The 138468-nt window shown below is 43.4% G+C and overlaps 2 protein-coding genes across 6 annotated transcripts; one reads left to right on the plus strand and one right to left on the minus strand.

Annotated features, from left to right (window-relative positions):
- The first annotated feature begins 200 nt into the window (after positions 1 to 200).
- XRN2 (5'-3' exoribonuclease 2) lies at positions 201 to 82196 on the plus strand. 5 transcript variants are annotated; one of them, XM_002710942.6, is made up of 30 exons: positions 201 to 363; positions 17279 to 17406; positions 17490 to 17601; positions 19933 to 20044; positions 22449 to 22507; positions 22584 to 22673; positions 23420 to 23492; positions 23623 to 23673; positions 24140 to 24297; positions 25295 to 25369; positions 25455 to 25588; positions 25672 to 25729; positions 25813 to 25920; positions 30035 to 30079; positions 31978 to 32109; positions 35676 to 35794; positions 40397 to 40532; positions 42068 to 42175; positions 42269 to 42358; positions 42990 to 43062; positions 46866 to 46949; positions 48342 to 48439; positions 48990 to 49069; positions 52175 to 52231; positions 60791 to 60859; positions 60941 to 61072; positions 63396 to 63523; positions 73170 to 73233; positions 78690 to 78828; positions 81644 to 82196. In XM_002710942.6, the coding sequence occupies exons 1-30, from the start codon at positions 289 to 291 to the stop codon at positions 81707 to 81709; spliced, it is 2853 nt and encodes a 950-aa protein (XP_002710988.1). In that variant the 5' UTR covers positions 201 to 288; the 3' UTR covers positions 81710 to 82196. The 5 variants fall into 5 exon arrangements, with proteins under 5 accessions (XP_002710988.1, XP_008254552.1, XP_008254553.1 ...); XM_008256330.5 differs by lacking the exon at positions 25813 to 25920; XM_008256331.5 differs by lacking the exon at positions 17279 to 17406.
- Positions 82197 to 86900: 4704 nt separating this feature from the next.
- Positions 86901 to 89311, minus strand: NKX2-4 (NK2 homeobox 4). Its single transcript, XM_051845320.3, has 2 exons — positions 88846 to 89311; positions 86901 to 88530 (listed from the first exon to the last, which is right to left on the minus strand). The coding sequence occupies exons 1-2, from the start codon at positions 89309 to 89311 to the stop codon at positions 87896 to 87898; spliced, it is 1101 nt and encodes a 366-aa protein (XP_051701280.2). The 3' UTR covers positions 86901 to 87895.
- Positions 89312 to 138468: the final 49157 nt, after the last annotated feature.

Consider the following 138468-nt stretch of genomic DNA (forward strand, 5'->3'; position numbering starts at 1 on the left):
GCCGACGTCCCCGCAACTCGGACTCACTCCGGGCCTGAGACCACCTGGCGCAAGCGCGCCGCCCACCCCTCCACCCACAAGCAGCCCAGCCCGGGACCACCCGGACCCCGCGGGCCGCTCCGTCAACCTAGCGGCGAAGTCCCCTTCCCGGCTTCCTCGGCGGTGACGCCGTGACATCACTTCCGGTCGCTGGCGCGCACGTGGGAGGAAGTGCCGGTGTCGGCGGCGGCCGCTCTGCCTGTCTCTCCGGTTACGCTGGTCCGCTGGCCCGGCCGCTGCGCTGCCGCTATGGGAGTCCCGGCGTTCTTCCGCTGGCTCAGCCGCAAGTATCCGTCCATCATTGTCAACTGCGTGGAAGAGAAGGTGAGGAAGCGCCCGGCGGCCGTCACGCTAGCGCCCGGGAGGCCCCGGAGAGCCTAGGCCGCGGCTCTCGGGCCCGCCGCCTGTCTTCAGATCCCGGGGAGCCCGCACTCCTCTGTCGCAGCCCCGCGGGCGGCCGTGGTGGGACGCGGGGTTGACCGCGGGCGCTCGGAGTCTGGGGGTCCCGAGGAGCGCCCGGGGCGGGGCTAGGGCCGTTCGGGGTCGGAACTGGCGGGAGAGCCGCTCCTCCCCTGCCCGCTTTTTTTTTTTTTCCCCTTTCCGATACCGGAAGGCCCCGCCCACGGCTTTGTTTCCTCCGGGGATCGCGCAGTTTGGGTCTGGCCGGAGGCTGGGGACGGGCCGTGCGGAGTTCGCCTGTTAGGGAGGCGCGGGTGCTAACCCTGCCTGTAACAAACTGCCTGGTGCAGTGACCCAGGGGGCGGGCATTTTTTGTTTGTTTCGTTTGTTTCCTGGCCCCTCTCTCGAGGGTCTTCCCCGGCGTGTGTGTGGCCGGTTAGTTGCTCTTGGTGGGATCTCAGGTTAAAAGCACGTTGGAAAGTCGAGGGCTAGGTGGGAGTGTGGATGAGTGCCCCCCTCTTCTCGGCGTGCGCTGGCTGACTCGTGTGCGAGCCGAGTCGGGGTGCTTTCAGTTTGCAGGATTTTTCCTGCACGCTCTCTGAACGGAGGCGTGGGTAGAGCTTGCGAACTGGGCAAGGCCTGGGGGCGCTCCCAGTCCCCTTTCGCTGGCACCCATCGGGAAGATAACTCTGATTTTTACTTTTTTTAGCTGCAATCCGGGGAGAATCCGAAAGCCTGGTTTTGGTGGCATTCGCGGTCTTCCTGGTGCTCTGCTTAAAGCGAATGTTTCTTAAAGACTTCTACCACTTCTACCAACCTTTCATTACACTTTTCCTTGCGCTGGGGTTGAACGAATACAGACAATACTAGTTCCTTGTTCCACACCTTCCCCTCCCGTTTCTCCGCTCAGAACTGTTTCGTTTCTGTGTAAATACTTGATGTATCAGTTTTGCGCCCAGCTGTTGAGTATCAGCGGTGATGGAGGCCTTAGTTACTTTATAACTTTAAGTAATGTGCCTTTGTTTTTTAAGGCCATCCCTAGTACCAGGTATCACTTGGTGCTTTTCAGAGCTTCATCTCCGTTTTTCTCTCTCCGCTTCCGTTTCAGTGGGAGTCTGGTTTGTCAGATGTCGTTTTATATTGTTGGCATCCAAAGTTGAAAATTGTTGGTGTTTTGACTCCACAGATTTGTTGTAAAGTCTGCAAGCTCAGATGTTATTGTGGTTATCGTTACTGCAAATTCAGATTTTGTACTTTGATTCTGTGTCTTTTGCTTTTTTTCTGCTTTGGTGTTGCTTTTTTTTTTTTTTTTAAGATTTTATTTATTTATTTGAAAGTCAGAGTTACACAGAGAGAGCAGAGGCAGAGAGAGAGAGAGAGGTCTTCCATCCGATGGTTCACTCACCAGTTGGCTGCAACGGCCAGAGCTGCGCCTATCCGAAGCTAGGAGCCAGGAGCTTCCTCCGGGTCTCTCACGTGGGTGCAGGGGCCCAAGGAATTGGGCCATCTTCCACTGCTTTCCCAGGCCATAGCAGAGAGCTGGATCGGAAGTGGAGCAGCTGGGTCTTGAACTGGCACCCATTTGGGATGCTGGCACTTCAGGCCAGAGTGTTAACCCACTGTGCTACAGCATCAGCCCCAGGTGTTGCCTTTTTTTTCCCCACTTTACAGCTTTCCGCATCCTAACTTGACGTTTTCTATTCTCTTGGAGATTCCTCTGGGGTCTATGTTGGAAGGTTTCCTTTTTTATTTTTAAAATGCCTTTCTTCAGAGAACTTCTTTTATTTTTTTTTTTTAAGATTTGTTTTTATTTATTTGAAAGAGTTACAGAGAGGAGAGAGAGGAGAGTGAGAGTGAGAGTGAGAGAGAGATCTTGTATCCACCAGTTTACTCCCCAGATGGCCATGAGGGCCCCAGGCTAGGCCAGTAGCCTGAGCTTCTTCCCTGTCTCCGATATGGATGGAGGGGCCCGGGTACTTGGACCCTCCTCTGCTTTCCCAGGCACATTAACAGGGAGCTGGATTGGAAGTGGAGCAGCTGGGACACAAACTGGTGCCTATATGGGATGCCTGCGATTCAGACAGTGGCTTTTACCCACTACGTTGGCCCCAAAGTTACTGTTACAGAGCATTATCGTTCATGGCTTAAATGCTTCCTTTGTTTTTGATTCTCAGTTGACTTTTTTAAAAAATAGTGTTTGACAGGGCTGGAGCTGTGCTGGAGCTGATAAAGCTGCTGCCTGCAGTGCCAGTGGGATGCCGGTTCAAGTCCTGGCTGCTCCACTTCCTGTCCAGTTTTTTTTTTTTTTTTTTGACAGGCAGAGTGGACAGTGAGAGAGAGAGAAAGGTCTTCCTTTTCCGTTGGTTCACCCCCAAATGGCCGCTGCAGCTGGCGCACCGCGCTGATCCGAAGCCAGGAGCCAGGTGCCTCTCCTGGTCTCCCATGTGGGTGCGGGGCCCAAGGACTAGGGCCATTCTCCACTGCACTCCTGGGCCATAGCAAGAGCTGGCCTGGAAGAGGAGCAACTGGGACTGAATCCGGCGCTGCAGGCAGAGGATTAGCCTATTGAGCCGCGGCTCCAGCCATCCCATCTAGCTTTCTGCTATGGCCTGGGAAAGCGTTAGAAGGTGGCCCAAGTGCTTGGGCCCCTGCACCCATGTGGGAGACCTAGAAGCAGTTCCTGGCTCTGGATCAGTCCAGCTCCAGCTGTTGTGGCCATTTGGGGAGTGAACCAGCAGATGGTAGATGGATTGATCTCTCTCTCTCTCTCTTTCTTTCTCTCTCTCTTCCTCTGCCTCTCTGTGACTTCGCCTTTCAGACAAATAAATAAATCTTTAAAAAAAAAATATTGTTTGAGAGGTGAGTTTTCTGACTCATTGTGGGGCTTAACATCTCCATTCAACCCTGATACACATGAATCAGCATTCATAGCTAGGAATAGAATTCAGGTAATGAAAATTATCTTTTTTTTTTTTTAAAGATTGATTTCTTTGAAAGGGTTACAGAGAGGGACAGACAGGGAGAGAACTTCCATCTACTGGTTCACTCCCCAAATGGCCACAGTGACCAGGGTTAGGCCATGCCAAAGCCAAGAGCCTGGAACTGCATCTGTGTCTCCCTTGTGGGTGCAAGGCCCAAGGAGTTAGGGCATTTTCTGCTACTTTCCTAGGTGTATTAGCAAGGAGCTGGATCAGAAATGGAGCAGCCAAGACTAGAACTGGCACTCTTATGGGATCCTGGTATCACAGCAGGTAGTTTAGCCTGTTGTACCACAACACAGGCGCCTAGCTTTTTTTTTTTTAAATAAACTAGTTAATGTTCATAACAATTTCAGTGTGCGAGTGATTTATTCATTTAACTTACAGATGGCTAACACTTACATTTACCATGCTAGGCAACTTTTGACTGTATTGATTTTCTTTTTTCCCCAAAGAAATTTTTATTTAAGGAACACAAACTTCATGCATTTCTTTTTTTTAAGATTTTTTTTTATTTATTTGAGAGGTAGAGTTATAGGCAGTGAGAGGGAAAGACGGAGAGAGAGATCTTCCTTCTGTTGGTTCACTCCCCAGATGGCCACAACGGCCGGAGCTGGGCTGATCCGAAGCCAGGAGCCAGGTGCTTCTTCCAGGTCTCCCACATGGGTGCAGGGGCCCAAGCACTTGGGCCATCTTCTACTGCTTTCCCAGGCCATAGCAGAGAGCTGGATTGGAAGAGGAGCAGCCAGGACTAGAACCACGCCCATATGGGATGCCAGTGCCGCAGGCAGAGGATTAACCTGTTGCACCATGGCACCGGCCCTCATGCATTTCATAAGTACAACTTTAGGAATATAGTGGTTAAAGTTTAATTTTATTTACTTGATTTTATTTTATTTATTCAAGAGAGAGGTCTCCCATCCTTTGGTTCACTCTCCAGACAGCCACAATGGCTGGGCCTGGGCCAGGTCAAAGCCAGGAGCCAAGAGTTTCATCCAGGTCTCCCACATAGGAAGAAGAGGCCCAAGTACTTGGATCATCTTCCACTGCTTTCTATTGATTTTCTAAAGGCACTGTTCTAATCACTTTTGACTGCTGGTTTACTTACTACTGTTATTACTGATGAGAAAGCTGAAACACAGAAGGATTGAGTAACAAGTCTAAAGGCCCTGAGCTAAGAAACATCAGAACCAGGGCAGAAACAAGGAAGGACGTGCTCTTTGTGAAGATCTACTTTCATTATTCGGTGTGGATCAGCTTTTCGTTCTGAATTTTATGTTTTCCTTGACAGTATAAACGGCCCTGATTCTGTACGTAGGCATAACTTTTATCTTAGGTCTAGAATATTGTGTTCTTTAGTTTTAAGTATTTCTTGACCTTTTTCCCCTTCTCTCTCTAAACTCAATATGGGTCCTCCAAGAATGATTTGTTTATTTTCATTGATAAATTTATTGTTTGCTTATTTCAAAGCAGAAAAAGAGACCGATCTTCTGCTGTTTCCCTTCTCAAATGCCCACAACAGCTGAAATGGGCCTGGCCAAAGCAGGGGCATAAAACTAACCCAGGCCTCTCATATGGGTGGCAGGAACACTCGCACTTGACGTTATCTATCCGCAGTAACAGAAGCCAGAATCTGAAACAGAGCTGGGGCTCAGGCACTCCAGTATGGGATGAGGGCATCCCAAGGAGGAGTCTTAACTGATGTGCCAAATGCCATCCTGTGACTGATTTTTAATTTTTTGTCCTCTGGCTCCCCCCCCCCCCCGCCCCCATTTCTTCCCTGTTTGTAGCTTTATTGAAGTACAAATGACAAAAAATAAACTACTTCTGTGAAGGGTGGAATTCCATGCAGCCATCACTACAGTCAAGACAATGAACTTGACCTCTAAAACATTCCTTCCCCCACTTTGTAATTTCTCTCTACTTCCCCTCCCTGCTGCTCTGTCAGTCAGCCACTGATTGGCTTTCATTCTCCTTGATTTTGTGTGAATAGAATTATACCTTATATGTTCTCGCTCTTTTTTTTTTTGGACAGGCAGAGTGAGTGGATAGTGAGAGAGAGAGAGACAGAGAGAAAGGTCTTCCTTTTGCCGTCGGTTCACCCTCCAATGGCCGCCACCACGGCTGGCGTGCTGCGGCCGGCGTACCTCGCCTATCCGAAGGCAGGAGCCAGGTGCTTCTCCTGGTCTCCCATGCGGGTACAGGGCCCAAGGACTTGGGCCACCACTGCACTCCCAGGCCACAGCAGAGAGCTGGCCTGGAAGAGGGGCAACCAGGACAGAATCCGGCACCCCGACCGGGACTAGAACCCGGTGTGCCGCTAGGTGGAGGATTAGCCTATTGAGTCGCAGCGCCGGCCCTTCCTCTCTTTTTAAACCTGGCCCAGTTAATTTTCATTCAGTATTGTTATTTTGAGATTTATCCCTGTTCTCACAGTTATGAGTTGTTCATTTCTATTTATTTTTAGCTAGTATTCTCTGTTGTGGATGTACCACATTTTGTGTTTTCTTTCACTTTATTGCTGAACATGTGGGTTGTTTCCAGAGCTTGACTATTTCTAAAAACAAAATCTGAAATTCTTCTTTTTTTAACATCAGCTATCTTTTTTAAAAAAATAATTTATTTATTTGAGAGAGAGAGAGAGAGTTACAGAGGGAGAGACAGAGAGAAAGGTCTTCCACCTGCTGGTCACTCCCCAAATGGCTGCAACATCAGAGCTGGGCTGATCCAGAGCCAAGAGCTTCTTCTGGGTCTCCCATGCAGGTGCAGAGGCCCAAGCACTTGTGCCATCTTCTACTGCTTTCCCAGGCGCATTAACAGGGAGCTGGATTGAAAGTGTAATAGCCAGGACTTGAACCAGCACGCACATGGGTTGCTGGCACCGCAGGCTGAGGCTTAACCACTATGCCACAGTGTAGACCTCACAAAATCTAAAATTAAAAAAAAAAATTCTTAAAAACATGATGTATTTTTATATACTGTTGGGTTCAGTTTCTTGAAGTTTTCTTGAGCGTGTTTGATTATGAAAGGTCTTTGCAGCATTCCTGTAATTAATTCACTGGCGTGAAAGGACATCCTGCTCCTGCAGATCGAGGCCCCCTGGATGTCTCAGGTGGTCCCTCCCTGAATCTGGCAGGGACTGGAGCAGGGCTCAGGCAGCTCTTCGCTTTTCCAGGATATTGTATGACTGGCGCCTTCTACAGTTACTCTGGAGAACTACAAGCAAGAGAGTGAGCGAGAGATCTGAGTTGGTCCAAGGCTACTCAGCAAACTTGCCAACACTGGTTATTGGATTTTTAGAAATAACCATCCTAGTTGGTTGTGAAATGTTATCTAATTGTGGTTTTGATTTACATTTCCCTATTGACTAATGGTGTTGATCATTTTATATGCTTATTGGCCGTATATCTTTTTGGTGAAATGTATATTTTGACTTTTTACTGCTTTTTAAACTGGGTTGCACTTTGGTTTTTGAATTCTAAGAGTTTCTATAAGTCCCTTGTTAGAGACATATTTCGCAGATGTTTTCTCCCGTCCTGTGGGTTGTCTTCAGTTTGTTGAAGGTTTCCTTTGAAGGATAAAGGTTTTAAGGTTTGACGAGAAGTCTTTAGTGTTTGTATAGATTTGTCTGATATCAGTATACCAGCTGTAACTTTCTTGGGTTTGCTGTCTGCATGATCAGCCTCCCTTGTCCATTTGCTTTTATATTGGATCGTGTTTTTTAAATCTGACAATCTAATCTGCCTTTTTATTAGATTGCATGAACCGCTAATGGTTAATGTATTTGTTTAGTTGGTTTCACATCTGCCATTGTATTTCTTGTTTTCTAGATAGCCTCTCATTTTTCTCCTCTATTCCTCCTTTACTGCTTTGTCACTACTTTTATGGTGTATTTTTCAGTGTCATTGCTTTAGGGTTTACCATATACATCTAATTAAAATCAATTTAAGGTTTGTGCTGTTTTTTTTTTTTTTTTTTTTTTTTAAGATTTATTCAATTACTTGAAAGACAGAGTTCCAGAGAGGCAGGGATAGATCTTCCGTCCACAGGTTCACTCCCCAGATGGTCGAAATGGCAGGAGCTATGCCGATCCGAAGCCAGGAGCCAGGAGCTTCCTCTGGGTCTTCCATGTGGGTACAGGGGCTCAAAGACTTGAGCCATCTTCTACTGCTTTCCCAGGCCATAGCAGAGAGCTGGATCCGAAGTGGAGCAGCCAGGACTTGAACCAGTGCCCATATGGGATTCCAGCTTTACCTGCTATGCCACAGCTCCAGCTCCTATAGTGGTACTGTTACATACCTCAAATTCCCATCCCTTCCTTTTATGGTATTATTATAATACACATCTGTAACGTTATAGCCCAATGGTCAATTCTTTCCTTATCATCTGTAGTCATATCCTTAGCACATTGCAACTTTGCTTCCATCTACCTCTTTCTGTGCTATTGTTGACACATAATGCTACACAAATGTTCTATAAGTTCAACAATATATTGTATGTTTCACACAGTTGCTCTTTAAGTTAAGAAAGGAGGAGCATACACTCTGTTTTTGTTCATCTAGGAAAGTCTTGATTTCACTTTCATTTTTTTTTTTTTTTTTTTTTGACAGGCAGAGTGGACAGTGAGAGAGAGAGACAGAGAGAAAGGTCTTCCTTTTGCCGTTGGTTCACCCTCCAATGGCCGCTGCGGCCGGCGCACCGCACTGATCCGATGGCAGGAGCCAGGATCCAGGTGCTTTTCCTGGTCTCCCTTGGGGTGCAGGGCCCAAGCACCTGGGCCATCCTCCACTGCACCCCCTGGCCACAGCAGAGAGCTGGCCTGGAAGAGGGGCAACCGGGATAGAATCCGGTGCCCTGACCGGGACTAGAACCCGGTGTGCCGGCGCCGCTAGGCGGAGGATTAGCCTAGTGAGCCGCGGCGCCGGCCGTCATTTTTTTTTTTTTTTTTTGACAGATAGAGATAGACAGTGAGAGAGAGAGACAGAGAAAGATCTTTCTTCCGTTGATTCACCCCCCAAGCCGCTATGGCCAGCGTTGCACCGATCCGAAGCCAGGAGCCAGGTGCTTCCTCCTGGTCTCCCATGCGGGTGCAGGGACCCAAGCACTTGGGCCATCCTCCACTGCCTTCCCGGGCCACAGCAGAGAGCTGGACTGGAAGAGGAGCAACTGGGACTAGAACCCGGCGCCCATACGGGATGCCAGTGCCACAGGCGGAGGATTAGCCAAGTGAGCCACAGCGCCAGTCCCTTCACTTTCATTTTTAAAAATATTTATTTATTGGGGCTGGCACTGTGGCCTAATAGGTTAAGCCTTCACCTGTGGTGCCAGCATCCAGTATGGGCGCTGGTTCAAGTCCTGGCTGCTTCACTTCCAACCCAGCTCCCTGCTGATGTGTCTGGGAAAGCAGCAGCAGATGACCCAAGTAAGCTGTTGGACCCCTGCAACCATGTGGGAGACCCGGGAAAGCTTCTGGCTCCTGGTTTTGGTCTGGCCCAGACCTGGTCGTTGTGGCCATCTGGAGCTAACTGGGGATTGAACCATCAAATGGAAGACCTCCCTTTCTGTCTCTCCCTCTCTTTCTGTAACTCTGCCTTTCAAATAAATAATAATAGTAAATCTTTAAAAATGTTTGTTTATTTGAAAGGAGGAGAGACCAAGAGAGATGTTTTGTCTACATCACAAATGCCCTCAACATCCAGGGCTATGCCAGGCTGAAATTAAGATCCAAGAACTCCATCCAGATCTCCTGAATTGGTGGCTGGAACCCAAGTACTTGGACCATCATCAGTTGTCTCTTAGCAGGAAGCAGAATTAAAAGCATGGAGTAGCTGGGACTCAAACTGGCACTTAATATATAGGATGTGGATATTCCAAGTGACGACCTAATCTGTGCCACAATGCCTCCTGCACCTTCTGTTTTTGTTTGTTTGTTTTGTTTTGTTTTTTTGTTTTAAAGATTTTATTTATTTGAGAGGCAGAGTTACAGTGAGAGTTAGAGGCAGAGAGGTCTTCCATCTGCTGGTTCACTCCCCAGATGGCGTCAGTGTCTGAAGCTAAGCAGATCCAAAGCTGGATGTAGGGGCCCATGGACTTGGACCATCTTCATCTGCTTTCCCGAGCTCAGCAGAGAGCTGGATCTGAAGAAGAGCAGCCGGACTAGAACCAGCGCCCATATGGGATGCTGGCACCACAGATGGAGCATTAATCTGTGCCACAGCGTTGGCCTCTCCACCTTCAGTTTTAAATGGTGACTTTCCTGGTTATAGAGTTCTTGGTTGATAGTTCTTTTCTTTTCTCTCAGTGCTTTTTAAGTCATACCACTGACTGTCCTCCTGTCTTCCTTCTTTTTCTTTTTCTTTTCTTTTTTTCTCTTCTCTTTTTTCCCTTTTCTCAATATTTGTTTATTTATTTGAAAGTCAGAGTTACACAGAAATCTTCCAACTGCTGGTTGACCCCCTATGTCTGCAACATCGGGGGCTGGGCCAGGCTGAAGCCAGGAGCTTCTTCCAGGTCCCCCACATGAGTGGCAGGGCCCAAAGCACTTAGGCAATCTTCCCCTGCTTTTCCCAGGCCATTAGCAGGGAGCTAGATGGGTTCCCACATGGGGTGCCGGCATCACAGGCAGTGGCTTTACCTGTATGCCACAATGCTGGCTCCTCTGCTCATTTTCTTTACCTTATATAAGCTGTATGAATCTATCTTCAAGTCTGCTAATTTGCCAGTTCACATCTGTTGAGCCCTTCTAGTGAATTTTTTATTTCTCTTTTTCTCTGTTGATAGTCTCTTTGATATGACTTTTCATCATATCTTCTGCTTCTTTAATCATACTTTAGTTTTGTTTGCATGTTTGTAATAACTAAAATCACGTAACTTTGTTGAACCCAACATCTGGTCAGTCTCAGTTAATTTTTGTTGTTGTTTTTAAATTTATTTATTGGGGCCAGCATTGTGGTACAGTGTTTGCAATGCTGGCATCCCCATATTGGAGTGCTGGCTCGAGTTCCTGTTTAATGCCTCTGGGAAGGTGGTAGAAGATGGTCCAAGTACATGGGCATCTGACCTACTCATCTTGGAGACTGGGGTGGAGTTCTGGCTTCAGCCTGGCCTAGACCCAGCTGTTGTGGCCATTTGGGGAGTGAACCAGTTGATCACTGTCTTTCTGTGTCTCTCCCTGTCTCTTTTGCTCTTTCAAATAAATAAATATATTCACTCAGAATGACCATAGATAGCAGCCTGGGTTTGGCCAGGCTGAAACCAGGAGCCAGAAACTCCATCTGAGTCTGCCTCAGGTGCTTGGCCATTAGCTGCTGCCTTCCCAGGTGCATTAACAGGAAGCTGGATCAGAAGCTGAGGAGCCAGGATTTGATCTAGGCACTCTGACATCGAATGTGGACACCCCAAGCGATGACTTAATGTGCTGTACCACAGCTCCTCCTTGACTCACAGTTTCTGTTGCCTGCCCTTTTCCTGGGGTGTATGTCATAGGGTAGAGCTTGTTGTTGTTTGGTGGGTTTTGTGTGTGTGTGTGTGTATGTGTGTTGTGTGTGTGTGTGTGTGCTTGACTTGATAATTTTGTTGCAAACAGAACATTTTAGATTATTATAGTAGCAACTTGGGGTATTGATCCAGCCTCCTCCCCACCCAGACTCCTTCCAGATGTTATTTGCTTATTTATTCACTGCATTAACTGTGTTTCTCCATTGCTGTATTATGCCTCTGATGCTGCCCAGAGAGGTGCAGTTTTGGGCATTCCTGCAGTTATCCTGGGACAACAGTGGTACAGACAGGACTCTCTCCTGAGCAGTTGTGTCCTTTGTTCTGTTATTTCAAGAATGCCCAGAGTGTAAGTTTCTCTTCAGGCTCTTCCATTTGAATTGTAGCTCCTTCCAGGGATTGCTTTATTCTTTTCTTTTCTTTTTTTTTTTTTTTTTTTTTTTTTTTAAGATTTATTTATTTACTTGAAAGTTGGAGTTACACAGAGAGAAGGAGAGGCAGAGGCAGAGAAAGAGAGTGTCTTCCTTCCTTTAGGTTGCTTCCCATCCCAGTTGGCTGCAGTGGTGGGAGCTGTGCTGATCCAAAGCCAGGAGCCTCCTCTGGGTCTCCCACGTGGATGCAGGGGCCCAAAGGCTTGGGCCATCTTCCACTGCTTTCCCAGGCCACAGCAGAGAGCTGGATCAGAAGTAGAGCAGCCGGGACTTGACGTGGCACCGCATTGCAGGCGGCAGCTGTACTCTATGCCACAGTGCCGGCTCCCCAGGGATTGGTTTCTGAAGTTAGTGTTTGGTGTTTGTGCCCACCTGGGAGAGCTTCTCCTAGCTGTCTGAATTCCTCAGGTCTCTTCTACAAACTAGCTAGCCTGCAGAGAGATCTTTACTGCATATCTCCTCCTAATTGCTTTTTCATTATAGCCTTCACTGTTATGAAGAGTGTCTTTAGGTGTCAACCTTGCTCTGCTGTTTTGCAGTTGGAACCAGTTCCAGTGTTTTTCTATTTTCTTGATTAAGTTGCTGTTTGTTCTGAGAACCATATCAAAAGCTAAATGTTTTTGTTTTTAAAGTAAATTTCAGCAGTTTTGCTGAGTAGCCATTCAGAAGAGTCCTTCATCCATTGTATTGGAAATTGGTCTCTCTGATAAGATTTTATGTCTGAAACATGGGAACCAGTTTCATGTCTTGTATATTTTGTATACTCCATAGAACTTATTGTTCTTGGTTCTTGGTACACACCCCATTGAATCCAGTGGAATTACAATTAATCAGACTAATGTACTGGTTAAGACATGGACTTTTTTTCTCACTTTTTAAAAAAAAATTATTTGACAGGTAAAGTTATAGACAGTGAGTGAGAGAGACAGAGAGAAAGGTCTTCCTTCCATTGGTTCACCCCCCCCCCCCCAAATGGCCGCCACAGCCGGAGCTGTGCCAATCCGAAGCCAGGAGCTTCTTCCCGGTCTCCCATGCGAGTGCAGGGGCCCAGGCATCTGGGCCATCCTTCACTGCCCTCCCTGGCCACAACAGAGAGCTGGAGTGGAAGAGGAGCAACCGGGACTAGAACTGGCGCCCACATGGGGTGCCGGTGCCACAGGTAGAAATTTAGCCAAGTGAGCCACAGCGCTGGCCCCAAGACATGGACTTTAAATTTAAACTACTGGGTTCAAATTTTGGTCTCTGGTGGTGTTGTGGTTTTGGAAAGAGCCTTTTAATCTCTAAGCATGTATATTCTTGTTTGTAGGGAAGGGTACTACATACCTTACAGAGTGGTTTTAGTGTAGAATAGAATAATCCATGAGTAAAGACCTTTAGAACAGTGCTTGTTACATTTTAAGTGCTCCATAAGTGTTAGTGATAATTATCAGTCCTGTTTGCCAAACATGTAAAATGAAGATCTAACACACGTACAACCTGAAAAAGCACTGATCACCCACTAGCATCCAAATGCTCTATTTGGCAAATACATCAGAATTGTAGCCCAAAAATTTAAGCCAAAATATAGTAATTGAAATTTTCATCAACCTTTTGGCTATTTCTCCCTGAAATGTCACCCATACTTTTTTTTATTACTTTTGTGTAGTTCCAAGCTGCTTTAAGGGCAATAAAAAGGTAAAAGTTCCCAACTTGATAGGAAAGAAAGAAACATATGCTGTGGTTGCTGAGATCTGCAGTTAGAAAGAAACTTAGTATAGTGGGTACTGTCTGTGTTTTGGCATTCATTCATTGGGGGTTTTGGAATGAGTTTCCTACAGATAAGGGAAACCACTGTATAAACATCATTTTTGGAGGCTGGTGCAGTGCCGCACTAGGTTAATCCTTCACCTGTGGCGCCGGCATCCCATATGGGAGCCAGTTCTAGTCCCGGCTGCTCCTCTTCCAGTCCAGCTCTCTGTTGTGGCCTGGGATAACCGTAGAGTATGGCTCAAGCGCTTGGGTTCCTGCACCCGCATGGGAGACCGGGAAGAATCACCTGGCTCCTGGCTTCAGATCGGCACAGTGCCAGCTGTTGCAGCCATTTGGGTCGTGAGCCAATGGAAGGAAGACCTTTCTCTCTGTCTCTCTCTCTCACTGTCTGTAACTCTACCTGTCAAATAAAATCTTTTTTTTTTTTTTGACAGGCAGAGTGGACAGTGAGAGAGACAGAGAAAGGTCTTCCTTTGCCGTTGGTTCACCCTCCAATGGCCGCCGCGGCCGGCGCACCGCGCTGATCCGATGGCAGGAGCCAGGAGCCAGGTGCTTTTCCTGGTCTCCCATGGGGTGCAGGGCCCAAACACCTGGGCCATCCTCCACCGCACTCCCTGGCCACAGCAGAGAGCTGACCTGGAAGAGGGGCAACCGAGACAGAATCCGGCGCCCCAACCGGGACAGAATCCGGCGCCCCGACCGGGACTAGAACCCGGTGTGCCGGCGCCGCTAGGCGGAGGATTAGCCTAGTGAGCCGCGGCGCCGGCCAAATAAAATCTTTAAAAAAAAAAATCATTTGTGTATTTGTAGTATCTTTGCTTCTTCAAATACCTCATTTATCCTTTTTTTTTTTTTTTTTTTTTTGACAGAGTGGACAGTGAGAGAGAGAGACAGAGAGAAAGGTCTTCCTTTTTGCCGTTGGTTCACCCTCCAATGGCCGCCGTGGCCGGCGCGCTGCGGCCGGCGCACCGTGCTGATCCGATGGCAGGAGCCAGGAGCCAGGTGCTTTTCCTGGTCTCCCATGGGGTGCAGGGCCCAAGCACCTGGGCCATCCTCCACTGCACTCCCTGGCCACAGCAGAGAGCTGGCGTGGAAGAGGGGCAACCGGGACAGAATCCGGTGCCCCGACTGGGACTAGAACCCCGTGTGCTGGCGCCGCAAGGCAGAGGATTAGCCTAGTGAGCCGCGGCGCTGGCCAAGTACCTCATTTATCTTGATTTGTTGGCATCTTTCTGTACAAAAATACTGCCTGAACTTAGTATTTGGGATGCATGTATCCCTTTTTTTTTACATTGAGTGGTGAGTATGCTTCCTGTTAGGCACAGCTACCTTGCTTGCCATGCTTCTGGCCAAAGGTGCTCTCTGTTCCTTCCAGGGATTGTTTGTTAGTCTACCTTTAATCCAGCTTCCCTTTGACCGAGTTCCTACATTGTTTGGGAGTGCTGTCTCAAGTTGCCTGAGACGTGGGAGGAACAGAGGGCAGGCATTGACCTACCAGGCTGTGTCCCTGCAGCTGGTTCTGTTGGATCATGCAGAAGCTGTTCCTCGAACCCCCCCTCTCCCCAAGCCAGGGGTACTCTTGTGTTTGTGCCCCTCATATCTGCACCCCCAGCTGTGGTTGCTGTGCTCCGTCGTCAGTCAGAGCTTTGGATTCCCTCTTGATTTCTTAACCACTGAAGGTTCTGCTCTGGTTTTCCACCATAGTTATGCAATTATTTTTGTTTGTTTATTAAGTCTTTCATATGGTTTTGGGGTAGAAAGGGAAAACTGAAGTATGTGCTCAGTGTGTCATCTGGGGAACCCAAAAGATAATGAAAAGTTATTATTATTTGACATAAATTGGTTTTAGGGCCCAGAGTAGCTCTCATTCCAACTGCTTTTTGATTGATTAAGGATTCCTCTTTAACCCAATGGGAGGCACATTGGTATAGTATTTCACGAGGCTTTTGAGGAGTGAATTGCTTTGTTGAGTGAGAAAATCTCCTCTTAAAGGAAGTCTGAATTTGCATAATAAAGTGTATACTGTGTCTACAGTACTCTTGAAGGGAAAATATGTTGAGTTTTCTTAATTGGAATGCCTGGAGCTCCTTTCTCAAAATTAGTACCTGCCTGTACTATCCTCCCCACACCATGCTTTTTTCTAGGTAGTAGAAGTAGAAATGCCCATGTAGCTACATTTGGTATTTTTTAAAGAACTGTAATATTCCTAGTGCTGTGCTAGAAACTAGGGCAGGGGTTAGTTTGCTAGCTATCTCTTGTTTTTGTGAATAAAGAGTTAGTGAAAAGTGGCCATACACATTCATGTAGATACTGTTTATACTGCTTTCATTCTACAAACCCATATAGGAGTTATTGAAACTGAGATCATTGGCCAACAAACCTGAACTGTTTGCTCTCTAGTCCCATGGGAGGCATACAAAAATGAGTCTTCACTCCTCAGAGGGTCACAATGGCTGGGGCTGGACCAGGTGGAAGCCAGAAGTCATGAGCTTTTTCTGGGTCTCCCACATAGGTGGCAGGGGCCCAAGAACCTGGGACATCTTCCTCTGCTTTTCCTAGGCCATTCACAGGGAACTGGATTGGAAATGGGAGCAACTGGGACTTGAACCATTGCCCATATGGAATGCCGATGTCGGCTTTACCTGTTACGCCACAATCCTGCCCCCACTAATATTCTTCAGTGCCTTGCTCTAATTCTTCAAATTTCAACTGTGTCTGACATTCGTTTTGAACTTACCATGGCTTATTGATCATTTTCTTCTTGATGGGCTTACATTGACCTTTATTTTTATTTAAGATTTTTACTTATTTATAACTTTATTGAGATACAATTTATATAACATACATTGAACAGTGGGTTTTGGTGTATTTACAGTTGTACAGGCATCGACCATTATCTAATTTTAGAACGTTTTATCATATCCCAAAGGCAGTGTTGTACCTATTAGGAGTCATGTCCCATCTCTCTACCTTCTTAAAATTACTACTAATCTACTTTCTGTGTCTAGACTTGCATATTCTAGATGTTTCATATAAATGGGATTATGCAGTGTGTGATCTTTTGTGATTGGCATTTTTCTGTTAGTGTAATGTTTTGCAGTTCATTCAAGATGTAGCAGGTACATGATGAGCTTTGAAATTGCCTTTTTTTTTTTTTTACCGTTGCCTTGTGTTATTTGGGAAACTGTTATTTTTAAATTACTTTCACTATTAATAACTAAAAACTGGATTTCATTTTCTTAATCTTTTGCTGAAGCTCTGGAAGAAAAAGACAAAGGTAATATCATTTGTAAAAATAAAATTGAATCCCTATGGGAATGAATAAACCCTTACTTTTGAAAAACTTACTTGTAGTTGAGCTAGAACGACTAGGTTTAAAGCTATGGAAATGCTACAAGTGAATAAGCAAAATTCTAAGGAAATGCTGGAGGAGGAGATCATGTACAAAGTGCTAAGCAGTGAGTGGCATTTCATTGGAATCTAATCTGTATGAAACCAGTACAGTTTTAGGACGTGGGTGTTGTCAGAGAGGAAGGCATTCTGAAAGGAGAAGCATTATGCAAAGGCATTGAGAGATGAAAGAGCGTTTCTAGGAACATCTGTGATGTTGTGGCAGGATAGGAGACTAAGAATCCAAGTTCACCAGGCAGCACTTGTTGTGCAAGTCATTGGAAACATTAGGAAAGAGAGAGGTGCATGAAATTTAAGTTCTAGAGGGGGAGCTCTGACAGTGTAAAGTGTGGGCTAGGGCAGCCACACAAAGGTGGTCATAATTTTTTTGGGTGAGAGATGATAACTTAAGGTTGTTCCTAGTAGAGGGAGTGAAAGGAGATGAAATGGAGGCAGCATTTTTTAGGTCAGATTTATAGGATTTACTGATGTGGGTGGTGAGGGAAATTAATTCCAAGATTCCAGTAGTCTCTCATTTGGACAGTTGAATGACTGGGGAAATTGGTAAACATCCCCCACACCATCAAAACTAACTTCTTGGAAGGCATTAACTTTGTGTAGTGACATATCTGCTTCCGTTTGTTTAAAGTGTAAAATAGCTTCATATCTTAAAATGTAAAGATTACTTGAGTATTTTATTTCCAGTTCAGAAATGAAACATAGGTTCGTACTGAACCTAAGATCTGTCATTTTTAGACTTGAACAATCAAACTACTATTAATTATCACTTCCTCATAGCCAAAAGAATGCAATGGTGTAAAGATTCCAGTTGATGCCAGTAAACCTAATCCAAATGATGTGGAGTTTGATAATCTGTATTTGGATATGAATGGAATCATCCATCCCTGTACTCATCCTGAGGACAAGTACGTAACCTGTTTTTGTCACTGATATCACAAGTCACAGAGGAAATACTGTATTGTATTACATGGTTTGCTTGTCATTATAGACCAGCACCAAAAAACGAAGATGAAATGATGGTTGCAATTTTTGAGTACATTGACAGGCTTTTCAATATTGTAAGACCAAGAAGACTTCTCTACATGGCAATAGATGGAGTGGTAAGTGCTAACAATTAACTGAGAAATCTCCATTTTTGTATCTGCTGTGCTCTCAGTGTCTAGAGTGAGAGTAAGTTAAATAATGAAAAATATTGCTAGTGGTGAGTTTGAGAAAGGGAGCCTCATCCTTCAGTCATTCACCTAAGCATTTCATGGGTGTTGGATGAGACTGGTGTGGTGGGGAAAGGCTTTCCGGATTTCTCCAGGGTGCCAGGTAAGTACCCCTTGCCTTTGGCCACACTGACATGCTTGGGTAACTGCAGGTAGTTTGGATTGAAAAGAGAAGTAGAAAGACAGCTTGAGACAGCTTGAGAATGCCTTAGATGCCTCACTCAGGAGTTTGAACTGTGTCCTGTGGTCATCAGGATGATTAAGAGGGAAATATCTGACTGACCTACGACCTATGATAATAATGTTAATAACTTAGGCTAAAAGTGACCAGCAAACCTCATACAGGAGTGTAAGGAAAATCATAGCTGTGCTTTTTATTTATCATTAAATATTTATTTATTTGAGCGTCCGAGAGAGAGGACACATACACACAGAAGACTCTTCCATTCCCACAGCCCTCAGCAGCCAGGGCTGCCAGATTCTCTTTCTTTTGGATTTAGTACATCCTAGTGGCTAATGGGATGATTTTGAAAGTCCAAAGAACCTTGAATCTAAGAAAACTAACTTTTCTGTGAGATTCTTTTTACTCAGTGAAGAATCTTAGCTACTAGGTGACTTAGTTGAAGTTATAGTAGGGTAAAGAATAAAGAGAAAAATATGTCCTTTTTAGAGTATATTCCACTCTACATTCAGCTAAATGTCTTGAAGAATAGCTTCAATTTTACCACAGTATGCCCTTCCAGGTATAAAATATGTGCACATTTCTGTATGTATAAGGGTATACATGTGTATACATCTTTTATTAAAGTGTAAATGTAGGTCACAGTACTTGGTAATTGAGATGGCTACAAGAGATGACTCCTTTATAGGAAAAAGAACTGTTTAAAGACACCACACATTACCTAGATGTAGATAGAGTATTCCAGAATTCCTTCTGACCCTAAAACTCAATTCAGTAACTTTCAGAATTTTTCTTTTTCTTTAAAGATTTGTTTGCTTATTTGAAAGGCAGAATTAGACAGTCTTTCTTCTGCCAGATCATTCATCACGTGACTGTCGTAGGAAGTCTGTCCAGGTCTCCCCTATAGGCGGCAGGGGCCCAAGCACTTGGGCTATCTTCCACTACTGTCTCAGGCTGTCAGCAGGGAGCTGGGTGAGGCATGGAGCTGGGACACAAACCAGTGTGCATATGGATGCTGGTGTCACAGGTGGAGGCTTAACCCACTGTGCCACAATGCCTGCCCCCTAGAATCTTACAGTTCATTCAGAGTGATTTAAATTACATTTGGTTAGAGTGATTTAAAAGTACTTTTAAAGGCTAGAACATTGTGCCCTTTAGAATTGTTGTGCTTTATTCAAAAGACAGTAGTAATTATGAACTTTATTGTGGGCATACAAAGTAGAAGTGCATCAGAGTCCTGCAGGTGAAAAATAAGCTAGTTTTCTGTTGCTCTTAGGGGACATTGTACATCCCATTTGGAGATCATCCTTTCCTGGGGTCTTGGCCGTAGGGAAGGTCTTCCCCTGATCAGCCAGTCATCTCATGCTTTCCTTCGTGGGGACCTGGAAGCAGTCTAACCCAGGGCAGCTGGCATTAAGCTGTGGGCCATGCAGCAGGAAGTGCTGTGGCTTCATAGGATGTTTGTTCATTTCACATGTCATTTGCCTGATTCAGCTCAACATTTAGGGTCTTTCTTTTTTTTTAATATTTTTTATTTTTTTAAAAGTGTATTTATTTGAAAGAGTTATAGAGAGGGAGAGACAGATCTTTGATGTGCTGGTTCACTTCCAAATGGTTGGCAATGGTCAGGGCTGGGCCAGGCCAAAGCCCGGAGCCTGGAACTCCATCTGGATCTCCAGTATGGGTGGCAGGGGCCCAAGAGCTTGGGCCATCTTCTGCTGCCTTCCCAGATGCATGAGCAGGAACTGGATTGCAAATTTAGCAGCCGGTACTCTAACCGTTGCCCACATGGCATGGTGGCGCTACAGTTGGTGGTTTAACCTGCTGTGCCACAGCGCTGGCCCCAGCCTTTTTTTTCTTGGTCCAAATTTAAGTTCTGAAGATCTACTGTCTGTCGTGAAAGAATTGTTAGACATATTATTTAATCTTCCTTCCTTTTTAGTGTACTGCTTTTACAAGCATGAGTTTAAATAATTGTTCTGATTTATCTGTGAATATTTTGAATAGTGTTACATGACTATGAAAATACATGTTTTCAGGCACCACGTGCTAAAATGAACCAGCAACGTTCAAGGAGATTCAGAGCATCAAAAGAAGGGATGGAGGCAGCTGTAGAGAAGCAGCGAGTCAGGGAAGAGATATTGGCGAAAGGTAAAGACTATACATTTTGAAGTTGGCTTTTGTACAAGATAAATGCAGACAGGGGAGGGTGATAGCTTTACTTAAAAAAAGTTTTAATTGAGGATCTCAGAAAAATACATGTTTATTATTAGTAAAATAGTTCACAAAATCTTTCATTTTTCATTTAAAAAAATTATTTATTTTGGTAATCAGAGTTACAAAGAGAAAGAGGGGGAGAGGCAGAAAGAGAGCTTTCATTAACTGGTTCACTCCCCAGATGGCCACAGGAACCAGGAGCCTCATTCAGGTCTCCCATGAGGGTGGCAGGAGCCCAGGCTCTTGTGCTGTCTTCTGTTCCTCCCAGGCACATTAGCAGGAAGCTGGATTGGAAGTGGATCAGCCAGGACATGAACCACTGCCCATATAGGATGCCTGCATCACAGGTGGCAGTTTTACCTACTACACCGTGATGCTGGCCCCAGAATCTTTACTCATTAAGAAACTTGTTCACAGGCTGGCACTGTGGCATAGTGGGTAAAGCTGCCACCTGCAGTGCCAGCATCCTGTATGGGCACCAGTTCAGGTCCTGGCTGCTCCACTTCCAATCCAGCTGCCTGCTATTGTACATGGGAAAGCAGTGGAAGATGCCCCTGCACCCAGATGGAAGACCCAGAAGAAGCTCCTGGCTTCTTTGGATAGGCACAGCTCCGGACATTGTGGCCATTTGGAGAGTGGACCAGCGGATGGGAGATTCTCTCTGCTTCTGCCTCTGCCTCTCTCTAACTCTTTCAAATAAATAAATAAGTCTAAAAAAAAAAAAAAAAAGAAAAAAAAGCTTGTTCATTTCTAAACTCTACAGTAAAAGAGAAAATTGGGAATAAAAGGAGGAAACTCTTGTAGGGAGAGGAGATTGCCTACCCCTTTCAGGTGAGTGTAGCTTTTCAACTAACTTTTTCGTAAAGTGGAAATACATTGAGTGTTGCCTCTTGTTTTCTGTGGCTGTCAGAAAGCAACAGTTGTGCAAACCTGTTTGCAAGAGGTTATGGATGGTTGCAGCAGACTGATTTCTATGTTGTTCTGCTACATAGGAATATAATAGACCAGGAAAACCACATTTTATTGGCTCAAGATAATTGTGCATTACACTATAGCATCTTTTTTTTTTAATATTTATTTATTTGAAAGAGTTACACAGAGGCAGAGAGAGAGACAGAGAGGTCTTCCATCTGTAGATTCACTCCCCAAATGGCCGCAACGGCTCGAGCTGGGCTGATCCGAAGCCAGGAGCTTCTTCTGGGTCTCCCACATGGGTTCAGGGGCCCAAGGACTTGGGCCATCTTCCACTGCTTTCCCAGGCCATAGCAGAGAGCTGGATCGGAAGTGGAGCAGGTGACTCAAACTGGCACCCATATTGAATGTCAGCGGCTTTACCTGCTATGCTACAATGCCGGCCCCTATGGCAGCTTTTTAACTGTAATCAGCTTGACCTGCATCATGATAAATTTTGTTATTTTAATTTGCTGGAAGTATGCAAGTATAGTTACTTTAGCTACAGCTTATAATTAAGACTCTGAGGCCCGGCGCCGCGGCTCAATAGGCTGATCCTCCGCCTAGTGGCACCGGCAGACCGGGTTCTAGTCCCGGTCGGGGCGCCGGATTCTGTCCCGGTTGCCCCTCTTCCAGGCCAGCTCTCTGCTGTGGCCCGGGAAGGCAGTGGAGGATGGCCCAAGTGTTTGGGCCCTGCACCCCATGGGAGACCAGGAGAAGCACCTGGCTCCTGCCTTTGGATAGGCGTGGTGGGCCGGCTGCAGCGCACCAGCCATGGCGGCCATTGGAGGGTGAACCAACAGCAAAAGGAAGACCTTTCTCTCTGTCTCTCTCTCTCACTATCCACTCTGCCTGTCAAAAAAAAAAAAATAATAATAATAATAATAAAAGACTCTGAAAACTGTATTTATGACAGTGTTTTTGATTTTAAGGATGTCTTCAAAGAAGATGTAAAATATATTTGTTCTTGAGAGATAGCTAATTAGTGATATAAAGGGAAAAATAATTTTTATATCCTAAAGGCTAGTACTTTTTTATCTTATCAAATAAAGCTCAACATCTTAATTTCATGTTTTCTGAGGTAATTTTATCTTAAGAACTGTTTTCAGAATTAAAGCTCTTAACTGTGTGTGTGTGTGTGTGTGTATGTATGTGTGCGCACACACATACAAGAGAGAGAGAGGGAGACTGTCTTTATGTTGTTAAAGCTTAATCCAAATTTGAGGGAAGGAGTCTTGTTGTCTTCCCTAAAGGGAGCACAGTGTTCCTTAGTTGACAGCACTTACTTTCCTTTTGTGTTTGAACTTTTCATTGTTGTTCTAGCTTCATGTTGTGTAATCTACCTCACTTTTTATGGGGAGAAGAAAACATTGCCTTTTTTCTGTAGGTGGCTTTCTTCCTCCAGAAGAAATCAAAGAAAGATTTGACAGCAACTGTATTACACCAGTAAGTAGTCTCATACTTGGCTAGCTATTGCTAACTCTTAAATGATAGGTTAATTTATTTCCTTCTGTCATTTTAGGGAACTGAGTTCATGGACAATCTTGCTAAATGCCTTCGCTATTACATAGCTGATCGTTTAAATAATGACCCTGGGTGGAAAAATTTGACAGTAAGTTTCACATTTTTGTACTTCACCAAGATTAGGATGATCGTTTGAGGCTGTAGTTTGATATGACTGATATTATTTATCCTTTTTCCCCCCATAAAATGCTAGTTGAATGTCAGAGAAAAGAGAAGATTCTAGGATTATTGGAAATGGGATGCCTTGCATGACCAGGTTTTATATAGCTGTGTCTTCTTGCAATGCTGATTTTGTTCTGTTAGTATCACTATGAAGTCACTGAATAGGAGTCATAATTTTTAACATATATATGTGTATATGTGAATAATTTTTAAATAGAAGTTTCTGTCATTAAATATCAAATTTAGCAATATTAAAGTTCTGGGGCTGCCTTTGAGAAGCCTGTATCTTAATAAATACTAACATAAAACTTAATTGTATTTAATTTTGGATCCATAAGCTTGTTTTCGTATTAATTAGCTAGAGTAAATTGCATTTAATGAGTACTTTTTATTGACTCTCGTGGGGCTTATTTGAGCAGAGTGAGAGAAGTTGTGAACTGACCAGTTTTTCTGGTGTCTAGTTTGCCATAGCTGTTTCCTTCCTTTCTGTTTCATATTGTACCTTAGTCAGTGAAGTGGTTTTGGTGTCATACATACATTATTCAGAAATTTTTCCAGTTAATAACTATCCTAATATAATTACTTCAGTTTTTCTTAAGATAGTTATTTTGATTTTTGTGTTGATAGAAAATTGGAGATGAGCTGAAAGTGTTCACACTTGTTTTTAAATAGGTAATTTTGTCTGATGCCAGTGCTCCTGGTGAAGGAGAACATAAAATCATGGATTACATTAGAAGACAAAGAGGTAAAACTCATTCATAAGTATTTGGTTATGTATGTCTTATTACAGAAAGTTAAGACATTAAATAGGAATATTTTGGCTAGATGTGATATTTTTGTAGTGTCCAATATATTTATGTTTCTCCCCTTTTTAGCCCAGCCTAACCATGACCCAAATACTCATCATTGTTTGTGTGGAGCTGATGGTAAGTTTGTTCTTTGAGTTGTGCTTTTTTTGCACTAAGCTACAGCAGGTTAATGGGCTGATGTGCAGCCATGGGTTATCCATAAGCTGTGTGGAAATTCCAAAATGCCTTTTTTATTTAATATGTTTGAGAGGGAACTTGTATTGAGTTGCTGCTAAATCTGTGATCAGTGATCGCCTGTCTTTATTTCATTTTTTACATTTTTTAGCTGTTTAATATAGGTGCATGTGCCTTTAAAATGGGAAAGGTTCCAAGTGTTTAATCCTGAGTGGTAGTCTATGTTCTAGAGTCCCACATCTGGAGGACTTCTTGTTGACCGAGAACTGCTAGGAAATCTTAGGCTTTTTGGCTTTGCTGCCTCTGCTGTGTGCTCATCTGGGCTTTTCTTTGTTGGTGTTCTTTGATTATGGTAAGGATCCTCTCAAAGTGCTCACCGTTCAGTGTTTTTCTCATTATTGATTGATAGCTGATCTCATTATGCTTGGCCTTGCTACACATGAACCCAACTTTACCATTATTAGAGAAGAATTCAAACCAAACAAACCCAAACCATGTGGTCTTTGTAATCAGTTTGGACATGAGGTCAAGGATTGTGAAGGTTTGCCAAGAGAAAAGAAGGGAAAGGTAAGAACTTTGAGATGGTGGCTGCCTCGTTTAGAAAAAAAAAAAGAAACAACTGTTACCATGTAAAATGTAAATAACACAAAATATTTCATGTTAACTTTTTAAGTGTACAGTTTATTTAATGCTCTTAATGCTATTTGCATTAATTACTCAAATTAGCTCATTTTTAAAATGGATAAAGAGAAAGTTATACTTGATTATTTTTTCCTTGCTTGCTCGGATGTATCTTTTTAAAGTGCTTTAAGCCCATATTCAAAAAGATGCACACACTCATTCTTTATACTTTTTCTAACATAGCCTATCTCTGCAAGTGGCTTAGTTCTTGTATGGATTGTGCCCATTTGCGTGTGATTTGCTTGTAGAAGTTATTTGTTTCAAATGGTTACTCTTATTAAAAAAAACTAAAATCAAATATGTTAAACTTCTGGATACCTTGAAGTTACTCCCAGTTACCATGTATTTTGGGTTTACTTGGTTATATTCAGTCTCCTTTAATGGAATTTCTGTTTTGAAAATACGGTGTGGGGAAAAAATGAGCAAAGGAGATACACTGTATGGTTTCTGATTGGCAATGCAGTAAGGCCCTATGTGTGTATCTACGAGTATATGTTCACAGAGAACAGAGTGGAGACATAGGCATCACAGTATTAATATTGGTTGAATGTAGGTTAGGGATTGGCAAACTATAGTCCTCCAGATTTGACCCATGAGCTGAGAATGGTTTTTACATTTCTGAAGAGTTGTACAAACAAATGAAAGGAAATGTAGCACAGACTGCATGTGTCCCACTAGGACTAAAATATTTGCCAACTGGGCCTTGATCTGGGTGCAATTGAATTTCTGTGTCATTTTTAATTTAGAAGGGTCTGATAAGGTTTTTTTGGTTCGGTGCTTGTGTTATTAAAATGGATCCTGCTTTAGGAAAAAACTTTAAAATACCCTTGGTTGGACAGAATTACAGAGTAGACCTGTTTACTCCTCCCTCCCGTTCTTACAGCACGATGAACTTGCTGATAGTCTTCCTTGTGCAGAAGGGGAGTTTATCTTCCTTCGGCTTAATGTTCTCCGTGAGGTATGTGGCAATAATCCTCGGAATTGGCACTCTAAAGCAGTGTGCCTTTGACTGCTGTAATGGCAGCCTTCCTTTTTGGTTGTAGTATTTGGAACGAGAACTCACCATGGCCAGCTTACCGTTCACGTTTGATGTTGAGAGGAGTATTGATGACTGGGTCTTCATGTGCTTCTTTGTGGGAAATGACTTCCTTCCTCACTTGCCGTCGTTAGAGATTAGGTATGTGTGCATGAGTGGTGTTTCAGCCTTCTTGACCTCACAGAGCACACTGGTCCTCATGCATGTTTCTCTCTTGGTGGCAGGGAAGGTGCAATTGACCGCTTAGTTAATATATACAAGAACGTGGTACATAAAACTGGGGTAAGTTCACTCTTGAATAATTTCAAAACATAAGTGTTTGCTTTTGTAAGAAGATCATTTTACATGTATTTTATCGCTTACAGGGTTACCTTACAGAAAGTGGTTATGTCAATCTGCAAAGAGTACAGATGATCATGTTAGCAGTTGGTGAAGTTGAGGATAGCATTTTTAAAAAGAGAAAAGATGATGAGGTAAAGTGTTTCTATTGCAGTAGCTAAACTTGCTCCTGTCTCTAAAAGGCTGTGCTGATCCTGTGATTGTACTTTTAACTTTTTTGAGTACATTGTTGTATCATTGCAGTGTATCAACACTAATTTATCTTGACAGTCAGTGCCTTATTATAAATATAGACCGTGATGTTGGTTATGTGGAATTATGTATTGCAATTTTTTCTCTTCATAATATTAATTAGGGTATTAATCTAAACACTTGTCTAATGAGCACGATATGAAACAAGGGCTCCAAGGCTAGAGGAATGCTGGGTTTGAGCCACTACCTGCCATGGTTTATAGGAAATGCTTAAGACAGGTTAAGACCTAGGAACTCATACTCCCAAAGTAGAGCATCAGGAGTCTAGGCTGGATTGTCTCAGCCAGGGCAGAGGGTTGGAAGGATATTGGATCTGGGGAGAGTGGCAGCTCTGTAGTAAGAAATCAAAACGTAATGGAAGGAGATCAGATAACAAAGCACTTCGAGGGTGATTACATTTGGCAGTTGAGTGCTTAGGTGAGGCGTCCAGGTTTCTGGCTTGGGCATTTTGGAGTTTGCTGGTACCACTCAGATAGCAAGCACTGAGGGTGAGTAACTTGGGTGGGGGGAAGGTGGAAATTGAGTTTCAGTTTGGAGTTACTGAGTTTGAGGGGCTATAAGGACAGCTGAGAGCAGTCCATCAGTCATTAAATGGTTAGATGGATGTATGTGAAGATCAGAGAAGTCTTTTGACAAAAGATTTGAGAATCATTAGCTGCTAGGAGGTGCTTGAAGCCCTGAGTGTGAACTTGAATTCCTTGGGAATTTGTGTGGAGTGAATGTTCCTCCAGCAGAAGCCTTGGGAAGCATGGGCTTTGGGAAGAGGGGAGCCAGTTCTAGGGAGAAGGAGAGAAATCCCTACAGAGGGAGGAAGCCTCTGTTGCTGCCTGGGGGATCAGAGAGAGATAGCCCCAGGCCAGGTGTCAGGGAATTCTGGGAGCTGGTGGCAGTAGAGGGGCAGCAATCTGAAGGCAAATGGGTGGAAGGGTGATTTATGGCGGATGATAAGGGAGGCCAGCAGGGAGCAGGACAGGAAGGTAATAAATAGCTTCTTTGAAACAGTGAAGGAAATCCTTTCAGAATTCAGAAAGAAGTCATGTGGCTATTTGGAGCAAATAGCAATACAGTAATCGTACTACATTGTCTCATCATTTCCTGACAGATTAAAACTTGTCATTGAATCTGGCAAGATTTTTCTATTCTATTGAACTTTGAATCCTACAGCTAGTGATCTCTTATTTTTAGAACTTTAGACATCATTTTATGTAATTATGAGTTGACTAGGCATTCTTCCAAAAGCCTTCAGTACTTGGCATTTTTTTGTTATAATGGCAAGAGTTTTACTTATAAAATTAAAATTTCAGAACTGCCTTTGTCTGAGTATATCAAGTGTCAGCTGGAACAGCCATTTGTAACTTGTACAAGAAGTACAGCACCTTCACTTGACTTAACACTATTAAATACTGTGTACTACCTGGTATAAAAACCACATGTTAACAACAGTGCTAGTATGTGGCTTTAGCCCATTCTATACCATTGAATACTGGTGATAAGTTGGCATTAGAAGAAGGAATGAGGGATTTAATAGATACTGTAGTGTTTAATGGGGTTTCCAGCCGACCGAGAGGGATTTTCAGGTGGTGACTCTTCTGCTATATTCCTGGAGTTGTATGATATCCTTTAGCCTGATTGGGCATTAGGGGAAACCCTTTTAACATTCTACTGAACATTTCTGGGTGTATGTATTTTTTTGTGAAGTATGTCTGGCATTGGACAGGTTTCCGAAGCAGTTCATAGCACAAACATGATTCAAGATCAGTCAGTTCATACAGAGGGTCTTTGGTACTGCTACCACCCTTATAAAAATATGTTTAACAGACAAGAGTACAGGTGGTCGGCAACGAATACATCTTTATTTGTTATTAAAATTGAGTGGTTCAGCCAGAAGTGTGATGCTTTTTTATTTTATGGACTTTGACATTTGCCTATTGCAAATGTTCTTTCATTCAGCAAGTATTTGTTAAGTTTTTACCATGTGCCAGATAGTGTGCTGAGTGCTAGTGATGCAGTCAAAAATAGAAATTCCTGGCCTTGCCCTGGAGCTCCCATCCTCCCTGGGGGGATGACAGTAAATGTTAACATCTTACAGAGAAGCTGGTGAGGAAACACCTGGGAAGGTGGAGTGGGGATCAGATAAGGCCTCCCCGACAGATGGCTTCACATGAACGATGTTAGGGAGTAGCCTTGTAGGAAGAACATTTCACATGGAGGCAATGGTCAGTGCTAGGACTCTGGGGACAGGGTGTTCACAGGACAGTGTGCAGCTGGGAAAGTGGTGGGAGATGAGCTCAGAGAGGCTCCAACAGGGGCCCCCATCTGGTGGGATCTGTAGGTCGGGATCTGGACTTCCGCTTTCCTTCTGCAGCAGTGGGGGGTCCGTGAGTAGAAGAGCGATGAGATCTGACACGGAAGGCTCACTGCGCTGCCATGCTGAGAAGCAAAGGTAGAAGCAGTGAGCCTAGGGAGGGGGCTTTCTTGCCATAAGCCAAAGCAGCTCAGCTGATGGCCTTGGAGATGACAAGAGAGAAAGTTGGATTCTGAACATGTGATGAAGGTAGAAACAACGAAATTGGCTAATAAATTAAATGCAGAGTGTGAGAGAAGGAAAGGTGTCAAGAATGACTGCAGGAGATGTGGAGGTGTGGGTGGGGATTCCATTTTGGACCAGTTTGAGGAGAGATCCTGGTTAGAGAGTAATCGGCATATAGATGGGTAGTGTTTAAAAACCCTGTGACCGGTGATTTCTGCCCTGGGAGGAGAGAAGTGGAGAAGTGCAAGGATGGGCCCATGGGAACACTGACATTAAGAAGTTTGGAAACTGCATGAAGGCAGGAAGCAAGAGAGGGAAGGAGGAAACCCAGGTGAGTGTAGTGTCCTGGAAGCCAGATGAAGCAAGAGTATGATTCAGGGAGGAGAGCACCATGGTCGGACAAGGGCTGAACACCGACTAATGGATTTTATAACCTGCAGGTTGTTGGTGAGCCAGAAGATTGTTTGAAGATGGCGGCAAAAGCTTGATTAAATCAGTGGTTTCCGCATTATAGGGAGTTTAAAGTTTTGAAACAGTCACCAGAGCTTTGTTTTGGAACAGACTGAATGTATCCAGGGTTCAGCCCCTCTCCTTGCAGAAAGTACCAATTTCAGATCTTATTAAGGTACTGAATTGCAGTTGACAGGACTGCCTTGGAAGAAACAGGAGGACAACCACTAGGGTAGCTGCAGTACCTACTGGTCCCTATGTTAGGCCTTAGCAGCATCCATGGTCACCCTAGCTGCCTTTGAGTGGTCCAAGGCTAGTGGGGAGCAAGACCAGCCCTAAATCTTACCTAGTCGAAACCATGGCCACACTTTGAGGATCAGTGGAGACTACGAATCAGTGTAGACTGGATCCTTTCCTGTGAATTGAATTGGCAGAGGAAGCAGTGCATACATCTGAATTCCTTTCCTGTCTTTCATTGGGTTGACTTTGGAAGCTAAGGGGGTGTTGTTTGCAAAGAATCCTGTTTTTCTTTTTTCCCTATTGTGCCATGCCTGTTGCGGAGTTAGGAATTGTCATGTTCTTTTAAGGTTAAAGAGTGTCATTGTTAAATTGTCTTGTTGATTTTTTAAAAAATGTTATTTTAGTTATTGATGATATTCAGCTAAACTTTAAGAGTTAGTTTTTTTCCTTATTTATTTGTACCTTCTCTGTATTGACAGCCTATTTGCTGTAGGGTAAAACCAAGGGTCTTTCTAATGGCTCTTGCATTTTCCTGAAATAATGTCAGAAACTATCTGCAAAAAATTAAGAACAATTACACTGTAAACTCAATCTGCCAGTAAAGTCCTGATAAACAGTACTTTGAGCTTGTAGCTATTGCCCGGTTAAATCACACATCTAGATTTCTGGGGTTATCCTTTAAAGCGTAAATTGTCTCCCAAATCATTCCCGGTTATGTTTAACTCTGACATTTTTGTGTAATTATTTGACAGAATGTATGGATTTTATACTTTTAGGACAGTTTTAGAAGACGACAGAAAGAAAAAAGAAAGAGGATGAAGGTGAGTTTTTGCTGACTTTGTGAGATTGGCAGTAGCATAAGTTTGCAATTTGTGAGGACGATGTTCCATCCAGTGACTTTCTTCCTCATCTAGTAGGAGTTGCTAAGGGTCGTGAATGTGCATCCAGCTACCTTCTTACCTGGAGAAATATCACTGGTTTCAATTTGAAAGAAGCCCTTTCTGAGCGCGCGCGCTCTCTCTCTCTCTCTCTTTTTTTTTTTTAAGATTTATTTATTTAAAAGGCAGAGATACAGAAATCTTCATCCTCTGGTTCACTCCCCCAATGTCTACAAAGGCTGGGGCTGGGCCAGGCCAAGCCAGGAGTCAGGAGCTTCTTCCAGGTCTCCCATGTGGATTCGGGGGCCCAAGCACTTGGGCCATCTTCCACTGGTCTCCCAGGCCATAGCAGGGAGCTGGATCTGAAGTGGAGCAGCCAGGACACAAACTGGCACCCATATGGGATGCAGACACTGCAGGCGGAGGCTTAACCTTTTATGCCACAGTGCTGTCTGGTTCCCCTTTCTGAGGTCTTGAGTGTGAAAGGACAGGAGGTGGGTGGCTCTTAGCTATTCAAATTGTTTACAACAATCAGGTATTGTTTTTGTAATGAAATGGTGAACTCTGTGTGTATCCTCTTGGAGTTATTATACTCGGCCTTATTCCTACATTTTCATCAGCTTACTTTTCCTGGATGATGACACTCAGCTTCGTTGTTTTCTCTGTTAGGAAATCACCAGATTCCTTAATCCTCAGAATCCAGTTCTGCCTTAGTTTAGTGTTTAGAACACGCTGTGATCTGGTTGAATTCCAGCCATTCAGCTTGTCCTTCCCATCTTCTAAACACACCCTGTCCCTGCTGACTCTCTTGCCCTCGTTGGGTTCCTCCAGTTGGCTTTCTGACTTCACAGTTCACATCCTGCCTTCTCCATGAGGCATACAGGACCAAAAGAGACGAGGCTTTTAACTGTGAAGTTTCCCCCTATGAGGTTGGCTTTCTTACTTAGTTACATAATGGTTTTTTGGTCTTTTCTATTGGATTTTCAAACTCATGGATTTTAGAGGCTGCCTTTTATTATGTTTTATTAAAATTGGGCAGTTTCAGGAAATGGGAAGGAAGAAAAGTAATTTATTATTGCATGTAGGTTCAAAACCATTTATATAAAGAAGAACGTTCTTCATTTTTATCATATTATTTTCTTTCAGTCAATATCTGTTGTATCACTCAGCCGTTAACTATCACCTATTATAGCTATAATCATAAATCTAATTGCGAATAAAGAGTTAAATTCTAGGAAGGTAAAGAGAAAATAAAAGCTGTATTTCCTGGGTCCTGCACTGTGGCGTAGCAGGTGAAGCCAGAAGAGACCCAGAAGAAGCTCCTGGCTCCTGGCTTTAGATTGGTCTAGCTCTGGCCGTTGCGGCCATTTGGGGAGTGAAAACCTCTTTCTCATTCTCTGCCTCTGCCTCACTGTAATTCTGCCTTTTAAATAAATAAATAAATCTTTAAAAAGCTGTATTTCCTAAGATTAAGTCAAACTCAATTTTTTTAACCTTAATTATTTTTATTTGCCTGAAATGGTGTCTTGAATGTTTTCTGAAATTGTAACCAAACTGGATTATTAACATGAAGAGACTGGAATCAGTTGTCTGTGTTCTTTTAGAGCAGTGGACTGTGTAGGACAGAATTACTAAGTATTGAGAGTGTTGCTTACAGGGGATGAGTTGTCAACTCCAAATGTAGACAGCTTTGTAATGTTACTAGAAATCCGTTTGGTGTTTTAGTGAGTTTAATAAGTTAAGTGCTTAGACCTGAGAACTCTTTCAGTGCCCTCTTTACTTACCCTATCATCTAACGTTGTTGTAATTTTAATTTTCACATTTATTTCCATTTATGTTAGAGAGATCAACCAGCTTTTACTCCTAGTGGAATATTAACCCCTCATGCGTTGGGTTCAAGAAATTCACCAGGTTCTCAAGTAGCCAGTAATCCGAGACAAGCAGCCTATGAAATGAGGATGCAGAATAACTCCGTGAGTGGCCTACTTTTTTGTGGCATTGAAGAGTGATGAATATCAGATGTTTCTTGCAGATTGTGTGTGTGTGTGTGTCTGTGTGTGAGTAGTTCATTACTTAGCCTGGAGTTGCTTTGTTTCTTTTCCTTTGCCTTGAGATATTTTTTACTCTGTTAAGTCCACCTTTATCAATATGAAAATATCTAAATGATGAGAAAAAAGTATATGGGAAAGCTGATGCATGTGAATATAAAGGGAGGGCAAAGTGGCTGCAGTGTTTTTGAACTACAGATGGGCCACACTGCTTCTTCCTCTCCCAAAGATGTCCCAGTGTCTGTGCAGCGGGGGCATGAGAGGAGGGCAGGTGTGTTCCTGTATTGCCCGTTTCCTTGCAGAAGGTGGGTATTTTTGCACAACAGTGCTCCTCAGGCTATCAGATAGAAGTACCCCTCACTGCCTAAACTGTTAATCTTCAATTCAGACGTGGATTAGATCTGAATAGGTATTTTAATTAAATATTTTAATAGCCAAATTCTGATTGCTCCTATTTATAATTCAGGAACTGAAAGGATGTTTCTTGTGATAACTCCTCTTGTTTGAACTTTGCAGTCCAAACTGCAGAAGCAAGTCCCCCCACCCATGGAGGCTGTCCTCCATCCACTAGCTTCCTGTTGCAGTGACGGTGGTGGTCAGGGAACAGACTGTACTGACAGCAGAGCAGGAAAAGAAGTGGAAGGTTTATTATTGTGTGTGTGCTTTTGCCGTGCTCGATCCAAGGCTATTACATAAACTTGGATATTTACATTTTACTATTACTATTTTTTTCTTTTTAAAAATTTTATTATAATAGTTATCTTCTTGATATTTATGTCCCTAATTAGAGGAAAATTCTGTGGAACTTTTGCTGTAACTGATAACAGAGACTAATTCAACTTGTTTTCACAAAGTCACACCTAGAAGTTTTAGGACCTTTGATTTGAAATTTGAGCACTGAGATGTTGCATCTCCCGAGTAGTAGCCTGGGTTTCTGTTGTACTTTTTGGTGATTTGATTTTCGTCTTTCTTACTGACAGAGTGGGATGTTGAGGATCAGGGCATGAGACCCCTGAGTGGAATAGAAAAAGCTAGTGCCCGTCATTCCTGGATCCTGGTGACTGCCATCCGCATAGAGCGGGGCTGAGAGTGATGGCATTCTCACATTCACTGTTGGTGGTTGGATGCTTTTTGCTTAATCTCCAGGAGGCACATAGGTTTCAACTTTACCAGCCATGATTGAGGATTCTGATACTGTTTCAGACTCCACATAGAACTACATTCCCATCGAACTACACTGTTGATCAGTAATTTCTTTTTTTTTTGGACAGGCAGAGTTAGAGACAGACAGAGAGAGAAAGGTCTTCCTTCCATTGGTTCACCCTCCCAAATGGCTGTTAAGGCTTGCGCACTGCACCGATCCGAAGCCGGGAGCCAGGTGCCTCCTCCTGGTCTCCCATGCAGGTGCAGGGCCCAAGGACTTGGGCCATCCTCCACTGCCCTCCCGGGCCACAGCAGAGAGCTGGACTGGAAGAGGAACCAACTGGGACAGAATCCAGTGCCCCAACCGTGACTAGAACCTGGGGTGCCATCGCCGCAGGCGGAGGATTAGCCTAGTGAGCCGTGGTGGGAATGGGAATGGGAAGATTGGTAATTAGGTTGCTTGTTTGATTTTTAACCCTTTTTGACAGGATTATTTCTATTTACATGAGGTATGGAATTTGGAGTCTTTGCATGGTGAGATTTTCATCTAGAATGTTCTGAACTAAAAGAAATTAAGGAGCCAAATCATCAGTTAATCTAAAAGGATTTGTTAAAATGGATTTTTTTTTTTACTGTTTTTGTTTGTTTTGTGAACTGTTGAGCCATTGTTAATGCTTTTGTATGTAGCTAGTTTTGAAATTTATGGCTGTAAGTTTTGCATCCTGAAGTATGGTTTCATTGTATCTGAGGACATTCTCAGTTTAATGGAATTTGTCAGATTTTAAAACCAGCTTTTTTGAAAGATATTTGTTTGAAAAAATTTGTATGAGTTTGATACATTTAGAAAACAATACTTTTGTTGGTAGATGCATGATACTAAAGATTTAGCATTAAACGAAAAAATTTTCCCCTTGAAAATACATTATTTTTGTTGTGTAAAGAAGTTTATATTTTGTTAGTTAAGAATCCATTTGGGAAAGTTTGTTTTTTATACAACTTCTGTGTACTTACACAGTTGATAGGAATGTCATCCTCACAGTGTAATCCCAGTGGCTGAGTGTAGGATTTGAACAATAGTAGGGATGGTTTCATGAGTGGTTAAACCGCGTGCCTGGCAGGCAGTGTGCTAGTAATCTTTCACATATCCGTTTAGTCCATGCAGTAATTTGTGAAGACGCAGAATATTATCCCAATTTAAGGTCAGGCTGACAGAGGTTAAATAAGTTGTCCAAAGCCACATAGTAAAGGTTGATCTTGGTATTTCAGACTCAGATCTCTCATTTTCCAAGTGTAGCAGTGCTTTCCTGGATGGGTGGATGGGTGGAGGGTGGATGGGTGGGTGGGTGGGTGGATGGATGGATGGATGGATTTATGACAGTGTTAGCTATACTGATAATAGGTAAGTGATCCTGTCATACAGTTTTAAAAGGAAAGTGCTCTAAGCTCTGTAAAATACAACATTGCTTAGTTTTAACTTTCCTTGGCATATGGTATAAACAGTCTGTATAATAAGGTTTTAGTTGCAGTGTCATTAAAATAGACTTCTGAGCTCAATTTTAAATTCTGTTGACTTGACATACCTAATAGACTGAAGAACAGAAGGAAAACTTCACTGTGAAAATGTTTCCTGCCACTTATCTTTTTGGTGATTTGGTCATTTAAATAGCTGAAGCTGTGGAAGATTGTCTTTTAATTTTGTGATTAAATGTTAAAATATTTTAGGGCCATATTATGTTAATCAAGTTTGGTATAAAGGAACTATAATGTTGAATTTAAAGGGGGCATAAGTCTTTGCAATACAAATGAAGTTGCATTTTTCTAAGATGACTGATAGATTTTGACTTACACATTTGGAACTTTAAAACAGTACATGCAAAGTAATTTAGCAGCTATCTGTCAGAGTCTGATTGAACTTACTTTTCAGAGTAGTTGTAGGTTGAATACCTATTATTTAACTGCATTTGCACCAGCACTGACCGTTAATAGATTTTTACACATGTCATTGCTACATCTAATATTTATGTAGCATATATAATGTATGTTATATGCTTTTTCCCCCTCACAGTTTTGCTATATGGAAAAATGCGAATTTACAACATGAAAGAAGCACAAAGAAAAACAAAATTTGAGTTTAAGTGTTTGAAGCTTGGTGCTACATTAACTCCTTCGGGAGGAGTGGAATAGGGCAAAATGAGTCTTTGTACTTTGTAAATACATTTACCTCCTTCATTTACTAGCTCTTTAGAAATGTGTACCATGAAGCATGGTGGGTAATGTCAGTTGGATGTACCTTCTTAAGTAAAATGAATAATGCAATCCTTCCTTTGTAATGTCATAATCGTCTGCAGAGTCCTTCAATATCTCCTAATACGAGTTTCACGTCTGATGGCTCCCCGTCTCCGATAGGAGGAATTAAGCGGAAAGCAGAAGACAGTGACAGTGAACCTGAGCCAGAGGATAACGTCAGGTGATGCCATTTTTTGGTAGCACTTTGTTAGCAAATTGCTGAAATAGAGTCTGTCTAATTAATGCTATTTGGCTTAGAGCAGTAGTGCCTTCGGATGCTTGCCTGTGATCTTTTTATCCCGCAGTAATTAATGTGGAGGGTTAGACTAGTCAGTAAATTCCGGTGAGATGTGTAAGCTGTAGCTGTTCAACCTAAGTGTCTAGATTAGTATGCGTGCAGGTTTTCATTCTCCAAGCCACTTTTCCCTCTGAGACCAGGCACAAAATCAGCTAGACATGAGATGTTTAGCTCAGCCTATGTGATCTGAATGTTAGTGTTTGGAGATGAAATTTTCAAGCTGCTTAACTTAGAAAGTTCAGTTACACTAAGGTACTAATATAATATAGTTGGCTTTAATTTTCTCAACTGAGAAGGTTCTTCCTCAAAATGAAATTATGCAAAAATCATTCTTTGAGAGATAGATGTCTGTTTTTTTTAAACTACACACTTACATGGACAATTATATAACAGCAGAATTTTCTTTCAGTTGTATATATAAAATCTATAATAGGAAGCCGAGTCTTTCATTGATCCCCAAGAAGGGGATCATCATACAGTATTACACACAGCCTCCTGTGTAATTAAACCAGACGTGAATTCTGGGCTCCAAGTGCAAAGGGCCAGCAGTCTCTTTAGAATACTATACCGCAGTAAGAAACAACGAAATCCAGTCATTTGCAACAAAATGGAGGAATCTGGAACACATCATGCTGAGTGAAGTAAGCCAGTCCCAAAGGGACAAATAGCATATGTTCTCCCTGATCGGTGACAACTGAATGAACACCAAAAAGGAAACCTCCTAAAGTGAAATGGACACTATGAGAAATGGTGACTTGATCAGCATAGCCCTGACTGCTAATGGACAACTTAATACATTATCCCTCTTAGTATTTTTTTTTGTCTGTTCTACTTAATATGACTGGTTTAATTCTGTAATTATCACACAGTTATTCTTAAGTGTTGAAAATTAACTGAAATGTGATCCCTGTTAAACATAAGAGTGGGAATAAGAGAGGGAAGAGATGTATAATTTGGGGCATGCTCGGGCTGACTTGCCCCAATTGGTAGAGTTGGAAACATACCAGGGGATTCCAGTTCAATCCCATCAAGGTGGCATGTGCCAATGCCATCTCACTATTCCAAGTGATCAATTTCAGTTCACAATTGATCATAATGAAAGGACTAAGAGTCAAAGGGAGCACATAAACAAGTCTAGTACCTGCTAACACTAACCGATAGAATAAATAAAGGGGAGAGTGATCCAACATGGGAAGTGAGATACTCAGCAGACTCATAGAATGGCAGATGTCCTAAATAGCACTCTGGCCTCAGAATCAGCCCTAAAGGCATTCGGATCTGGCTGAAAAGCCCATGAGAGTATTTCAGGCATGGAAAGCCAAGACACTCTGGCAAAAAGATCTCTGTGAGTGAGATCCCAGTGGAAAGAACAGGTCTTCAAAGAGGGAGGTGCCTTTCTCTGAAGGGAGGAGAGAACCTCCACTTTGACTATGACCGTGTCTAAACAAGATAAGAGTTGGAGAACTCAAGGGGCTTCCATAGCCTTGGAAACTCATGACTGGTGCATAGGGAGATTACTGATGCCATAAACAGGAGTGTCAATTGGTAAAGTCAACAACAGGAGTCACTGTGCACTTGCTCCTCATGTAGGATCTCTGTCCTTAATGTGCTGTACATTGAGGCTTAATGCTATAACGAGTACTCAAACAGTATATTTCACTTTGTGTTTCTATGGGGGTGCAAACGATTGAAATCTTTACTTAATGTACACTAAACTGATCTTCTGTAAAAAAAAAAAAAAAAGAAGAAGAAATTATCAATTCCCAACTTGACTCTCACTGGGATTAAACATGACAATAGGTCTGATCTGATTTCATCATCATTTAAAAAAAATCATCTATTATTTTTCACTTTATGTTTCTGTGTGGGAGCAAACTGTTGAAATCCTTACTTAAGGTATACTAAGCTGACCTTCTGTATATTAAGATAATCGAAAATGAATCTTGATGTGAATGGAAGGGGAGAGGGAGTGGGAAAGGGGAGGGTTGTGGGTGGTAGGGACGGTATGGGGGGGAAGCCATTGTAACCCATGAGTCGTACTTTGGAAATTTATATTCATTAAATAAAAGATAAAAAAAAAAAGAATTTAGGAAAACTGTATATTATTTCAAAGTTAAGCAGGACAGTGGTGGACCACAGCTCATGCTTTGAAAAGATATGGAAAGTGTGTGGTTTATGTTCATGGTTATTTTTCATAAGAGTCATATGTAGTTGCATTTTTTTTTTCTTTTTTGACAGAGTTAGAGAGAGACAGAGAAAGGTCTTCCTTCTGTTGGTTCACCCCCCAAATGGCCACTACGGCCGGCGCGCTGCACCGATCCGAAGCCAGGAGCCAGGTACTTCCTCCTGGTCTCCCATGCGGGTGCAGGGCCCAAGGACTTGGGCCATCCTCCACTGCCCTCCCGGGCCACAGCAGAGAGCTGGACTGGAAGAGGAGCAACTGGGACAGAATCTGGCGCCCCGACCGGGACTAGAACCCGGGGTGCTGGCGCCACAGGCAGAGGATTAGCCTATTGAGCTGTGGCGCCAGCCTAGTTGCATTTTTCTAATGTCCTTCGATGTGAGATCCATAACCGCTTGGGATTGAACATTTATCTTTAGTTTCATTAGATTCAGCACATGCTGAAAAGAACCTTGACTAGAGAGTCCTATCAGTGCTCTTGATCTGTCCTGATTTTTTTGAATGTTCTTTGCTTGTGTTCCTTAAACAAAATACATAAATCTTGCAGAAGGTGAGAAATGAGCACTTTAAGAAAGTAGACTTTGGATGAAAATGTGTTTCTTCATGTTGTATTTTTTATTAATAATAATACAGTGGCTTGATGGACCTTCTGGATTTTACCAGAACATGCATGTGTGTGTGTGTGTGTGTGTGTGTGTGTGTGTATGTATGTATGTATGTATGTATAGAAATATAGAGATAGACATTCTTTATCTCTGTTTATCTCCTTCCTGTAATTAATGATTTTACTTGAAAGATAGATAAAAGCTCAGGCAACAATAGAAATAGAGCAGGAATGCACATAATGTCTGCCTGGTCTCTAGAAATAATTTTTTTTCTCCTCTAAATTAAGAGAGGCAGAAAGAGAGTGGAGAGAGTGTACATGCACATGAGCGAGCGTCTATAGGAGTGCTGGCTCACTTCTCAGATGCCCGGAACAGCTGAGGCTGGGCTGGGGCCAAAGTTTAGAGCTGGGAATGCTGTCCAGATCTCCCACATGGGTGTCGGGAAGCCCCATTCAGGATCTGCATTAGCAGGAAGCTAGAGTCACAAGCTGGTGTGGGATTTGGTTAATCAAACCCAGGTACGCCATCAGATATGAGAGATAGATGTCTCAATCCAAGGCTAAATGCCCAGTCCCCTTTAGATAATTCTTTTGTGAACTTAAAAAAAAAAAAAAAAAAGGTTATATTTATTTGTTTGAAAGGCAGAGTGAAAGGGTATGGAGGAGAGAGTGAGAGAGATTGATTGATCAGTTTTCTCTCCAGTGGTTTACCCCCCAAAATTCCCCAGGTGTCTGGCTCACACCTTTTTGTGACTGAGGGGTCATAGTGGTGAGAGAGTAGCTACACCTATTGGGGGTTACAACACTGAGTGTTAATACCTGAAGCAGAGCAGCGGTGACTTGAACCAGTGCTTGGATATGGGATGCTGCCATCACAAGGTGGCTTAACCCGCTGTGCCACGATGGTGGGCCAAACTTAACATCAAAATTACCTCTGCATGTCTGTTTTAAAAAAAGTAATTTTACTGCCTTTCTTTGTATACTTTATATTTTAGCAAACTGAACCATGTAAGATGTCTTAAAATGTGGTTTTTAAAATTGTTGCGCAGTTACAAAAATATGTATAGCACTGGTAAAATTTGAGCAAATATTCTGTTTCTACTTTAATAAGTCATTCTCGCCGGCGCCGCAGCTCACTAGGCTAATCCTCCACCTTGCGGCGCCGGCACCCCGGGTTCTAGTCCCGGTCGGGGCGCCGGATTCTGTCCCGGTTGCTCCTCTTACAGGCCAGCTCTCTGCTGTGGCCTGGGGAGTGCAGTGGAGGATGGCCCAAGTGCTTGGGCCCTGCACCCGCATGGGGGACCAGGAGAAGCACCTGGCTTCTGCCTTCGGATCAGCGGCGGCCATTGGAGGGTGAACCAACGGCAAAAAACCTTTCTCTCTGTCTCTCTCTCTCACTGTCCACTGTAAAAAAAAAAAAAAAAAAAAAAAAAAAAAGTCATTCTCTTTTATTTTTTTAGTGTAAATTTATATTGATCTTACCAGAATCAATGTTTGGATTTTTGATGTTTAACTGTTAAGTTGATAGTAGATCCTGTGAAAGTGGACTTTTCAGAATTAATTAAATGAATCTGTGTTAGCATTACTGTTTAATTCACTCACATTTCCCTAGATATTAAATATAAATGGACTTGGGATATAGACTGGTATTCCCGAAAGTGTATTAATTCAACATGAGCTTGCTTTGCCTGGTTTGTAGGTTATGGGAAGCTGGTTGGAAACAGCGGTATTACAAGAACAAATTTGATGTTGATGCAGCTGATGAGAAATTCCGCCGTAAAGTTGTGCAGTCTTACGTTGAAGGACTCTGCTGGGTTCTTCGATATTATTACCAGGTACAAAGGAGTATTTTCCTTTAAATCTCTAGCCAATAATTTTAAGAAGATAGTAATTTCTATAATGTGTATTATTGAGCTATATTCTGAAATAAAATGGAATTATTTTGTAAAGCTTCCTATTTCAGAAATTGATTAGCGTAAATAATATTTGTAAAGATACCTGAGTTCCTTAGGTTTTAATATACTGTGTAAACAATGCTAGTTTTTGTTATTTTAAAGGATTTTCAGCATAAGTAGCATAGTTGTCTGTCTCTAAGGTGATTATAACTGGGTAATTAATTGACAGTCATTAAATGACTGAACTAAGTACAGTGCCTGGAGATTCCCAATAAAAGTTTGAAAGGAATTTGAGTGACACCATCTCTGTAAGGCAGTGTTATTGCATGAAGTGCATTCTAATACTCTGTGTCTGGCTCACCTTTTTGTGACTGAGGTGTCATAGTGGTGAGAGAGTAGCTACACCTATTGGGGAGTGTTAATACCTGATTTAGTTCTCAGAGAACAAACCAAATTAAGTTTGGTAACTCTAAACAGACAAGGTTTGTGAGTAAGTAGACAGTACCATAAAATACTAAATATCGACTGCAGACTTCTGTTTGCAAGTTTTACACCTATTCTAAAGATTTTTTTTTTAAGAAAGAGTTATACAAAGACAGGAAGAGACAGAGACAGAGAATCTTCCATCTGCTGGTTCACTCCCCAAATGGCCGCAATGGCTGGGGCTAGGCCAGGCTGAAGCCAAGAGCCCAGAGCTGCTTCTGGGTCTCCCTTGAGTGTACAGGGGCCCAAGGACTTGGGCCATCTTCCACTGCTTTCCCAGGTGCATTTAAAGGGAACTGGTTTGGAAGTGGGGCAGTTGGTCTCAGGCATCTGTAAGGGATGCTGGCGTTGCAGGTGGTGGCTTTACCCACTATGTCACAATGCCAATCCCCATAATTTTAATTCATTGGGTACAGAGTGAAAGCACATTTCAGTAAGAGATCTCTTCTTTGAATAAAACTTGATCTTGTTTTCTTCTGATGTACTTACTCAGAGTTTTTAGTCAAGAGAAAGGTGTCCCATGAAAATGTAAGAGTGAATTGTAAAGTGAAACTTTGGGCTTTTAACTCTCAAACTGTGTTCCAGTGATGTCCCAGGCCACCTGCACATTCAATAAACATCAGCTACAGCTGCTGTTGGTGTTATTTGGTGATGGCAGGTTTAGATTTACAAAGAAGTAGCACCAAATGTATTTTGAAGAAAAGTCTTTGAATTGTTTTAGTGAATATAAAGTTTGATGTTAGCTACTGGTTATTAAAGATGCTTCACAATATTTTTTAAGCCAAGGAGCTGTTGATATGAAGTAGGAAGCTTAGAATTAATCAAAATAATTTTTTGGACTTGTGGACAAAATATATAGAACATATACCAGTAGTCATTGTGTTTTATAAATAGAATATTTTAGGTTAACTGTCTGATTTTGTTGTACCGTGCCCATCATGGATTCACATGTATTTTGAGGGATGGGTTTTGTTTGTTGTTAATGGTTCTAGGGCTGTGCTTCCTGGAAGTGGTATTATCCATTCCATTATGCACCGTTTGCTTCAGACTTTGAAGGAATTGCAGACATGCCTTCTGACTTTGAGAAGGGCACAAAACCGGTAAGCCAATTATTTAGTCACAAAATTTACAGAATTTTGGGTCTGGTAATAATTTGGGGTCTTAATTTTTAACATTGTTTTTCGTTCTTGCAGTTTAAACCTCTGGAACAGCTTATGGGAGTTTTCCCAGCTGCAAGCGGTAACTTTCTACCTCCGTCATGGCGGAAGCTCATGAGTGATCCTGTGAGTCTCTGGTTTCAGTGTGCTGGTAACCTGGATGTCATAACATAATATTGTCACACCTTCTTTTGCATCTTGTAGTTAAAAGCAGTGAAGTATAGAAGAAAGGTATTTGAGTTCTTTAATTTTTTCATGGTATAAATATTTTTTCCTGTTTTCTTTGAGTAACCATACTCTACCTAGGAAATGAGATTGGTTGGTGTTATTAGAAATTCTTGCATAGCAGTCATTTTCTTGTCAGTCTGCTTACTTGTAAGTCTTTATTTTCACTTGTTTCAGCCTTGTGTGATGGCTATCAGAACTCAAGAAGTCTGGCTTGTGCTAGCTAGAAAGAGTGAGACCCAACCAAGCAGGAATTGTTAGAGGAAATGAACTCATTCTTGCTTGCCAGAGGCCCACATTTATCAGTTCTTAAATTCGTCTGTAATGATGCCTTTGTTTTTCAGTTTTTAAAATAAAGTTAATTTTGTTTTATGAGGCCTGTTATTAATGACCTCTTATCTTAATAACATTTTTTTAAAAGTGCACACCTATTTTCTCATCAGGCATGATAGCTTGAACAAAAGTCATCAAATTCTTTATAGTAGAGATATGTGGCTTTGGTTTTGAATTTTTACTTTTCTTCTGGATATAGGATTCTAGTATAATTGACTTCTATCCTGAAGATTTTGCTATTGATTTGAATGGAAAGAAATATGCATGGCAAGGTAAGATTTTGACATTCTTTTTGTTAAAACTTTATGTTAAAACTGAGCAAACAGGATTTATGGGATGAAATAATTCTATAAAAGATAAATATTTAAAAAATTAAGTTTGAAAAATTGATATTTCTCCATCCAACCTAGAATTAGCTGTGATTAATAGTAATTTTAGTAGTAATATTCTGGGGTAATTAGAATTAAAATAGATTAATAATTGTATCTTTTGTCTCTTTTGTGCTTGATTAATGAGGCTTATTCCAATTAGTAACTCATTAACATCTTTTGTGATTGCCAAGAGATACAGAAACATCTGTCTCTCCCTCTCTGCCACTCTGCCTAACAAATGAATAAAGAAACCTAAAAAAACTAAATACTTGACATTGATCATTGCCTATAATCTTCTCATTTCTTTTGTTAACAGATTTTATAGGATTGATGCTATGAAATGAGAATTAAATATGCTATAGTATTCAACAATATGTGATGACTGATAGTAAAACACAACTAGAAAATCTCACACCATAAGCCAACTTCTGTTGCACACCAGAGCCCCCTTTCAGCAAACATTTTCCTCTGCCGTACATTTTTTAGGATAATGAGCACATTCAGTAAAACTGTGTTTTCACTTTCTGCTTGATTATTCTCTGTGGTTGGGATGGCCAGTAAATGACCACAGAGTTGTGAGGCAAAGGGGAATAAATAATGATTTACAAATTGAAAAATTATTATTTTGTGAGACTTTAGGGTTGACTTTTATTAGGAGCAGGAATTTCCTATTATTTAAAGGAATGATTGTTTAAAGGAAGTGTAGCCCAGTGTTAGGGCCGTGGTCATATAAGTGTTGTTCTGTGGTCATCGTTTGTTAGATGGAAGTTTCAGACAGTGTTTGAAGGTGCTTTGTGTAGGATGTTTAGTTAAAGTAGAGACAGGAGGCATAGAATGGGAAATGGTAAGGTAAGAATAAGTAAATTAATTAGTAAATATGTTTATGTGTTTGTCACATAAGTATATAAATTCTTACCTGAATTTACTAGTAGTAGTAGACATGCTGGTGGCTTGATAGCTGTGTCACTGTGGTGTGTATCTTTTCTATCACTGACCAGAGATGTTTTTGATACAGTTTAACTGCAGAGGAAAACTAAGATAATACACAAAAGTTGCAGTTTCTGCAAATGTTTGCCACCCACTTGTTGTTTTCTGTTTTTTAAAAATTTTTTTCCTGACAGGTGTGAAATGGTATCTCATTGTGTTTTTATTTCATTTCCCTCATAATTAGCGTTATCAAACAATTTTCATGTGTTTATTGGTCTTTTCTATATCTGTGAAGAAACATGTATTTGCGTTCTTTGCCCATTTTTTTGAATTACAGTCTTTGTTTTATTTTTGCATTTAGGAGTTATTCATATATTTTAGACATTAATCTTCATTGGGTATTTGATTTGCATTCATTTTCTCCCATTTTGTGAATTGTCTTTTCACCCTGTGACATTGTCTTTGGATGCCTAAAAGTGTTTACTTTGGGTGAAGTCTTTCGTTGCCTGTGTCTTTGATGTCATATCCAAGAAATCATTGCCAAATCCAGTGTCATGAAACTTTCTCCTGTGATTTCTTCTAAATGTTTTTATTGACTTATTTATGTATTTATTAAGTTTAGCCTGTACATTTAGGTAATCAATTCAGTTTTAGTTAATTTTTGTGTATGGTATAAGGCAAGAGTCTAATCTCTCTTCTTTTATATGTAGCTATCTAGTTTCTTAGCACTATTTGTTGAAAAAAACCTTTCCAAACCTTTGTATGGTCTTAGTACCCTTGTTGAAACTTAGTTGACCATATATACTCGTATAAGGGTTTGTTCCTGGGTGCTCTATTCTATGCCTTTGTTCTGTTTGTCTGTCCTTATGCTAGTACCTTATGCTAGTACATATTGTTTTAATTACTGTGGCTGTGTAATTTTGAGGTCATAAAATGTGTTTTACAATTTGCTCAAGATTGTTTTGGGTATTCAGGGTACCTTGAGATTCCATATGCATTATAGGATAGATTTAGACTTTGACGTTTGGTATTTTATAAGCTCAGTAGCAAGAAAAAATTTTAAGCTAAAATTCAGTACTATTAGGAAATGTATATAATTATTCCCTCATACATGTTTTTAAAGTTTAATTAGTAATGGTAGTACAATAGTTAATCTCTTGCTTAGAAGATAAAATATCTGAGTACTTTTCCAATATTTTTTAAGTATGTGTATTTATCAACATTATATATAATTTAATAGCAATACGATGGATTTGTAAAATTCAGTATAGATACATAGATACTGTGTAGTTTATATATGCACAGGAGGTTTAAGTAACTTGATCAGAGCCACACATTGGCAGAGCTAGGGTCTGAACCCAGAGACTGACACTAGAGCTCACATTTGAAAGGGTTGTGCTTCTCTACGCGTTAACCATTACTTGGGCCATCCCTGGTGGCTGAGAGAGTTATATGAGGTGTTGCTTGTAAATGCTCAGTGAACAGTAGCTGGGTGTTCTCAGTCTTAGAATCAGCTCATCCTTAAGCGCTGGGCGTTGTCAATCTGGATGTAAGACATTCCTTTCTGCCCTGGCCAGTTGGGCTGATCTGCTGCCTAGTAATTTTATTGCTGTTGTAGCACTACAAGCTGTTTATTGATTAGATTTAGATTCTGGAATTGATTTTGTAGCTAAGTCTTTCATAGGTTGTCTTCTTAGGCCCTGAGTATAGAAGGTAGAAAACAAAGGCTAGATAATGCTGTAGTTTCTCTTTGATGTATTTCTCTTGAATGTATGACCAAATAAAACATGAGCAGCTCCTTAGGTTTGTTTCCCAGTAATTGAAATGGCCTGACTCAAATGATGGATGTTCATATTTTTGAAATTGCTTTTAGACTATTGACAATTCATGTTAGAACTTAGTTTATTTTTTGACTTAAAAAAATCCTCCTGCTATGTAGTAAAATTGAACACATTTCCATGCTTAGAAAATATTGTGGACTTTGAAAATACTGTGGAAACCTTTTCATTTCTTAAAATTGTAAAGGGAATAGTCACAAATAAAGTAGTTTTGAGTGGCGGTAGTTTCAGAATTATTTAACATTTGTCTTTGTTATTTATCTTAACATTTTTATTTAGCTAAAGTACCATTTGTACTGCTTTAACAGAACAGACATGTGCTTTAGTAACTTTGTGTGTTTTTCTAGTGATAGGCATTGTATTAGATTTATACTTTGAAAATTATGTGCATGGTTCCAGATAAGGCAGTGCCCTTAATTCCGGAATACCATAAAATGAAGAACTCTGTTCTACCCAGCATCCCCAGGTTACTTAAGCAAGTCTCTAAAGAATTGCACAACACATTTATAATGTCAGAACAGAACTTCTTAGTATTTTACTTGAATGATCTTAGGTTAAAAACAAGAGACCAAGTACTAGAGAATGAAAGGACAAGCTCAAGTCTCAGGGAGATTAACTGTCTTGCGTGAGGGCATCTTAGTAAATAGGTGAGAACCCAACTGCTGTCCAGGTGACCAGTGGTTCATTTCATTTATAAATGTTACCATTTCAGAGTCAAGATCCAAAAAATGTGATTGTCCATGTGAGCCACTTGAAGGAAGATACATAGGATTTTTCTTCTCTCACCATATAGAGTATTTGGGTCTAAGTTTTGACTAGAGTTCAGTTCCAAGATGCTTTTAAAGCAGCAGGGATATTCTAGAACTGCTTCTGAGGAGTGGTGATATGTTGGAGTCTGATGATCCTGACTGGGTGGTTTGTGGGCCTTTGTTTCTCCAGGTGTTGCTCTGTTGCCGTTCGTGGACGAGCGCAGGCTGCGAGCCGCCCTGGAAGAGGTGTACCCAGACCTGACTCCAGAAGAGAGTAAGTCAGTGCTTCTGCTCCATCAGCACCCAGTCTGCGTGACACGGGCTTAGGCTCTTCAAAGAGTTCACGGACAGTGGAATCACAGTTTATTTTGTTGTGAAAAATTTAAAAGAATCTGCATAGGCTTTTTCATAGTATATATTTTCCTTAAACTTTCTGAAGCCCTCTTATATAGACTTTGTTTATTTTCCATAAAGGGAGCCTAAACCATTAATTTTACTTCTCTATAACAAATGTTAACTTTGGGCCAGCGCCGCGGCTCACTAGGCTAATCCTCCGCCTTGCGCCGGCACACTGGGTTCTAGTCCTGGTCGGGGCGCCGGATTCTGTCCCGGTTGCCCCTCTTCCAGGCCAGCTCTCTGCTGTGGCCAGGGAGTGCAGTGGAGGATGGCCCAAGTGCTTGGGCCCTGCACCCCATGGGAGACCAGGAGAAGCACCTGCCTCCTGGCTTCGGATCAGCGCGGTGCGCCGGCCGCGGCGGCCATTGGAAGGTGAACCAACAGCAAAGGAAGACCTTTCTCTCTGTCTCTCTCTTTCTCACTGTCCACTCTGCCTGTCAAAAAAAAAAAAAAAACACACACACACACACACACACACACAAATGTTAACTTTGGTTCTCAATTTGTAAATTTAGTAATACTTAAGTAAAAACTTTCAAGTTTCTAGTGTTTATTGAATTTATTAAAGAGCAACACTTCAGTAATACCCTTTGACTTTTTGATTTTTATATGATATAGACCTGCAAAAGTTGGGAAGATTGTTTTCATTTTCTTTGTCTACCTTCTCCCTGCCTTTCCTCCCCAAGCAGTAATAACTCTACTTGAAAAGATTAGAGTAAAACAGGCATTTTCCTTTAGAGTGCAACTTGAAATGTTGCATCAAAAGTGGCATTTTATAGTCGTGACAGTGAAGAAATTCAGATTGGGGAAATTGCAAAGGTCAGCTTGGAAAAACTGATTCAGTACTGGTCTACTTAGCTGTGGAAGCAACTTGTTAGCTGTCTTAAGAATAATTTTAATCATCAGTGATTCTATTTCTTCACAAAATGTTTATGTATTTTAAATATGTATTTCTTGTACTAAGAAATTGAATTCTTTATAAATAAGAAAACCTTGCCCTTTATCTTACAGTATATCCAAATAGCTTTCAGTGATTTTTTTTTTTCTCATAGTCGTATTTGGTCTTGGAAATGTTACAGTCAAAATATTTTGCTCCCATAGAGAGACATCACATACCTAGGGCTGTCACTTTTGAAATATTTTTTATAAACACGATGCTGTAATTAAGTTGTAAAATTTTAGATGTGTCCTTTTGTTTTAGTCTCATACAAATTGCGCTTTCAGCTATGCTTGTTGAATGCATGGTCACTTTTTCCTACTTTTCCCTCAGATAGAAGAAACAGCCTCGGAGGAGACGTGTTGTTTGTGGGGAAACATCACCCACTCCACGACTTCATTTTAGAGCTATATCAGACTGGGTCTGCAGAGGTAGAGTGTGCACTTTGGTTCATTTAGCAGTATATTTTGTATAAAATTTGGGTGAAATGTACATAATATAAAATGTACTATTGTAACCATTTTTAAGTGTGAAAATCTGTGGCATCAAGTATATTCACAGTGTTGTGCAGTCATAACTACGATCCATTTCCAGAACTGTTTTATCACCCAAACAGAATTTCTGCACACACCAAACAATATTAAACAGTATCTCCCTGTTGCACCATCCCTCCAGCCTCTGGTAACCTCTGTTCTATTTCCTGTCTCTGTGAATTGGCCTGATTTTGGCATCTCCTGTAAGGGGAATCACAATGCGAATCCTTTGTCTGCTTTCACTTAGCCCAGTGCTTTCATGTTTCATCCATGTTGTAGCATATATTAGAATTTCTTTTTCCATTGGTTTTTATATAAACTGCATTTTGTGTATTGGTTCATCAGTTGATAGACACTTGGCTTTAAAATAATACTCCTCTGAACATGTGTGTACAAATATCTGCTTGCGTTCTCATTTTATATGCATTTGGAATGCATTTTTCCACAGCCAGTGGATGTGCCACCTGAACTATGTCATGGGATTCAAGGAAAGTTTTCTTTGGATGAAGAAGCCATTCTTCCAGATCAGTAAGTGTTCATTTATATATAACTGAGGTGAATGGAAGGAAGTTTACTTAGCAGATTTTCCTTGTCTAATATTTTAAAAATAGTGATAAAATGGTATTTTGATCAGGGAGTGGGTGTTTAATGAACAAGATGCCCACATTTCACATGGGAGTGCCTGGATTTCCCACTTCTAATTCCTACCACCCGGGTAGGAGACCTGTATTGTGTTCCCAGCTGCTGGCTTTGACCCCAGCCATTGAGGGCGTTTGGGGCTGTGAATCAGCAGATGGTGATGTGCTCCTGCTCACTCACTCGTTCTCTTTCTCTCTCTACATCTCAAATTAGAAAAAAGGGGAAAAAGGAGCAAACCTTGTTGGACTAAGAAAGGGCTTGGATTTAAAACCCAGTTTTTTTTTCTTGATTTTTTTTTAGAAGATTTCTTTATTTATTTGAAAGGCAGAATTAGAGAGTGAGAGGAGAGACAGCTCTTTTGTCTGTTGGTTCACTCCCCCAATGGCTCCAGCAGCTGGGACTGGGCCAGCTCCGGGTCTCCCAGATGGGTGGCAGGGTCCCAGGAAGTTGGGCCATCTTACACTACTTTGCCAGGCCATTAGCAGAGAGCTGGATCAGAAGTGGAGCAGCCGGGACTCGAACCGGCATCCATATGGGATGCCAGCACTACAGGTGGTGGCTTTACCTGCTTCGCCACAGAACCGGCCCCAAGCCCAGCTCTTCAACCATAGTAACTGTTACCTTACACAGGGAGCTCTGATATCAGGGCATCCACAAAGTTAAACCAATTTTCATAATAATAATACTTAGATGTTAGCAGTGTTATTGCTTTTCTCAGTCTGTTTCTTTATTGAGTGTACAGTGGCATTTTCCTAAGGCAAAGTATAGTGTGTGATCTCCAGAGATCACATCAGAAACAGAGAAGAGAGTCCAGTTGTTAGAGTGACATTAAGCTATTTAATGAGGTGTTTTGTTTTGTTTTGTTTTGACAGGCAGAGTGGATAGTGAGAGAGAGAGACAGAGAGAAAGGTCTTCCTTTACCATTGGTTCACCCTCCAATGGCCACCACGGCTGGCACGCTGTAGCTGGCGCACCGCGCTGATCCGAAGACAGGAGCCAGGTACTTATCCTGGTCTCCCATGGGGTGCAGGGCCCAAGCACTTGGGCCATCCTCCACTGCCTTCCCGGGCCACAGCAGAGAGCTGGCCTGGAAGAGGGGCAACCGGGACAGAATCTGGCGCCCTGACCGGAACTAGAACCCGGTGTGCCGGCGTCGCTAGGCGGAGGATTAGCCTATTGAGCCGCGGCGCCGGCTGAGTGTTTTTTTTTTTTTTTTTTTTTTTTTTTTTAAGATGTTTGTTTATTTGAGAAGTAGAGTTACAGACAGAGAGAGAGAGTGATCTTTCCTCTGCTGGTTTGCTCCCCCAATGGCCACAGCTGAGCTGATCTGGAGTTGAGAACTGGGAGCTTCTGCCTGGTCTCTCACACAGGTACAGGGACACAAGGACCCGGACCACCTTCCACTGCTTTTCCCAGGCCATAACCAGAGGGCTGGATTGAAAGAGGAGCAGCCAGGACACAAACTGTCACCCATGTGGGATGCCAGCACTGCAGATGGAGGCTTGGCCTACTACACCACAGTGCTGGCCCCATAGATACTGAGATTTTTAAAAATGTAAAGCAGTGACACTTTTCTCATTTATTTGTGTCTTGCTTTATGCTTGCATGTATAGTTTTGTTATCTTTGATTCAGTTTTCAAAAAATTTTTAGTTTTAATTTTCAGTTGGTAAATATTGATAGATATAGTTGATAGACATTGATTGATAAAAGTTGTTTGAGGTACTCACTAATTTTGAGTGTCAAGGGGTTCTGAGACCAGAGTTTGAGAACTGCTGCTCAAGGTTAATGTGAGTGTGTCCGGGAATGATACTGTGTGTTATGTGGTGTGCATAGCTTCAGCTTTTTGAATAGTATTATGGGGCTTCCCAACATGTTTACTCTGGGCTGGCCTTGTGGCCCAGTGGGTTTAAAGCCTCTGCTTTCAGCCCAGCATCACATACTGGTGTGCAGTTCGAGTCCTGGCCCAGCTTCCTGCTTCCAGCTAATGCCTCTGGAAAGGCAGAAGGTGATGACCCAAGTACTTGACCTCCTGCCACCCATTTAGGAGACCTGGATGGAGTTCCCGGCTCCTGGCCCTGACTGTTGTGCACATCTGTGGAGTAAGCCAATGGATGGACAGTGTATTTCTCCCTCTGTCTCTAGTGCTCTGCCTCTTATATAAATAAGTAAACGAGGGGCTGGTGCTGTGGCACAGTGGGTTAATGCCCTAGCCTGAAGCACCGGCATCCCATATGGACACCAGTTCGAGACCCAGCTGCTCCACTTCCTATCCAGCTCTCTGCTATGGCCCGCACCCATATGGGATACTGGGAAGAAGCTCCTGGCTTCAGATTGGCACAGCTCTGGCCGTTGCGGCCATTTGGGGAGTGAACCATCTGATGGAAGACCTCTCTCTCTCTCTCTCTCCCTCTCTCTCTCTGCCTCTCCTCTCTCTGTGTAACTCTGACTTTCAAATAAATAAATCTTTAAAAAAAAAATAAGTAAACGAATCTGCAAAAAATAAGAAGTCCTTACCCTATCTTACACTCCCCGTGGCAGCGAGTAAGATCTGCTTGCTGTGTGTTCTGAGAAGCCCCTGGAATCTATGACTTTCATTTTTGTCACTCTGGGTGATGCTTACTTGCTGGCATTGTGTTGTGATTTACAGGTGCATTTCTCTGCTAATAGGGTTGAATGCCTTATGGTTAATGGTTACTCATTCAATTTTCCTCATTTATAAAGAAACTGCTTTTTTTATTGAGTAATCTACTCCCCCACTCCTTTTTGATTTGTTGGGTTTTTTACAAATCCAAATTCTGATACAAGCCATTTGCCCATAATTGTTTCCTGCTGTGAGATGACAAACAAGGATGATAGGACATTATAAATGGTCATTTTTTTGTGTGCATTTTAATGATTTCTCTCTTCTAAAGTCTTAGAAATGTAGCATTATCTTTCTTTGTCTTAACCTTAAAGATTATGATTTACAAACACATGGTCTTGTTTCCTTTTAGAGTGGTATGTTCTCCTGTTCCCATGTTACGGGATCTGACACAGAACACTGCAATCAGGTAGGTATTCCAAAATTCATGGCATTTGTCCAGAACACAGTTCTGAACTTGCAAATAAATTTTAGAAGACTCCCGATTCACAAGGAAATGTCAGCTGTTAATCCGACAGTGCTTTGAGATGGGAGAGTCCCTGTGTTGCAGACCTCAGAGCAGAGCCTCTTGACTTTAAATTATGTATATTGTTAAGGTTACTGATTTAACAAGCTTGCTTATCTGTTTTCTGGTTTCCCCGGCAACCTCTAATTCTCCTGGATTAGTCAAGCTGGAGGCAGAGAGAGGCGTTTCTGGTAGTTTGCTAGGTAGAAGCAAACAGTCTTCCATACATACCCCAGAGGCTCCTATGACTTCAATGTATTTTAACAGATTGATTTATGATGTTTATAACTGTGGCCCCGCAGAGCTTAAAAACAAAAAATACGGGGCTAGCGCTGTGGTGTAGTGGGTAAAGCTGCCGTCGCCTTGCAGTGCTTCATCCCATATGGGCACTGGCCTGTTCCAGTCCTGGCTGCTCCACTTCCGATCCAGCTCTCTGCTATGGTCTGGGAAAGCAGTAGAAAATGGCCCAGGTTCTTGGGCTCCTGCACCGGCGTGGGAGACTCAGAAGAAACTCCTGGCTCCTGGCTTTGGATCCGTGCAGCTTTGACCATTGCAACCACCTGGGGAGTGAACCAGTGGATGGGAGACCTCTCTCTGTGTCTCTGCCTCTCTCTAACTCTGCCTTTCAAATAGATCAATGAATCTTTAAAGACAAAAGAATGTATTTGATATATATTTTTAATGTTTATGTATTTTCATCTATTTGAAAGGCAAAGCAAAAGAGAAGGAAAAAAGATCTTGCATCCACTGGCTCAATTCCCAAATGCCCATATTAGCCAGGGCTGGGCCAGACAGAAATTGGGAGTCTGGAACTTCAACTGGGTCTCGCATGTGGGTGTCAGGGAGCCAGGTACTTAAGCCATCATCTGCTGCCTCCCGGGGTATGTTAGCAGGAAACTAGATTGGAAGTGGAGTAGCTTGAGCTCAAACCAGTACTCCAGTAAAGAACGCAAGTGTATTATACTCCTTGATAACCTCAGTTAAGATGAGAAATAATCATCTGTGAAAAAATCTTAACAGTTATTATAAACTTAAAGGCCTAATTTCTGTTATCTGAAAAATTTATTATATCACAGTTCTTCCACAGTGATAGCATTTTTTGAGTAAAAATAATGTTAAAATGTAGTAAGATTGTTTAGAATAAAAATCAACAAGTTTACCACTCATTGTGTAATAGAGTTCCTAAAGTTGATGGCAGAGTTTATGTTGTCATTTTTACCAATCTTTCGGCAGTGACTAAAGCATTTACAGCTCAAGTATTCAAGAATTTGAGAAAACCCTGCTAATCCTGAATTCTCCTTTCCCGAGCATTTTTATTTCTCTCCCTCTAAGGAAATATTTTAGATTTTACATAGATTTCTCATTGTGAAGCAAATTATTATTTCCTATCGTTAATGGATTTTGATAGTAACTGCCATTTTAGATAGGCTTTTATTTAAAGAAAGCTATTATGAGTTTGGAAATTCTTCTTGGATTAGATACTTTCATTTATCTTCACACATGATTTTTTGTTTATCTTTACACTTAATTTGTCCTGGCTTTGTCTTCATGCTCTTTTGTTAAGGGTGCAGTACAGAATTGAAAGCCATGCTCCTAAGCCCATAACAAACAATCTGGCTCTGACAGACCCAGTGTGGACATTGTGTATTAACCCTTGGGGTCTCTGGCTTGCCTTGGCGCTTTAGGGCATTTAATTCTGCCAGTTCTCTCTGTGGCTTGTCACTTGTTTGCTTGCACTCGTCAGTTTTTCTGTATATTTTCAAAGGCTGCCCTGCCTGGCCCTCTAGAAGAGTTAATTCTACTTATCTTTCTAATTAGGATAAAGAGGACTGCCCAAAGGAGAGCTTATAGAATTAATGGACAGATCCTGGAATTTTTGCATGGATGATGTTGTTGTTGGTTAGCTACTTCTGAGCCTGAAGCAGCCTTTGGTTTTTGGTACCCACTCAGTTCATGAAATTATTAAATTTATAAAACAAATTCAGGATGTATGTGCATATTCAGGCAAATGTTAAGAGTAAGTTTAATCATAAAATTGATTTAATTTTTCTAAAGATTTGTGAAAGATCAAAGTTAACTTTCACACAAGAAGTACTTTTCAGTGTTTTCTCTGAGGGATAATGTGAAGGCTGAGATCAATTTTATTGGACATTTATTTGTTTCAAGACTTGTGTATTCTAGTATTATACTTCCTTTGTGAACAAAAGTCTGAAAATGTATCCTCTGGCATTAATTGCAAGTTATTGTTATTTTGACTTCTGGAATTTTCTCCCCCTCTTTAATTTGGATGCATCCAGTATGCTGTTCCATATTTGACAAGCTGTTTGCTAGAGTTTGAATTAGTTATTCCCATCGCGTTTGGTCTTAGCTGTAGTGTTGAGAATGTATATTATACAGATTATTAAAGTATCTTAAGAAAAGGACCAACAGAGAATAGTTAGGTGTGACCAAGGAGACCACATTTTCTTCAACTCTGACTTTATAAATCATTCAGCATATCAATAGCTTAGCTTTGAATAGACCTGAGGTATCTTGGGGCCGGCACTGTGGCATAGTAGGCTAAGCCTCCGCCTGTGGTGCTGCCATCCCATATGGATCCTGCTCTCTGCTAATGGCCTGGGAAAGCAGTCAAAGATGGCCCATATGCTTGGGGCCCCTGCTCCTGGCTCCTGGCTTTGGATTGCCCCAGCTCTGGCATTAAGGCTATCTTGGGAGTGAACCAGCAGATGGAAGACTAATCTGTCTCTGTCTCTTTGTCTGCTTCTCAAATAAATAACTTTAAAAAAAACTGAGCTATCTTAATTTTCCTCACCCTTATCTCCCTCCACCATTATAATTTGCATATACATAGTATTTTTCAAATAATTCTTTGTTAAAATATAAACCTGCATTTGATTTTTAAATTATAGAAGAGTTTTCATAGGCAGCAGCACAATTTTCTGTTCATTTGGAAGGATAAATGCATGTACCCACACTTGCTCTTTGAAAGCCTGTCACCATTTGGTAGAGCCCCAGGTCTGTGTCTGAATCCGCAGTTCCTCAAGGGAAACTTCACCAGCCAGGCCGGTTCCTATATGACCCTTGACCTCTGTATCTGCTTCCTGTTTTTATTGGAATGCTCTTCCCTTATTTTCTCTGGTTGACCAGAGCCTACCCTTCATTTTTTTTTTTCCTTCTAAAATAGAGTTTATATAATTTGTATATGTTGTTTTCTAGAATATAGCAATGTTCAGTCATTTTTTTCTCTATCTGAATCATAGCAAAGCTCAATTGTTGCTAGTATTGCCAAATCTCCAAGAACTTAAACCTTTTTCTCCAGAGGAGTGCTCCTCAGTCTTCTGTATCCACCTTTGGATGAGTCCGGCAGGAATAGAACATTTTATATTTTAAAGATACTTTTCAAATGTGAATATAAATGGAAATGGCTTTTGTTGTTGTTGTTGCTAGCATAGCCATTACTGCAGCATTTGTGAGGCTCATGGTTGGCAGGCAGATAACTCAAAATTAAAAACCCGAAGGGTGTGGAATGAGCAGTAGGCTTCATGGAAATTTGACTTTTACACCTTTTCAGAACACTGAACTTGTTGACCTCTTCTGATAGAATATCACAGTCCTGTAAACTTGAATCATGACATTTTCCCCAAAAGAGCGATTTATGTTGGCATGCTAATGTGGCATTAATTGCAGAATTATCAGGGAAGGGTAGAGTAGAAATGAAACTTGATATTTGGAGTTTTCTTTATGAAGTGTGCTTTCAAAAAGTAGTACTTAACATTATAATTTCTAAGGAAAATTCTTTAAGTGAATTAAGTCAGAAAAAGGTGTTGTCCATTCCATTCTTTTTCTGTTGAGACTTTGCTGAAGTATTTTTCTTTTACCATTGTGTTGAAAGTGCTACTTTTGGCCAGCGCCGCGGCTCACTAGGCTAATCCTCCGCCTAGTGGCGCCGGCACACCAGGTTCTAGTCCCGGTTGGGGCGCCGGATTCTGTCCCGGTTGCCCCTCTTCCAGGCCAGCTCTCTGCTGTGGCCAGGGAGTGCAGTGGCGGATGGCCCAAGTGCTTGGGCCCTGCACCCCATGGGAGACCAGGAAAAGCACCTGGCTCCTGGCTCCTGCCATCGGATCAGCGCGGTGTGCTGGCCACAGCGCGCAGGCCGCGGCGGCCATTGGAGGGTGAACCAACGGCAAAGGAAGACCTTTCTCTCTGTCTCTCTCTCCCACTCTGCCTGTAAAAATAAAAAAAAGAAAGTGCTACTTTTGATACAAATAAAAGCATTGTTCAGTTTTCTTAATTTAACCATGCTAGGTTTTAAGTTTTTGCTTATTTAGCTCTTTCTGTGGTTGAAGTCAAGTGATGAAAACACTGGTGAGGACAGGGAGGGCTGCCTATCAAAGGAGAACATTATGCTGCTCATGGGGTGAGCTGGTCTGGTGAGGGGAGGCTAATGCTGGGGGAGTCAACATTGTTGTGCCTGCATTTGGAAAAAGTGGATGAAAATACTTCTGTTCATAGTGTTAGATAAAATAATAAAAATCTGGGGCCGGCGCTGTGGCTTAGCGAGTAAAGCCGCTGCCTGCTGTGCTGGCATCCCATATGGATGCCAGTTTGAGACCCGGCTGCTCCACTTCCGATCCAGCTCTCTGCTGTGGTCTGGGAAAGCAGTACAAGATGGCCCAAGTCTTTGGGCCCCTGCACCCACATGGGAAGTCCCAGAGGACGTTCCTGGCTCCTGGCTTTGGATCAGCGCAGCTCCGGCTGTTGCGGCCAATTGGGGAGTGAGTCAGTGGATGGAAGACCTGTCTCTCTCTCTGCCGCTCCTTCTCTCTCTGTGTAACTCTGACTTTCAGATGAATAAAGTAAATCTTTAAAAAGATAATAATAATAATATAAATCTAAACACAGTTTTCTTACCTCAGCTGGCAGCCTCTTGAGTCCATTGGCTGCTCCATTAACTCGTTTGCTCCCCTGGACTTCTCAGAGGGTGAGAGTGCTTCTACCCTGTATCAGTGTGCTTACTGCTTTCCCTTCCTTTAGAAACTCTCCACTTTGTTTCTGATGGTAGAAATTTATTAAGGGTAATCTATATTTTTTTCATTCAGTGCTCTATCTAAGAATTTAGATTATGTAAAACAAACAAAAAATGAAGGAACATTAACAGTTTGGACCCATGTTAGAAAGTTACCCTTTAGAGGGATAGGTGGTTGGCACACCCAGTAAGTCACCACTTAAGACACCTGCATCCCCTGTTGGGTGCCGGTTTGAGTCCTTGCTCTTTCTCTTCCAAACCAACTTCCTGATAGTGTATCCTGGGAGGTGACAGATAATGGTTCAAGTGCATGGACCACTACCACCCATGGGAGAAACCTAGATGGAGTTCTGAACACCTGGCTTCAGCCTAGCAGAGCTCTGGCTGTTTGTGGGCATTAGGAAGTGAACCCAATGGATGGTCTGTCTGTCTGTCTATCTCTCCCTCTCTCTCTTACTCAGCCTTTCAAGTCAAGTAAGTAAACATTAAAAAACACACACACAACGCCCATATTGTGGTGTAGAGGGTAAAGCTTCTGCCTGTGATGCTGACATGCTATATGGGCACTGATTTGTGTCCATGCTGCTCCTCTTTGATCCAGCTTCCTGAATGGCCTAGGAAAAGCAGCAGAAGATGGTAGAAGTGCTTGGACCCTGCCCCCAATGTGGGAGACTAGGGTGAGGCTCCTGGCTTCTGCTTGGCCTATCCCTGGCTGTTGTGGCCACCTGGGGAATGAACCTGTGAATGGAAGACCTCTCTCTTTCTGTCTTTTTCCCCCTCTCTATAACTCTTACTTTCAAATAAATAAATCTTATAAAAATAATTTCCCTTTGGATATTTGATAATTGATTCCTGTCTGTCTCATATTTAGTAAATTCTGAGTTGTGGCTCACATTATAACATTTGAAAAGGAGATAATTTCTAAATAGATAATAGATCTTAGTACACAGTTTTTGGAAGTCTCAACTAGTGAAAGCTTAATTTAGGAAGAGAATGTGTTGTCAAATTGTTCGAGAAGATTTAAGGAAAAAAAATGTTTTACTCTTTGAGTTCATAATAGTGTCTTTGTCCTTTCATTGGACTTCACACTTATTTCAAACTGACTTAATTCACATAATTCACTTAATTCTCTCACTTTTCTGTCTCCTAATGGTTTGTACTATGTAAAATCTGTAGAGTACTTTGTTGAGAGTATGGTTCTGAGGGGACCCAGGAGAGGTCTTGGAGGTTATTTTTCTCTTGGCTTGGAATTTTTTTTCCCTTCTAGGGGCATGAGCATAAAAGATGGAATTTTAAAGACAATTTTATTAAATACTAGTTGACATACACTAAATTGAGCACATTTAACAAATTTCTTTTCCTAAACATTAGTTGGAGCTGTCTTATTAAATCTCTTGATATAACCAGTTTCCTTATCAGGAATATCTCTTCCTGGGGGCTTGTTATTTTGGCTGTTTTTTCCCCCCTATTTTCTTGGTTTTCTGTCTTTCTCTGCATGACTTGGAGATCGTCTTCTGCAGCCCTTGCCTAAATCTAATCCATTCCAGTTCTAGTTTTGTGACGTTCCGTTTTATTTTCCAGTATTCCTATCTCTGATGTGTGTTGGAGGCTCTTATCCAAGGTTATGTTGGTGACTGCTGTATAGATGTTTCCCTCTGCTCTCCTGTATACTGCTGCTGGGTTGAGTTTTCTGAAATGCATGTTTGATCACCTTTCTTACTGCTTCACATTACAGTCAGATAAGCCCTTTGTGGCTATAATCTCTTTCAGGTAATCTTTCTGTGCTTACTTTCTTACTGCTATTCATATTTTTTAAAGGTTTATTTTATTTATTTGAAAGGCAGTATTACAGAGGGAGAAATAGAGAGAGAGAAATCTTCCATCTTCTGGTTCACTCCCCAAATGGCTGCAATGGCTGAAGCTGGGCCAGGCTGAAGCCAGGAGCTTCTTCCAGGTCTCGCACGTGGGTACAGGGGCCCAAGGACCAGGACCATTCTCTGCTGCTTTCCCAGGCAGAACAGCATGGAGCTGGATTGGAAGTGGAGCAGCCAGGACTTGAACCAGTACCCATATGGGATACTGGCATTGCAGGCGGTGGCTTAACCTCTTACACCACAGCAGCAGCCCCATGTTCATATTCTTTTCACTCTAGTCCAACCACTCTGAACTGGGGTTCCGTGTGAAAATTAAACACCTGTTTAATGTACTGAAGCAGTTTGTGTCCTATGCCTATAGAATGAGAATGTGGTCACTGAAATGTTTTTTTTTTTGTTGGGCTTCTGTCCCAGATCCCCACTGAGAAGGGAGGCTCCAATTAAACTGTCCTGCCTCTTAGTTCTGGAGCCTCTCTCCATGGCTTTGTTACATTTATTTCCTCTGCCATCCTGTAATAAATCCTGTCCCACCTTAAAACCATAAGTTCTTGGGTGAAGATTTCCTTGTTCCATAGGTGGAAGACCTCCCTTAATCCATGATCATTGGAGAAATTTTGAAAAATACATATATAAAAAAGGGGAAATGACTGTCCACAGGAAATTACTAATAACCATTTGATGGCTATGTGTGTTGTATGTATATTTTTCTCCTGAAGTATTGTTTCTAAATTAAAGCAATACCAAAGGTTCTATTTTTAGGAAGACCTCTAGTTTCTTTAGCTAGTCTACTGTTAATAATACACCTGGATTTATAGCCTCAACATATGCAACAAAGTTGTGAGCATCCTTAGGTCTAAGTCTGATACATAACTACAGTGTCAGAATGTATTTACTAACCTTTGGAGTAGATACAAATACCACCACCTCCAGTTAGTTCTACCTCCAATTCTGGAAAGGAAATTGAACCCAGTTTATATTCAGAGTTTGAGTGTATAGCTTGCAAAAGAGGCATTTATATAGTTTTCAGATTGTGACAATTAAAAAACACATTAGAAGAACAGGGTGTTAGGTTTTGGAGGATGTTTCCTGCCCCCCATAGATTTCTTAGCTATTTGTATGCATTTTTTGATTTTGCAAATGTTTCTATTGATGTCTGCATATTTTCTGTATACAGTGTGTGCTAGTCTTTCCTAAGGTGAATGAAAGGCATTTCGTTTTATTGACTGTTAAAAAACTCTTCTATCTACCTTTAGTATTGTATTGAAATTTCTCAAGAGTTGAGACAATGTCTATTTTTACTCTGATCACCCACAGTTAGCTAGAACATGGTTATTTTCACAGAGAAAGTTACGTGAGTGCTATTAAATTGTTTTAAGAATTTGAGAATTTAGGAATTAGAAGCAGTTTAGCAAGGAGGATGTTTAACTGTGTGGCAAAACCATTGGCCAGAATGGTTTCTGAAAGACTTTGGAATTTCAGTCACTCTGTTTTAATGTGCAAAGTAGCTCAAGTTACATGATAATTAACCATCTACTTGTTGTTCATAAACTTGTTCTCTTCCAGTATTAATTTTAAAGACCCTCAATTTGCAGAAGATTACATTTTTAAAGCTGTCCTGCTGCCGGGAGCAAGGTAACAACAATAAACTCTGTAGGTCTCTTTTGGATGAATGGTATTGTTCTTGTAAGTAAATACTGTGTTTCCAATGGTCAGAAAGCCAGCAGCAGTGCTGAAACCCAGTGACTGGGAAAAATCTAGCAATGGCCGGCAGTGGAAGCCGCAGCTCGGCTTTAACCGGGACCGGCGGCCTGTCCACCTGGATCAAGCAGCCTTCAGGACTTTGGGGTGAGTCAGGGGTTCTGTCCTTCATGCGATTTGCTTTTTCTTTTTTTTTTTTTTTTATTTTATTTTATTTTATTTTTTTTTTTTGACAGGCAGAGTGGACAGTGAGAGAGAGAGACAGAGAGAAAGGTCTTCCTTTTTTTTGCCGTTGGTTCACCCTCCAATGGCCGCCGCGGCCGGCGCACCGCGCTGATCCGATAGCAGGAGCCAGGAGCCAGGTGCTTTTCCTGGTCTCCCATGGGGTGCAGGGCCCAAGCACCTGGGCCATCCTCCACTGCACTCCCTGGCCACAGCAGAGGGCTGGCCTGGAAGAGGGGCAACCGGGACAGAATCCGGCGCCCCAACCGGGACTAGAACCCGGTGTGTCGGCGCCGCTAGGCGGAGGATTAGCCTAGTGAGCCGCGGCGCCGGCGCGATTTGCTTTTTCTGAACCATCCCATGAAGCGTGTCAGTATCAATACGAAAGATATTTAAGGGACAGTAAAATACTGATGCTTTGTTGCTTTCTTTCATTTCTAAAAATTCACTTCTGCTTTCTTTACGTGTTGCTTTATGTGTTCTATGAGAATTGTATTATTTCCTCTAAGAGGCTTTATTGTCTGTGTGACAGTCATTTTAAAGGAATAAGGCCATCTCTTTACCCTCAAGAAAGGTGTAGCTGGATTACCACATGGCAGCCTGTACGGCCTGTCCGCCGATGCTGTAGCACACACAGCCGCAGCCTCTGCTGGCTTTGCTCACCCAGGGCTTGAAAGGCAACATTTCCCTGGGGCTTAATGGCATTTCACGTTTGCTCATTTACCACTCCCTTGTGTTTCTTCTCCTGTAAATTCCAGAGTTTTCTCTTTGGTTCTTCTTAGTTATTGAATTATTTCTTTCCTAGCTGCAAAAGAGAGTATATGTAGAGAGATGGGACTTAGATATAATAGCAGGTAAAGCGGGCTGAAAAGAGCAACTGGCCAGAAGAATAGTAATGATTCACAAATTAATAATGATAATTCACAAGTAGGTACTTCCAGTTAATGGGGAAACCTTAAGACTCAACAAGTGGTTTAGGTAGAAGGTCACCCTCAGCAAGTAATTTATACAGTCAATAATAAAAGGGGTGTTGTGGCATGGTGGTTACATGCCTCATGGGCTTTGGATCCTAAATATGTGGATTCACACCACTTTATTCCCAGACACACATTTAATTTATTTTTATTTGAAAGAGAGACAGAGATCTCCCATCCATTGATTCACTCTCCAAATGCCTGCAGTAGCCAGGACTGAGCCAGGCCAGAGTGAGGAGCTAGGAATTTGACCTGGATCTCCCATGTGGGTGGCAGGGATCCATGTACTTAAGCCATCACTGTCTGCCTCTCAGGTTGTACATAGGCAGGAAGCTAGAATTGGGAACACCTGGAATTGAATCCAGGTACTCTAATATGTGAAGCTGGTGTCCCAAATGGTATCTTCATTTCTGTACCAAGTGTCCACCCCACCACATAATACATTTGTAAAGGTTACTAAACCAGTGTGTGCCTTGGTTTCCTCATGTGTAAAATAGAATAATTACTTTTATCCCATTAGGTTGTTTTAAGAATTAAGTGAGCTGATATCTATTGAGTGCTTGGGATACTTCGTAAACACTGTGTCATTGTTTATTGTTAATGTTTTGCAAAATCTTCATTCTCAATAATTGTTAAAAGACAAGCAAATTTTAAAATGGTCTTAATGTATCTTTTTGCGTGACTGCAAGTAGTTTGCAAGGCAACACAGAATTGCCTTTAAATAGAGTTCTTAAAATACTTTTAAATTCCTACTTCTCAAATTTATCCTGAAGAAATAATTTTAGAGAAGCAGTTATAAGCCCAGAATTTCCTAGTTCATGTGATACATAGTACTAGTACTGAATGAGTAAAATATGAGACAACAGCAGAGTAAAGGCTACAGAAAGACACTGGGAAATGTTTGATGCAGTAAATTGAAAATGGCATGATATAGAGTGTACAGTGAGTGATAGTGACAGCTGTGCATCCTTGGGGAAAACAAATATAGTGGAAAAAAGACTCAAGTTACTGGTATGTTTTTTTTTTTTGCGATTATTAGTGAATATTTGCATGACTATTAATTGAATATCCTGATGTGACAAATGAACATTTATTATCACCTTTACCACTGTGTTCAGTTTGTGTGTATTTATCAACCTTTAAAATTTTGGTTGTATTAATCAGATCTGTAATGAAAGAGATGTGTGCTCGCATTTGTTTGATTTGTGTCAACTGTGTGATGGATATACCTCTGAATAATTTTTTTTGTTGGGGGGGGGGTGGTCCACTTACAGCCACGTTATGCCAAGAGGCTCTGGAGCTGGCATGTACAGCAATGCTGCACCACCACCCGCCACTTATCAGGGAAACTTATACAGGCCACTGTTGAGAGGACAGGCCCAGATTCCCAAACTTATGTCAAGTAAGTCTTTGCCAATTGGTTATTTTACATTCTCTCTCTCTCTCTCTCTCTCTCTTTTTTTTTTTTTTTAAGATATATTTATTTTACTTGAAAGTCACAGTTACACAGAGAGAAGGGGGGGGGGGGGTCTTCCATCCGCTGGTTCACTCCCCAGATGGCCGCAATGGCTGGAGCTGTGCCAATCCAGAGCCAGGAGCTTCTTCCGGGTCTCCCATGTGGGTACAGGGGCCCAAGGACTTGGACCATCTTCTGCTTTCCCAGGCCATAGCACAGAGCTGGATTGGAAGTGGAGCAGCCGGGACTCGAACCAGTGTCCATATGGGATGCGGGCACTGCAGGTGGCAGCTTTACCCACTACGTCACAGTGCTAGCCCCTACTTTACATTCTCAATAAAAACTAGAACAAAGGTTGGTTTCTCATCTTCATTGCTAAAAACATTTATCAATGCAAAGATAGTGAAATTTAAAAACATCTAATTTAGAAGACTTGTAAGAGAATGGCCGGCGCCGCGGCTCAGTAGGCTAATCCTCCGCCTTGCGTCGCTGGCACACTGGGTTCTAGTCCCGGTCAGGGCGCCGGATTCTGTCCTGGTTGCCCCTCTTCCAGGCCAGCTCTCTGCTGTGGCCTGGGAGTGCAGTGGAGGATGGCCCAAGTACTTGGGCCCTGCACCCCATAGGAGACCAGGAGAAGCACCTGGCTCCTGCCTTTGGATAGGCGCGGTGCACCGGCCGCAACGCGCCAGCCGTGGCGACCATTGGAGGGTGAACCAACGGCAAAAGGAAGACCTTTCTCTCTGTCTCTCTCTCTCACTGTCCACTCTGCTTGTCAAAAAAAAAAAAAAAAAAAAAAGAGAGAGAGAGAGAGAGAATACTTGATGCAAAATCTTTGAGATATCTTTTATCCTGTGTAGTTAAATAAATAAGATTATCTGGATTTCTTCCTTCACAAACACATTTATTTCTGAGTTAACGTATGCAGAAAGAGGTATGTGGAACTTAGTGCTGCTTATTCTCTCAATACAAGTCTTTGGGTAGTGCATTCAGTCTGATTTCATGGGACTGTCACCACTTAGTCGCTTAAAAGACAGAAGTATCCCTTCCTCAGTCTGTATTGCAGTTCAGTGCTGCTTAAGGTAAAGCCAGGCGATTGCTTTTGGTAGGAAAGTGTGTTTAGCCGTGCGATCCTGTTAAGCTTTTGGCCTTCCTTTCCTTAACCCCTCCTGGCTTGTGGACAGCTCAGAAAACAGCCACAGAAATAACACAGCATTTTGATAGCAGTAGGAAAGAGAAAAGTTACCTACCTGTTAGGTTTCATAGGTTTTGCACTAATTTTAAATTGTAAACCTTTTCCATGCTAATTTTTGCCCTTTGCGTCTGTGGCCATGTACATGAGGTTGTGTAATTCATGTATGGCGTTCTCAAGGCCACGGTCTTGATGAAGCCCTTGCTTCTCCATTGCTGCTCATTTGGTTGCCACTCAGACAAGAGCAGCGCAAGAGGAGGAGAAAACAGTAAGTCTGAGTGTCATAGGTAAATTTTTCCTGAATATTTGAAATTTTTCATAGGAATTAAATTTCAAAAAGAGCACTATTTTGCCGAGAGCCTTCAGCACTCTATGTGTGGATGGCAGGGACCCAAGTACTTGAACAGTTACCTGCTGCCTTCACGGGTACACATGAACAGGAAGTTGAATCAGAAGCCAAGACTTGAACCAGACACTCTGGTTGTACATGTTCCAGGCATTTTCTCAACAATTGCACCAAATACCTGCCCCCAGAACTCTTGTTAAACAGGAGCTGTAGTTATTAAAGACAGTGCCAAGTTAGAGTAGACAGTTGTTCAGAAATATTTATGCCATGTTCCTGGCACTGTTTTGATGCCAATTAAATAACCTTTTTTTTTTTTTTTAAACCTAAAGCAGACTTTTCAATACAGTATCCAAGAAATGGGTGGTAAAGGTTTTGCTCTCCCAAGAAAGGTTTTTCTGTTTTCAGTGTATTCTTTATTTCTGCCCCTCAGTCTCGTGGGACACTGAGTGGAGCATAGTGAAACTCTTGACATGAGAACTGTGCACTGGAGCAGTTTTGTTCTGTTTAGGGAAGCAGAGAAGGGGTAGAGAGTTTGGTAGTGAGCCTATGGGCATCTGCAGGTGTGGTGGTTACATCGGTCTCTTCCCCCTGGATATAGTGAATAACATTGCTGAGTATTTCTGTGTGTTCAGTATCGCGTCATCGGGCTGGTGCTGTGGTGTAGCAGGTTAAGCCTCTACTTGCAACACCAGCACTGTACATGGGCGCTGGTTCGAGTCCCTGCTGCTCCATTTCTGATCCAGCTCCCTGCTAATGCACCTGGGAAAGCAGCAGAAGATGGCCCAAGTGTTTGGGCTCCTGCGGCCATTTCGGGAATGAACTAGCAGGTGGAAGATCTCTCTCACTCTTTCTCTTCTCCTCTCTCTCTAACTCTGCCTTTCAAATAAATAAAAATAATGTTAAAAAAAATCAAATCATACCACCTACAGCAGAAAAACTCTAATCATAGCTCTGACTATTCATGCCTTGAGAAATTTATGAGATAATAGTGAGAGCATGTTCAGCTGGTTTTTTTTATTTTTTTAAAGATTTATTAATTTTATTTGAAAGTCAGAGTTAGGAGAGACAGAGAGAGAGAAGTCTTCCATTTGATGGTTCACTCCCTAGTTGGCTGCAATGGCTGGAGCTATGCCGATCCAAAGCCAGGAGCTAGGAGCCAGGAGCCAGGAGCCTGGAGCCCCGAGCCCCATCTGGGTGCAGGTGCATCTTCTGCTGCTTTCCCAGGCCACAGCAGAGAGCTGGATTGAAAGTGGAGCAGCTGGGACTCGAACCGGCACCCATATGGGATGCTGGCACTGCAGGTGGCAGCTTTACCTGTTGCACCATGGAGCTGGCTCCTCAGCTGGTTTTTAAATCCAGCTGTTTATTGACACTTGTTCTTTTATGACTGCCATTCACATCCATCTAGAGTGTATTACAGCTTCGAAACAAGAATGAGAATTGGGATGCAGAAATAGTACAGACAGGTAGATTTTGCTTTGTTCAGTCAGTGTTTCTCAAGTTATAGTTATGAGGAATTTCTGAGGTTATTGCAATGAGTAAATTTGCAGATACCTGCTGAAAAGAGGTTTTAGTAGCAAAGGTAGAAGCAGAGCTCTTCATTAAGCAGCTTCTTCCTCTTAATTACCTTTTAAAATCTTAGATTTCTTCCTTTTTTTTTTTAACCTAGATTTATTTTAAGTTTATAAATTGTAGCACCATATGGCACTATGGATTTGATGTGGTTTTTTGTTTGTTCAAACAGACATCAAAACAAATAACTATGAAGATGAAAAACTTATTCATAGTGTCCCCAAAATCATCCTGCATGAGATTCTTTGGGAAATGTTTTCCTAATTCAGTTCTTTTTTTTTTTTTTTTTTTTAATTTATTTTATTTATTTGAAAGACAGCACTTCAGGCCCGGGCTTTAACCCGCTGCGCCATAGCGCCGGCCCCCCTAGCTCAGTTCTTAACTTTTAAGAAATCATAGACCCATGTAACTGCCATGGACCCACTCCCCAGATGATCTGTCAGTGTTTCGTGTAAACCCAAGGACTCTCCAGTCTGCGGTTTCTACTTACAGCCTACAGAATTCTCTTACAGATAGAAAGGCGGCAGCAGCGGCTTCCTACATTTGTCAGCATCAGAGCAGAGCTAGAGGATTCCATGCCCTTACAGCCTTGATCTGCCTGCTTTGGAAACACACGATTCTGATTTGTCTTTATCTGTACATTTTACGTATGTCCTCTCCACTTGGATTTACTTTGAGTAAAAACTCATCATTTGCCCTTGTGGTAGCTGTTTTTGATATGCTTTGTATCTACAAAGTCTGGAATACTTGCAGAGTGTTTTTTCTTGGTGTCTTAGAGGTGTATAATTTTGTCAGTTCTAAATTTCAAGACAGTAAAACAGCAAAAAGCTTTTTTTTTTTTTAAAGATTTATTTATTTTTAATTTTTTTTTTTTTTTGACAGAGTGGACAGTGAGAGAGAGAGACAGAGAGAAAGGTCTTCCTTTGCCATTGGTTCACCCTCCAATGGCCGCCGCAGCCGGCGCGCTGCGGCCGGCACACCGCGCTGATCCAATGGCAGGAGCCAGGTGCTTCTCCTGGTCTCCTATGGGGTGCAGGGCCCAAGTACTTGGGCCATCCTCCACTGCACTCCCTGGCCACAGCAGAGAGCTGGCCTGGAAGAAGGGCAACCGGGACAGAATCCGGCGCCCCGACCAGGACTAGAACCCGGTGTGCCGGCGCCGCAAGGCGGAGGATTAGCCTGGTGAGCCACAGCGCCGGCCTGATTTATTTATTTTTTTGAAAGTCAGAGTTACACAGAGAGAGGAGAGGCAGAGAGAGAGAGAAGTCTTCCATCTGATGGTTCACTCCCCAAATGGCCGCAATGGCCGGAGCTGCGCCTATCTGAAGCCAGGAGCTAGGAGATTCTTTTGGGTCTCCCACGTGGTGCAGGGGCCCAAGGACTTGGTCCATCTTCTACTGCTTTCCCAGGCCATAGCAGAGAGCTGGATCTGAAGAGGAGCAGCCAGGACCAGAAACGGCGCTCATACGGGATGCCAGCACTTCAGGCCAGAGCGTTAACCTGCTGCGCCACAGTGCTGGCCCCAGTAAGGAGCTTTTCAATTCCTAATTTTGCCTTCTGAGCCTCCTGACAGAGAGGCACAGAAACTGGGGCTGGTTTTCCTGTGGTCCTTGTAAAATACAGTGGCACGACAGAGCACCTCGGCCAGCCCCACCAGTGAGTGTGCAACGTGCGGATGGTAGCCTGATGGAGAGGACATAGCCCCTTAATAGCCATGTGACCTTAGGCAGGTTTTGGTCCATGTCCTAGTTTTCTGTCCCTAAAATGGTACAGGGAATACTAAATGTATTTCTACTGTTCAAGGCACTTAAAATTGTGCCTTGCCTATAGTGAGTGCTATAAAAGTGTGAGATAAATGTTAACAGATCAGCTTTCTTTTCATAAAATTTTGAATTTTAAAGTTTGATCAGAGGGGCAGGTGTTGGAGCAGTTAAGCTGCTGGTTGAGAAGCTTGCATCCCATGTCAGGAACACCTGAGTTAACGCTAGGCTCTGCTGCTGATTCCAGCTTCCTGCTAATGTACGCCCTGGGAGGCAGTGGTGATGGCTCGAGAACTTGGGTCCTTGTCAGCCAGGTGGGAGACCTGAATAGAGTTCTTGGCTGTGGGCTTTGGCCTGATTCAGCCCTGGCCATTGTGAGCATTTGGGAAGTGAACCAGTGGATGGAAGCTTTCTCTTTGCCTTTCAAATACATAATTTTTAAAAACTGATCAAAAATTTGTTTTCGTGAAATTGAATGTTTTAGGATGCTTTTGGTATCATAACAGTTTTCTTCATGTAGTGCAAAATTATACTCAAGAAGGGTCATTTGGTCAAACTGCTGTGTCTCTGTGTCAAGAGCCTGGTATAGGTGTTTACTGTTGTTGGTCTTTGATTTGTCTTTGATGTATCGCTTTCTTGGCTGATGAGTGATTGTCTGCGTACTGATAACTTGTAGTCAAGTACAGCCCTGAGTACTCAGTATGAATGCAGCATTTGGTTTCTGGAGCCTAGATAGTCTGATATATCATATGACTTCTTCATTTCAGTCAGTAAACTTGTCAATTAGCTGCGTTTGAAAAGTGATTTTTGATTAGTGCAATCAGTAAACATGGAATTTTTTTCTGTGATTGCCACACTGATTAGGTAAATTGTCACTCGAGAAGCTGTTGGCAAAGTCTTGATTTATATGGCCACAAAGCTCTAGAAAAGGGATAAGTTGTTGAAAACAAAAGGAAAAAATTAACTGTCATTTCCCCATTCTTGCCTGTACCTTCTGAAGTGCAATTCACTATCAGAATTTTTTTTTCTCCCTCTCAAATGGATCTTTTGTTAGAGCCATATAAATTAATGCTAATGTTTGTTTTACCATCTACTTCATTACTTATTGGAGCCAGGATATATTTGTGCTTTGTGTATACTTCAGGGCTATATATATTACTCAGAGCCAAATGAAGAATTTTGCTTAAAGTAGCTCTGGAAGTTTCCTTTACTCCTTTTCATTTTTCTTTTTGGACTGAAAGCAAGGGAGGTTTTCCTAGATGTATGACAAGATTTTTTTTTAAGTTTTAGAAAGTCTGATCCACTTGGTGATGCAGTGATGCGGTTGGAACTTTGGCTGTTTTTCTAGACAAAATCAGACTTTATTTTTTAAGATGTATTTATTTATTTGAAAGGCAGAGTTACAGAGAGCAGAGGTAGAGAAAGAGAGATCTTTCACCAGCTGGTCTTTCACTCCCCAAATGGCTGCAACGGCCAGAGCTGGGCCAATCTGAAGCCAGGAGCTTCTTCCACATCTCCCACATGGATGCAGGGTCCCAAGGGCTTAGGCCATCTTCCACTGCTTTCCCAGGCGGTAGCAGAGTGCTGGATTAGAAGTGGAGCTGGATCAGAAGTAGAGCAGCCGGTACTCAAACCAGTGCCTGTATGGGATGCTGGAGCTACAGGCGATGGCTTTACCTGCTGTACCACAGCGCTTGTCCCAGAAGGAGACTCTCGAGAAGCATTCTCCTGCTCCAAAAAAGCATTTATACTTAGTGAACTTCACATTACAGCTAGAAATATTGCTGTAATCTAATGTGGCATGTTTGAATTTAATCAGTGTTTATACTGGTGGTGATGGCTTGCCTTCCCTATTTACTGTTACTAGCTTTTCCCCCTGAATGTATTTTTCATAAAACATTAGGATAGGTGCTTTAGAGGGTTTCTCAATTGTGTGTGTCTTATTATACTCATTGATTTCAAGTTTATTGAAGATCCAGTTTGGAAGTATCAATGAGAGTTGTATTAGGTGATTATACCACATATACATGAAGAGGTGGCATGGAACCAGAATCAAAGAAGTCCCAGTAGTAAAGGGGGGAGGGTGTTTCCAGGGTGTAACCCCAGTCATTAATTCTGGGCCATTTGAAGAACAGGATTAGAGTGCAGATAAAATTTCACTATGAAATATTTCTTTTTACTTTTTTCATATTGGCTAATTGTGTATATGTAAGGGTACAGAAATAATTATATGTGGGCATTTTAATTGATTCTCACTAAACCAACTTTTGTACAGTGGACTTTACCTAAGGAATAACCAGGAAAGATGGCTCAAATGTTGATTTTACTTTAACTAAACTATTCTCTCACAAATGGCAACTCATTGAGAAGTATATCATATGTTGAAGTAAATATGCCTTAAATTTTTCCATAAAAGTAAGCCATACAAATGAAATGATAGCTGCTGTTGTAAGAGTTTCTGGTTTTTACCTCTTGAACTGCAGTTTTCTGATGGTATAGCGTCTATAGTAATAGTCGGCTCTGGGCCTCGAAGAGGGAGCTGTCTTCACCCAGTGTCTGCGGACTGCTCTGTATCCACTCAGGTCCTGACCATGCATTGCACATCTCATGACTGCCGTAAAGCCTCCTCAGCATCGGTACTGTTTACTGCTGGTGCTTTGGTTTGTAAAAGAGATAAAAAGGAACTTAATTCAGCTTGACTGGAGCTGCCACCTTTCTTTCCATTCAGAATGGGGTTCTGTGTGAAAGTAACAGCTGGCAAGGTCTTCCCTGCTGCTTTCTTGGGGAGGCATCTCATGCTTTTGGTTGTGTGAGAGTGACCTTGGACCAGGGGCAGCAGGCCAGGAGAGCTGCAGACAGCTACTTCCCTGTCTGCATTTGGCAAAGGTTCTCCTCTGACCTCCTCAGCCATATCAAGGGGGAAGGAGGCCCAGAGCTCAGGTAGTCTCACTGTGTCATGCCGGATCGTTCTGTCGCCTGTGCTTGGCTTATTCCATCTTCTTTGTGGGGATTTTCCAATTCTCCCTACCTTCCATCTTTGCTTCTCTAAAAACCAGAGTGCACTTTTCAGTTCCTGAATAGAGATAGGCTTTTTCCTTTAAGAAAGTAATTTGGTGGGGGATAGGGGTTATGGGAGAAGTGGTGGTTGCATCAAGGCATAGTGGGTAAAACCACCACCTGTGACCCCAGCATCCCATATGAGTGCTGGTTCATCTCCCAGCTGCTCCACCTCTGATCCAGCTCCCTGCTGATAGCTTGGGAAAGCAGCAGAAGATGGCCCAAGTGTTTCAGCCCCTGCCACCTTCATGGGAGACCCATGTGCAGCTCCTGGTTCCTGGCTTTGGCTTGGCCTAGCCCTGACCATTGCAGCCATCTGGGTTGTGAACCAGTGGATAGAAGGGGTGTGTGTGTGTGTCCCTCCCTCTCTCCGTAACTCTGACTTTCAAATAAATAAAGTAAAGTTTTAAAAAGCGTGTTTCTAGGCCGGCGCCATGGCTCAATAGGTTAATCCTATGCCTTGTGGCACCGGCACACCGGGTTCTAGTCCCGGTCGGGGCGCCGGATTCTGTCCCAGTTGCCCCTCTTCCAGGCCAGCTCTCTGCTGTGGCCAGGGAGTGCAGTGGAGGATGGCCCAAGTGCTTGGGCCCTGCACCCCATGGGAGACCAGGGTAAGTACCTGGCTCCTGCCATCGGATCAGCGCAGTGCGCCGGCCACAGCACGCTGGCCGCGGCGGCCATTGGAGGGTGAACCAACGGCCAAGGAAGACCTTTCTCTCTATCTCTCTCTCTCACTATCCACTCTGCCTGTCAAAAAAAAAAAAAAAAAAAAAAAAGGCGTGTTTCTAGCTTGTGTATGCATTAAAATGTGAGCTTGAATACATTATGGTAAGTCCTGTTTCTGTGGTCTCGGGAGTCTGGAGGAAGTTACTGTCCTCATGGAGTGAGCTCATTAGACAACTTGTGGAACAAACTGTTTTAATTAGCTCAACAACAGACCCCGCTGAAGGCAGTGAGGTTACAGTGAGGCTGGGGCCAGGAGCTACAGTTGGTGGTTGCTGACCCCCTGAGCTCCTTGAAGGCCCTGGTTGGCCTAGTTTTTGGGGGGTGTTTCTTTCATCATGTTTACTGGTCAGTTTATGTAGAAGAGCAACAGCTATTTAATTCTTCTGGTTAGCTGATATTAATTCAGCTTTGTGTTGGAGGTATGGTTTGATTATCAGAAAACAATGGACAAGTGAGTGCTCCCTTAATTAATCTGTCTTCCTGATGGTGTGTTGCAGAGATTGTATGCTGTCCGTCTGTGTTAGGACAGTGGTTTATAAGTTTAGGAGTAAAATTTCAAGACTTCTACTACAGTTAACTATTCATTCACTTTGTGTCTATGGGAAAGATCTAGATTCTTTCGTTTTGTACAACATTTAAGATATAATCATAAAAATACATTTACATATGAACATACATACATAAGCAAGTGAATTTAATGGCTGAAGCTACTAAAAATGTGTTTTATTATCAAAGGAAAAATAATAAAAAATTTGCTGACCCTTTTGGTTACCTGTCTTTTTACATTTGTGTGTGTATGTATACAATTATGATTATGAGCCTAGTTTATTTGGTGTAAGTTTTATTTCATACTTTTTCCAAGAACTTACAATTATAAATAGGTAGGGGCTGACAGTGTTACTTTAGAGAGCCTTCCGTGTAATCTCCCTATTTGTGTTTCAGACATGAGGCCCCAGGATTCCTGGCGCGGTCCCCCCCCTCTTTTCCAGCAGCAGAGATTCGACAGGTAATACTAAAGCTAATGTGATATGTGTGATATGACTTGTATTTCCTCCAGCCAGCAGTTGAGGTTTGTGGGTTTTCTAGAAACTAAAACCTCCATGGGTTTTGCCACCAAAAGCAATATTTCTTACACATGTTATTTAGCAAAGTATTTAGTTAACACTTTGAATTAAAGGACTCATGTTTATATACCTTGCTACTTTTCTTGGTTCTTGGCCTTTATTTTATTGAAGCTTTTGAGGTACCCAGAAAAACGCAACACAGAGAGCTTAAAACTGTGTTAGGTTTTGGTCAGGCTAAACAAATTTCTTTTTAGAAGGGTTGTGCAGCTTAATGAGGCATAACTAATGGTGTTCCACTTTTATCATTTCTGTGCTGGCAACACAGCATTAGTACAGACCAACCATTGATTCTTGCTACAAACCTCTTGAAGTCCTAATCAGCTTCTTTGGTACAACTTTTTCAGGGCTGACAAGCCTATTGTAGGGCAGTGTCACTGTAGGTCAGTAGTTATTAGTTGCCACTGAAAACAGTTTCTTTAACTACTTAAGACTGAACTGAATTAAATGCAGAAGGGACTCAGAAGAGGATTATGGGATCTGCAGTCTAATAAGTACCACGGACTAGGAAGAATGTGACATGGTTTAATAACAAGGGATGTTTGACATGTGTTCCTTCATTGATAAGTTGTGTGCTGCTAAGTCAGATGGACTCGACACGACAAGACAGCGAGGCATTTTATGAATAATGATATTAACATCTGCAAGTAATTTTTTAAAGGGCAGCTTTAAAATGTATCGTTGCGTGCTGGTTTTGCCAGCATCACTAAAAGCAAAAACAAAGTGAGCCCCTTGACACTGAGGTGTCCTTTTTGCCTTCTCAATTCTGTTTATCCCCCTTTGCTCTGCTAGGTTCATGTATGAAGTGAACAAAGTGTTTTTGTAACTAGGATTGTAAATGCTGTCCCCCTTTGAAGAAAACTTAATTTTTCAGAGACCCAAATGTCAGTTCGTTGTTTTCTTCAAGAATATAAAATCTTACTCAATTGTTTATTAATGGTATCCATTTAGTGTAAGTCACTTTTTAAGCTTAATACAACTGGTAATGCATGTATTTATCTTGTTTTCAGTATAAGCGCTTGTGAAGTATCAGTACTGTGTTAATATCTTCTATAAACATGAATTCATTTATTCTTCCCAGTGACCCTTTAAGAAAGTAGGTGCTCTTATTTTCACACACTTCAGTAGCTTACCTAGGCTAGCTCCTCTTTTCTTTCTTTCTTTTTTTTTTTTTTTAAAGATTTTATCTTTATTTATTTGAAAGGCATAGTGATAGAGAGAGGCGGGGAGAGGCAGAATCTTCTATCTGCTGGTTCATTCTTCAAATGGCCACAACAGCTGGGGCTGCTCCAGGCCAGAGCTAGGAGCCTGGAACTCTCCAGGTCTTTCATGTGATTGGCAGGGATCCAAGCACTGGGCCATCTTCCACCTCCTTCCCAGGCACATTAGCAGGGAGCTGGATCAAAAGTAGAACAGCTGGGACCAGAACTGGCGCTTTGATAGAGAATGCTGGCGTTGCAGGCTGCAGCTAAACCCCTGCATCACAGCACCAGCTCTTTACCATTTTTACCATGAAATTTCACTGAATCAAGCTCGAAAGAATATTTACTCTGAGCATGATATAAATAAAGCCACGGGGACTTCAAAGAAAGTAAAGGACCTACTTCCACTCCTTTCTTCAGTCCCATCAGCTTTCCTTCCTTCTGTCCACATAAAAGTTTCCTAAGATCATCATTGTCCTTTTCCTTGCCCTGACAGCCATCATTTTCTGTTCTGATTCTACTCTAGCCAAGTACTAGTATTACATCAACTGACTTTGTGAACCCTGCTGATTAGGGACAAGTTTTATGGAGTGTTTCTTGGTTTAATCATAATCAGATATGTAAAATCATTCCTGAAATTTAAATGTGAGCACATTTGAATTCTGTCTTACAGATGGATCTTTAATTGTGGTCATTTAAAAAAGAAAAAAAATAGCCACAACCATCCTGGCATCCTAAACTTGTCCTTCATTGCATATTAGGAACTATATATTACATCAGTCATTTCTTTTTCTTTTTATTTTTTTTTTATTTTTATTTATTTTTATTTTTATTTTGCTGTTGGTTCACCCTCCAATGGCCACCACGGCTGGTGCGTGCAGCTGGTGCACCGCGCTGATCCGAAGGCAGGACCAGGTGCTTCTGGTCTCCCATGCGGGTGCAGGGCCCAAGCACTTGGGCCATCCTCCACTGCACTCCCTGGCCACAGCAGAGAGCTGGCCTGGAAGAGGGGCAACCGGGACAGAATCCGGCACCCTGACCGGGACTAGAACCCGGTATGCCGGCGCCGCAAGGTGGAGGATTAGCCTATTCAGCCACGGCGCTGGCCTACATCAGTCATTTCTGTAACACTCATCAGACCACCCATTCATTCCTTACAAGTCAAAGACTCTGACTTTGCTGAGAAGTTACAACTAGTAAGTAGTTCAATTTTTTTTTAAAAAGATTTATTTATTTATTTGAGAGGCAGAGTTACAGATGGGGGTGGGGGAGGAGAGAAGAGAGGTCTTCCATCTGCTGGTTCCCTCCCCAAATGGCTGCAACAGCTGGAGCTGGGCCTATTTGGAGCCAGGAGCTTCTTCCAGGTCTCTCACGTGGGTGCAGGGGCCCAAGCACTTGGACCATAGTCCACTACTTTCCCAGGTGCATTCAGGAGCTGGATCAGAAGTGGAGCAGGTGGGACTCAAACTGGAGGCATATGGGATACCGACAGTGCAGGCGGAGGCTTAGCCTACTGTTCCACAGCGCCACCCCAGTAATTGAATTCTTAAAGAATTAGATTTTATGGGTCCTTTTGTTTCCACTAAGTGTTTGTCAAGAATTCTATTAAAAAAGAAAATTTTTGAATGTCTCTTAAAAAACCACACTGTGTTTCATGAATTACTTCTTTGAGGTGGTATTTATAGCCCATTATTGATTCATTTGATATAAGACTACCACAAGAGGCAGGTTTCTTTTTAGTGATGTGCAAGCTAGCTATTTTTTAACCCACGCATGTTGAACTCTGTTAGTCTTTAAAAACTCGGATTTGCCATATGTGTAAACTAAAATCCAAAACAGTTCTTTTAGGAACTTCAGAATATTGTTGCCATCCATTGATATCAAATTTCTCAAATAAGTTATCTCAGTAACTGTTAATTTTAAAAAAGATTGGTCAGGTATTTAGGCACAGTTCTTAAGATACCACTTGAGATACCTGCGTCCTTGAATTCAAGTTCTGGCTCCACTTCTACTGATCCACACCCAGGGAGGCAGTAGGATGGGGCAAGTGCATGGGCCCCTGCCACTTACCTGGGAGACCCAGGTTGAGTTCCAGGCTCCTGGCTTTGGCCTGGTCTAGGCATTTGGGGAGTGGTCCAGCAGATGAAAGATCCCTTTTCCTCTGTCTATATCTCTCTCCCTTTTAAAGAAAATAATAATAATTTAAAAAAATAGATGAATCAACTTGAATGCTTCCATCCTAGGTCTTAAAACATTTTCTTAGTAAATTTCAGTTCATTGGTATGTGCAGATTAATATAATTAGTATAGAAATAAGGTAAGCTTGTGGAAAATAGAGGCCTTTTGCCACTAACAAAAGAGGATACTAGATGTCATTCTTACTTTGTTCTTTCTTTTTAAGTTTATTATTAATGATTATTAGTAATCTTTTCAAACAAAAAGGATAGCTGTGTATTTTTAAATATAAAACATGTTAAACTACATTTATAGTATAATTCCTGGCAGCTCATTATCCTGAAACGTGCTAGGGTGATTTTTAGCATTACAAGACTACAAAGGAAAATTGAGCAGAGTTCCTGTGAGAATTGCATCTTGGGCTTGAGGGTTTTGCATCAGTTGCCCAGTTTTGATGACCCTCGTTGGTCAAAGTGGATGTTTTAACCCCTCCCTCCTGCAGAGGCCAGAATGGGCCCTTCCTGTCTCTGTTCTTGCTAAAACAGACATTCTTTGTACTAATAACCTGAAAAATAATTAAAAGCCCTAAACATACACATTTTTCTTTCTGAAATAGTCTTTTAATTTTATTTGGAATCTCTTACAGTGAATTATATTGTTAGAACTCTGGTTGCGACCACTAACTGTAAAGAATAGCTTTGGCCTTTCTAGAGTCCTTCAGAGAAAGCTGAGCCATCACACAGAAATAAGTATCTGGGTGTGGGTGTGGGTGTGTGTGCGCGCGCTCGCCAAGAAGGCAAGCTTCAAGTGAAAGGAGGAGAATAGGGGTAGAGCGGACAGATTCAGGCTTGAATGGCTGTGAGAAGAATACATCACCCAATGAGCCCAAATTCGGGCTTTTTTCCCCTCTTAAGACTTTTTCACAAGAAGTGAAAATCATAGGCTGATTATAGCTAATACCAGCTAGTCAGCTCTTTACAGTTTCATTGAATTCCTTCCAACATTTTCAGTGGCTCCCAGTGCTTCTAATGTTCAAATGTGCTGGAGCATTTTGCTTCTGTTTGTTCTTTCTGGACTAGAAATGGAAGTTAAGGCAAGTGCCTCAAGGAGAGGGTTGCATCTTACATGGTCATACCTTTAGAAGTCCATTTTTGCTACATTGTGTATGTGGCAGTTTTTAATTATGATTTAATACCTTATACCTGTTGCTTTGTATCTGCAAAGTTAAAATAGGCACTTGAAAACAATTAAAACATTTCTTTCGACTAGTCATCTGGGACAGCAAACTGGACTATAATAGCTGTTGAGTCTGTGTTCCCATGTAAACTGTACACCAAATGCCAGTCAGCCCATGCCAATTAGTGCTCATGTTGCTAGGTCACCGTGGTCAATTGAAAGCTGCATCAATAGAACTTGAAAAGGTTTCCTCCCGATCAGACCTTCTGACATATTGAGCAGAATAATGGATGGGAAAAAACAGCCAAGTCCCCTACCCTGGATTCAAAATACTCAACAGTAAGAATTCATTTGCAACCTGCAATTAACTAGAAAGAATGGATCCCAAGAACGAGTCTGGACATTTTTGAAAATAAAGCCTCATTCTCCTGCCTTACACATGTTTACTCTTTGGATAGCATCATAAATGTAGCCAACTTGATGATCTTGGTCTAAATTTTTAAGTGACTAAAAAGGAAATTGCACAGTTGAAAATGAAGAGCATATTTTTTTAAAGCCAGGCCTTCTGATTTAGTTGGATTTAAGCACCCTTTTTGATACATGCATGCTGGTATTTCATATAGTACACTAGACTACACTGACTACAGGACATAACGGCCACTGTGCTACTGTATCTCCTGGTGACAGACCCAGGCAGGTTGGGTTGCCCTGAGGTTTGAAACCTGCCAGTTGGAGACTTTATGCTATTACAGACTTGATTTCTAACATAAGCATGGGACCTTTCCACAGAGGAGTCGGGGCTGAACCTCTGCTGCCGTGGAACCGGATGATCCAAACCCAGAATGCAGCCTTCCCGCCAAACCAGTACCAGATGCTAGCCGGGCCGGGCGGGTACCCACCCCGCCGAGATGATCGTGGAGGGAGACAGGTAATGCCGTGTGGGTTGCAGGGTAGGGAGTGGGCTGCTCGCTTGGTGGTTCTCGGTGCCTCCCAGGGCGTTCTCTTTCGCTACCAGGTTTCTAGAGAAGATACTGATAAAGTAGTTCAGTTTGACTTGGGTCCATCCTTAAAAAATGTGTGTAAGGTAAGTAACTACCTCCCTGAATAGGTTACAGTTTAAAGATGCTGAAGAATTGCCAGCCCCAAAGCCCTTCTAACCATGTGTAGTGGGTCTGTGAGAATTAGTACAGGTATGGCAGTTACCAGAACACAGTTTTTCCTTTAAAGATTGCTCCTCAATAGAACCTGCATCCCTCAAATAGATGTTAAGTTCTTAGAAGCTGAAAGTAAAAATCTGCTTTTATCATCTTTTGAATCCTCTGTCTTGATTCACCTGCTATCCCTCCTCAAGGAAGGAAACGTCTCCTTGCTAATTCTCCGTGTGTGTTTCTCCTGAATGTAAACAGCTTTACCAGTGAACAAGTATCAGTAACTCATCTGTTACAATAGATGCAAGCTTCGTTTTCTTTTTATAGCCGCATTTAAAACTGGGGTCGGTTGGACGTAATTTTCTCCAGCAATTTGACACCCCGGCCAGTATTCCAGCGCTCACTAATCAGATGCTTGCTAAGGAACACGATTGGAATCCGCAGTGCAGCGTGTTGTGTTCGTGGCGTTTGGCACCCGCGGTGATGTGAAGTGCTTTTTAAATTGCTTACCTGCCGCTGCCTGCAGGCCTCTCGCAGTGCTTCACTGAGCATTAATTTTCTACCTCAGGTTCTTCCCAGGTGCTCTTTGTAATGGAAGACCTCTCTGCTGACAGCTAAGGAAAACCTTTTTAACACTTTTTTTCTTTTTACATATTCTTAGAAGTCTTTCCTTTTTACAAGAAAAGATTCGTTGTAAATAGTTAATGCTTTTTGAGAGGGTTTTGTGATCATTCATTAAAATCAGTTCATAGAATTTGGCTTTGAATTCTTTCAACCCAGGGCCTCTAAAAATTATAGTATAAGTGAGCTCGTTTATGGTACTGGATTCTGTTTGACACAAGGCAGTTTTAATAATGAGCATTTTTCTGGGCTGATGCTGTGGTATAGTGGGTAAAGCTGCCGCCTGCAGTGCCAGCATCCCATATGGGTGCAGGTTCGAGACCCAGCTGCTCCACTTCCCATCCAGCTGTCTGCTATGGTGGAGTATCACCCAAGTATTCTGGTCCCTGCACCCATGTAGGAGACCTGGAAGAAGCTCCTGGCTTCGGATCGGCGCAGCTGCAGCTATTGTCATTTGGGGAGTGAACCAGTGGATGGAAGACCTCTCTCTCTGCCTCTGCCTCTCTTAACTCTGCCATTCAAATAATTAAATAAATCTTTAAAAAAATAGTAACATTTTTCAAAGGAGACATATACATACTTTAAAAAAATTTCTTTTTTAAATTCATTTATTTGAGAGGCAGAAGGACAGACAGGGCTGTCACTTTCTGGTTTACTCCCCAGTCTCTACACAGAGCCTGGAGCTGGGAACTCAAGTCTGGGTTTCCAAGATGAGACTTGGGCCATCATTGCTGCCTCCTGGGTCCGTGCTAGCAGGAAGCTGGGGTCAGGAGCAGAGCTGAGTATTGAACCCAGGCCCCCGATAAAGGATGCAGGCATCTTCACTGGCACCTGCCACGACCGCCCGCCCCGAGGAGGATGTGTCTGTAACTGGTAGGACCCCCAGTTACCTCGTTTCCCAAGTAAGAAACTGTGAAGTCCTGACATCTGGGCATTGTGGCAGCAGAGCTGGGGACCGGCTGCCTGGACAACTGATACTGGCTTGTCGTATTTCTTGCCTTCTACAAAGGATCTTCCCTTAAAGGAACCCTGCTGTTAAGTGAAGTAAAACACTTATTTAGAAGATATAAACCAGTTGGTAAATTTATGATTCTTTTAGGACTTTCTGGAAATACATTCCTTTTTCTCAGTCTTTTATACTGAGGTACTTTCTATGAAATCACAATTGTTTGGGCACTATTAAATTACCCAGGTTCATTATTAAAAACAAAGAATCATATAGCTTCGTTGTTTTTAGTAAAGTTCATATTCCTGAACAAGGCCTTAGCCTACATTGTAGCCTGGAGTGTCCACAGTTTTCATCTTACCATCTAAACTATTGAAGTGCTCTGAGTAGCAAAATAGAGGATTCCACTTCAGAATCCTAGACAGGGTATGATCATGGAAGTGGTGTCACGTTCATCTTTGCACAGAAGTGTCATTTGTAAGCATACTAGGATGTGTTGCAGATGTCGCTATTGATTGTTTATAAGATAAATAACCTTAGCGTGTTATTTAATGCTCCACTGCTTACTCTAAACAAGATATATCTACAGTTAACTGCTCTGGGACTTGGGGCTGACTCAGCAAGCCCTTGCTTTGGTTAAGCAAGTGGTTTCCCTAGTGTGCTGTCTGGGAATGAGGTGGGCCTATCCCTGTGTGACAGGAGTTACTGCTGGGGTGGTGGGAAGACTGAGGACCATTGTCCACATGTTTACACGGTAGCTGTGTTTTGCTGTCTGCATTTTAGGCAGTTTCTCAAGGGATTGTTCAGGATTGTTGGGTTAGTTTTCAGGGGTAACGTGTGCTTGCCTCCAGTTTTGCTGAGTGTCAGAGCTCTGGATCAGAGCTCCTGTTTGTGGGGACTTTGCATGTGCTGTGCCTTTAAAACATACTCAGCTTTATGATGTGCCTTTCCTTAGAGGTGTAAAGTTAATTCCTTTGCAAAGGTGTTAGTGCAGAAAATAAACTGTTTTTTCTTTTGTGTGTTTTCAGGGATATCCCAGAGAAGGAAGGAAATACCCTTTGCCACCACCCTCAGGAAGATACAGTTGGAATTAAGCTTTTGTAAAGCTTGCCCAAATCCCTTCATCATTCTACAGTTTTATGCTATTTGTGGAAAGATTTCTTTCTCAAGTAGTAGTTTTTAATAAACTACAGTACTTTGTGTATTTCTTTTAACTGTGTATATTTCTACTGATCTGATCTCACTGTTTTATGTTGCTTTCCTAAGGTGTGTGTTGCATAATACAGTGAATCTGAATTTATTACTGCTTGTAAAAACATTTGATGGGATAGGAGTACCGATTTTTCATTATGGTTAAAAGTCAAACCAGCTGTGAATTTCAAAACACAGTATATTCTAGATCATCTAAGATCCATGCTGATTTTTAATGCACAAGAATTAGGTATGAACTCTTGAGCTGGGCCCCTCAGCATACTAGAGTATATATTGTTCAGTATTCCTTTGGAAACATTTCATTAATGTATTTGTCTAACAGAAATTTCTGGACTTTAGTAAAAAAAAAATTAAACTTTAAAAACTCTGGTCTCTTGTGTTGTTATTTTTACAGTATTTCCACTTTGAAAATCTTGACCAAGGATGTTGTTCTTTTGTAGAAAACAACTTGTTTCTATAATTAGATGTCAAAAACAAGTCAGGGGAAAAAGTAGGTTTTAAGAGAATATGGTCAATAAGTCTCTTACATTTTTGCAAATTAAGGTAGGGTTGTGCTCAAGTTTTGAGCACTTGTTTTAAATCTTCAAGAGAAGATGAAATGTTAAATTTACAACTAAATGTTCTAAACAATGTTTACATTATTTCATAAACAGTTTCAGTTTGTCTTTGCTACTAAGCACACTATTTCTTAAATATTACATTTGGAGCTCACACACAGCATATTCATGGGCATTTTCATTTGATTCCAAAACAGATTTAGTCACATGTGTAAAGACTTGTTTTCTTTCAATTTTTCCATCCATACTAAGAAAGTAAGGTAAGGCTTCAGTTTGACCCTCTGATCCAGGGCACTCTCCTGCATTAAGTTTCAAAGAAAGCTCACTTGTTGGTCTGAGTGGCAGAAACCCCACCTTAACCTTGAATAGGAAGGTATTTTGAGGCTATTGACTTCATTGCTAGTGATGATGTGAATGGAGCAGGAGCCTTTATTGTGGAGACAAAGAGTCCCCATTAGGAGTCACCCCCACAACCGTTATAAATTACCTTCACTCTAGAGTGATAATGCCTTGTGCTGTTCAGTTTCTCTTATCTTCCAAATATTAAAAATGCATAGCCACCTAATTATTGCATGGTCTAGAAGAGCCCGTAATTGTCCTACTATGTATAGAATCAAAGGTACCCCAACCCACACCTGTACCCTTCATATTTTCTCAAACCTTTAGTTTTATAAGCTACCACGAGACTGAAACTCAGTTTTTGACAATATTTGAAGCGTGGTGAAAGTGTCTAGGCAGAACTGCCTGAATGATGAATGACAGCATGAGACTGCCTCTGCGAACAGGTGGCTGGTCCCTCTCCCTGGCTCCCTTCGAAGTCTTCCCCCTCTTCATCCTCCATCTCTCTCCAGCTTGTCCGGGCATTGGCATCTTCCAGAAACAATGCCCCGTTTGTTTGACAAGTAAAATGCTTTCCAGAGCTTCAAGTCCATATTGTGTCCACCTACACATCTCTCTGAATTCTGATGTCAAATTAAGCAGGCCAGTTCCCGGTAGTTCATATTATCTTTAAATAGACCACATCCCCCATCCACTCAGCTCGCACGTTAAGGATTTTTCTCAAATCTCAGCACCAGGAACAGCTTGAGTATTGTGACACAGGGGGGCCGGCGAGAGCAGCTAACGATCAAAAGGGGTGAGGGACTGAACGTCCAAGACCGCCTCCACCCCGGGATTAGTTTGCCTTTCAGGTTTACAAAGGCGAGTTGGGTGACGCGGGGCGCCGGGGCGGTCAGGTGCGTGGAGGCGGGGTGGTGACGGCGACCGAGCACGGCGGCGCGGGCCGACCGGCTGCTTCTCGGGAGTCACAGGCCCAGGTCCTCGCCCTGCGGGGACAGGAAGCGCTCGGCCCTCGGCGCACGTGGGGCTCCGGCGCCGCGGTCTCCCCTGCGCCTCGCGCCGGGCTCGCTGCCCTGCCCGGCCCGGCCCTCGCGTGCGGGCGCCGCACCTGCTCCGCAGACCCCGCCGGGCTGCCCGGGAGTCCCGCGCACGGACGCGGGAGAGCTCGGACCTCGAACCTCTGGGGCGGCATTGTGGGCAGCATCCTCGCTCCGTTCCCTGGATGCGGCGCCGCTCCTGAACGCGCCCGGTGGCTTTGTCTCAATTCCTTGTACAAAGGCTGCAAGGAATTAGCGGACGCGGTCTTCCTTCCCACCCAGGCTACATTATGAAGTTCGAAGTCTGAATATGACCGAGTTTACGTCACATCTAGACGCTCCCGGGCAATCAACTTCACAGCCTGCAGAGTGGCGGCCGCGGCTCACCCCAGAAGGCTCGGGGAGCCGACTCTCCTGAAGCCAGGCTCTGCTGGTGACCGACTGCGCGGTCAACGAATGGATAAACTCACAAACCGCCGGTGCTCCAGCCCACCCCTGACTCTGAATGCCCGTGTGCCTGGTTTCCCACTGCTGTAGTAGCTATGCAACGAGGGCCACCGTGTGCAATGGGACGGGAGCTGCTCACTACTGCCAAAAATAGCGTAACTTCAATTTGGCAACCTTGGTGGTTAGCGTTTTATTGGAAGTCACCTAAGCAATGACTGAGATAAGAAGTTACGTGGCATTTGAAAACAAAAAGCATGTCATTAAATTGCTGCTCAACTTTCTTGGACAAAACCAGGTAGAGCCCAAAAGCCTCTTCCAGAAACTCCCCCATGACCTCTCAACTTAAAAATATGATTTGAAACGTGATCTTGGACTCACAGAGTCATCTCGGTGACTGGATGTGTGCACAGTTCACAGTCTGGGGATCTTTGAACCTCCTCCAGATGCTTCAGGAAACACACTAGCAGCAGCAGGCTACTTAATGGTTTATAAAATGTTTCTCAGTTCCCTGTCTCACTGGGTTTGGAGATGGCATGTAACCATGTTTCAAAAAACCGGCACCCAAATAATGCACAAGGTTTCACCCACAAGATAGCCTTGTATTCAACAGCAGGAGAATATCATCCAGGCTTTGAATTGCATCCGAAACTTCTGTGGCCACTACAGAACGCATTATTTTCTCTTAACGCACAAATTCACATCTAAAAATGCAATTGGTATGGTCTTTATATACTTACGGTTCACAAATTTAAGTCTTTCACAATCATCAGTATTCAATGCAGTTCACAAAGCAAGACTATGGAAGGTGCTCATATTTACTGAACAGGATTGAGTCTCTGATTTGCTTTAAATTGAAAGTAAACAGTCACTAGCAGAAAAGAGTTGGAACACAACATCTGTGTTGATAGAAGTCTGTGGAGGACTTGTGATGGTTAGGTTTTAGTTCTAAGCAGAGCCTTAAATAGAAAACAATTGGGTTACACCCCCCACCCTTCCATATACAAATTAGCCCTCTTGTGTCCTTTAAAATTGCTCTCTCTCTCTCTCTCTCTCTCTCTCTCTCACACACACACACACACACACACGCTACAATTCACAATTTACAACCCAGAGCCGACGACTGCAGAGTACCTGCAGTCCCTGCTGCTCTTCTTCCCAACCTTGATTCTGGGTTTTGGTTTGCCGGCCTCAGTTGGAAAAGAGAAGTTAGACATCAGACATGTAGGAAGCTGTCACATCTGCAGTTAGTCAGCCTTGCCGAAGCCAAGGCTTGCTGTGGCATCTGCTGAACTTTGAGGGGGCTTTGTTCTGCTCAGACCCTGCGCCAGTCCTCCCTCTTGGCGTGGAGACACTTATCCTCCTCTTCAGTTAATGAGTTTCACCTAGTCCGGCCGTTTGTGTTTTTATAAAAGATCTGCAGAGCACTGACTGCAAAAGAAAAAAGCTCTCGCTTTGCATTAGTCGGAAGGTGGAATTTTATAATAAAAACCTTTATTTTAATGCTTCAGGATTCAGACCTATTCCGAATTTCAGGATGTGCACGCATAAACTCAGTAAGTGGGTATAGAATGCTAACTCTGCATCAATTACTTCTGGCTGGGATTGTACACTACTTACAGCGATGCTGAAAAGAAAAAGACGAGTCTACACCAAATACACCTTCAAAAATATTGTATAAAAAGGTGTTTCTTCCTGATGATGCTATTATTTTTGATAGTTAATTTCATCAAACTAAAGGATTCCGTGTTCTGGAAATGATTACCAAGGAAAAGCTATCCATGAATTTTTTATTTTCTAAAAAATATGCTACATGGAGCCTCTAGATCATAAGCTATCGTTTTTGTAGGTACTGGGCTGTAAAAACATTACTGTAAACCATGTGGATGTTTACACCACCTTTCTAGAAATGAAAATTCAGAATTCTGGTACAATTATGGTGGTATGCAACTTATCTAAACAAGTAATTTGACATTTGGTGTTAGAGCATTTTGAAATCTGGCATACTTTGAAATTTTTCCTAGTATGGTTGCCATTTCTAAAGTACAGCATGAGTTGAGATGTAGTGCACCATTTTTATATGAATTTGCTCAGGTTACTTCTCTTTGTGTAAAATGGTTTTCAAATTAAATCTCATCGTTCAAAAATGCATTCACACTCTTTTTCCACACTCTGTGAAAAAGTGAGTTTTTTTTTTAAGTTTATTATACAAAATACAGTTCAGAGAAAGTGCAGGTTTAACTTCCAAAACACCTTCCTATGGATGCACTTTGCATTCAGAAAACTGCTTAGGGAAGTGAAATAAAATTTTCAACCCCAAACTGTAGTTCTAAAACTTCACTGTGTCCACGTTACTGGATTTGCATTAATTGTATAAGCTCACATTCCTCAGCTGTTTTCAGTAATTCTACTCCAATGTCGGTTATTTAAATGACTAAATCGAGTTGTGTTGTCACATCAAGCCAACTAGTGTAAAAAAACAAAACAAAACAAAAAAAACCACGAAAGGCACAGAACTCTATACAGTAAAGAAATGACCACTTGACTTTTAGAAAAAAGTACTTAAGGTTCTTTTAAGTTATATTTAAATATCCATTTCAAACATAGGAAATATAAATCGGCATATTAAAGAGTAAATACATTTTCTGTACAATAAAACACCAACAAAATCGGTGCAACTCCTATTAAATCCTAGACATGATGGAAAAATTATAAATATTTTTATTCTTTACATCTTGATTACAATTCAGTAAGTCACCTCATTCTTTCTCCTTGGTATGCTTTGAAAGACAGATTAGTTGATGTCGATTTTAGCCATTTCAATTGCTTGTTCTAGCACTTCATCAAGGTATTCAGATCCAGACAAGAAAATACCTCAGAGAGAGTGAATACCATATCAACAGAAAGACGGGGAGCATTTATTTTGTCAGTGGATTGGGGAGGGGGGCTAGATTCCATATAAAAAGTCATTACAACTCCTTTTTTTTTCTTTCCTTGTGGCGAGCTGCATCTTAGGGGTAAAATCTTCTTGTAGGTTAATACACAAACATTCATTTGCCAAATAATAACCAACACATTCGGAAATCAGCATCGACTTTAAAAGCTATCTCGATCCACACAGTCCATAGTTTGTTTGAGTTTCATGCCTTCGCTCCGGGACTCGAAAGGCAGCAAACGCCCCGCACTCACTTGGCTCTGCGCGCGCCGACTTTGGGCTGCGATTCAATGGACTTTCACGCAAACAAGAAAGCAATTGCACTTGCGGAGGCGGGGCCGGGGGTCTTTCGGTTATTAATCTCCCGAGATAAAATTCCACTTCGGAGAGGACTCCGCGTTAAAGCTGGGTTGATAGTTTGTTTTGCTTTGTTTTCTTTAAAGGGATACAAACACCGACAAAGTTTCCAACGTGTCCAACTCTTGGGAGCTTTGGTTAGGAACGTGACGGCGGGCCCAGCCAGCTCAGGGCCTCCTTTGGGAACTTCTGGAAGGAGGACATCGGGGCCCGATGCCCCTCCAGCTTCGCTCGGCCTCTCGCCCCCTCCCCCTGCAAAGCGCCCCGGAGCCTTGCCCGCGTCCGTGCACCTGCCGGTCCGCGCCCGCCGCACGCAGCGCAGGCTCGGCTTCCTCCGCGCATTCCCTCCCCTACCCCGCACTCGGCCCGTCCGTCCGTGCACCCTGCGGGCCCGCGCCGTCACCACGTCCTGCCATAGAGCAGGTTGGCGCCCAGCACGCCGCCGCCGCCGTAGTCCCCCGCGGCCGCGTCCAGGGCCGCCAGGCCGCCCCCGGGGCCGTGCAGCGTGGGCGGGCTAGGGGACAGCTCCTCGAGCTCGGGCGCCGGCGTCGCGGCGGGCGGCTGCGGGCCGGACTGGCCGGGCGTCGGGGTGCCCGCGCCGTTCTGGCACGGCTTGCCGTCCTTCACCAGCACGGGCACGGCCACGCGGCGCGGCGACGGCGGCGGCGGCGGCGGGGGACCCAGGCCGCCCTCCTGCTGCAGCTGCTGCGCCGCCTTGTCCTTGGCCTGCCGCTTCATCTTGTAGCGGTGGTTCTGGAACCAGATCTTGACCTGCGTGGGCGTCAGGTGGATCATGCTGGCCAGGTGCTCGCGCTCGGGCGCCGACAGGTACTTCTGCTGCTTGAAGCGCCGCTCCAGCTCGTACACCTGCGCCTGCGAGAAGAGCACGCGGCGCTTCCTGCGCGGCGCTGCCGCCGCCGCCACCGCTGCAGCCGCGTGCAGCGGCGCCAGCGACTTGGCGGCGTCCGCGATGCCCGTCAGCGACCCCATGCCGGCCACGTTCACGCCCGCCGACGGCCCCATGAACCTGGAGACTGGGGGAGGAGGCGAGCGGTGAGCTGCGGGCCGGCCCGCGGGGCTGCCGCGACGCCCACCCCCACCCCACCCCGCACCCCGAAGCCCGGACCCTCTGCGGGATCCCCGCGCGTCCCGGACACAGCCAGCTCACGCCCAGGGACCCCAGGACCACCCTCACCACCCTCACCACCGCGCGCGCCGGCCCGGAGCCCAGGACCGCCTACCCGCGCGCGCCCGGGACCAGGGCTCCTGCACCCTCGCGTCCCGGGCTGTGGCGGGAAACACCCGCGCCGCCCGCCTGCCCGCAGTCCCGCGCGCCTGGCCCCGCTCACTTGACGAGTAGCGCGGGTCCGGGTTGGCGCCGTACCAGCCGCTGGCCGCGGCGGCCGCGCCGCCCCGCATGCCGTCCGAGTAGGCGGGCAGCTCGCTCATGTTGCCCAGGCCGCCGTTGCAGTAGCCGCCCATGGCGCCGTGAGGGAACTGCGAGACGCCGGGCGGCATGTGGTAGGTGGCGGCCGCCGCGGCCGCAGCTGCCGCCGCCGCCGCCGCCGCGGCCGCCGCGTTGTGGCCCGCCATGGCGTGAGGCGGCTGCATGCCCGCCACGGCCGCCGCCTGCGAGGAGGGGCCGGGCGGCGGCGCGCGGTAGGCGGCGGCGGCGGCGGCCGCGGCCCCCAGGGGCGCCCCCAGGCCGGGCGGCGCGCCGTCCATGGCGCCGCCGAACTTCTTGTAGGTCTCCTCGATGGGGCTCAGGATGTCGGACACGGAGAAGGGCGTCGTGTGCTTGGGGCTCAACGACATGGCTCGGCGGGCGGCCAGCGAGGGGCGCCCGGGGCGGGACGCGGCGGCCGCTCGCTCCTCGCCGCGGCGGCGGCGGCGGCAGCAGCAGCGGCGCCTGTGGCGCGGAGTCGGCGGGCGCGGGCGCGGCGAGCCCCCCGGCGCTGCGGGATCTGGGGTTTATTTTAGTCCGGCGCCAGGTTTACGACAGACTCGGGGGGCGGAGCAACATCCCAAACGAGCAAACAATGGTCATTGACATTTTTTTCTCTCGCCCCCACACCCCTCCCCATCATGGAGGCAAAAAATCCATATATATATTAAAAAAAAAACGGGGGGTCGTTGAGCGTTTCTGGGAACCGTCACCCCCTTTGCCTCCTCTCCATCCTTACGCGATCACGCAAACTCGGAGGCCCGCGGCGCGGCTGGACGTAGAGGACACCGCACTTGTCCCCGTCTAGACTCGCGTTTTTTTTTTTTTTTTTTTTCTCCCTGAAAGTGACTTCGTAGCCGAGTCCGGGGTCACTGGGGCAGGGGGGAACGTGTTGTTAAGTTTGGGGCGGGGGGGGGGGTGCCTGGCTCTCCTCATCCTCTTCCCCCTACCAGCCCCTCGCTTGCTCCATCATCTAAAGTGTTAAAAAAAAAAAAAAAGCTCTTGGGTCCCACGACAAGAGCGCATAAAGAGAAGAGGTACAATGACCGTCCTCTGCCATTGTGGGGCTCCCTAATTTATGCATCTTTAGACCCTTGAGCATCATTTTGTGGGCAACCAAACGGACACTTCCAAATTAGCTCAAAGTATCCAGATCCAAAGAGGAGAGAAAACACACGCACAGAGAGAGACACTGACACATAACGCAGATGCTACCTTGTAAGTATTCTGTTTTCTCACCCCCTGTGGGCCTGGAGGGGGAAACACGATACACGTCGATTCGCTGAGATGCTCTGTGTGCAGTTTGCACCTGTTAAGGTCTTTATTGCTTTCTTTCCCTTCTCTATCACTATCGGATTTGAGAGTTAGTCTCTATCACGATCATGAGCAAAAAGAGGAGAAAGAAAGAAAAAAAAAAAACCACCCGAAATTCCAAATATATCTAGCTGTTTGCCATGGGTCTTTTTGTTTTGTTGTTGTGTTGTTACTGGAAAAATATTAACCTGTCCAAGGAGGATGCAAAAATCAGGTGAAAGGGGGGTCGTTTCTTTCAAAAGAAATCATAGACAAGTTGATTTTTTAAAAAAAACTTTGATCCTCTGATTTTGCTAATTTACCTGCAAAAGAAACATGAACTTAGACATGAACTCTGCCAAGTGCTGACCAAGACAGAATAAAACAAAAGAAGTGTGCAAAGCGCAGGCACTACATTTTTAAGACAGTTTTGCAGTAAAAAAAAAAAAAAAAGGAAAAATGAAGATTCAACTTCAAATTTTTCTGTCGACGGAGCAGGAGGAAGAAAAAACAAAACAAGGAGAGTGCTTTGTGAAGCAAGACTTTGTTGATTTTTTTTTTTTTTTTTTTGAAGAAAGAAAAGGGTCTGTGAAACTGTTTAACCTGACAGCACAAATCTGGAAGGCAAGTACAGTGATGTTGTTCCTCTTTCTGTTTGATTTCAGCCTTTGCTTGGGTTGTCCTCTGTGTGCTTAATGTTTTAATCACTGTTTTGTTCATTTCTGTAGTTTTGCAGAGAATCTGCCTTTTCTAGTTCAGAAAAGACCATGTGGTGCCCAATGGGAAGAAAGTGACAACAAAACAAGTGTGTAGAGTGATGTTGTAAAATATATACTAACAGAACAAACAGCAAGATTATTTGAATTGTTTACAGATGCTGGCTACTGACTTAGCAAGACTGGCACTGCTACCATTGTAATAGGATGCTACTTTTACACATCTTGCCAGAACTTGAGACACTTGAGCTAGGTCTTCATCTTCACCAACAATGGAGTTGCCTCCTTATTTAAAAAAAAAAAAATCAATGATACACAAAGAAGCACTTATATGTGGAAGCAGTTTCTGGGATCATTCTGAAAACTCCAATTTGACTTTAAAGTTTTCAGTTTAAATTGTATTGTTTGCATGTATTTATTAGCTGAAGTGAAAAACAGAAAATCTTGTCAAGCTCTCATCAGAGACAGCAAGGTAAGTAAAAAATAATAGCCCTGTTGATGACATTTGTGAAGAAAAGTCACTTATGAACCATTTTTCAAAGTCAAACGTATTTCAGAAACAAAACTGTTATCATCATCTCCATGTTGATTAGTTCTCCAAATTGAGACGTTGTTTACAACTGCAGTTTTCTGGGTGATTACTACTTCCTCTGTTTGCAGGCTGTACTTTTCATGTCAGGAAATTTTCTTTATGGAACTTTAATACAGCAACTTATAATTAGTTACACTGCAAGTTACACAACAACAACAACAAGTTGTTGTGGGGTTGTTTGCTTTTGAATGATACTGGGTCCTGCTATAAATCCGTTTACATCTGAAAGACTCGTGTATTAAAAAATACTCACTTTATCCTATCTGAAAATTCTCTCCAGAGCATCACTTTCTAACTGCTTAGGGACACAATGAGCCAAATAGTACTTCTGCGCTGGAGATGAACAGTTCTGAGGGAAAGAAAAAAAATAGCTACTATCTGTATCATTTCTCCCTGTTAATCATTTGTGTCTCTTTCTAGACATAAACACTGTGTAGAAGAGTCTGAAGACAGATGTAGTCTGGGGCGGAGGCTGCACACTCACATTTATATACAGACACACATTTTAAAAGTCTGCCAGTCCATTGAAGCCTTTTATCTAATTTATTTCATCAGATTATTGTCAGCTCAAATTATGAATGGAAGTTTCTACTTAGTAGATTCTTACATACTATTGACTAAACTGGATTTCACAGGAATTTTTCTTCTCTAAAAACAATGAGGGCATCTAAAAAAAAAAAAAAGGCAAAGAGGATATAGTGAGCAGAGAGGGTCCTCCTTCTACCCTCCAGCTCCCCAGCTTTCCAGTTCCTCAGTCAAGAGACACTGGGTACTCCCTGTTCTTCTGGGGAGAGCCATTTTATACCCAAGGCAGAGCAGGCTGTGTAGGATTTGATACCTTGCTTTTTTTTGTTTTTTTTTTTCCTATAGTTTAGGTTTTTCTGGTTTCACACATTGCACTGAACACTGAAAACTTAAATAGGCTGTGGCAGAAGTAGACACTCTTTCTTAGACAAAAAGATTGAGCAGGGTCCCTTGGCTCTCTGACAAACATGTGGCATTTGTGAAAATCTTTGCTGGGTTAACCTCAGGGCCAAAAACGTTTGGCAGAATTCTGCAGGAGTTTGCTCTTGTCAAGAGAGCTCTTGCAAGGGAGCCCGGGAGGAGCGGGGAAAGGTTCTGACGTGCCGGCTTTGAAGTGGAGTTCCAGGCAGCACTGCGAGCGAAGTGTTTTCTGTGCTGTCCTGAATTTCCTCCCCAAGACTAACTACGTTTGAAAATACAGCTTTCTGCTCGCTGCTCAAGAACATAAGTGCCTGTTAGAAAGGAGACACTTGCTGCCCTTGTGATTAGTTTAAAATAGTTGTGAAATAATTTGATTAATAAAACTCTCATGCTGTGGGATTAGCTTCAAAATAATCTTCTTTGCAGTTGGGAAAGAATAGAGAAAACATCAAAGATAGTATTTTTGCAGAAAACTTTGAGGTTATAAAGAAGAAACATGGCTGAAACACAAAGTTGAATTGTTTTAAAATTTTTTGCTTATTTTACTAGATCGTGAAATCTGGTTCTTCTTTTTCGTTCCCATGAAGGCTTTTTGTTTTAAATGTTTACTTCCATTATTTAAAATTTCTTACAATTTTGCACTTGTATTTGCTTAACTTTGTTATTTCTCTGTGGCATGGTGATCTTTTCTTTTTTTTTTCACAAAATGCAAAATCTTTGCAATTTAACTATTCTTAAACAATGTTGAGTTACTTTTTCCTAAGAGTCAAATATTTTAGGTTAGAAATAGTTTTCTATTTCCTGACCAACTAGTATATTGTAGGTGAAGAGGATTATTAGTACCATGTGAGAATGGTTAATGTTAAAGACATAATTGTTCCCTAAATCATCATAATAATTAGATTCAATTAAATGATTTCTAAAAAAAAAAAAAAATGTCCCTTCATGCCCTAGCTGCCGTACTAGTTTTCAGTCTGTATCGAGAATGATATTAAGCTCTAGTTGATGAATAACAACATGACAATTCTCCAGTGTGTCACAGTTCTCTCACCCTGAGATTGTAAGTTTGAGGTAGACAATGGAATTTTTTCTGTGTTTTAAGAATTAGTTTTTAGAGGAAGTAGTATATGAAAAGGGGAAAACAATGGTAACATTAAAATGATATTTTATTTCTGAATAATAAATTTACTTGCGTATCTTGCTTATCTAGAATGTTTAAAGCATGTTAGACTATGATGACTTTTTATAGGAAAAACATCCTTTGAGTTTTAAACAAAACCATATTTCTGTTATTTTTTGTTGGGAAATAGTTATTCTAAATGTTCTGCCAAAACTCCATACTCACCTAATTAGGATGACTACATTTAACATTTAAAAATACATGCTTTCATCAATTTTTTCTTATTTTCAAAATCTAAGAGGGTCAGTGGATTCAATGTAAGGATTTTTTTTCTCTCGTACAAGTCTATTATGTATCACTGTACATTTATAAACTAATTTGTAATTATGAAAGAAGGTATCCATTTTTACATCTGAATAGGTGATTGGGTTATTTGTTGCCATGGCTTACTTGAAAGAACTCAGTTTTAGATGCCTTGGTGAATTGATTACTAACTTATGTTTGTTAATAAAGTTTTATGATGTACATTTTAGAATAAGTAACTATGATAATATTGCAATTGGAGGATAATCAGCCCTTTTGTTCTTGTGTACTGCTAATATTGAGATACTTAACAGATAGTAATATTCATCTGTCTGAATTCTGGGTTGAGACTTGTGCTTAGAAGGAGGCAATAGACTATTCGCCTCATAAATCAATAATTTGGTAGATTTTAAGCAGTTTATTGATTCAATGAATTACATTTAAAAAACCTTAAGGTAAAGCAGTTTTATTAATCTACTTGATTCAGTAAGTACCACAAGGAAAACCTGACAACAGTTGTCTTATAAGATTTTTTAAATGCATAAAATGAGTGTTAAATCACAACATATCTTTCAGATAGACTTGAAAATGAATAATTATTGTCCCAAAATATACATCTTGTAAAGTGAACTAAAAATGGGATCTGATTTGTCCACAAATCTAGTACATATTATAAAGGTTTTGAAATGAAGTGCTTAGTATAAAAAAATTTGATCTTCTTTCTTTATAGGGAATTGTGCAGGGCTAATCTTTAAAAAGGTGATTCAAACTCTTGTTGTTTTTAGAAATCATGGACATTTCACAAAATCACCAAAAGACACTGGAATTCAGCCCAAATATCAACCCAGAGAAATAAAAATTGCTTGAGAAAGTCAGCATCAGCTTAAAGGGATGAATTTTATCATTGACATGCCATTAAAAATGTGTAAGTGTCTAGCAGGCAAACAAGAAAAAAATACAACATGTGGTGGCTACCAGAGGCTGAAGAGAGGAGGGAGGAGGGGTAGATGGAGGAGGTTGGTTCATGGGTACTAAGTTACAGTTTGGAGAGAGGAGCTCTGGGGTTTTGTTACACAGGTGACTGCAGGCACCAATAATGTACCGTATACACACACATATATGTGTGTGTGCATGTGTGAATATATACATGTATGTTTTAAAGTCAAGGGAATTTTGGATGTTGTCAACAAAAAGAGATGATAAGTAGTTGAAGAGATAGTTACGTTCCCCCTAAAGTGGACATGGCACAATGTACAAATGTACTGAGATGTTACATGGTACTCTCTTAAGATGTTCAGTTGTTGCGTATCAGTTTAAAATAAAAACAAGAACAAGAAAACAGAAATGAGTTAAATCACCTCTTCTAATGTAAAATACGCATATATCCAAAATCAATTAAAGAAAACTCAGATACCTGTAAAAACTCGGGGCCAGCCTTTGGCACTGCAGTTATGACACTGCTGGGGATGCCCTCATCCTGTATCAGAGTGCCCAGTGTGGAGTCCAAACTCTGCTCTGGATTTCAGCACCCTGGCCTGCGGCAACTGATGGCCCTGGATACCTGCATTGAATTCTTGGCTCCCTAGCGTTTGGAGAATGAACCAGCACCTGGGAACTCACTCTCTCTTTCCCTAAAAAAAAAAAAAAAAAAAAAAAAAAAAAAAGTGACTACATTTTTAAAAAGAAAAATGGCAAATCTCAATGGGTAAATTATTTTTAAAAAAAAGTTTGGTTTCAATTTTCTTTTAACTGAAGTTCACAATTGAAATAGATCTTGAACTGTGAAGGGCGTATTAATATTTAATGTACATAAGTTCTAGCATTTGGGTAATGGAATACTTTATGAGGCAATTTTTAATAGATTCTTTTGACACTTTATGTACTTGTAATTATAAAAATGCTCTGAAAAACCTGGAAAGTATTTCACAAATGTTATTCTATAAATACTCTGGTAGTGGGATGGTTCTGTTAAATGCAGTATTTCTTTAGTCAGTGGTAGTACATGTTGACTGAGCTACTATCGGGAACATAACTGGTGACAGACTGCCTTGGTGCAGCTCTTACCAACAATTTGCAGAGATTAAAATGGTGGCAGAAATGGTGGTTTACAAATCGCTTTCTAAAGACACTGGAGGATTGAAGAGAAACCTGGGGTTTCCAGTGCCCTCTGAAATCATCTTCACCTATAACCCAGGTTTAGTAGGTGCAAGTGTTGTTTAAGTGCTGTGCCCATGAAAAAAATTTGTGTGATATAGAGAGACTGTCTGCTCATGGATCTTAATAAGTCAAGGGTATCTATTCTCTACCCTTATTAAATAGAGAAATGAAGAATGTTTTGGATATTCAATATACAATATATGATTGTATTTAACTCCATAAGTAATAGATGAATACAGGTACCCAGCTTTATTCTATTCAAGCAAATTTTATCTCATGGAGATTTTTTTTTGTTTGTTTTGTTTTCTTTTGTTTTGGATAGGCAGAGTGGACAGTGAGAGAGAGACAGAGAGAAAGGGCTTCCTTTTGCCATTGGTTCACCCTCCAATGGCCGCCACGGCCGGCGCACCGCGCTGATCCGAAGCCAGGAGCCAGGTGCTTCTTTTGGTATCCCATGGGGTGCAGGGCCCAAGCACTTGGGCCATCCTCCACTACCTTCCTGGGCCACAGAGAGAGCTGGCCTGGAAGAGGGGCAACCGGGACAGAATCCGGCGCCTTGACCGGGATTAGAACCCGGTGTGCCGGTGCCGCAAGGCAGAGGATTAGCCTAGTGAGCTGTGGCGCCGGCCGGAGATGTTTTGACACAGAGAATCAGGAGGAATTGTATTAAGAAAAAATAGGATCTTATAAAGATCTTATAAAAGAGTAGGATGTTAAGATATGGGTATAAAATAGTTAAGTGGACAGGACTATAAAACCTACCAAATTCTTATAATTGAGCCTCAGACTTGGTTCTGTGCTTCATAGTGGTTAACTCAAAAAGCCAGTTACATTTTCCTTATGTTTTGGAAGAAAAAACGTCCCTGATTGTTCAGGCTAAGGAGCGTTTCCTAACACTTTTCTTATGGTAGGCTTCATAGAAGGAGCACTGAATATAAAATTCATAACAGTTCAATAGCAGATGGAGTTATTGTTTCCTAAGGTTGGCTTGTTAGATGGGCCATTTCCAAAAATATTTGAGATCTCAACACGTAATCAGCTCAGGTGAAGACCATGAGAAGTGGGTGCAGGATGACATAGTCTAGCTCTGAACTACATAGTTTTCAAAGAAGAGTTCATGAACCCCACAACATTGTTCAACAGTATGTTATTAGGAAACTTATAATGATGTCACCAAAATTTGGATGTATATGTATCTGTCCTACTTTAGTCCTTTGATGCCAAACTGTATGTCTAGTTTCTTCTTATAAAGCTGTCTAAATATAAAAAGATAGTAGAATCATGAACCTGCTTACTCTTTTTCCATACTAAAAATCCCCCAAAACAAATAGAACTGGAAAGAACATAAACAATTGTGTAACTAAGAGTTTAATCATGTTAACTAGGAATTTATCATGTGATTATGATATACTAAATAGGGTCCTGAGTGCCTTTATTTTTTTTTAATTTATTTCCATCATTTGAAAGAGACTGAGAAAGATTTTTCATTTGCTGCTTTACTCACCAAATGCCTACAACAGTCACACTAGGGCAGGCTACAACCAGGAACTTGGGACACAATCTGTGTCTCACACACTGCTGGTAGAAATCCAGAAATTGTAGAGCCATCCTCTGTTGCTTCCCCAGGTGCACATCAGCAGGAAGCTGCGATCAGGGCCAGAGCCAGGGCTCAAACCCAGGCACTACGACCTGATGAGAGAGTGTCCCAAGAGGTGCCTTACCTGCTATGCCAAATGCCCGCCCCTCCCGAGTGCCTTAGAAAAGGAGACGAGGAGTCCCTCTGATATCAGAGAGGAAACTTATTCCTGACACACATGATCTGACTTTAAACAGGATTTTGAATTATATATATATGTCTTTATTTACATTTATATACTATTTTAAATTATACTTACATATATCACACAAATATATGTTTTACATACATGGCACATATGCACGGGAACTTAAGAAAGTTCATGGAAAAGTGAATCAAATGAAAATGCAGGAGCTGGCCGTGGCATAGTGGTTAGGGTGCCAGTTGGGACACCTAATGTTGCAGTGTCTGCATTTGATCCCCGGTTCTGGCTGCTAAAACTCCAGCTTCCTGCTAATGCAGACCCTAGGAAGCCATGGTGATGGCCCAAATAATTGAGTTCCTGCCATCCTTGGGAGAGACCTGGATTGAGTTTCTGACTCCTGGCTTTGGCTCCTGACCTGGCTCAGGGTCATTGAAGGCATTCTGGGAGTGAACCAGCAGATGGGGAGAGCTCTCTCTCTCTCTCTCTTTTTTTCTCTCTCTCACTGGGTGTTTGTTTTATATTAATTTTCTTTGTAAGAACAGCAGAAAGTTTGAAAGTCTCGTGTGGCTATAAGTAGAGTTACTAAAGCAGTGATAACCAACATTTCTTTTCTATAGGTACTACAGTAATAAAATCATTTCCTTAGAAAAGCTAACAATGTAACTTCTCAGGTTATAGTGAATTACATGTATTTTATTTGTATGTCACTGTCATTGATTGTTGATATCAGCACAATATTGTTAAAAATTGCTGAAGTAATAGAAATTTGTTGAAAAACAATTTTTGAAATATGGAAATACATAGAGTAGTGCTTTATTTTTTAAAAAGATTTATTTATTTACTTGAAAGAGTTACACAGAGAGAGGAGAGGCAAAGAGAGAAGAAGAGGTCTTCCATCGCTGGTTCACTCCCCAGTTGGCTGCAAGGGCCAGAGCTGTGCCTATCTGAAGCCAGGAGCCAGGAGCTGCTTCTGGGTCTCCCACGTGGGTGCAGGGGCCCAAGGACTTGGGCCATCTTCTACTGCTTTCCCAGGCCATAGCAGAGAGCTGGATTGGAAGTGGAACAGCCGGGACTCAAACTAGCCCCCATATGGGATGCCAGCACTGCAGGCAGCAGCTTTAGCCGCTACGCCACAACTCCGGCCCCGAATAGTGCTTTAGATTGATGTACAGGAGTCACATGTCTGGAAGATACATTCTCACTGTTTTAAAATGTAGTGGTATCGTGACACATACTGTGCTTCCCTTTCGTCATTTGATTTATATCAACTTTCACACATCAGTATGTACACATATGCTCCTTGTAAACACGGGTTCTCACAGCAGGACACGTTGGTCAACATCATTCTTTCTAACAACCACATTATATTCCATGATGTGGCTTTACCATAAGTTATTTAACCATTCCTCTGTCAATGAGTTTAGGCTATTCTTTCCTTTGCCCCCTCCCTCCCTTCACTTCTCTCTCCCCTCTTCCCTTCAGTCCTTATACATAATGTTCCAGTAGACATGCAGATCTTCGTGTACTGGTCCAAGCTCTGCAGGATGTTTCTAGAAGTAAAATTGAATCAGAAGCAGAAGTTTATTAGCCATTTTGGTAGAGGTTGCCAAATTGCATCCCAGAAAGACTGTTAGTTTACAGGTCAACTGTACGTGACTTTTCTCTCCATATCTCTCTCCAACACTAATAATTTTTTAAAAAAATTAGCAGTTTGATTCATTCCTTTAAAAAAATTTGATTATTTTCTTCTACTGGAAAGAGCAACAGAGAGAAAACATAAGAGATCAATAAATTTTCCATTTGCTTGCTCACTCTCCAAATGCTTGCAACAGCTAGGCCTGAGCCAATCTGAAGCCAAGATCCTGGAACTTTAGGTCTCCCACGTGGATGGCAGGGGCCCTACCTGCTACCTCCCAGGGTGCATTAGCAGGGAGCTGGATCAGAAGCAGAGGTAGTAGGACTTTGAACCAGCATTCCAGTATGGGAAGTGGGTCCCAAACGGTGGGTTAACCCATTGCACCATTAACACCTGCCCCATAATTCATCTTTTTTAAAAGACTTATTTATTTATTTATTTATTTATTTGAAAAGCAGAACTACAGAGAGGCAGAGGTAGAGAGAGAGATCTTTCATCTGCTGGTTCACTCCCCAGATCACTGCAATGGCTGGAGCTTTGCACACCTGAAGCCGGGAGCCAGGAGCTTCTCCCAGGTCTCCCACGTGGATGCAGGGGACCAAGGACTTGGGTCATCTTCTGCTTTCCCAGGCCAAAGCAGGGAGCTGGATCGGAAGTGGAACAGCTGGGACTCAAACTAGCACCCATATGGGATGCCAGCACTGCAGACAGTGGCTTTACCCACTATGCCATAGCGCCAGCCCCATAATTAATTTTTAACATACGTAGTATATAATATTTCTCCATTTGTAGAAATACTATTGCTCATTTTGAAGAACCAAAAGGAAAAAATTTTCCAAGAAATAAAGTGTGAAGGAAAAATCTCCTAAATTATATCCAGGAATACTTCTATTAAGTATTCAAACTACCAAAAATTTTAGGCAAAAACAATATATTTTCATTTTCATACTTGTTAAGAAGAATATGTACAGTAAAAAGCAATTATGCTTTAGCATTAGATGGACAGGTTGAATCCTACTCAACTAAATAAATTTTGATGGCAAATTTTACTTAACTGTTTTGAATCTCTAGTTTTTCATCCGTAAAAATGAAAGGGGCCTGCATTGTGGCATAGTGGGTAAAGCCATTGCCTGTGACACCAGCATTCCATATGGGCACTGGTTTGAGTCCCAGGGGCTCCACTTCTGATCCAGCTCCCTGCTAATGTGCCTGAGAGAGCAGTGGAGGATGGCCCAAATCCTTGGGCCCCTGCACCCCTGTGGGAGACTAGAAAGAAGCTCCTGGCTCCTGATTTCAGCTTGGCCCAGACCTGGACATTGTGGCCATCTGGGGAGTGATCCAGCAGATAGAAGATTCTCTCTCTCTCTTTCTGTCTGTAATTCTTTCAAATAAATAAATATATTTTTTAAAAAAATGAAAGGTTAAATGTGAGGTTAGATTAAATAGGTTTAATCAGCATATTAAATCACCATAATAATAGTCCCATAAATGTTTGCTTTATTTATTCTTTCACTCCTTTCTTTATGAGAGCTGCAGAAGGACATATTTCCTAAAATGCTATGTTTTGTTGCAGAGGTTGGTGCCCAGTAGACGTTACCAGTGGGTCTGGGCCAGGTGAGAGATTTCTTTCTTTTTTTTTTTTAATATTTTTTGACAGGCAGAGTGGACAGTGAGAGAGAGACAGAGAGAAAGGTCTTCCTTTGCCGTTGGTTCACCCTCCAATGGCCGCTGCTGCTGGCACACTGCGGCCGGCGCACCGCGCTGATCCGATGGCAGGAACCAGGTGCTTCTCCTGGTCTCCCATGGGTTGCAGGGCCCAAGTACTTCGGCCATCCTCCACTGCACTCCCTGGCCACAGCAGAGAGCTGGCCTGGAAGAGGGGCAACTGGGACAGAATCCGGTGCCCCGACCGGGACTAGAACCCGGTGTGCCGGCGCTGCAAGGGGGAGGATTAGCCTAGGGAGCTGCAGGCGCCGGCCTGAGAGATTTCTTTCTTTGGAGTCTTCTGCTGCCCACCCTGTGACACCTCTCCCTCACATAACCTCTTCTTGTTTCATGACATTCTGTAGCCAGAGTGCTGAAAAAAAATCCTGTACTCCTTTGGGAAAGCATGAATCTCTAGGCATAGAGGAAGGCAATTTTCTTTCCTTTTTGAAGAAAAGCAACTGGACTAGCCTGGAATCAACAAACCAGAGAACTTTCTTATGCAAGCAGTTTGCCTGTGGAAAATTCCCGGCCAACACAGAAGCACCTTGAGTGTTATATCTTGGAAACCCCCAGTGGAAACATTGCAATATTTAACAGTATTGCTGAAGGGCACCCCTAATTAACGTAACACAAGTGTCTTCCAGTATTGTTTGCTAAAATAGCAACTGCTAGATCTGTGTCTACAGATGGAAAGGCTTTGAGCCCTTGGAGAAAACACCCACATGAGTAGGAGCTCTTTCTTTCTCCCAGTAAGCTTTTGTGAATTTCCCATCATATACCCAGAACCATGCTATAGATAGCGCAAAATGCAGAACTGTCGCTCCCCGTCTTCGTGGAGGAACGACACAGGACCCTGCGCTATTCTTTCGTCTGCTCGGCCCTCCCCGGGTTTGCTGCTGGTCCTTCCCGGGTTGGCTACCGACCCTTCCACCTCCGTGGAAGGGCGGTTCCCCCTGCCACATTCCCCACTTCCGCGGGGGAGCGGCACACCTCCGGCCGGCTCTCTCGGGGGCTGCACAGGTGTTACTTCAGATGTTCCCCTTAGATGTTCCTGGTGCATGTTGTCTCTCTCCTCCTTTATAGTCCTCTTCCGCCAATCCCAACTCTGCTACCCACACGCCGAGTACGCTGCTCTCCTCCAATCACGAGTAGGTCCTACAGTTTATTGGTTGAACTGGAGGCAGCTGTGTAGAAGCTGTTTCCCTTCTCAGCGCCATATTGTGGGAGAGCAGATGCATAGAATAAGTCTTAATTCCAGTAACTTAGTCTAGTCCGAGTTGCTCCCCACAGATCCCCCTTTCTTTTTATTTTTTGGCGTTGATACGCGCCTGTCTTCGGTGCCCCGCGGCACACACTCTGCTCTGCTTGCTAGAGTTGCCCACAGGTTCTTACAAGTCCTATCAATCAGGCAAACCGAATCCGGGTCCTCTCTTCGCCATGTTGTGAGGAGGTTTTTAGGCGCTGATGCGTGCCTGTGTTCGGTGCCCTGCAGCGCATGCTCTGCTCTGCCTGCAGGTGCTTACAAGCCCTATCAGGCAAACCGAATCCAAGCCTTCTCATTGCCATATTGTGGGGAGGCTTATTGGTGTTGATTCGTGCCTATCTTCGGTGACCTGCAGCTCATACTCTGGTCGAGCTGCCTGCTGGTGCTTATCGCCCTAATCAGGCAGACCGAATCCAAGCTCTCTCATTGCCATGTTGTGAGGTGACTTATTGGTGTTGATAACGTGCCTGTCTTCGGTGACCTGCGGCGCATAAGCTGCTAGCCGCCCGCAGGTGCTCATCGCCTCACTAATCAGGCAGACCGAATCCAAGCTCTCTCATTGCCATGTTGTGGGGAGGCCTTTCTATTTCTCTATTTCTCTATCTCCGGGCATTCCTATTTCTCCCATTTTGCTTCTATCTTCCAGCATTCCTATTTCTCTCATTTTACTTCTAAACTTCTGTTTCTCTTATCCCTGCGGCTTCCCGGCGCCCGCCCCGAGGCTGCTTCTCGGCGGCTTCCCGGCTCTGAGCCGCTTCAGCCCGCACCTCTCTCATCTGCGCGGCTTCCCGGCTCTGCGCGGCTTGGCTTCGCGCGCTCCGCGGTCTCCACGCCCTTCGCGTCTGTACCACTGCCTCGCGCCAGCCCCGAGTTCCCTATCTATTCACGCCCTGTGCTCTCTCTGCACACGGCGGCTTCCGCGAGTCACACAGCCCCAGCTCACGTTTCCGCCACCACCGGCATTCAGTCCAAGTTCCCCGGACTAACCTGGCAAATTCCAACCTGGCGGCCCACGTCTCTGCCTCTGGTTCCAGATCTTCGCCTCTTGCTCCCCGGGCTGACTTGAAGAATTCCAAGATGGCTTCCGTTTCCGCCTCGGCCTGCACTCGTGGCTTCATCCTCCCTAACATTTTTCTCTACCCGGTATGTTTCCCTAAGTTTTCTTCCAACAATATTCCTCCCTCATTTCTCCTGGCCTCTCCCCACAGTCCGTATCCAAGTCTAAGTTTCTTATAGGTTTCACTTTCACTTTCAACCTGCAGTCCGTATCTGAGTCTAAGTTTCTTCTTGCTTTCACTTTAAATCCTAACTTCTTTCCCACAGTCCATATCCGAGTCTATGCCTAGGCTTTCAATAGCTTCTTCTGGCACCTTTTCCGTCCGGCTTTCCCCTAGGCTCCTCTAGTCTCTCTCTCCGGTATTTTCCTGCTTCTTCCCTCCTAGGTTTCCTATCCGAGTCACGGCACCATTATGTCGCTCCCCCTCTTCGTGGAGGAACGACACTAAGCCCTGCCTAGGCTTCATATCTGAGTCACGGCACCATTATGTCGCTCCCCGTCTTCGTGGAGGAACGACACAGGACCCTGCGCTGTTCTTTCGTCTGCTCGGCCCTTCCCGGGTTTGCTGCTGGTCCTTCCCGGGTTGGCTGCTGGTCCTTCCCGGGTTGGCTACCGACCCTTCCACCTCCGTGGAAGGGCGGTTCCCCCTGCCACATTCCCCACTTCCACAGGGGAGCGGCACACCGCCGGCCGGCTCTCTCGGGGGCTGCACAGGTGTTACTTCAGATGTTCCCCTTAGATGTTCCTGGTGCATGTTGTCTCTCTCCTCCTTTATAGTCCTCTTCCGCCAATCCCAACTCTGCTACCCACACGCCGAGTACGCTGCTCTCCTCCAATCACGAGTAGGTCCTACAGTTTATTGGTTGAACTGGAGGCAGCTGTGTAGAAGCTGTTTCCCTTCTCAGCGCCATATTGTGGGAGAGCAGATGCATAGAATAAGTCTTAATTCCAGTAACTTAGTCTAGTCCGAGTTGCTCCCCACACAGAACAGGCAAAAAGAAGAGGGGGGCGGGGAGGAGAGAGGCGAGGGGAGGGGTACTGGTAGAGAGAGAGAGAGAGAGAGAGAGAGAGAGAGAGGCAAACCAGTCTTTGTAATTTATTTTAATAAGCGCTGAGATAGTTATGTGTGAGAGGAGTGGCACCTGGCCCTGGCTGAGGAGAGTGTGTTGCTGAAGTGATCCGTGGGGGTAAGTTTTATACATCAGGGAGTTAGAAGGTGGAAGTGGTATTCCAGACCCGTGAGCATGTTCAAAGGCATAGAAGCAGTTCAAGTTAGTGGATGTTTACTGATCATCTGCCATGTGCCAGGCCCAACTGACTGTGTGCTAAGTGGCACTGGGAGGTGTGGCAGCATCCAGATCATGAAGGACTTTGTGTGCCGTGCTCAGTCATCGTCCCTTGGTCCGTAGAGAGTAAGGCTGGATTTAGGTTGGGAAAGTCATCCTGCAGTCTCTCATTTGGCCCTCCTGCCTCCATGCCAGCCTTCACCAGTCCATCAGGGTGGCTCAGAAGTCCTGCGTCTGGCCTCAGCGCCTTCACCAGCCACTGCTATACAAGTGTACCCAGAGCCCACGTCAGCTCCTTGAGCTCCTCCTGGGTGGACGGCAGTGGCAGATTTGGATTGCCTGGGCAACAACAAAGTGCCTGGCCAGGGTGTGTGTGTGTGTGTGTGTGTGTGCGCGCATCATAGCTGTCTCAGTGAACCAGATCCTGCTGAGACCCCCTCATGCTAGAGGTGAACCCCAACATCCAGGCTATGCATACCAAAAAGGAACAGATCGAGACCCTCACAAAAAAGTTTGCCTCCTTCATTTTTTTTAAAGATTTATTTATTTATTTGAAAGAGTTACACAGAGAGAGCAGAGGCAGAGAAATAGAGGTCTTCCATCTGCTGGTTCACTCCCCAATTGGCCACAATGGCCAGAGCTGCACTGATCCAAAGCCAGGAGCCAGGAGCTTCTTCAGGGTCTCCCACGCGGTGCAGGGGCCCAAGGACTTGGGCCATCTTCTACTAGTTTGCCTTCTTCATTAACAACATGTGCTTCCTGAAGGAGCAGAATAAGATGCTGGAGACCACATGGAGCTTCCTGCAGGAGAAGAGAACTTGGAGTAACATGGATATGTTCGAGGGCTGTATCAATAACCTGCAGCAGCTGGACACACTGGGCCAAGGAAAGCCGAAGCTAAGAGGCAGCCCTTGGTGACATGCACTGGCTGGTGGAGAACTTCCGGAGTGAGAATGAGAGTGTGTAGTGGTGGAGAAAGGACTTGTCCTAATCAGGAAAGGTGTGGAGGAAGCTTACAGGAACAAGTCTCCTCTGGACGGGCTGGCTGATGAAGTCAGCGTCCTCAGACAGCTGAATGAGGAGAAGATTCCTGAGCTGCAGTCCCAGGTCTCAAGCATGGCTGTGGTCCCATCCCTGGACAACAGCCAGTCCCTGGATGTGGATGGCATCTTTGTAGAGGTCTGCACCCAGTACAAGGACATCACCAACTGCAGCTGTGCTGAGGCCAGGAGTAGGTACCAGATCAAGGATGAAGAGATGAAGACGCTGGCCGGGAAACGTGGGGGTGTTCTGTGTCACACAAAAGCTGGAGATCTCTGAGGTGAACAGGAACATCAGCTGGCTCCAGACTGAGATCGAGGCCCTCAAAGGCCAGAGGGCGTCCCTGGAGGCGGCCACGCGGATGCAGCGCAGTGCGGGGAGCTGGACGTGATGGATGCCAACACCACGCTGGCTGAACTGGAGGTTGCCTGCCCTGCAGCAGACCAACTAGGATGTGGCAAGGCAGCTGGGCAAGTACCAGGAGCGGATGAATGGGCAGCTGGACATTGAGGTCCCTAAGTTGTGCCAACTACTTGGACAGCAAGGAGTGCCAGCTGAGATGCAGAACATGAGTGTCCATACCAAGAGCACCAGAGGCTACTCAGGCAAGCTGAGCTTGGCCTGTGGAGGCCTTCCAAGCCCTGGCCTCAACTATGGCCTCCTTCCAGTCCAGCTATGGTTCTGGTGGGGGCTGTCACTCCTCAGCCTCCTCAAGGCTACGATTGTGAAGAAGACTGAGACCCTCAGAGGGAAGCTGGTGTCCCAGTCCTCTGATGTCCTGCTCAACTCCATGGCACTGCAGCCCCTCCGGCTACATCCCTCCTGAGGATGCCTCAGAGGCGTAGGGGAGGCAGCTCTACAGGGCAGCACAGGGAATAAGAAACCCACCCAGAAGGCTCGGCTCTAGCCCTAAGCCCACCCTTGGGGGGACTCTGCCCATGACGCCAACAAAGAACCAACTCAATTGTCTTTTCCAAAATAAAGACTCAGCTGGCTCTGCCATCTGGGAAAAAAAAAAAAAGCCATACTGGCATGAGCATAGAGAATTAATTCCGGAATATTAATGCTGGAAGCAGGACATCCAATTAGGAGGCAGTTCTAAAATGTAGGCAAGAAATGAGGGCCTGAACTAAAGCAGCGTTGGTGGGACTCAACAAAGATAAAGAGAGATTCTCAAGGAGGGAATATGCAGGTATAGAAATCCAGGAGACCCTTTGATTCTCTTTCAGTAAGTTCTACTTACTTGATAAAAGAAAATATAGCTCTATGGAGAAATTCAGGCCACTGATTTGCATTTTTAAAGATTTATTTATTTATTTGAAAGTGTCAGTGTTACACAGAGAGAGAAAGAGAGGAAGAGAGAGAGAAAGAGAGAGAGAGAGAGAGAGAGAGAGAGAGAGAGAGGTCTTCCATCTGCTAGTTCACTCCCCAGATGGTCGCAATGGCAGGACCTGGGCTGAAGCCCGGAGCCAGAAGCTTCCTCCAGGTCTCCCATGCGGGTGTAGGGGCCCAAGGACTTTAGCCATCTTCTGCTGCTCTCCCAGACCATAGCAGAGAGCTGGATCAGAAGTGGAACAGCCAGGACTTGAACCGGCGTCCACATGGGATGCCCGCACCGCGGCGGGCAGCAGCTTTACCCACCATGCCACAGCGCCGGCTCCATGATTTGCATTTAAACTCATATTATTCACAACTTTTTTTTTTTTTTTTTTTGACAGGCAGAGTGGACAGTGAGAGAGAGACAGAGAGAAAGGACTTCCTTTTCTGTTGGTTCACCCTCACCGCTGCGGCTGGCGCACAGCGCTGATCCGAAGCCAGGAGCCAGGTGCTTCTCCTGGTCTCCCATGGGGTGCAGGGCCCAAGCACTTGGGCCATCCTCCACTGCACTCCCTGGCCACAGCAGAGAGCTGGCCTGGAAGAGGGGCAACCGGGACAGAATCCGGCGCCCTGACCGGGACTAAAACCCGGTGTGCCGGCGCCACAAGGCGGAGGATTAGCCTAGTGAGCCACGGCGCCGGCCGCACAACTGTTTTTGGTCATAGATTACAGGACTCTAACTTGAAGTAATTTATGTGAAAAGGAGAGTTTATTTGAATGCTGCTGGGACTGATCCCATGGATCAGAGAAGGGTAGGTGTGCAGCCAGGTGTCAGGGACAAATGAAATTAGAAATTCAGATGCCACTAGGACAGTTATTTCCTGATGTTTCTCTGCATGTTGGAGTTTCTTCCACTACAGATCACTTTCCTCTGTGTGGCAAGAAACAGGGCTAACAGCAGTTTTGGTGCTAGCAGCCCATGCTTTGGTTCCTCCCACTCTCCCCAATATGACTTCTCCATGCCTGCGAAGGACTGAGTGGCTCAGAGTGGCTCAGCCAATCTGTGAGTGGCAGGGACTGCTGGAACTCTGGTGTTCAAGGTTTACCTGTGTTTGCGAGGGAGTGGGCAGAGAGCAGCTCCCGTGAGAAGGAAGAGGAGCGTAGAGGAAATCAAACGTGGCCTCCGTCCGTCTTGTCAGACCCACTAGGTGTCACCCAGGGCCCTTTTCCTCGACTTCTCCACTGTGAGTGATGCTGTGACCACCTCTGTTTTCTGGACAGCTTCCTTGCCTCTGTTCCTTTCTTTCTGCTTCATATTCACTGTGTTATTGCTGAACTGATGCCTCCTCTTACTGCTCACAGTGAATGATGTGAAAACCCAGCCCTTGGGGCCGGCGCTGTGGCGCAGTGGGTTAACACCCTGGCCTAAAGCACCGGCATCCCATATGTGCGCCGGTTCTAATCCCAGCTGCTCCTCTTCCGATCCAGCTCTCTGCTGTGGCCTGGGATAGCAGTAGGAGATGGCCTAAGTCCTTGGGCCCCTGAACCTGTGTGGAAGACTCAGGGGGAGGCTCCTGGCTCCTGGCTTCAGATCGGCACAGCTCCAGCCATTGTAGCCATCTGGGGAGTGAACCAGCAAATGGAAGATCTCTCTCTCTCTCTCTCTCTCTCTCTCTCTGTCTCTATCTCTCTCTGTAACTCTGTCTTTCAAGTAAATAAAATAAATCTTAAAAAAAAAAAAAAAAAACCCAGCCCTCAATATGCTGACCAGAAGTAAATCTCAAACTTTTATCGACAGCTCCCAGGTTGGCTGCTGAATATCCAGCAAGGAGACGGAGAGTGTGGGTGGCTACGGCACTCGTCTCCCAGGGTCCCCGTGACATGCTCCCATCAGCTTGTGTCTGTGGCGATCTTATAGGTTGAGGGAAGTGAAGCACTAATCCTTTGCAGAAGGACGGTCTCCCCTGCTTTGCATTCAGGAAATTCGTTGTTGTTGTGGCTCCAGTAGGTTCTGTGGAGGACAATTTCCTAGCCATCCCACCTCTAGGACACAGCTTGTCGTCTAATCAAACTGCCCTTCTCTCTCGCTCGTGGATACACCAAACATACTCCTGTCTTTCTGCCTTTCTCCTCTTCCCAATGACTCCTGTGCTATTCATACAGCCAGGCCTAGCTTAAATTCTCTTTCTTCCATAGAGACTCTCCTGCCACCCAGTCCTTTTGATTTCTCTCGCCCTCTGGACTGGCTGGGAATATGTACCTGGGTAAATGATTTGACCTCTCTGGGCTGGTCTCCACATGTGTAGAATGGAGGACATGGACTTGGTTCTGGAAAACATAATGGATTAGACTCCAAAATTCAAAATTCCTGTAAAGCAAAATGACATCACAAACAAGGTTAAAAGACATATTATTGGGGAATATATGTGCAACATACATTCAAAGGTGTGATATTACTACTGGGAAAGTACTTTCAAACAAGCTGGTAAGAATGAACAACTGGGGCTGGGGCTGTGGCGCAGGGGGTAAAGCCACCACCTGCAGTGCCAGCATCCCATATGGGCACCGGTTCGAGACCCGGCTGCTCCACTTCCAATCCAGCTCTCTGTTATTGCCTGGGAAAGCAATAGAAGATGGCCCAAGTCCTTGGGCCCCTGCACCCCTGTGGGAAACCTGGAAGAAGCTCCTGACTCCTGGCTTCGGATCAGCACAGCTTGGGCCGTTGAGGCCAACTGGGGAGTGAACCAGTGGATGGAAGAACTCTGTCTATCTCTCTCTCTCTCTGCCTCTCCTTCTCTTTCTGTGTAACTCTGACTTTCAAGTAAATAAACAAATCTTTAAAAAATAATTTTGGATTATCACCAATAGAAAAATGCTATGTTAAGTCTATGAAAAGAGTGAAGGAAGGGCTACACTTAGATCTTCTCAAAGTCAATAAAAGATATCAATGGTAGAATGTTGAGGAAGAGAAGGTGCAAAGTGATCCCTATTAAAAAAAAAAGATTATTTATTTGGAAGAGTTACAGAGTGAGGCAGAAACAGAGCAAGACAGAGGTCTTCCATCTGCTGCTTCTCTCCTCAAATGGCCACAATGGCTGGAGTGAGCTGATCTGAAGCCAGGAGCCAGGAAGTTTTTCTGGGTCTCCCACATGGGTGCAGGGGCCCAAGGATTTGGGCCATCTCCCACTGCTTTCCCAGGCACTTTAGCAGGGAGCTGGATTGTAAATGGAGGAACCAGGACTTGAACTGGCACTTGTATGGGATGCTGGCACTGCATGCTGGAGCTTTAACCCACTGCGCCACAGTGCCGGCACATCCCTCCCCCCAATTTGTTTTAAAAAAACATATTCACAACACTCAGATATATTAAGCATATACTTATTATCAATCTGTTTATGAGGTTGAAATTTATTTGGAAGGAGTCCTGCCAGTTACAAAGAGCTACCCTGGGAATAAGAGTGAGGGTAGTAAAAGGAAGAATGTTCACTTTTTTTTTTTTTTTTAAGATTTACTTATTTGTTTGTTGAAAGAGATCTTCCATTGCTGGCTCACTCCCCAAGAGACTGCAATACAGACCGGGACTGGGCCAGACTGAAGCCAGGAGCCCAGAACCCCATCTGGATCTCCCATGAGAGCGGCACCAGGTGCCTTAGCAGGAAGCAGGATGGGAAATGGAGCAGCAGGGACTCAAAACTGGCGCTCACATGGGATGCCAGCACTGCAAGCAGCGGTTTAACCCGCTGAGCCACGGTGCCAGCCCCCAAGGGAGTTTCACTTTCAATGTGGCTGTGATTAGTAGAATGATCTCTCATTGAGTGCTACTCTTACCTCCTCAGTGTTGATCCATAGGTGTTTGATTCACAGTCTTCTTGGTTGCATGCTCTCAGGTGCACAGTCCCCTTTATGTTTCGCACTTGTTCCTCTGTAGTAAGGTGTTTTTATCACTCTGGCTTCTTTCAAAATTATCTCTGCCTTTCTGTAGGATGAATATAATATGCCTAAGTGTAGATTTTTGGTATTTATCCAGCTGGTGTTCTCTGTGCCTCCTTGGTCTTTAATTTGATGTCTGTCAGTGGTTTCATAATATTCTTGGATAGCATTCAAATGTTCCTTCTGCTCTCTTCTTCCTTCTCCCTCTAGTATTTCTGTGAAATGCATGTTACATCTTTTGAAATTATCTCACAGTCCTCGGATGCTCTGGTTTTTTTTTTTTAAATTCATTTTTTCTGTTTTTATTTCAACTTGAGAAGTTTCTCTTGATATCTTTTCAAGCCCACCACGTGGCTTTGTTCTATAATACTTCTTATTGTCTATTTTTCCTATCTAGCCCTTAACATATTAATTATAATTATTTAAGAGTCCCTGTTTAATCTTTCAAAATCTTTGCCACATCTGTTTGGTTCTGATATGTACTTTGTCTCTTAAGCTGAGAGTGTTTCTTGCCTTTTAACATGCCGTTAGTAAATACTTAGCCTCCAGCTTTACGTTAGACTGTTTTCAGTGTTTACTGTAGCTGCAGGTGCCAGAGGCTTCAGGTCTCCTGAGTGCCCTTGCTTGTGTCTCTCATGGTGTTCTTGAGCTTCTTTAAGAACTCTTCCTTAAATGGAATCTGTGTCTTACAGCTCTTTCATCTGTAAGCCTCTTATACTGGTGCCCTGTAGATGTGGTGGTTAAGGGAGGGGAGTTCTGGTGGCGCTGTGGTGTAGTGGGTTAAGCAGCCGCCTACAGTGCTGGCATCCCATGTGGGTGCCAGTTTGAGTCCTGGCTGCTCCACTTCCCATCCAGCTCCCTGCTAATGCACTGGAGAGGGCAGCAGAAGATGGCCCAGGTCCTTGGGCCCTGCACCTATGTGGGAAACCCAGAGGAGGCTCTTGGCTCCTGGCTTTGGATCAGCCCGACTTAGCCTCTGCCACTGCGGCTATTTAGAGAGTGAACGGGCTGATGGAAGATCTCTCTTTCTCTCTCTGTCTCTCCCTCTCTCTGTCTGTAACTCTGCTTCTTTATCTATTTGAGAGCCAGAGTTACAGATAGAGGGAGAGACATAGAGAGAGGTCTTCCATCAGCTGGTTCATGCCCCAAATGGCCGCAAAGGCCAGAGTTAGGCCAATCCGAAGCCAGGATCCTGGAGATTCTTCCGGATCTCCCATGTGGATGCAGGGGTCCAAGCAATTGGACCATCTTCTACTGCTTTCCCAGGCTTTAGCAGTGAGCTAGATCGGAAGAGGAGAAGCCGGGACTCAAAACGGCACCCATATGGGATGCCTGTGCCACAGGTGGTGGCTTTGCCTGCTACACCACAGCACCGGCCCCAAAATAAATCTTAAAAAAAAAAATGAATAAAGGAGGGGTGTTCTGTGATAGTATAGAACTCTGAATCTCATGATTAATATTGGGTTGAATTCTATAATCTTAATGCTTTTATGATTATAGAACTTGATTAAATGATCATGTGTATGACTATAGAACTCTCAATCTATTTACAAATTTTTAGTGGATCTATGTCCCTGGACATGTTCTTCCCCAGTATTTCTTGCCTCCCCCACCTTCTGGTGAGTCAGGATGGCTAGTGGAAGCTGGAGTTGGAAAAGTGTGCTTCCTCTGTGCAGGGTAAGTCTCTGGTAAAGTACTTCCCTCTGAAGAGTGGGCATTTGTAAGGGAATGTTCAGGATAGAGTTCACAGTGGTTACTTTCCTCTGTCCCTGCCAGAGCCTTAAGGGCCTATTCCTGGCTTTTTACTGCAAGAACCCACTGGATTTCATAGGTAAAGGCGTGGTTTCCCTAATGCCCCAGCCCCGAAGGGTTCCTGCTGGTCCACCCTCAGTGTCCACCATTGAACTGCTCCCTCTGAGTTCACGTCTCCAGCACCTCTGCTCCAGGTCGGCAGATGTTGGCTGTGACCCATCAGTTCCCTTGCCTCTCCAGACTGCAAGGTGGCACTCAGCCTTGCACGTTCAGTTCTCCAATGGGTCCGAGAAAAGCTGCCGAATTTCAGTTTGTTTAGTTTTCTGCTTGTTGTCAAGGGGTGAACGATGGATTCTAAGCTCTTTATGTGTTGGAGCTGAAAAATGCTGAATACATATGCATGTATATATATGAATAATTGGAAAATTTAGGCTATCTCCAAATATTGAAATTAATTAGAATATAAAGGAGGAATTACATTTGTTCTCTATTGCATAAAAAGATCTATTGGTTTAAATTATATATAGGCATATCTTAAAATCTTAATATAAGAATCATCTAGCAAAATTATTCAACAATGTTGAACATACAGGTGATACTTTATGATTTGAAAATCTATTTTTTAAAGATTTATTTGAAAGGCAGAGTTACAGAGAGGCAGGGGCAGAGAGAGAGAGAGAGAGAGAGAGAGGTCTTCCATCTGCTGGTTTACTCCCCAGATGACTGCAAGGGCTGGAGCTGGGCCGATCTGAAGCCAGGAGCCAGGAGCTTCTTCCGGGTCTCCTACGTGGGTGCAGGGGCCTAAGGACTTGGGCCATCCTCCACTGCTTTCCCAGGCACATTAGCAGAGAGGTGGATCAGAAGTGGAGCAGCTGGGACTCAAACTGCTACCCATGTGGGATGCTGGAGCTGCAGGTGGTGGCTTAACCAGCTGTGCCATACCACCGGCGCCTGTAATTTATATATATTAAAACGAATACCTTATGGGATATGTACACCATGGAGTACCACACAGCAGTAAAAAAAATAAGAAATTCTGTCGTTTGCAACAAAATAGATGAAACTGGAAAACATCATACTTAGTGGAATAAGCAAGACCCAAAAAGACAAAAACCATATCTTCTCCCGGGTGATGACTAGTAGAGCACCTGAAAAGTATCAATAGAAGTGAAACTGACACTTTGAGACACCATGACTTTTTTTGTTTGTTTGTTTGTTTTGACAGGCAGAGTGGACAGTGAGAGAGAGAGAGAGACAGAGAGAAAGGTCTTCCTTTGCCGTTGGTTCACCCTCCAATGGCCACCGTGGCCAGCGCGCTGCGGCTGGCACACTGCGCTGATCCAAAGGCAGGAGCCAGGTGCTTCTCCTGGTCTCCCATGGGGTGCAGGGCCCAAGCACTTGGGCCATCCTCCACTGCACTCCCTGGCCATAGCAGAGAGCTGGCCTGGAAGAGAGGCAACCGGGACAGAATCCGGCGCCCCGACCGGGACTAGAACCCGGTGTGCCGGTGCTGCTAGGCAGAGGATTAGCCTGTTGAGCCGCGGCACCGGCTGACACCATGACTTTGAACAGCCCTTTGGTTGATTGTTGACAAACAGAGTTTTTTTTTAAATTCATGCTATTTGTTGGACTCTTTACTTAGTATTGTGTTAATCATAGGTGTATAAAGTTAATTGAAAATAGATTTTAGAGGGGCTGGCGCTGTGGCACAGTGGGTTAAAGCCCTGGCCTGAAGTGCTGGCATCCCATATGGATGCCAGTTCTAGTCCCGGCTGCTCCACTTCCGATCCAGCTCCCTGCTATGGCCTGGGAAAGCAGTGAAAAATGGCCCAAGTCCTTGGGCCCCTGCACCCACGTGGGAGACCCGGAAGAAGCTCCTGGCTCCTGGCTTTCGATTGGTGCAGCTCCGGCCATTGCAGCCATCTGGGGAGTGAACCATTGGGTAGAAGATCTTTCTCTCTCTCTCTCTCTCCACCTTTCTGTAACTCTGTCTTTCAAATAAATAAATCTTTTTTAAAAAAGAAAATTGATCTTAGGAAAAAATAAGAATAGGAATAGGAGAGGGGGAAGGTAGAGGGCTGGGAGGGCAGGTACAATGGGAAGAATCACTGTGTTCCTAAAGTTGTGCTTATGAAATGCATGAAGTCTATATTCCTTAAATAAAAAGTTTCTGGGGAAAAAATGAACACCTTTTTAGTATTTGGTCCTGTAGGTATTTTTTTAAGAGACTTATTTATTTATTTAAATGTCAGAATATAAAGAGGGGGAGAGAGAGAGAGAATGAGCGCGTGCACAACAGTGATTTTCTATACTCTGGTACACTCCCAGATGTGGGTGCAAGAGCCCAAAGGCTCGGACCATCCTCTGCTGCTTTTCCCAGGCCATTAGCAAGGAGTTGGATTGGAAGTGGAGCAGCCGGGAGAGGAACCAGCATCCATATCGGATGCTGGCATCATAGGTGGCAGTTTTACCTGCTGTACCACAGTGCTGGCCTCATGGTCCTATTGAGTTTTGACAAATTTGGTTAGTCCTGTAACCACCATTACAGTCAAGATATAGAATATTCCTATTACCCTCCAAAATCCTTTTCTCCTCCTGTGGGAAGCAGGGCCCGGCTCCCACAACATGGCACTGAGAGGGAGTAAACAAGTTCTACACAGCGGCTTCAGCTGCTTCATCAATTTGACTAATGAGTTGCAGGAGCTGACCCAACCTCTGATTGGAAGAAAGCTGCGTGCTCAGTATGCGGGCAGCAGAGCACGGATTGGTGGAAGAGGACTATAAAAGGGGACTCAACTGCACTTTCTGGGACAACTACTGTCTCCGGGCTGGTGGAGAGTTGGTGGAGAGTTCTCTGGGGAGCTCGTTATTTCGTTCTTCTCTTTACTTGTGCTTGCTTTGCTGTAGAAAAAACCTACAGCGAGGGAATAACAGCGTCTGGCCCGGTGCTGCTCCTCTGCGAGTGGAGGAGTGACACCTCCAAAATACATTTTCTAGGGATTAAATTAAATTAAATTAAATTATTTATTTGAAAGGCAGAGTTACAGAGAGGCAGAGGTAGAGAGAAAGAGAGAAGTCTTCCATCCAATGGTTCACTCCCCAGATGGCCACAACAGCCGGAGCTGTGCTGATCCAAAGCCAGGAGCCAGGAGCTTCTTCCAGGTCTCCCACGTGGGTGCAGGGGCCCAAGCACTTGGGCCATCTTCTACTGCTTTCCCAAGCCATAGCAGAGAGCTGTATTGGAAGAGGAGCAGCTGGGACTCGAACTGGTGCCCATATGGGATTCTGGCATTGCTTTACCTGCTACACCACAGTGTTGACCCCTAGGGATTTTAAAGTTTTAGATTTTGCCTTCAGATGTGTGATCGATTTTAAGTCAGTTTTTGTGTAGGGTACAAGGAAGTGTGAATCAACTTTCCCTTCTTGTTCTTGCTCTCCTTTGCTGGCTTCATGCCTGCCTTCCTTCCATCTGCAAATGGATGTCCAATTATTATAGCATTGCTTTTTTTAAAGATTTATTTTATTTACTTGAAAGACAGAGTTACAGAGAGAGGTAGAGATAGAGAGAGAGATTTTCCATCCAATGGTTCACTCCCTAGTTGGCCGCAACGGCTGGAGGTGAGCTGATCCAAAGCCAGGAGCCAGGAGCTTCTTCTGGGTCTCCCACATGGGTGCAGGGGCCCAAGGACTTGGGTCATCTTCTACTGCTTTCCCAGACCATTGCAGAGAGCTGGATCAGAAGAGGAGCAGCTGGGACTAGAACTGGCGCCCATATGGGATGCCGGCACTTCAGGCCAGGGCATTAACCTGCTGTGCCACAGTGCCGGCCCGTCTAGCACTATTTGTTAAACTGCCTCTTTGTTGAAAATCAAGTGACCATATATGTGCCCATATAAAATTACTGAGCTTTCTCTTATTCGATTGTTATATATATCCTCAAGTTTAAATTTATGAGTGTGATTAAGACCTAACTCTGTCATCACTATTTTGCTACTTAAATTGTGACATGTCAAAAAAGTACAAAGCAAAGCTCTGTTTTTTTTTTTTGACTTCTAAAAATGTGTTAGACAAGTGTAACTCATTGACATTTATGTCTCAGAGTTAAAATACAGAGATTACCTTTGAATCAAAATCTTTAGTACTTACATCCTGAAACTAATTATGTTGCCAGAATAATGAAATGAAAATGTTAATATGTTTAAATCTGTTGTGTGAAAATATTTCAGATATCACATTGAAATCATTTATGCCATCCTTGTCACAGGTTGTCTCATTCCATAATTACTTTCTAGTTTCTAGAAAATTCGCTTAACATTAAAAAATGTTCAAGAATAAAGTATTACTGAGAAAGCAGAGCTATTTCTTTCCCTGAATTCTTAGTAAAAGTCTTTTTTATTTTTGATTAACCTCATTTTATCTGACCTGTTTTTTTTATTTTAATTTATTTATTTGAAAGACAGAGAGAGAACATGAGCTATGTTCCCCGTGCTCCCCAAATGGTCATAATGACCATGTCTGAGGTCAAGACAAAGCCACATGGGCCAACTACTTGGACCACCTTCCACTGCTTTCCTAGGCACATTAGCAGGGAGCTGGATTGGAAGTGGAGCAGTGGAGTCCTGATCCAGCACTCAAATGGGATGCTGGTGTTGCAGGCCATAGCTTAACCTGCTGCCCCACAATGCCAGCCCCTGACCTGAGTTTGAATTGCAGACTGTGCAGTCAGAATGGGGGGATTCAACCTTCTCCTTGCCTGCATCCAAAGCAGGAGTTATCTGGTTCCTTTGACAAGGACTGTATTCCCCCACTTTTGTTTCTGAAGTGCTCTGTCTCCATACCCACAGTAGGTGTAGATAGATCTTGTCTCTGTTGATGGTGCTGATGTTGAAGAGAGCCAGGGATGGAGCACCAACCACTAAAAACTGTATTTCTTATCTATTTAGGTTCTGATTTTAAATCAGTCTCTTCCAGGCATAGCCATGGCTGTGGAGGGAAGAGGAACAAGAGCGAAGTTTTGAACTTGATCCAGGGAACACTGAGCCATTCTGTCATATTCTCCAGGGACTTCTATTCTCAAACTACCATTGGGTAGCTTTTTGTGACCTCGGGAACTTTCACCTCTGCCCTGATGCTGCATGAACCTGGCTGTAGCTGCTTCCCACCCTTACCAGGCACATGGCTGGACCCCAGATTCCAAACTGGAGCTGGGCTTGCAGACAGGAACATTCGCTGTATGTGCCGAGGATGGCACCTGGTTATCTCTGCCACAGTGCCGGGTTTCCTGCACGCCCAAAGCCCTGGCCCCTTCTCCCCCCATTTACAACCTGTGGCGTGTGCTTCCAAAGGGATTCTGCATCCATATTCCAACAACTCTGAGGACGCCAGTCATTGCTCTTGATGTCATTCCTGTTCCTCCTCCCCATACAGTGAGTAGTTCTCCTTACTAACCCTCCTGCCTAGGTTAGAGCATAACTCATGAAGCCAGACTTGGGGGTTTACAGTGTTCCTCAGCACTTTGTCACACCATCAGCCCCTAACTACCCCAGAGTTACAACAGACCTCATCATCCTTAACCTGGGGGCGCTGCAGCCAGGAATAGCTAGCTGAATGATGCTGAGTGAAATGTGTTCCAGGCCTCCTAATCCACCTACCCTCATCATGCTCATGGCAGCTTATTTATTAGGAGTTCTATAATTGGAAAACCTTCCCCTTTCCTTGCAAAGTCCCGACTTTTGGAGGGGAAGCCAATGGGGCCAAAAGAGAAGCTAGTTTCATTTGCATCCTCCATCACGTTGTCTCTATTTTCAGATGATCCCAGGCCATTCAGTCATGCCTCCCCTCGGCCTCCTTCCCAGCCATTTGAAACTGTGATATGTTGTCCTTTTTTTTTTTATATATGTTGTCTTTTAGATTCTTTTATGAAATCCTTTTTTCTATGTATGTGGAGTGGTACACAGACTATAGTCTATTTATGATCTGTGTTGGTAGCATTGTCCATGTTCCCAGCTGCATGAGATGCAATTGCATAATTATAGCATTGTTTACTTCACCAGACTCTCACTGACTGGGGTTCACATTGCTCCAGTTTTCAGACATTGTAAACAAGAGACCCACGGACATTGGTATGCATGCGTCTTGGTGCACCCAAGCAATGATTTTCTTAGCAGTGGAATTGATGGAGTTTCTACTTTAATACACGCTGCTTTTTAGAAAAGTAGCATTATTTATCTTTCCGCCTGTGGGATATAAGGGTCACCTTTCAACTACACCCTCATCAGCCTTGGGCTTTAGCTTTCTTTTTCAGCTATTTCAGATAATAGCTGTACTTTATTGCTTCAGTTTGCATCTCTTTGAATATTCATGGGGTTGAGCATCATTTCATGTACCTAACAGTCATTTGGATTCTTCCGTGAGTTGCCTGTTCTTGTCTTGTATCTATTGTAGTAGTCACATTTTCCGTATTGCTTTCTAAGAGTTCTTTATGAAAGATATTATTTCTTTGTCTTGCATAAACAGGTGTTTCCCTCAGTTTGCTGTTTATGTTTTAATTTTGATTCCTGTGTCTTTTGCTAATTGGACTCTAAAATTTTTCTGCAGCCAAATCTGTTAGTATTTTTTTTGTAGCATCTGGTTTTACACTCCTTCCCCACTCAAGTCTTAAGAAAAGATGTTTACAGGTATTTATTGCTCCTAATGATGTCTTAAAAATGTCCTAAGTATGGAAGATTTCTCTTGTGATGAGATTGACTATTGTAGGATGATTTCCTTGCTGAATGACACAGTGGAGGAAGCTAACAGGAAGTCACGTGTCTGATGAGTTACAGTTTCATAGACATCGTAGAAATCGGGTACAACCAAAAGCCCAGACTGATGATGTTGGCTGAGCCTACACCGTCATTTACAGTTACCCCAAATGTTTCCTACATAAATAAAAGTGACCTGTGACTATCTTATCATTCAGTTTAACAAATCTTTTGTTTCCAGCCTTCACTAAATCTGTACAGGCTTTATAATCTATAAGATGCTAACCAGTTGACCCAGATTTTTCTGTATAAGGAGAAAGAACCCTGGCTAAGCACTATGTTATAGATTACTGTGAAGCCGGTGCTGCGGCTCACTAGGCTAATCCTCCACCTAGCAGCGCCGGCACACCGGGTTCTAGTCCCAGTCGGGGCCCCGGAGTCTGTCCCGGTTGCCCCTCTTCCAGGCCAGCTCTCTGCTGTGGCCCGGGAGTGCAGTGGAGGATGGCCCAAGTGCTTGGGCCCTGCACCCCATGGGAGACCAGGAGAAGCACCTGGCTCCTGCCTTCAGATCAGCGCGGTGTGCCCGCCGCAGTGCGCCAGCTGTGGCGGCCATTGGAGGGTGAACCAACGGCAAAAGGAAGACCTTTCTCTCTGTCTCTCTCTCTCACTATCCACTCTGCCTGTCAAAAAAAAAAAAAAAAATTACCGTGGTAGCTACTCTGAGAATCAGAATGGACAGCGTGTCAGTGTCGGTTTCAGATGTTGAAAGTGATGATCCCACACACATGGCAAGAGGGTATGAAAAGCTTCATTATGTATGTAACTGAGGTTTCTGGGAAGACTAGGGCAACATCCCAGTGTGCAATGGCTGGAGAGATCCCGGAGAGGAAACTGGCTAGGGGTTCTGTTGGGGCTGGGGACAAAGTTCCCAGGTACAGGCAGGGGCTTTCATGGTTGACACCTTCCCCTGTGCCAAAGGAGGAAGCTCCCAGCAGCCCCTCCCCCACCCCTTTTTAAAAATCAGCTTACCCAGATATAGGGCAGAGGGCTAGAGGGAGAGAGAGCAGCCAGACATCAGAAAATAGAGTTAGGCTCAGAATAATCACCAGTCTGAGTAACTCCATTCCCATGTCCTTAGGCTTCTCTGAGTGCAGACGCCTATATTAAAGAGTTCACTTCCCCAAAATGCTGGTTCACACCCAACGTGTTTAAGTAGTTGTTAATAGACAGAGACAACCAACCAACCAGGCCCCTTTAAGAAATGAAAATATTTGTGTCAGGAGCTCCAAATAATCACGGTGTGGGTGTCTACCATGCCTAACCTGGGGCACTGGGATGGCACAGACATTTGTGCCGAGACAGATTTTAAATGGCTCTCAGCCCTGTGGATGTGCAGTGACCTTCTCTCCTCTATTGATAACGCCTCCGTCCTCTGAATTTTTCCATTACTTGGCGATGTAGTTACTAATGTCCTATGAGTCAGGTGTCAGCCATGCATTTATTTCTAGAATACCAAGTATCAAAGCTTGGGTAAACCGTGGCTATTTTCCTTTGTGAAAATTCTATTGGTGGATATGTGATTTTCTCATTTGCTCCTGAAATCACTCCATCATTGTCAGTAATTTCATTCTTTCTCTTTAGGAAGCAGTTCCTGTCCTCTTGACTGCTTGCTTTTCAGATTTCCTGTCTTTCTGGGAAACCACTTTCAACAACACAACCTGACACAGTAGGAGAATTTATTCCATAGAGATGACTGCTTTTGCTGAGAGTATAAAAGGCTATTTGATTTCAGTGGGGTTCTCTGACTTAGATTAGTTACATATATTTTTGTGAACATATTTAGTTCTGAGATAAATTGGGCTTTGTGTTCAATATTAATTTTCAAAGCCTCGGCCGGCGCCGTGGCTCACTAGGCTAATCCTCCGCCTGGCGGCGCCGGCACACCGGGTTCTAGTCCCGGTCGGGGCGCTGGATTCTGTCCCGGTTGCCCCTCTTCCAGGCCAGCCCTCTGCTGTGGCCCGGGAGTGCAGTGGAGGATGGCCCAGGTGCTTGGGCCCTGCACCCCATGGGAGACCAGGAAAAGCACCTGGCTCCTGGCTCCTGCCATCGGATCAGCGCGGTGCGCCGGCCGCAGCGCGCCGGCCGCGGCGGCCATTGGAGGGTGAACCAACGGCAAAGGAAGACCTTTCTCTCTGTCTCTCTCTCTCACTGTCCACTCTGCCTGTCAAAAAAAAAAAAAAAAAAAAAAAATTTTCAAAGCCTGGACGATTGGTTGGGAAGACTGACAATCAACTATTAGTCATTTTTACCATTTAATACTATGCTGTGATTAATTTTTACAATCTGTAAAAGCTTCTCATAGACCAAGCTCTTGAGTCATAAGTTCCATTTGTAGCTATTTGTTTTTAAGGGATTCATATTCTGTCCTTTTGTTTTTATGCAACTATATCATTTAAAGTTCATTGATCCATGCATTCTACATAGGTTTTTTATTGTATGTAAAATAGATTGCTTTCTTTTTCAAGGTATTATTTAAATTAAAACTTTTTATTAAGAATCCTACTTGCTGGGGCTGGCGTTGTGGCGCAGCTGGCTAACACCCTGGCCTGAAGCGCCGGCATCCCATATGGGCACTGGTTCGAGACCCGGCTGCTCCATTTCCAATTCATCTCTCTGCTATGGCCTGGGAAAGCAATAGAAGATGGCCCAAGTCCTTGGACCCCTGCACCCGCATGGGAGATCTGGAGGAAGCTCCTGGCTCCTGGCTTCAGATTGGCACATCTCCGGCCATTGCGTCCAATTGGGGAGTGAACCATCAGATGGAAGACCTCTCTCTCTCTTTTCTCTCTCTCTCTCTCTCTCTGCCTCTCCTCTCTCTAACTCTGATTTTCAAATCAATAAATAAGTCTTTAAAAAAATAAAAATTTTATTTACCTGAAAGGTGGAACGACAGGAGAGGGAGACAGAGACAAAGAGAGTAAGAGAGATCAGAGATCTCTTCCATGCACTGTTCACTCCCCAAGTGGCTGGAAGAGCTGGGTCTGGGCCAGGCCAAGACCAGGAGCCAGGAGCTCCATTCTGGTCTCCTACATGGGGGACAGGGGCTCATGCACTTGTTCATTTTTCACTGCCTCCCCAGGTGCATTAGCAGGAAGCCAGATCCAAAGTAGAGCAGCTGGGACTTGAACCAGCACATCAAGGCTTAACCTGCTGCTCTACAATGCCAGCCCCATGTCATTCAAGTTTTGTTTCATTTGTTTGCTCATCACAATTCCAATCAGAAATTTCTGACAGATCAACACTTAGGTCAAGTTTGTGGAGTTGAGGGATGTGTTTGCGAGACACAATTGACAAGAACAACAACTATAAATATAGAAGTCTGAATAAAAATAGCAATTCTTGTTCCAGCTTTCTTGGAATATGTTGGAAAGGTTTTTTGCTTAAAATAGGGGCAAGGGGCACATGTGTGATGTAGACACCCACATCTCCCATCGGAATACCTGGCTTTAATACCAGTGCTAACTCCTGACTCCAACTTCCTGGAATGCAGGCCCTGGAAAGCAGCTGCAATGGATCAAATCATTGGATCCCTGCCCCTCAAGTGGGAAACTGGATTGAGATCCTGGCTCCTATCTTGGCCGAGCTCCAGTCCCTGTACCTGGGGAATGAATGGACAGATGGGAGTTTCCCTGTCTGTCTGTCTATCTATCTATCTACCTACCTACCTACCTACCTATCTCTCCTGCTCAAATAAATTACTTTTTTTTTTTTTTGACAGGCAGAGTGAACAGTGAGAGAGAGAGAGAGACAGAGAGAAAGGTCTTCCTTTTTGCCGTTGGTTCACCTTCCAATGGTCGCTGCAGCCGGTGCACTGCGGCCGGTGCATTGCGCTGATCCGAAGCCAGGAGCCAGGTGCTTCTCCTGGTCTCCCATGTGGGTGCAGGGCCCAAGCACCTGGGCCATCCTCCACTGTACTCCCGGGCCATAGCAGAGAGCTGTACTGGAAGAGGGGCTAACCGGGACAGAATCCGGCGCCCCAACCGGGACTAGAACCCGGTGTGCCGGCGCTGCAAGGCGGAGGATTAGCCTATTGAGCCACGGCGCCAGCCTCAAATAAATTACTTTTAAGAAACATTTTTGAAAGTATAAGCAATAATCTTCCAGCCATAGAGGTATGTTGGTAGGGGCTGGCACTGTGGCACATTGGGTTAAAGCCCCATCCTGCAGCACCGGCATCCAATAGGAGTGCCTGTTCAAGTCTCGGCTGCTCCACTTCCAATCCAGCTCCCTACTCATGCACCTGGGAAAGCAGCAGAGGATGGCCCAAGTCCTTGGGCCCCTGCACCCATGTGGAAGAACAAGAAGACGCTCCTGGCTCCTGGCTTCAGATAAGCTCAGATATAGTCTTTGTGGCCATTTGGGGAGTGAACCAGCAGATGGAAGACCTCTCTCTCTGACTCTCTGTCTCTCTGTAACTCTGTCTTTCAAATAAATAATGATAATAAAGTTATGTTGGCTATAGTTTCTTAACTGTAAAAGCTCAATAGCAAAATGCAAAGACATTTTTCTATCAAGATTCATGTGGATTAGATTTGTTAAGTCAAATAATAGATTTAATGGAATTAAACCCATAAGCTCTGAACTCAGAAAAGTTTCAACAAATACTGCGCCATCCTGACAGCAATTATAACATGACTCATGTACCCACGACATGTACCCATGTCATGCACACAATGACGTTTGTACACATGGATTCTTGAAAGAGACCTGTAAGTTGTCTCCCATGCACACAAACATAATACTTAAAGCGGTGATGAAATAATGCTATAAGAGTGTAATCATGATGTTATCAGACATTGTTTCCAAAAAAAAAGGTGTCTAAAATATTCAGTCAATCACCCTCTTGGTAGTATATCAGTCTCATAAAATGTTAAACTTCAATACAATGTGATTGCTATATAATGTTCTAGCCTGTGCCTAAATTCTTAAGATAGTATGACAGTCAAATACTGTTATCTCATTCACCTTTGGAATGTTAGCATTATCCTTTAAGAAATATGAATAAGTCATGGAGTCTTGCCAGGGACTGTTTTATTAGTGAGTAATTATATATTCCTCTTGGTCAGTGAATCAGATTTCAGCCTGTGATTGCATGATACCTTAAAACATTTGAGACTGGAATTAGCAGGAATGTGGTATTTATGTTTCTGGTTCATAGCATTTGTAGTAGAGATCCTAAAACCTCCATGGTGTTTAATTTTATATTTCAACTTGGCTAAGCTATAGTGTCCAGTTGTTTGGTCAAGCACCAACCTGAGTGTTACTATGGAGGCATTGTTTAGAAGTAATTACAATTAAATAGTAGACACTGAATTAAGGCATATTACCTGCCGTAATGTGCACTGGCCTCATCCAATCAGTTTAAGACCTTTTTTTTTTTTTTTTTAAAGATGTATTTATTTATCTGAAAGACAGAGTTTCGGAGAGGCAGAAGCGGAGAGAGAGGTCTTCCATCCACTGGTTCACTCCCCAAATGGCCTCATTGTCTGGAGCTGGGCCGATCCGAAGCCAGGAGACAGGAGCTTCTGGGCCTCCCATGTGGGTGCAGGGGCCCAAGGACTTGAGCCATCTTCTTCTGCTTTCTTAGGTGATAGTAGAGAGCTGGATCGGAGGTGGAGCAGCCGGGACTCGAACTGGCGTCCACATGAGATGCTGGCACTGCAGGCCAGGGCTTTAATCCACTGTGCCGCAGCACTGGCCCCCAGGTGAAAGCTTTAAGAGAAAAGAATAAAGTCCTCAGAAGGAGGAATTCTGCCTCTAGCCTGTTGCGCAGATTTCAGACTTGACAGCTCTCAACATCACATGAGCCAGTTCCTGTCTATACCGTCAGCTCTCCTGTTCATGCAATCTGCATCCCACAGATTCAACTAGCTGAAAATATTCTGGGGAAAAGTTGTGTCTGTACCGAATATGTAGACTTTTTTCATTATTATTCCTTGAATAATACAGTAAAACAACTGCTTGCATTATTTACATATTGTAAGTGTTCTAGAGACAATTTAAAGTATATAAGAGGATGGGCATAGGTTATATGCAAACACAATGCCACTTCGTATAACAGACCTGAACTCAGTAGAGTTTTGGTGTCTGCAGGGGGCCTGGAATCAGTCGCCTGATGACACCAGGAACAACTGTATGTGCATATATATACCTTTGATTCTGTTTTTGGAGAACACTGACTGTTAAATAAAAAATGAACATTCCTGGGGCCTGCTCTGTGGTGTAGCAGGTAAAGCCGCCGCCTGCAGTGCCAGCATCCCATCTGAGCGCTGGCTTGGGCCCGGCTGCTCCCCTTCTGATCCAGCTCTCTGCTATGGCCTGGGAAAGCAATAGAAAATGGTTCCTGCACCCGTGTGGGAGACCTGGAAGAAGTTCCTGGCTCCTGGCTTCGGATTGGCGCAGCTCTGGCTGTTGCAGCCATCTGGGGAGTGAACCAGTGGATGGAAGACCACCCCCACTGCCTCTGTCTCTCTGTAACTCTGCCTTTCAAATAAATAAATAAATCTTAAAAAAAAAGGTGAAATGAATATTCCAAAATACAGACCACAACCAAGCAGTAGCATTACCTTCATGATGGTTTTTCTTCAAATTCTGCTCAGCCTTTCATTTTAACCTAAAATATATTTCAGAAATCGGTTACTTTCAGCACTCTGGCCTCAGAATCAGCCCTAAAGGCATTCGGATCTGGCTGAAAAGCCCATGAGAGTATTTCAGGCATGGAAAGCCAAGACACTCTGGCAAAAACAAACAAACAAACAAACAAACAAACAAAAAAACCTAAATGAAAGATCTCTGTGAGTGAGATCCCAGTGGAAAGAACAGGTCTTCAAAGAAGGAAGTACCTTTCTCTGAAGGGAGGAGAGAACCTCCACTTTGACTATGACCTTGTCTAAACAAGATAAGAGTCGGAGAACTCAAAAGACTTCCATAGCCTTGGAAACTCATGACTGGAGCATAAGGAGATTACTGATGCCATAAACAGGAGTGTCAATTTGTTAAGTCAACAACAGGAGTCACTGTGCACTTACTCCTCATGTAGGATCTCTTAATGTGCTGTACATTGAGATTTAATGCTATAACGAGTACTCAAACAGTATATTTCACTTTGTGTTTCTATGGGGGTGCAAACTGTTGAAATCTTTACTTAATGTATACTAAACTGATCTTCTGTTAAAAAAAAAAAAGAAATTATCAATTCCCAACTTGACTCTCACTGGGATTAAACATGACAATAGGTCTGATCTGATTTCATCATCATTTAAAAAATCATCTATTATTTTTCACTTTATGTTTCTGTGTGGGAGCAAACTGTTGAAAACTTTACTTAATGTATGCTAAAGTGATCTTCTGTATATAAAGAGAATTGAAAATGAATCTTGATGTGAATGGAAGGGGAGAGGGAGTGGGAAAGGGGAGGGTTGCGGGTGGGAGGGACATTATGGGGGGAAAGCCATTGTAATCCATAAGCTGTATTTTGGAAATTTATATTCATTAAATAAAAGTTAAAAAATATGTAAAAAAAAAAGAAATCAGTTACTTTTAATTCTGTTTCTTCTTGAATGGTTGTTTCAGCATTTGGGGACCTGCTGGGTATTATGCTTTCACTGAATTTGGAAAAATGTGTGTGTGTATGTGTGTGTGTGTGCGTGCGCGCACGCGCGCACTACTAGAAAAATTACAGTATTAATTTCCTGCCTGAAAAGTGAACTGTGGATTTCTACTTGGTTTAGAACACCCTGCTGCACGTTTCTCTTGACAAGTTACAGAATGAATGTTCCCGTTGTGCCAGAGCTGAGATACCAGTACCAAAGTACACACCCTCTGCCCTCTTTCCTCCCCTTTCCTCTCCACAGTTAATTCTTTTATTTATTTATTTATTTGACAGGTAGAGTTATAGACAGTGAGAGAGAGACAGAAAGAAAGGTCTTCCTTCCGTTGGTTCACCCCTCAAATGGCCGCTGCGGCCGGTGCACCGCGCTGATCCGAAGCCAGGAGCCAGGTGCTTCTCCTGGTCTCCCATGGGGTGCAGGGCCCAAGCACTTGGGCCATCCTCCACTGCACTCCCGGGCCACAGCAGAGAGCTGTACTGGAAGAGGAGCAACCGGGACAGAATCCGGTGCCCCGACTGGGACTAGAACCCGGTGTGCCGGCGCCGCAGGCAGAGGATTAGCCTATGGAGCCGCAGCACCAGCCACAGTTTATCCTTAAAGGTAAAATCCGGTTACTCTCGGAAAGAAGTCACAGAAGAGGTTATGCGGTCTGAAGTTGGTGTGGGGAAGAGAGACGAGGCCATTGTATTCTCTTTGGTGGTGGCAGCGGTTTGTAGTGTTACAGGTCAGGTAGGCTCAGTGAACACCAACTCAGTTCTCCTGCCATCGTGTCCGTCTATCACCGTCTAGTTGTTAATTAATAGAATAGCACGGACACCCCTCAGATGGGGCTTAAGAGATGGCTCCTTAGTGTGTTAGTCATTCAGGTGCGTGTGCCGTCCACTCTTGGCACGTAGCTGGGGTGTGCCAGCGCACACATGAGCAGCTGGTGTCTGCACTATGAGTGACATCCAGTTTTTTTCCCTGAGAAAGATTATGTTCTAGTGTGGTGGTGATACAGCAAAGCATGCTGCAACACGGACTTGTACGAATGAATGTGGAAATACCATTCTTTGACACAGCATTCCACATTGTCCCTGTGTCATGTTCGTATAGGCTTGAGTTTCTTTCTGTATCCTGTTTGCCTTTCCACGTACTAAGGCATGTTGCTGTATTTGCTGTAATTTTATAATGAAATTTAATACTGGATTAAGTTCTCTACTTTGCTCTTCAAAATCATGTTTATTTTGGGCCTACATGCTTCCATATAAATTGCAGGATCATTTTGCCATTTTCTAAAAAAAGTGTTTTTGGGGTTTTGTTTGAAACTGAGCTGATTCTATAGGTAAATTTGGAAAAAATCGAGTTCATTTATGTTGTTGAGCTTTCCAATCCATGGTATGTCTCTTCATTTGTCCCATCTCTTGTTAACGTTTGATAGTGTACTATGTAAATATCTTACACATCTATTTTTAGATCTCTCTCTATGAATATAATTTTTATTTTATATATCAATATATAGTTTATATTTAAAATTTTAATTATCTAATGATTGCTGGTATATATAAATATGGTTGCATAGAAATACATTAAGTCCAGCAAATTTGTTCATTAATTAATCATTTATTTGTAACTTTTCTTCAACTCTCTACACTCACAATAATATTTTCTATGGATAAAGGCAATTTTAATTCTACCTTTTTAAAAAAATTATTTTATTTATTTGAAAGACAGAGAGAGATAGAGCCAGAGAGAGAGAGAGAGAGAGAGAGAGAGAGAGGTCTTCCATCTGCTGGTTCACTCTCCAAATGATTGCAACAGCCAGAGCTGAGCTGATCCGAAGCCAGGAGCCAGGAGCCGCTTCAGGGTCTCCCATATGGATGCAGGGGCCCAAGCACTTGGGCCATCTTCTACTGCTTTCCCAGGCCATAGCAGAGAGCTGGATTGGAAGTGGAGCAGCCGGGACTCGAACTGGTACCTATTTGGGATGCTGGCACCGCAGACCAGTGCTTTAACTCACTGTGCCACAGCGCCAGCTCCTAATTCCATCTTTTCAACCCTTATCAGGACAAATTAGGATAGTTAAATATTCAAAATCAGTCAATATCATTAGCTTGCTAATGGTCACCCCCAATAGATGCAGTGAGAGAATCTAGGGGCCAGCACTGTGGTGTACTATGCTAAGCCTTTGTCTGTGGCACCAGCATCCCGTATGGGTGCTGGTTCGTGTCCCGGCTGCTCCACTTCAGATCCAGCTCTCTGCTGTGGCCTGGTAAAGCAGTGGAAGATGGCCTAAGCCCTTGGGACCCTGCATCCACATGGGAGACCTGGAAGAAGCTCTTGGCTCCTGGCTTGGGACTAGCCCAGGTCTGGCCATTGCGGCCATTGGTGGAGTGAACCAGTGGATGGAAGACCTATTTCTCTGTCTCTCCCGCTCTGTGTAACTCTGCCTCTAAAATAAATAAAATAAAATATTTTTTTTTAAAAAAGGTATCAGTTTGGGAAATGTTAGAATAGGATGAAGACACTCAGACAAGGACAGTAGTTTAAAAAAAAAAAAAAAAACAAAGAAAATTTAACATCCATTCATGACCAGAAGAACTCAGAAAACTGGGACTAGAAAGAACTTCCTTACCTTGACAAAGGGTATCTACAGAAAACCTGCAGATACCATCAAATTTGATAAAGTACTGCATGATTTCCCCCTAATGTCAGGAAAAGACAAGGAAGCCCATTCATTCCTATCTAGTACAATAAGGGAAGAAAAATACATAAGGTTATTGCTTAGAAAGAAAACTATGTCTACTTGTAGATTACCTAGTTGCCTATATAGAAAAATCTCAAGGGATCTTCAAGAAAGCTACTGGAAGTAAACAGTGAGTCTAACAAGGACATAGGAAATAAGGTCATAGACAAATACAATTATGTTTCTATATACTACTAGCAATGATCAGAAATAAAAATTGTGAAAGGTACTGTCAGCAGTTTCTCCAAAAAAATTTAAATATAAATCTAACAAAATGTGTATAGGGTGTTTATGCTTAAACTACAAAATACTGATGAAAGAATCAAAGACCTATTGTGTTCATTACAAGACTCAGAATTGCTAATATGTCACTTCTCCCCAAATTGGTTCAATACAATCTCAATGAAAATCCCAGTAAGACTTTTGGTAGATATTGACAATCTGATCTAAGAAATGTCTAGGGTAGCCGACTCCACAACTCACTTGGCTAATCCTCTGCCTGTGGTGCTGGCACCCCGGGTTCTAGTCCTGGTTGGGGTGCTGGATTCTGTCCCGGTTGCCCCTCTTCCAGCCCAGCTCTCTGCTGTGGCCAGGGAGTGCAGTGGAGGATGGCCCAAGTGCTTGGGGCCTGCACCCCATGGGAGACGAGGATAAGTACCTGGCTCCTGGCTTCGGATCAGCGCGGTGTGCCGGCCCCAGCAGTCACTGGGGGGTGAACAAAGGGAAAAGGAAGACCTTTCTCTCTGTCTCTCTCTCTCACTGTCTAATTCTGCCTGCCCAAAAGAAAAAAAAATGTCTAGGGTAAAGGATCTAGCGTAGCAAAAAGATTTTGAAAAATAAAAAAATCTGGAAGTCCTACTACTTGATTTTAAGGGGCCAGTGCTGTGGTATATTGGGCTGAGACCTGCAGTGCCGGCATCCCATATGGGTAACAGTTCGAGTCCTGGCCACTCCACTTCTGATCCAGTCCTCTGCTATGGCCTGGTAAAGCAGTGGAAGATGGCCGAAGTGCTTGGGCCCCTGCACCCATGTAAGAGACCCGGAAGAAGCTCTTGGCTCCTGGCCTCAGACTGGCTCAGCTCTGGCTGTTTCGGCTATTTTGGGAGTGATACAGCAGAAGAAAGACGTCTTTCTCTGCCTCTACCTCTCTGTAACTCTACCTTTCAAATAAATAAATAATAAAAAAAAAGACTTACTATAAAGTTGGATTAAAAAAGACAGTGTGATGTTAGTGGGAAAAAATAGGCATACAGATCAGCAGAACAGAATGGAAACTTCAGAAATAAACCCACACATCTATTGTCAACTTTTGACAGAAGTGCAAAGGCAATTCAATGGAGAAAGGATAATCTTTCTCAACAAATAGTGCTGGAAGAAGTGGGCATCCATATGCATTAAATTTACCTTTGCTCCATACTATGGACTCTATGCAAAAATTAACACAAAATATAGGCTTAAGTAAATGTAAAGCCTCAAGCTACAAAACTTCTAAAAGAAAACAGAGGAGAAAATTTTTGTGCTGTTGGGTTAGACAAAGATTCATTAGGTATGAATGATCCATAAAAAAGCTACTAAACCATCAAAAACAAAACCTCCCTCAGTTGAGGAATGTAAAAACAAATGGTGGTACATCTTTGTACTAGAATACATGCCAACAACATGGATGGATTTGAATTTATCATAGTGAGTGATTATAGTAAGTAAAAGCAGCTAGGCTCCAAAGCGACATCCGGTGTTCTTATACAACATTCTGGAAAAAGTGGCAGAGAACAGGTCAGTGGAAGATTGTGCAAACAGGTTGCCTAGAAAGCAATAGAATGAGAGTATTAGGAGGGAAAGTGACGGAACTGTTCTGTGTTGTAGTGGCTTCATGACTTGTGTACATTTCTCATAATCTATAGTAGAAAAGGGAAGATTCACTGTATGTAAATGATACTTCAATTAATAAAAGCTGCTGCAAGGCCAGCGCTGTGGCACAGCAGGTTAATGCCCTGACCTGCAGTGCCAGCAACCCATCTGGGTGCCGGTTTGCGTCCCAGCTGCTCCACCTCTCTGCTATGGCTGGGAAAGCAGTAGAAGATGGCTCAACTAATCAAGCCCCTGCACCCATGTGGGAAGATCTGGAGGAAGCTCCTGGCTCCTGGCTTTGGATTGGCACAGCTCCTGCTGTTGTGGCCATCTGGGGAGTGAACCAGTGGATGGAAGACCTCTCTCTCTCTCTGTCTCTACCTCTCTCTGTAACTCTGTCTTTCAAATAAATAAAATAAATCTTAAAAAAAAAAGCTGCTGCAGATGGTTTAAAGAATGCATATTTTTTATACAAATGCCAGACTGCTTTCCAGGAAGATAGTCCAATTTAGATCTTCTTTCCCCATCCTGCTGGAGGCAGCAATGGGGTTTTAAATCATCTTAATCTTTGTCAAACTCTGACAAAATGATGTCAATGTTGTTTTATTTTCATTTTTTAAGTTTGAAGAAAAGTCAGAGGTCTTTCATATGCTAATTAGTCATGAGTAGTCTTTTTAAAAAATATTTATTTATTTGAAAGGCAGAGAGAGAGAGAGAGGTCTTCTGTCTGCTGGTCCACTCCCTAGATGGGCTGATCCAAAGTCAGGAACCAGGAGCTTCTTCCGGGTCTCCCATGCTGGTGCAGGGGCCCAAGGACTTGGGCCATCTTTTACTGCTTTCCCAGGCCACAGCAGAGAGCTGGATCAGAAGAGGAGCAGCCGGGACTTGAACCAGCACCCATATGGAATGCTGGCACTGCAGGCAGTGGCTTTACTCACTACACCACAGCGCCAGCCCCTAGTAGTCTTTATTTTTCTTAATTGTTCATGATTCTGCTAACTTTTCTCTTAAGGTATTTGTTACTTCCCCCCTTTTTGATTTATAAGCTCTTTTTGTGTATTAGGAATAGTGGTTTTATTTCTGCCATTTGAGTTTAGCTTTATTATTTTTGACTTTGCTTTAAAACTTTTCTGATTGTTTTACTTTATAACTTTTAAGATAATTACTTTTAGTACAGCATTATAGAGAACATGCTTTTACCATCTGATTAAATTTTAGATGTCCTCTGGATACTTGATAAGACAATAAGTTGTGTTTCTAAAGTGAAAATCGTTATGTATCATTTAAACAGATCTGCAAAATTATATTATTTAGATACATCTCAATGCTTCTAACTTGAATTGGAAAAAGTTCATCAGAATAATCTAAGGAATTTATGCCTAGTTTCCCTCTCTTCCACACATTCCCTTCTTTTTTTATTTTTAAGATTTTATGTATTTGAGAGGTAGAGTTATAGACAGTGAGAGGGAGAGTCAGAGAGAAAGGTCTTCCGTCTGTTGGTTCACTCCCCAAATGGCTACAACGGCCGGAGCTGGGCTGATCCAAAGCCAGGGACCAGGTGCCTTTTCCCGGTCTCCCATGCGGGTGCAGGGGCCCAAGGACTTGGACATCTTTTACTGCTTTCCCAGGCCACAGCGGAGAGCTGGATTGGAAGAGGGGCAGCCGGGGCTAGAACCAGCACCCATATGGGATGCTGGTGCCACAGGCGGAGGATCAACCTACTGCGCCACGGTACCGGCCCCCACACTCCCTTCTGATCTAGTAGTCCTCCTGTGGTCTGGCTCCACCAGAATCCCTCTAGAGCAGCTCTACTATATCCTGCTATTGTAGTGAGTTAGAGGCTATTAACAGTTCAGAGCTAAATCCCTCCCTAGAAATGGTTAAGCTACCTCTTTGGGTCATGCAAAGGCTGGTTGATAGATGCAGAGGTGTGTCACATTTTTTGAGGGGCCCTGCTAACTAACCATGTGTCAATCCTATTTCTATTATTCTCTTAATAGGTGTTACTCCTGAGAGCACTCTTGCAGGCGACCCTTGCCCCAAAGTCCACTTCCAGGAGACCAACCCATGATCGTTTCTTTCCATCTGATCTCTAGAGGGTCACGAACAGATCATTTCCCTGTTCCTGTCCCACCTGCTGCTACCCCTGAACATTTGGTAAAGTTTATTCTTGCAAATGGAGAACATAAATGTGTAACATTAGTATGTTTTGATGCAATTCTGTCAGAAAGTACGGGCTCTTGAAACTAATTTGCTTTGAATTGTGACTTTTACCTGCTCTGATACTCTGTCCATTTACTGCTTTGCAAAATTCTAAATCTGATTGATTTTTTAATATTTATTTATTTATTTGAAAGGCAGAGTTTCAGAGAGGCAGAGACAGAGGGAGAGAGAGAGGTCTTCCATCCTCTGGTTCATTCCCCACTTAGCCACAACAGCCTGAGCTGCGCTGACCTGAAGCCAGGAGCCAGGAGCTTCTTCCAGAACTCCCACACAGGTGCAGGGCCCAAGAACCTGGGCCATCTTCCACTGCTTTCCCAGGCCATAGCAGGGAGCTGGACCAGAAGTGGAGCAGCTGGGACTCGAACCGACGCCCAAATGGGATGCCAGCACTGCAGGCAGCAGCTTTACCCGCTGTGCCACAGCACTGGCCCTGATCTGTTTGATATTAATACTGTACTCCTGCTTTATTAATCTGCCTGATAGATATTGATCTGACCTTTTGGCCATTTTAATACCACTTTGTTGTTACAAATTGAATCAAAGAATTCGATTTTAATTATTATTATTAGAATTGATTATAATTATTACAATTGGCTTCTCTTGTCTGTCATTTTATGTTTTCTGATTTTTATCCTTTTTAATTTTAATTAACAGATTCAATATAATTCACAGATACAATTCTAAGAATATAATGATGTTTCCTTCTTCCTCCTCCCCCTCTCCCTTCCACCCTTCTTCCTCCTCTCTTTTTTTTCCCTAGTATTTGAGATAACATTTTTAATTTCTATTACAGTCAAGGGCTTAATGCTCCACCAAATAAAATGTTTGAGAAGTGAAAAAAAAGACCCTAGTTTAGTGGGAATATAGGCGAGGGCTACAAACAGTACTCAAATGGAAAGACAACCCTTTTACCCATGTACGGTGAATTTAAAAATAATCACAGATCATTAAGACTATAGTAATATAACATTCTTAACAACTGGTCTGACAAAGGTGTAAAACAAAGCTTGACAAAAGTATATTTGCAGCGATACTGATACACACAGGCATTTCTTTGTGTGTTTTTGGTTATTTAAATTTTAGCTCCCATGGGGCTCTGTGACATAGCAGGTAAAGCTGCTGCCTGCAGTGCCAGCATCCTATATGGGCACCGGTTCAAGTCCTGGCTGCTCCACTTCTGGTCCAGCTCTTTGCTACGGCCTGAGAAAGCAGTCTCAGTGGGACACCTGGCTCCTGGGTTTGGATCGACGGAGCTCTGGCCTTTGCAGTCATCTGGAGAGTGAACCAGTGCATGGAAAACCTCTTTCTCTGTCTCTACCGCACTCTCTGTCTTTCAAATAAATAAAATAAATCTTCAAAAAAAATTTAGCTCCCACATGTAATGGAGAACACGCAGTGTTTGTCTTTCTGCATCATCTGGCTTATCTCACTCAACAGGCCTTCCAGTTGCATCCATTTTGTTGCAAATGCTAAAACTGCATTCTTTTTTTATAGCTGAATAATATTCTATTGTGTATATAGATCACCTTTTTCTTTATTCATCTGGTGATGGACACACCTTGGTTGATGCTATATTTTGGCTGTTGTGAGCAGTGTTGCTATAAACATGGTAGTGCAGGTTTCTTTTTGGTGCAACATGTTCAAGTCTTTCGGGTTGGTTCCCAGAAGTGAGGTTGCTGGTTCCCATGGCAAGTCTATTTCTAGTTTTCAAAGAAATCTCCATACTGTTCTCCACAATGGCTGCACTAATTTACCTTCCCATTAACACTGTCTCCCTCGCTCTGTCCCTCCTTTCCTCCCCTCCTCCCTCTTTAATTCTGTCTTTCAAATAAAATAAATCTTTAAAATAAATAAATAAAATTTTCTTCTGGATCCTGAATTGTGTGATGTTCAGAGAAAGAATATTCCTCTGGGTCACACAGAAAGAAGTTTCTCTCTTTTTTAAAAGATTTATTTATTTATTTGAAAGTCAGAGTTACACAGAGAGAAACTGAGGCAGAGAGAGGGGTTCTTCCATCCACTATTCACTCCCTAATTGTCCGCAATGGCCGGAGCTGCACCTATCCAGAGCTGCACCGGTCTGAAGCCAGGAGCTTCTTCTGGGTCTCCCATGTGGGTGCAGGGGCCCAAGGACTTGGGCCATCTTCCACTGCTTTCCCAGGCCATAGCAGAGAGCTGGATCAGAAGTGGAGCAGCTGGGACTCGAACCAGTGCCCATGTGGAATGCCGGCACTGTAGGCAGCGGTGTTTCCGACTATGCCACAGCGCCAGTCCCCAGAAGTTCCTCTTTCTTAATGGTATTTTTTTCAGAGACCCCTTGCAGGTTTGTGTACACTTTACTTATGGTTGGACAAGGCAAAATATGTCCTAAAGGGGCCAATGCTGTGGCAAAGTGGGTTAAGCTACCACCTGCGATGATGGCATCCCATGTTGGAGCCCTGGTTCAAGTCCCAGAAGCCTCACTTCCAATCCAGCTCCCTGCTAACGAGCCTGGGAAGGCAGTGGAAGATGGGCCAAGTACTTGGGCCTCTGCACCCACATGGGAGACCTAGATGGAATTGCTGCCTCTTGGCTTTGGCCTGGCCCAGACCTGACTATTGAGGCCATTTGGGGCATGAACCAGCACATGGAAGATATTTCTCTCTCTCTCTCTCTCTCTCTTTTAAATAAGTAAGTAAATCCTTTAAAAAATGCATCCTGATTTGAAGTTCTGAAGCAGACAAGGCATGAGGCTCACCACCTGTGTGATGACAGGATTCCTTCTGATTGACACACACAGCTCTCAGCCTGTGTCTGAGCTGTGACAGCAATGAAGAGTGTCTGCTTTTACCCGCAGTTCCTGATTCCTCTGCAAGTCTGTTCTGACATGTACGTAGAAAAAGAGAAAAACTGTGGCTCACAGAAGTCACTGAGATTCTGTCCATCACCCTTCCCTGCTAACACGTTCGGGAATTTCATTTACAGATCGCCATTCAGCACTGCCACTCTCTCATCACAGCCCTCTTCCTCCAGCTAAGCTTCTCAAAGGTGTTTCTCTAAAAACTGCTTTATGTATGGAAATTTGGCAAAGGTAGAATGTGGAGAAGGAGATAATATTTTGTCAAATACACAAATCAGCACCTTTCATTTAACGACAAATTTACCAACTTTCAAACTGCTACAACTTTAAAAAAAAAAGCTTGAGATATAATTAGCAATATCATACATTTTACTCATTCTAAGGTGTACAAGTCGGTGGTTTTTTGGTATTTGTGTAGGCTTAAAGGTTATCTTTATTCCCCTTTTCATGGGTAGATTTCTTTCTTTTTTAGATTTGCTCCATCTGCCTCTTACTAAATGCAGATTCTGATATTAAGCATGTGCTGGATATGAAGAATGTGGAAAAGTATGTCCATGAGTTTTTTAAAATCCATTTTAGATGTATTATCTATTTGAGTAAACGGGTGAATGTGTTGATGTTGGGAGCCAGAATTCTTACTGTGGAAGAAGGAATGCACAAACATGGAAGAGGAGAAAGCAGGCAAGAACCCTGTATGGATTCACTGGAATTGGAGTTATTGATAAGACTTCTACAATGTGTGCATGCATATGTGTACATGCATAGTTAATACTTCCATGTATGTTGATGTGTATAAGTAAATACATAGATATGCATATTTTGGAGAGTGTATGTATGTGCATATGAGTATTGGTGCATGTGTATATATCTATATATATGTGTGTATTTTTAAAAAGATTTATTTATTTGAGAGGTAGAATTACAGACAGAGAGAGGGAGAGGCAAAGATAGAGGCTTTCTGTCTTCTGGTTTACTCCCCAAATGGCCACAATGGCCAGAGCTGGGCAAATCCGAAGCCAAGAGCCAGGAGCTTCTTGCAGGTCTTCCACATGAGTGCAGAGGCCCAAGCACTTGGGTCATCTTTCTGCTTTCTCAGGCCATAGCAAGAGAGCTGGACTGAAAGAAGAGCAGCAGGGACTTGAACTGGTGCCCATATGGGATGGCAGCGCCTCAGACAGAGGCTTATTAGCCCACTATGCCACAGTGCTGGCCCCTGCATGTATTTAACTATAAGGATGAAGAAGCAAAGACAAGGCAGTAGCACTAATCACATCTGGAGCCCAGATCTTTTTTTTTTTTCTTATTTCATGAAATCTAAGGTGCTAGCGATTGCCTAGTTTATTGAAAAGTGAAAAGAGGCCAATGGCAATTGAAAAGTATGTTTTCTGAGAAAAAAATTTTATCTTAGAATTAAATGAAAAAATGAAGGTGAAAGCATTAGCATCATTTTTCTATTTCTTTTTAAAAATTATTATTTTTAAAAGATTTGTTTTATTTATTTGAAAGAGTTACAGAAAGAGGTAGAGACAAAGAGAGAGAGAGGTCCTCCATCTGCTGATTCACTCCCCAAATGGCTTCAATGG

This window comes from Oryctolagus cuniculus, chromosome 11 (assembly GCF_051225735.1).
Source record: "Oryctolagus cuniculus isolate XC-2025 breed Fujian yellow rabbit chromosome 11, ASM5122573v1, whole genome shotgun sequence".
NCBI classification, from domain to species: Eukaryota; Metazoa; Chordata; class Mammalia; order Lagomorpha; family Leporidae; genus Oryctolagus; species Oryctolagus cuniculus.

Bases quoted from the DNA above. Each gene is read 5' to 3' on its own strand.
- NKX2-4 (XM_051845320.3), bottom strand. From the start codon at position 89,311: ATGTCGTTGAGCCCCAAGCACACGACGCCCTTCTCCGTGTCCGACATC. The intron at 88,531-88,845 runs GTGAGCGGGGCC...CTCCTCCCCCAG, and splicing joins GGACCCGCGCTACTCGTCAA to TCTCCAGGTTCATGGGGCCG.
- XRN2 (XM_002710942.6), top strand. From the start codon at position 289: ATGGGAGTCCCGGCGTTCTTCCGCTGGCTCAGCCGCAAGTATCCGTCC. The intron at 17,602-19,932 runs GTAAGTGCTAAC...ACATGTTTTCAG, and splicing joins ACATGGCAATAGATGGAGTG to GCACCACGTGCTAAAATGAA. The intron at 61,073-63,395 runs GTGAGTCAGGGG...GTCCACTTACAG, and splicing joins GCAGCCTTCAGGACTTTGGG to CCACGTTATGCCAAGAGGCT.